This window comes from Sminthopsis crassicaudata, chromosome 2 (genome assembly GCF_048593235.1).
Source record: "Sminthopsis crassicaudata isolate SCR6 chromosome 2, ASM4859323v1, whole genome shotgun sequence".
NCBI lineage: Eukaryota > Metazoa > Chordata > Mammalia > Dasyuromorphia > Dasyuridae > Sminthopsis > Sminthopsis crassicaudata.
In genome coordinates this window covers 197,176,541-197,320,719 of record NC_133618.1, presented here as the reverse complement: position 1 = coordinate 197,320,719, position 144,179 = coordinate 197,176,541, and positions in this window count along the sequence as shown.

Below are 144,179 nucleotides of genomic sequence, written 5' to 3'. Positions count from 1 at the left end.
TTTTGAAATTCATTGAGTTTTTTTTTTCTTTTGCATTACATTTACTCTTTTCAAGGAAAACTAAAATCGAGTTTCTTTTAGGCTTCATAATTTCTATTCTATAATTATAATGATTTTAACAACAACACTAAATACCATTTATATAGCACTTTAAGGTTTGAAAAGTGTTTTGCTAATATTATGTCACTTTATTCTTCCCATAATCCTGGCAAGGAGGTGTCATTGTTATTCCCATTTTACAGATGAGGAAACTGAGACTGAGAGCCATTAAATGAGTTTCCCAGATTCACACAGCTAGTATATCAGGTAGGATTTGAACTCAGATTTTGCTGATTCCAAGCCCAAAACTTTATACACTGAACTACCTAGCTACCTACAAGCAAATAGGTCACATGCCATATATTCTCAAATGATATTTGACTTATACCCCGCAGTAGTCCTGGTTACTTGGTAAAAATTCAAAAGCTCTAAGGCACTCTTTTTTCTTCCTCGTTCAGTACATGGTACAAAGACTTCTTGTCCAAACACAGCTAATCACTATGTCTTTAAGAAGCCTAACTTCGGGGCAGCTAGGTGGCACAGTGGATAGAGCACCAGCCTTGAATTCAGGAGGTCCGGAGTTCAAATCTGGTCTCAGACACTTACACTTCCTAGCTGTGTGACCCTGGGCAAGTCACTTAACCCCAGCCTTGGAAAAACAAAAAAACAAAAACAAAAAGAAGCCTAACTTCTTTAAATTTCTCATCTTCTTTTTCAACTATGAGCTAAAGTATTCACTTCTTAGACCATCTTTTTTCCCCCCCTGAGGCAATTGTGGTTAACTGACTTGCCCAGGGTCACACAAGTAGGAAGTGTTAAGTGTCTGAAGTCAAATTTGAACTCAGATCCTCCTGACTTCAGGGCTGATCCTTTATCTACTACTGTACAAACCTAACTAAATTTGTTCCAAATGAAAAAACTCCTGTTCATAAGTCTTCTGCTACTGAACCCACCATCTCTCAGAACCCCATTCCATTTTTAGCAATTGTCATTTCCAGGGAGTATTTCTTTATGTAAATTGGAGAACTTCTTTGTAATTTAATTAATTCTAAATTTGCATTCTGAAACAAAACTGAACAATACTTTTAATACTTGAATTCAGCTATTCCATCCAAGCCTTTTCCAGGTTAAATACCCCTAGCCATTTCAAGTTATTTTCATAAGGCATTATTTTTAGGGCTCTCAAACTATATTTGATGTATTTATTTTTATCAATGCTCTACTTAAGGGCTACCCAGAACTCAAAAGACATAGTAGTGTGATTATTACATCTTAACATAACCACATTCTATTATTGATTAATGGTTTGAATTTGCATCATTCCATTAGTTGCATGGTAGATATAATACATATCTATGTAGATATTATACTTGTATGGATATTATATAGGTAGATTGTGTGTGTGTGTGTATGTGTGTGTGTGTGTGTGTGTGTGTGTGTGTGTGTGTAAAATCTTAAAATCTATGCTTCTACCTATTAATTTTATAAATGAAGAATGTTGGTCCACAGAGGTTAACGAACTTATCCAAGATCACCTAAATAACAAATAGAACTTTAAAACAAATGTATAATGAAACTTGAAGAATCTTTGAAATTTATTGATATTGTAAAGCAGTGGTGTCAGACTCATATAGAAATAGGACCTACTAATCCATACATAAGGATCCCTGAAGCCTGCATATTGACTTAGAAAACCACACATATTTATATATTTCTTTTCTTATTAATATATCAACACATTAAAATCAGATCAGAAATATATTTTAATGTGATTTTAGCTGGACTCAGAAGGATTGTGGGCTTTGTGAGGGTTATATATACTCTGCTGGCCTTGTATTTGACACTTCTCTAAAGAATATCTCTCAAGAAGATGTTACATTGGAAAATGTATAAAGTGAAAGTAGCCAACCTTACATTTAGAAACATAATGCATAGTTTCCTTAGTGTCTAAAGTTTTGGTGGATTGTTTAATTTTGGAAAAAATTAAGAATGGAAAATGGGGAAAAATACTTTTCTCAACTTAATATCAATGCCCTAACATTTTCAGAGAAAATAGTCATTTAAATTCAAAGTATAATTTTTATGTCATAATGAATGAGTCAATAGACTTTCATTCTAGGACTACAAGATTCACTTTTTCAAACATTGTAGAAAAGGGCATGGCATTTTAAAAATACCACTAAGTACAAATTAAAAGAAAAATATTTTATAAAAATATTTTTATTTATTTTTTTTTCTTTACTTTTTTTTTTTATTATATATATATTTTATAATATTATCCCTTGTATTCATTTTTCCAAATTGCCCCCCCTCCCTCTATTCCCTCCCCCCGACGACAGGCAATACCATACATTTTACATGTGTTACAATATAGTCTAGGTACAATACATGTGTGTGAATATCATTTTCTTGTTGCACAATAAACATTAGAATCCGAAGGTACATGCAACCTGGGCAGACAGATATTAGTGCTAACAATTTACATTCGCTTCCCAGTGTTCCTTCTCTGGGTATAGTTATTTCTGTCCATCATTGATCAACTGGAAGTGAGTTGGATCTTCTTTATGTTGAAGATTTCCACTTCCATCAGAATACATCCTCATACAGTATTGTTGTTGAAGTATACAGTGATCTTCTGGTTCTGCTCATTTCACTCAGCATCAGTTGACCTAAGTCTCTCCAGGCCTCTCTGTATTCCTCCTGCTGGTCATTTCTTACAGAGCAATAATATTCCATAACCTTCATATACCACAATTTACCCAACCATTCTCCAACTGATGGACATCCATTCATCTTCCAGTTTCTAGCTACAACAAAAAGAGCTGCTACAAACATTTTGGCACATATATGTCTCTTTCCGCTCTTTAGTATTTCTTTGGGATATAATCCCAGTAGGAGCGCTGTTGGGTCAAAGGGTATGCACAGTTTGATAACTTTTTGGGCATAATTCCAGATTGCTCTCCAGAATGGCTGGATTCTTTCGCAACTCCACCAGCAATGTATCAGTGTCCCAATTTCCCCACATCCCCTCCAACATTTGTCATTATTTGTTCCTGTCATCTTAGCCAATCTGACAGGTGTGTAGTGGTATCTCAGAGTGGTCTTAATTTGCATTTCTCTGATCAGTAGTGATTTGGAACACTCTTTCATGTGAGTGGATATAGTTTCAATTTCTTCCTCTGAGAATTGTCTGTTCATATCCTTTGACCATTTATCAATTGGAGAATGGTTCGGTTTCTTATAAATTATGGTCAGTTCTCTATATATTTTGGAAATGAGACCTTTGTCAGAACCTTTGTTTTTAAAAATATTTTCCCAATTTGTTACTTCCCTTCTAATCTTGTTTGCATTAGTATTATTTGTACAGAAACTTTTTAGTTTGATGTAATCAAAATCTTCTATTTTGTGATCAATAATGATCTCTAGTTCTCCTCTGGTCATAAATTCCTTCCTCCTCCACAAGTCTGAGAGGTAGATTATCCTCTGTTCCTCTAATCTATTTATTATCTCCCTCTTTATGCCTAAATCATGGACCCATTTTGATCTTATCTTGGTATATGGTGTTAAGTGTGGATCCATATCTAATTTCTGCCATACTAATTTCCAGTTTTCCCAACAGTTTTTTCCGAATAATGAATTTTTATCCCTAATGTTGGAATCTTTGGGTTTGTCAAAGATTAGATTGCTATAGATGTACCCTTTTTTGTCCTTTGTATCTAATCTGTTCCACTGATCTACCGGTCTATTTCTTAGCCAATACCAAATGGTTTTGGTGACTGCTGCTATATAATATAGCTTTAGATCAGGTACACTTAGACCACCTTCCTCTGAGTTTTTTTTCATTAGTTCCCTTGCAATTCTTGACCTTTTATTCTTCCATATGAATTTTGTTGTTATTTTTTCTAGGTCATTAAAATAGTTTCTTGGGAGTCTGATTGGTATAGCACTAAATAAATAGATTAGTTTGGGGAGTATTGTCATCTTTATTATATTCGCTCGGCCTATCCAAGAGCACTGAATGTCTTTCCAATTATTTAAATCTGATTTTATTTTTGTGGCAAGTGTTTTGTAATTTTTCTCATATAATTCCTGACTTTTCTTTGGTAGATGGATTCCCAAATATTTTATACTCTCAACATTTGTTTGGAATGGAATTTCTCTTTGTATCTCTTGCTGTTGCATTTTGTTAGTGATATATAAAAATGCCGAGGATTTATGTGGATTTATTTTGTATCCTGCCACTTTGCTGAAATTTTGAATTATTTCTAGTAGCTTTTTAGCAGAGTCTTTGGGGTTCTCTAAGTATACCATCATGTCATCTGCAAAAAGTGATAGTTTAATTTCCTCATTTCCTACTCTAATTCCTTGAATCTCTTTCTCGGCTCTTATTGCCGAGGCTAGCGTTTCTAGTACTATATTGAATAGTAATGGTGATAGTGGGCAACCTTGTTTCACTCCTGATCTTACTGGGAAAGGTTGCAGTTTATTTCTATTGCATATTATGCTTACTGACGGTCTTAAATATATACTCCTGATTATTCTAAGGAATAATCCATTTATTCCTATACTCTCAAGAGTTTTTAGTAGGAATGGATGTTGGATTTTGTCAAATGCTTTTTCTGCATCTATTGAGATGATCATATGGTTCTTATTAATTTGATTATTAATATGGTCAATTATATTAATAGTTTTCCTAATATTAAACCAGCCCTGCATTCCTGGAATAAATCCTACTTGATCATAGTGTATTATCTTGGAGATAATTTTCTGAAGTCTTTTTGCTAATATCTTATTTAAGATTTTAGCATCAATATTCATTAAGGAGATTGGTCTATAATTTTCTTTCTCAGTTTTCGATCTACCAGGTTTAGGTATCAGTACCATGTCTGTGTCATAAAAGGAATTTGGTAGGACTCCTTCATCCCCTATTTTTTCAAATAATTTATATAACATTGGGGCTAATTGTTCTTTAAATGTTTGGTAGAATTCACATGTGAATCCATCTGGCCCTGGGGATTTTTTCCTGGGGAGTTGATTAATAGCTTGTTCTATTTCTTTTTCTGAAATGGGACTATTTAAGCAATTTATCTCCTCCTCTGTTAATCTAGGGAGCCTATATTTTTGGAGGAAGTCATCCATTTCACTTAAGTTATCAAATTTATTGGCATAAAGTTGGGCAAAGTAACTCCTTATTATTTCTCTAATTTCTTCTTCATTGGTGGAAAGATCCCCCTTTTCATTTGTAAGACTATCAATTTGATTTTCCTCTTTCTTTTTTTTGATCAAATTTACCAAATGTTTATCTATTTTATTGGCTTTTTCATAAAACCAACTCTTGGTTTTATTTATTAATTCAATAGTTTTTTTACTTTCAATTTTATTGATTTCTCCTTTTAATTTTTGTATTTCGAGTTTAATTTTTGGTTGGGGGTTTACAATTTGGTCTTTTTCTAGCCTTTTAAGTTGTAAGCCCAATTCGTTAATCTTCTCTTTCTCAATTTTCTTCAAATAAGCCTCTAAAGATATAAAATTTCCCCTTATTACTGCTTTAGCTGCATCCCAAAGATTTTGATATGATGTCTCATCATTATCATTATCTTGGGTGAAATTATTAATTGTTTCTATAATTTGCTCTTTCACCCAGTCATTCTTTAAGATGAGATTATTCAGTTTCCAATTACTTTTTGGTCTATTTACCCCTAACTTTTTACTGAATGTAGCTTTTATTGCATTGTGATCTGAGAAGAAGGCATTTATTATTTCTGCCTTCCTACATTTAATTTTGAGATCTTTATGTCCTAGTATATGGTCAATTTTTGTATAGGATCCATGAACTGCTGAGAAGAAAGTATATTCCTTCCTATTGCCATTCAGTTTTCTCCAAAGGTCTATCATACCTAGTTTTTCTAATGTTCTATTTACTTTTTTAATTTCTTTCTTGTTTGTTTTGTGGTTTGATTTGTCTAAATCTGAGAGTGCAAGGTTGAGATCTCCCACTATTATAGTTTTACTGTCTATTTCTTCTTGCAGTTCTCCTAACTTTTCCTTTAGAAAGTTAGATGCTATACCACTTGGTGCATATATGTTTAGTATTGATATGGCTTCATTATTTATGCTACCTTTCAGCAGGATATAGTTTCCTTCCTTATCTTTTTTAACAAGATCTACTTCTGCTTTTGTTTGATCTGAGATAAGGATAGCTACCCCTGCTTTTTTGGCTTTACCTGAAGCATAATAGGCTCTGTTCCAACCTTTTACCTTTACTCTGTATGTATCGCCCTGCTTTAAGTGTGTTTCCTGTAGGCAACATATTGTAGGGTTCTGCTTTTTGATCCAATCTACTATCCGTCTCCGTTTGATGGGATCGTTCATCCCATTTACATTTACAGTTAAAATTACTAATTCTGTATTTCCTGCCATCGTATTATCCCCAGCTTATGCTTTTTTCCCTTGACCCCCCTGATCCCCCTCCCCGATATTTAATTTACAGACCCCCCTTGTGCCGCACAACCCTCCCTCTTTTTTTTTTTTTTGGATCCCTCCCCCCTCCCTCCAAGTCCCTTCACTTATTCTCCTTTTCCTTTTCCCTTTTCCTCTCCCCCCTTTTAATGAGGTGAGAGAAAATTCTCTGAAAAACAAATATGTTAATTATTTACTCTTTGAGCCTCTTCTGATGAGAGTAAGATTCACACAATGATTCTCCCCCTCACTAAGTTCCCTCAGATATGGTGTATTTTCTATGTCTCTTCCTGGGATGTAGTTTCCCTCTTTTTCCTTTCCCCATTTTTCTTCGATCTCCCTCAATTTTTTAAGAGCTTCTTCTAGGAGAGAGTTATGTGATGGGGGGCAGGAATCGTTCCCCTTTAGGTTGTTATCTTCTGAATCTTTGCTGTTAACTTCCTCGGGGTTGGACACCCGCTCTTTCTCTGTATAGAAGGAATCTATAGTTTTTCTAGCTTTTTTGCTCATACTTAAAAAAAATCTTTTGGGGTCTGTCCCTGGGGTAGGAAATTATTTACTTCTTTACCAGCTTCCTCCCAGACGGGATGGATGCAGCAGCCCCTGCGCCTTAGCTAAGATAGAGCTCTGGGAGAGAGTTCCACACCCCCTCCCTGGAAGTGCCCCAGAGGTGATTAGCACTGCTGTGCTTCGAGGGCGTAGAATAGTGAAGACAGCAGGGAGCCCAGTCTATGTGTCCGGGTGGGGAGTGGATGTCTGCAGCAGGTGACGTGAGAAGCCCCTGCGCTCAAACTGGAAGTGTCTGCCAGAAACCGCGGTCCCTAGTTCAAAGGTTCCGCTTCTCTGGGACTTCCTGGAGCTGAGTTCCACTCCCTCCAGCTAAGCTAGGCAGTGTGTGTTGCCTTGGGCCGTATCCACCCACTTGTCAGTCTCTTAACTATTCTCAGGAGGTAGCTGAGGCCACACCCCCTGGTGCCGATTCTCTGCTGAGTCACCCCCAGGGTGGGGGGGGGGGAAATCTAATCTGAGTTTTAAAATATTTTGGCTTTCTCTTCTGAACTGCTAAATAATTAGCAGAGAAGAGCTAACAGCCTGTGCCAGATTCCTTTACCTCAGTGGCTTCTCTGATCCCAGAGCCCCTCCCAGCGCAATGGGCGCAGTGTGCCCCTACCCCACCGTCTGTGCTGGTCTTTCTTATTCCTCCCCTGAGAACTGACCTTTCCTGTTGAAACTCCAGATTCTCTTCAGCTGGTAAGTCGTGCTTCCAGTCCTTGTGGTATCTATCAGTCCTGAGCTAATTTTGAGACTTAATTTATCTAATTGGTTGTGAGGGAGTGAGGACGTTCACTGAGTCGTGTGTTTCTTCTCCGCCATCTTGGCTCCGCCCCCCATAAAAATATTTTTAAAAGATAACCATACATCAAATTTGTAGTCCACTTTGACTAATAGTAAAGACTAATTATGCAAAATTGTACTACTGTCACAAGTAGAATATAAACAAAGGAAAAAAACAACATCAATAACATAATAGAAATAAAGTCTAAATTAAATTTAAAAAGGCAAGTAGGAAAGTGGGTGGGAGAAGGCGAATCCCACCTTTTTTTTTTAAAGTGTTGTTCACTTCTAATCATCCATAAACAGAAGATTGTCAAAATGATGAAAAGGGAAGTTTCTGTTTCAAGCTTTGGATTCCAATAAAAAATTCAATTCCTAATTAATTTACCTAAAAGGCTAGACTTAAAATAAGTTTGGATAATTTCACATAATATATTAAGAGATTTAATAGGATCATGCAAATTAGATAATGTGTTGATAGATATAATTTCTTTATTCACCTAAAGAAAAAAAATAAGATTTTTTAATGTGCTCCAATCAACCATCTGCAATGACCTTTGAGCATAAGATATGTCCTACAAAGTTGCTCAAAATATTAGAGGAGATATAAAAGAGGAACTGTATAAGTGTATGATAATCATGATAATATCTCACATGTATATATAGTTTGCAAAGTATTTTACAAATATCTCATTTTGTATTTTTATTTTCATTGCAGTTATAATTGGACCTTTACTGAACTCTTATGATGCTTCATCATGTTCTACAGGTAGTCCTTTCAGTGAAGCACATGGGGAGAAGATAATAGGAAGCCATGATCATTTCTTTATTTCTTTATTTGCCCAAAATGTTCTACTTTGGAAATTTTTTTAATTATATATATTCATTTGAAATAAAAAGAATAGTTTGACTCCTTTCTCATAAATTTATATATTGTCACACACATACACACATATACATATATATATAATATATATACACACACACACTTACATAATACACAAACACACATATATATTTAAACAACCTTCACTGTGAAATTGCCCAATAATTTCCCTTAGAGAATTATGCTGGCCTTTAGGTAGTATTACTGGGCAAATAAAATATATCCCCCCAGGAATAAATTGTTTGCCCATTTGAGGTAAATTGCCTTTCTAGTGAAAGCCATTTGGCTCATTGGAAAAAGTAATTTACCTCATGTAAGAAAGCAGTTTATTTTCAAGAAAAAGTGATTTTACTTTTCAGTGCCTAGTATAGTGCTGTGCACACAGTGGGCATTCCATAAATTTTGGCTGCCACTGCTGGTGATAATTTTCCTACTCTATTCCATAACCTAGCTTGCAGCTACTGATATTAATTCCCCTCAAACCTGATTCTGCCCTTAAAATAACCTCTGGTAAGGATTTTTGACTACAAAAGGCAAAGCACAGATTGTCATGCTTTTTTTTTTTTTTTTTTGACCCCTTGACACAGATTATTTTAGATTGACTACCTTGCCTTAAAAGAAAATTGGAGAACAATTTTGCATGGGAACTGAATTAGTGGCAAACATTTTGAATATGAGCTTCAAATAAAATTAACTTTAAAGTACTTCAGACTAGCAAAATAAGTCACTCATTGTAAAATTTATCTCACATATATTTGTCAAAAGTCACTCATAAATGTTTCATCTTATCATAAGGATTATTTTTAAGTCAAAGGGTACTCTTTAGTTGTTCATGTCTCCCAAAATTATAATTCCTTTATTAGTATTTTGAAATTTCTTAAATCTACACGTTATGTCCTTTCTTTGAATATTAACTCTTAGAGAGCAAGGATTTGTATTCTAGTACTATTATACCGTGGATAAGTAATCAATTCTTGTTTAATTGAATTGAGTTAAACAATATTCTTGCTAAGTGTAAGATAAAGTGAACCACTTCCAAAATTCAGCATATTTGCATAACCTAAGGGTCAAGTAACCTAAGAAATGAGTCATAAGGGCAAAGCCTATTTATAGTTTTTGTGTACCTAATAGAGATGTTTCAGTTGTTTTTTAGTCACATCCAACTCTTCATGGTCCCATTCTGAGTTTTCTTGACAACAATATTGGAATGGTTTCCAATTTCCTTCTCCAGTTCATTTTTACTGATGAAGAACTAAGGCAAACAGAATGAAGTGACTTGCCCATAGTCATAGAGTATTATCTTTCAAGTGTAAGTACATAATTCTGCACATTCCAAAGGATGTGAAGCTTTGATTAATCACCAAATTATGTATTAAATTGTGTACTAAAACCATAGCAGAGACAATGAATTTATACCCAAGGCATAAATTGCTTCTATATTTTTATTTTTCCCTCATCCATTCCTTTATTTAGCTCAACAGGAAATCTCAGAGCTTAAAATTTAAAACAGTTGATGAATGAATCCCAAATCTGTTTAGCAAATAGCAAATGGCTATTTGGGCTTTGGACTAAAGATTTTAAAACTGTGCTGGTTGGGTGCTATAAGTTAAAATGAGTTATCTATTTGCTAAACGAGACTATACAATTGAATATATTTGTTTATAAATATGTGTTTCATTGTGCAGAATGATGAAATCTAGTTGTAATGTAATTTTATATTTTTATTTACTTATGTTGTTCATTTTATAGTATATGTTAAATGTCATATACATATACCATAATCATATATGTATCCAATGATTCCTGTATTAAATGCAATTGAAGTCAAGAAGCATTCACTAATTATCTTCTAGATGTCAAGAGTAGATGAGGTATAATATGAGCCTATGAATCAGAGATCTGAGTTCTGACACTTACTAGCTGTATAATTCCAGGAAAGTCAACTAACTTCCACATTCTTCAACAGCTCCTCTATCAAGTTATATACAAAGTGAGATGTGGGATCTTAAAGAGTTTATACTCTAAATCTTCATGTAAAGCACTTTAATAAAAGTTTGACTTTTTAATTATTATTTCCTCAAAGAAAACATTTTTAGAAAAGTTACAATAAACTATAAGATCCTTGAGGACAGGGACTGCTTTCTTGGCTTGTTTCTATATTCTGTAAGACAGAGCACAAAACTTTTTAAGTGGTATATACTTAATAAATATATGATCAAATGAAAGTAATAGGCATATTTAGGATTCCCAGAATATATAAGATCTTAAGAATTTCATTTTTACATAATTATTAATAGCTATAAAGAAGCAAAGAAAATATAAGTTTGAGGAAATGATTGGTGGCCATTACTGGCTAAGGTTATTATTTTCATGAAATATATATAAAGATCTTTTCAATACTTAAATAATAAGATATTTAATAAAATAAATAAGATAATATATATAAAGGGCTTTGCAATCCTTAAAATGTGAATTCTAACTTTTTTCCTACATTTTTCTAATTTATTTTTATTATCTAGATATCAATGTCCCACATGGGAAAAAAAAAACAAACTTTTAAAAACCATCAAAATGAAATCATTACTTTTTTCTGTTTTCTACTGATATTTTTCTTAAAAACAAGATAAGGTTTTTCTTCTCAGAAAGCCTTGTCTTTTTGGACTAAGAAACAAAATATCTCAAATGATAGATGAACCAAGTTCTATTTTCCAAAGAAGGAGGAAAGAGGATAAGGTGAAAGAGAAAAAAAAAAAGGGGGGGGAAACTAATATGCTTTTCTGTGACTTAGTTTTACTGCTCACATAAGACACTAATATAATCATAGTGGAAAAAATACTGACCAGGAGGATGGCTGAGAAAGTTATTTAAACTATAAGATTTTCAGATCTCATTTACTTCATTTCTCAGTTTCCTTAATCTATAAGAGACAGGAAATAACACTTTTATTATCTACCTCTCCAGATTCCTCTGATCAGGGTAGAGGGCCAGAACTCTGGAGAAGTATACTTGAAACAAGATATTTACTCAGTGGAATTGATAAGATAATGATTTTCCAGTTCACATATACACTTAGTACATAGTGGTGATGTAATGGTTCTCTAGTTCACACATATTCAGTATGCTGTAATGATGTAATTGTACTTAGGTATATATAGGCTGAGAAGGACGGAAATGGGACATTCTATTTTTGACCATCCTTCTAGTGGCTCTCCTGCCTTCATCACTTCTCCACTAAGACCAAGGACTCAGACTGATCCTGAGGTCCTCCAGAGAGCTAGCCTGGACACTACAGGTCAATCAGTCTGTAACTAATGTTTATTAAACACTTATCATGAATTAAAGAGCACAGAACCTGGATGTAAAAGAATTGGATTCAAACTCCAGCTTTAGCAGTAGTTGTATGACCAGAGGTATGTCTTATCTTTCTGAGCTTTGATGTCTTCATCTGTAAAAATGGGATAATAATGTATGTACTATTGACCAAAAAGATTGGGTTTTCACTATTTTGATGATAATGATAAACCAATGGGGTTTGTATAACCCTTTTACTTTTACTTGTATCATTTAATTTGATCAATACAACAATCTTATGAGGTTGATGCTATTATTATTCCCTTTTTAATAGATGAGGAAAAGAAGAATAAGAAGATTAAGTAACTTACCCAGGATGACCCTGTTATGTATCTAAGACAGGATTTAAACTCAGACTTTCTTATACCATGTCTGGAAGGCCATCTACTGCACCACCAGGCTGCCTCATGTGTATTTTGGCTTTATTTTTTATTTGTTTGCTTTCTTAGAGTAAGGTCTTTGCATCAGAAAGATTTGACTTGTCCTGCTTTATCTTAGAGGACTGAAATGAGAAGAATGGACAAGAATGGCAGGGATGACTTTGATTTAATATAATTTTTAAAAATCCTAATAAAGAAAAATATCCAGAAGCCTATTATCATCTTTTGGATTAATGAGAGATACTGCAGAAGGAATTCTTTCCATAGGGGAAGCAGATAGTTTCCTCTCTTTAGAAGCCTTCTAAATCTAAGTTGGATGATAATTCACTGAAGGTCACTGTATTCTATTATATTCACTATAAAGGGTCATACAATGGACAGAACTTGGTGGTTAAGCTATCTCTGATCAAATCCTGCCTTGGACACTTGATAGCCACATGACCATAGTGAAATCATCATTCAACTTCCCTAAGCTTCAATATATATATAATGGGTTATGCTTGTAGAAGTAGCATCATGGGTCTATAGTAAGACTTATGTGAAATTAGAATGGGACTATATAAATTACTTTTCAAATATGATAATTTTTTAGACTTTAAGAAATTTGGAGTCAGATTAAACCTGGGTTTAAATTCTGTTTCTAATACTAAATTAATAGACACAAGATGAATGGTCATCAACAAATACCCCTCTAATCTTTATTTATTTGATCCAAAAAATGAGAACAGTAATATTGGGACTGCATAACTCACAGTCTTGTAGTAACAAAAGCACTTTCTAAACCTTAATATTTTTGGAATTCAACCTATTATTACCATATACAACATCTACCATAATACTACTCAAATGGTAATAAAATAATTTTATGTTATTCAACTTTTCTACTGATAAGCACCTATGGTCCCCAACTGCCAGCCTCCTTTAAACACAAAGCATACAGAAAGATGAGTTTTTGCCTTCCAGGCAACCCTGAAGAGCCCTATAAACAAAAACAGCTTCCTCAGCCTATCCTTCCATGTACTAGGTGTCTGTTTTACACTAGAATCCCTTCGTGGCACACTAAGATCTAGTGAATTCCCACATATTTTTGTTTTTGTTTTTATTTTTGCTTTTAAGCCTCTGGTTCAGAAATGGCTATCAAAGTTGTTTAAATAATAACACTGCATCAGGAATGCTTCTAATAATTGAGAAGCATTTGAAAATGGGATGAAAATGAGGTCTAAAAGAAGGAGAACTGGACTGAGACATAGATTTTATTTCTAGCTCTCTAATTAACTTGCTGTGTGACCTTAGGCAAATCTTTTAATCTCTCCTGGCCTGTGTTTCTTCCCCTGTAAAAAGAAGGGACAAAGACATTTGCCAGCTACCAGCCTCCCAGGAGTATTGCAAGGATTAATGAGATACCATTTGCAAGGCCCACTGAGCCACTCAGCTGACATGTGCTACCTAAATACAAGGTTCTTCTGACATTAAATCTATCTTCACACAACTAAAATGCATTTTTTGGTTGCATATGGAGTTTGTATAAATATTATCTCTATTGAATGTCTCTCTAGAAAACACTCACAGGAGTAATGCTGTGTAATTTCTTGCCCTGTAAGTGTGATCTTCTTGGATTCTCTTAATTGGCTAAACCTTCATTTCTCAGGCCTCCTTCTTCCTTGTTAAATAAGGTCAAATAAATGGTTTCTCCAAGAGGAAGAGGAAGACTGTAATTTAGAAAGGGAAAGGGACTACAAAGCATTCTTGCAAGGGAAGAAATTAAAAGAAATTCAAAATGAAAGGTTTCTTCTCTCCACAGTTGAATAGTTTTAAATGTCTTAAACTTTTATTTGATTTCATATAATTGGCCATGTTTATCATTTCCTTAAATTACCATTTGAACTGTCATCTTGCATTCAAGCGTAGCTGCTCTTTGCCTTTTCAAAGCAGAAGATTAAAGTTTGTACAATAAAAAGAAGCTAATACAAACTCCAGCAAAAGAGTTTTTCTTTAGAACTTCATCTGGTCTCCCCAAAGTTAAATCATTTGACATCATAACAAGAGCTTAGAGATGTCATGTAATAGCAAATAATTAACTTATAAGGTATATTCAAATGCCCAAACCATGTTTACAACAATAATTTCTTTATTACAATAATAATTTCTTTATGGCAATCTTTAAAGTACAAAAGCATTATACATTTTATAAATCTAAATGTATCCTTATTTCCTAACAACCGTATGCTATCCCTCCATGTTAAAGATGAGTACACCAGTATTAAGACAAGTTAAATTGCTTTTCTCTAGACAAATAGTTATTATATGTCAAAGGTCACAATTCAAACCCAAGCCTCTTCCACCACTGGCACTCTTTTGAGGCATTAAATTTTGTTTATGATGATTTAAGGCTTCTAATATCACTGTGCATATCTACTATGAACACTGGCCATCCTATGTTCTATAATAGCTCTATATACATGTGCCTCTTTTCTTTTAGCAAATTGGTTATTGAAGACAATTCCTTTTGCATTTATTTCTCTTCTAGCTTTTCTCATATTCTTCCTTTTCTTATAATTTTAGTTACTCTTTTTCCTATTAGAATTAAAGATCTATGAAGTTTTATCCAAGTTAATAAATTCAGAAACATTGACTCTTCTCACTTCCTAAAATTACTAATTTCTGTTGATTCTAATTTTTCAGTATCTCTTTTCTTCATTTACTCTTCTTTAGTCTCTGTACAGTTGAAGGTCATCTAGCAGAAGTCTTCCTCTACATTAAAATAAGGAATGACTAATTGTTATGGAGATTTTGAAGAATAATCTCCCAGAGCCATAATTAGTAATTCTAGTTTCGGGAGAAGTAGCAAAGAGTGTCCTGAAATAACTTTTTAAGAAGTGAGCTGATCTTGTAGAGAAAACAAAGAGCAAGAGATGGAGACCAAGGCCCCAGAGAAATGGCAAAGACTAAAATACTATGAGGAGAGGTGAAGCTAGGTCAGAGACAGGAAAGTGTTTAATGCATATGTGAGGTCATTCGATAGACCAGTGGAAAACTATGATCAATCAAAAATTATTTATTTTTTGTTTACTATGTACCAATTGCTGTGCTAAGCCTAAAGATTCAAAGGTAAAAGTACAAGAATTATTGCCCATGAAAGACTTATAATCTCTCTATGGATGAAATGTTATATTTATAAAGATTTTTCACAATCTATGCAGGACAATTGGGAGAAAGCATCTGGGAGAAATAATAATTAACATTTGCATAACATTTACTATATACTAGGTATTGGACTACCTTTATAATTATCTCATTTGATCCTCACAATTCCTGTAGGAGATTGATATTATTATTACTCCATTTTATAGAATCTTTTAAACTAAAGCTTGAAATGATAGAAGGGAAGAGAAGAGAATTATTCAAGATAAGCCTGGGACAGTTAGATGATGCACTAGATAGAGTACCTGCTCTAAAATCAGGAGAACCTGAAATCAAATCCTACCTAAGACATTTACTATGTAACCTGGGACAGGTCACTTAATCACTTAATCTTAATTCCCTGTTTAAAAAAAAAAGATAAGCATGTACAGAGATGGGAGATAGAAATTAGAATTTAATATCTGAGGAATGATAAGGAATTCAGTTTGTTTAGACCCCAGAATACATATTGACATTTATATGTTTATGCATATATATTTTTTTCTTTTTTTAAAGCCTCAACACTAATTCAGATGCTACCAAAATGAAGCAAATACCAACACAGTAAAGAGGAAAAAAATCCATCAATTGGCATCAGCAAGTGTTAGTCCTATATAGCATCCTTATGAGCCAATAGCCTAGGTGCCTTCAATTAGAGAATGCAAGACTAGCTGCCCAGAACTTTGAAGAAATAAGGTGCATCTGAGAACTGCCCAGCTGCCTCGGCTCAGGGCTTTAATTGAAATTATTAGAACCACCTGTGAATCATTATTGATGTTCTTTGTCAAGGACTGCTGCCAAGCTGGCCATGGACAAACACTCCCTGCTGAACCAGGAAATTGGGTCCCCAGGATGGATGTTGACAAGGATTTCAGAGAAGACTGATCAGGCCAATTTAAATGATTCCCTTTTCATCAGAAAATTAGATTAACATATAAAATGAATGTTGTGAAGAGGACTATTTAATGAGCCCACTTCATTTGAGAGCATGTCATTCATTTGAGTCTCATATGTCTATAGTCCCAGACTACAGAACTTCTTCACGATTAATCAAAATGAGCAGGCGAGAGTTGGCTTAACTGGATGAAGGGATGGGTGGGAGTGTATTATTGTTCACGTCAAATTGTATCTGTGGATCCCTGGTCTTGTAAATCTTTTTAAGCACTTCAACATAATTTCCTTATAAGCCTCTTGATATTGGTGTGTAAATTAGAATTCAAACTAAAGGAAAAGACACTTGCTTCCTTTCCCCCTAGAGACCAGAGTTCAACTGTGGATTAAAATAAAAGTAAAATGAGTTTTGTTTCACCACAAATTCCCAATGGTCATTTTGTTCACGGTAGGTGGATATTAAGAATTGAGCCATATTGCCAGACCTGATAAAGAATCTCTCACAGCAACACAGCATATGCTATTGAGCTGTCTTTCACTTTGATGGGCTCTACAACATATTGCATTCATAAGAAAAACAAATGCCTAAATATTGGGAAAGCTATTTTTAAATTTAAAAAAGCATTTTAAGGATATTAGCTTTATAGATAATGTTAAGGAGAAATGAGTCAAGTGAAAAAAATTACTAGTTGAAATTTATGCTATGAGACCCACATCTTTTTCTTCTTTGAATATTTTGGAGCTGCTGCTCTTTCATTAATGAAGATTTTTTTTAATAAAATAGAAATGTTGGTCAATAACCTTACAAACATATAAGAAAATTCTTCCTGGTGGAATTGAAATATGCATTTCAAAATTTAATGGGATTACTTGTAAAGTTGGGTATTAAAACTAGGTCTTTCATTAACTTCAGTGTGATAATGACCAAGTCACAAATTCCACAAACCTCTATTTCATAAACCATGTTTCTTTGACTAAATTGTGATTTTTATCCATTTAGGGAATTTCTAGATTAGGAATGTGTTTATAACTTAACACCTTAGAGAACTGTCAGAGTTACTATAGAAGTTTAGTGATTTGCCAGTGGTTATATAGGAATTAAGTACTATATTATACCACCTTCTTATCTTCCGTTGTCAAATGGAGGGATAACTGCCTTTCCTATCTCTAAAGTTTATTTTGAGTTACTATACAAATGCAACTTTCTATTTTTAATCATTAGGTGATTAGCAAATGCACATAGAATAAATTTATCAGTGGCTATATCCATTCTCAGCAACAATAATCATTGGTGTCATCATTATATCTTTATTTATGTAACCCTTGTGTTAGAGGCTTTCATATGACAAAAAAAGCTGGATAGATTGAGGCAGAAGAGGGGTGTGTCACAATATGATTTACTGGTTCAAAAAACTCAACCCCAAACAAAATTCATCCAGCAGAGTCCATAGAAGTTATTGACACAAGACAATATAGACAAGTCTTCCCCAGAGACCTATGTACTCTTAGTCATTTACAGCCAGCCATGCACTAGACAGGGTTCCTAGTAAGCATTGCCTCCTGTAGTTTCTCAGCATGGAACCTACTGCAGCTCTCCACAACTCTCAGCAGGCAGTATTGATTTCTCCTAGCAAACAATGTCGATTCTTCCTCCACTTCTCAGCAACTCCCAGCAGGCAGTGTTGGTTGTGACTTTTCCTGCTGTACTCCAACTCTTTTATATTATAGAGCTCCTGCTCAACACTCTGCATGCAGTTCTCCCCATTTCCCAAAAGGTGGTTTGGTTTCTCTAGCCCACTTTTTTTTTAAACAAAGGTTAAGAGCATCTCTTCCCTGATCATAAGAGAGGTTTTTAGTTTCCCCATCTTGTTTGGGTTATAACTTAAACAATGCTAGGGTAGGTTGCTTCAATCAGAAGCTTCTCCCTTGACTTAGAATTTTTTTTAAAATAGGAAACTTCCCAATATGTAAACTCTATCTCCCAATAGCAGATCAATAACTTAGAGTCTTAGAGATTTGTCTAAAGTACTGAGAGTTTAAGGGACTTCCCTGGGGTTCACATAGCCAATAAATATCATGAACAGATATCAAGCAGTCTCCCTGACTCCAAAGTTGATTCAATCTCAACTATGAAATGCCATCTTCTCATACAAAAGATATATTTCAATAACTTGTACACAAAAGGTCAAAAGACAGTTTAAATAGGACATTTGTCTGAAGTTTTATAAATCCAATCAAATAATTTTTAAACTGAAAAGAAAGATGAATAAAATTGTCTACCTCTAGACACCAAGCAAGAGATTTGGTGCAATATAGGGAGAAGGATATGCAGAAATATAATTATGAATGAAATGAAGACAAAATTAAGAAAGGTAACATGAACTCAGATGTCTATACATAAATGCAAAAATACTGGTAACCACCAAAATGAATTAAAGGGCTTATCTGAAAGGAAATAAAAAAGAAATTGTTAAGATCAAGACATTTTAGTATAAGACACCTTTTTATGAAATATGGCTCTGGACAAATACACTTTGCTTTAAAATAATTGATAAAAAGAAAAAAGAAAGTAGACATAATGATGATGGCAATAATTATTATATCTAACATTTATGTAAAAATATAAAGTTTACAAAGTGCTTCATAAATCATCATCTTATTTTATTTTCTCAAAAATCTGGTAAGGTACATGGTATTATTTTCTGTTATGGGCCAGAACTCTGTACTTAAAACAAGGATTCTTACAAGGTGCTTATTCAGTGGAATTGATGAGACAATGGTTATCTAGTTTAGCATGGTTGATTAATAGTTCTCTAAATTCAAGAGGATTGATTCAATCTTACAACAAACAATGGTTTCCTAGTGATATAATGATTGGTTTATACTCCGTATAGATAGAGCATATAAGCTGGGACTCAGCGCCAGAGACAGACTCAAAAAGGCTCAGAGAGAGACTCAGAAGGGTCAGACACAGACTCACTCAGAAGAGACACAGAGAAAGTCATTCCATCTTCATCAGCCTTGTGGTAGCTGGCCTATCCTCCTTCACTTCCCCCACTGAGACCAAGGCCAGTCTGAAAGGCTCTCCAGAAAGCTACCCATGATTTCTTTTTAGAGCTCTAGAAGATACACAATAGATCCATATTATTCTTCCTCTGAACCAAAAAAAATTGCTTCTTCCAGAGCAATCAAAATATCTCCCTCTACTTTCTCCTATGAGAGGGAGATCAATTTTCATTTGTATATATGTATATATATATATATATTTATATGTAAATGTACATACATATACATATAAATATATATGTGTGTGTGTGTGTATTACCCTAAAACATAAAAGTGAACTATTCACAGATCAATGCAAAACTCTGCTTGACATTCAAAACACTTTAACTGAAATCCTCCATATTTTGTTTAATTACTAGTTCTCATAGTTTGCTGTTCTCTTTACTGGGGTCCTAATTTCTCCAACCCCTTAAAAAGGCTTAATTTATTTATTGTATGCAACTTGTTTTATTCTCACAAAAGGCACCTTTTATTTGAAATTAGACTAATCCTACCATCTGCTAGTGTATGTGTGTCTGAACATGCCCACTTGAAAGTTATGGGATTCATTTCCAATCTTGTAATGTCTATGAGACCTTTCCCAGAACAATATTTTAAAATTCATAAAAGAAAATATGAAGAAAAACAATCAAAATGTAAAATAAAAAACAAATACACTGATCTCAGATTAAGAACTCTTGTAGATGAAATCAATCTAGTTGTTAGCCAAGTCCAAGTAATTAGCCTACGTTGCTTCTTTCCACATCAGCTCCAGATTCTCCTGAAACTTCCAAGTCATTATTATTCTTGTCCTCACTTTGGAACAATATGGTTAAGGTACAAGTGGAATGAAAGAAATAAGGCTTAATCCTAAATTATGAAGTCTCCTATTTCTATAACCTGTAATATCATTGACTCTCCCACCTCCCTATTCCCTCTCATAATCAGTTGCCAAGTTATGTTCATTTTATTTCAACAATATATATTGCACATAATGTCTCTTCTCTCTGTCTCCACTACTACCATCTTAATAATTATTAACTCATTACTATCCATCTAAACTATTACAATTACTTCCTAATTATGGTTCTCCCTCTTCTCCTATATATATAATGCTTAATAAACTTTATGTGTAGATCTTATTGTTTTTTTTTTCTCCTGATAGGTAAATCTAAGAGGTTTTGCATCCAAAGTTCAAAATCCTTTGTCAAATACTAAAAGCTTCCAATGTAGCCTGATCTTGTTCTGTGCTCCAGCCAAATAGTTCTGCTCTTTCCCCCAGTTGCTTTAAAATCTATCCAAACTCCATATCTTTATTCAGAATGTTCATCTCTGGAATAACGACCTCTCCCTCTTTAGTCCAATTGAAATGTTGTTTCCTCAATGAAATTTTTCCTGATTTAGAATTACTAATAACTCTATTCCTTGACCTTTAGAAAGCACAGTTTTCTACTTCTCTAATTCAGTTATTAATACATTCAGACTCTACTGCAGAGAGCACAACTATGTTGGGCTGGACACATTGTTTGAATACCAAATGCATATTTGTCAGAATGACTATTTTAAAGAAAACCCTCACAGGGCAAGTGCTCACATATTGGTAAGAAAAAATTATACAATGATACTCTCAAAGACTCTCTTAAGAACATTAGAATTGATTTTATAATATGGGAGACACTGGATTACCCAGCATGTGCCCTCATCAGACAAGGTGTTCTGCTCTGTGAGCAAAGCAGAATTGAAAGAAACCAGAGATGCACAAAATTAGGAAATACACCCCAAATATTCATATGGAGTATTTGTACCCAACATGTAGCATAACATTCCATACTTACATTGGTCTGATCAGTCACTATCTGGCACATTGAAACTTGATTCTAACATAGTGATGTCATTCAATAATAAAAGGCAACAATCATGTGTGTGTGTGTGTGTGTGTGTACATGCATGAACTCATTTGTGTACACTCCCATAAATAATATCATAGGTTTGAAAGAGTTGTGTGTGTGTTTTATTTTTTTTTGGGGGGGGGTTGTTTTTTGATTGTTGTTGTTAGGGGAGGGAGGTACAAACAACAGAATATGGATCTAGAATCAGAAAGACCTAACTTTAAACCTCTGACAGTCTCAGTTTCTCCATCTGTAAAATGTTGATAACTTCCTGATGATATTTTAATATTTATATTTATGAAATTTTTTATAAACCATAAAGTTTTATATTAAATAGAGGTAGGAGATAGGACAAGTATTTATTAAGCAATACTAGATACTAATTACGCTCCAAATAATATCTATTTGATCTTTCCTGTGATGTTGTAAAATAGATGCTAGCTAATTTTTGTTATAATTATTACTATCAAATAATTATCTAAAGAATTGATTTTAATCTTATATATATTGGGGAAAGGAAACTACTTTATATAGAGTAATAATTAACCTAAAGAATATGTTGAAGACTACAATGTACATAATTTCTGAATGTCTAACGAAAACTAGTTTGAGCTAGATAAATGTGCTTAATAATAAAGGCACTTAATAAATGTTTATTGATTGACTGAAAAAAATTTTTACAACTTTTTAGCTCAATCTGTACCTTTAAAAAATTCTCTCTTCATCAAAGAGCAGTCTATCAGCTCTTTCTTGAAGATCACTAGGAAGAAATAACTCTCCAAAAGCAAAAGATTCCACTTTGGGATAACTCTAGGCAATGAATAAATTTTATTTCCAACAAGGAAAAAATTATGGATTTGAAGCACAAGATCTAAATTCAAATACAGATAATTCTAGATACCAGTTGTGAGATTGGGCAAAGGGCTTTGTCAGTCTGGTCTTTAGTTTCCTTATCTGCAAAAGGAGCAGTTTAGACTAAATGACCTCTAAAATTCCTCTCCCCAATGTTTAGCATGGTTCCTCACATATAATAATAACTTAAGATTATTGAATGACAAACTAAATCTATGATCCCTAAAACTACTTCTCTCCACCTTCCCCCTAACCAAAGTAACTCTGCCCTCTGGAGCCAAGGCTATCTTGTTCCTTGTAAGTGTTGACCAAGCTAAACATCAGCAAATCATTCAAATGATTCTTCCTCCTTTAACCCCCAAAAGACTCTGAACTAGTTGAGCAAAGTATCTTGCATGTTTGTTTCTGTATCCCCAGAACCTAGAAGAGTTCCTGGCACCTATCAGTGTTTAATAAATTCTTTTTGAATGGATAAATGAATGATTTTGAAGCCCTTTACCCCTTCATTATTTTTCTATGGATGCTTATGATTTTGTTAATCTTTCTTAAAATGTGATGTCAGATGATTTAAATTAAAGGATGATACTATAAACAAATTAGAAAATCAAGGGATGGCTTACCTATCAGATCTTTGGAGAAGGTAGGAACTTATGGATAAAGAACTAGAACATTATGAAATGCAAAATAGATAATTTTACAACATAAAATTGAAAAGGTTTTACACAAGCAAAATCAATGTAGCTAAGACTAAAATAGAAACAGAAATCTGGAGGGAAAAATGTATATTTGATAAAGGGCACAATTCTAAGATACATACTGAAGTGAATCAAATTTATAAGATAAATTGATAACTGGTCAAAGTATACGAGCAGACAAATTTTAAACACTTGAAAACATTCTCTAGATCACTATTGATTAGAGAAATGCAAATTAAAACAATTCTGAGGTACCACTTCATACCTATTAGATTGGTTAAGATAACAGTAAAAGATAATGTAGGAAAACTGTAACACTAATATATTGTTGGTGTAGTTGTAAACTGATCCAACCATTCTAGAAAGCAATTTGGAACTATGTCCAAAGGGCTATAAAACTATTAAGTATGCTCCAGCAATGCCACCACTGAGTCTACATCCTTAAAAGATTATAAAAGAGAGGCAAAGATCCACTTGTGGAAAAATGTTTGTAGCAGCTCTTTTTGTGTTGGTTAATAATGAGAAAATGAGTAGATGTGCATCAATTGTGGAATGGCTGAATGACTTATATATGAAAGTTATATGATTTATTATATGAAAGTAATGGAATATTATTGTTCTGTTAAAAAAAATGACTAAAAGGCTGATTTTTAGAAAAGCCTGTAAAAATATACATGACATGATGCTGAGTAAAGCAAGCAGAACCAAGAAAACATTGTAAACAGCAACAAGAAAACTGTGTGATTATCAACTATGATAGACTTGGCTCTTTTTAACAATTCAGTTATCCAAGGTAATTCCAATAAACTTTGGATGGAAAATGCTTTTTGCAACCAGGGAGAGACCTATGGAGAATGAAAATGCATGCATAAGTGCACAATATTTTCACCTTTTTATTCTTCCTTTTTTTCTTTCTCATGGTTTTTTCTTTTGTTCTGATTTTTTTCTTTTTCAACATGACTCATATGGGAAAATGTTAAAAAAAAATGAATGTGTATGTATAACCTAAAATAATAATAATAAAAGGAAAAAAATGTAACATCAGACTAGAATATGGTACTTCAGACACTTGGATAAATGGCAAATCCCAAAATAGGCCCAAAGCATCTTCATATTTTTATCCATAGATTTCAATGATGCTTCAAATTAAAGTCATTGCACGTTAAACCAATAATATGTTTGCATCCTTGTCTTTAGTTCATGGTAAAGAATTTCTCTTTAAGGTAGTGTGGGGGAGTTGAGATAATTTCTATGCTATTTATCCTGTATTTTTGTTATATTAAAGGCTCTCAAAAGCACAACCTCTGGGACTTTTCAGTGACTAAAACCAAATGATCTAAAACTTCCATTATCTTATCATTGTAGCTATGCATTGATGACAGAAAAGGGAAGAAAGAAGGTTTAAATCTTTCCTTGTTCATTTATAAATTTGGGATGATAATACTGTATTTCTGGAATGAAATGAGAGTTGAATTAATATTTATAAAATAAGAAAGTACTAAAGGAAAATGTCCTGTTTCCGTGCTGCCCCAGTTAGCATGATCTATAATAGTTTTGATTGTTTCTTTCTGGTTAGGAGGAGAAAATTAAGAAAAAGCAGATCCCCTTGTTCTCCATGATAATACTTAAGGTGTTATACAACCACTGACTTTAATATCTACAGGACTTTACTGAAAGAGCCATAGATTGGAAATAGGGAGGTTCAAATCCTCGTTCTCACATTTACCATCTCTCTCATGTTGGGTAAGTCATAACAGGCTTTAGACACATTGAAGATTGTCTAATTCAAACTTTAGGGAAGCTAGGTGGTTCAGTGACTAGAGTTCATAGTCTAGTGTCAGGAAGATTCATCTTCTTGAATTTAAATTAGACCTCTGACCCTTATTAACTGTATGACCCAGGAAAAGTCACTTAACCTTGTTTGCCTCAATTCCTCATCTGTGAAATGAGCTAGAGAAGGAAATGGAAAATCACTTCAGTATCTTTGCAAAGAAAACCCCAAATAAGGTCAGACATCTGAAAAATGACTGAATGACCAAAAAAAAAAAAAAAAAAAAAAAATCAAACCTTATATTTTACAAATAAGGAAATTGAGTTCTGGAGAGAAAAAGCTATTTTGTTCAATGTTATACAGATAGTGATAGTAAGGATATGGTCCCAGGTCTTCTTACTAAATGCTCCATCCTTAATCCTATACCCTGATGTGCTATGTTTACAATAGTGTTTCATTTTCCTCTCATCTGTAAAATGGAGATAATGACATTCACACTGCCTAATAGGATTGCTGTGTATAGCTAGGTCCTATTAAATAATAGCAAATCCCAAAAGTGGTCACATACTTCCAAACTGATACTATTCAATGTTATAATTATATAAAATGTGGTAAATAGTTGCAATTCAATGGAACTATGTGGTGTAAATTTGAATAACACCACCACTTCATGAGAGTCCTTGTTTCTACTTAACTGGACCTAGGAGTAGAATAAATTAGATTTTGCTTGTAAACTATTTAAATGTAACTTCTTGTTATTATAAAAAGTATTTTTGTTATCGCTTCCCCAGAAGAAAGTGACAGGAAGAGGAGGGAAGGAAGAGAAATGAATGAGGGAACAAAGAAGGAAAGGAGGGAAAGAGGTCCTTAAGGAAAAGAAAAAGAAAAGTAACTTAATAGTGAATATAAAGAGTACTGCTTTTGTGTCAATAAAACTGGGTTTGGGGCAGCTATGTAGCATAGTGGATAGAGAACTAGCCCTGAAGTCAGGAGGACCTGAGTTCAAATTTGTTCTCAGACACTTAATACTTCCTAGCAGTGTGACCCTGGACAAGTCCCTTAACCCCAATTGCCCCAGGGAGAAAAATAAAAAATAAAAATAGGTTCAAATGCTAATTTTGTCACTTGCCTCCCTTTATGACCTTGAGACTTCAATTTTCTCTTCTATAAAATGAAGAAACAGGACTGGATTTTTGACAAAATCTGTCACAGTCTTTGATCCTATAGGGATAAAACAATAGCTAACCTTTATATAGTGCTTTAAAGTTGCAAAAGGTTTTATTAAGTATGATCTCATCTTGTCTTCACAACAACCATGATAAGTGCTATTGTTATCCCCATTTTCCAGATAAGGAAACGGAAACAGATTAAGGTGGGGAAGGAGCATTTAGTCAGTGTAATAGTGTACAATGCCAGAGAAACTGAGGCAAAACAGAGATTGGTTTTTAATCTATTAAAATGGAGAGTTTAGATTAACCAACCAAATAGAACTCATGCTTGAAATCATTTGGCTCAGAGGAACTGAGGCAGGTAACTTATATAGGCTTTTAGCTAACTAGAGTTTACAAACAGAATACATAACCTGAGTATATAATCTTATAGGGGAAACAAAGTCAGATAAGAAGGCTAGGATACTGGATGGGCTGATAAACCATAATTTTAGGAAAATAATCTTGACAGGATAAGGGTCAAGATAAGATGGTCCTGGGCAGGACCCAGTAAGGGAAGGGGCAATTCTCAAAAGGAGGGGGAATTAGCCCATCAAGGATTGAGATAAACCTAGAGTTTATGATTCAATAGTATGTCAAGGTTTTTCCTGATTCAATTTTCCCAATCCTAATGGCAAGGAAGGGGTGGGGGGGGCTTTATTATTCAGGGAATAACAATATACAAATAAAATGAAACCTAATTGTTGTTATTTTGTCATTTCAGTCATGTTCAACTCTTTGTGACCCCATTTGAAATTTTCTTAACAAAAACACTGGAATGGCTTGCCATTTCTTTCTCCAGTTCATTTTATAGATGAGGAAACTGAAGTAAATAGAATTAAGTAACTTTGCTTAGGGTCACATAGTAAGTGTCTGAGGCCAGATTTGAACTTATGAACATGTCTTACTAATTACAGAATTGGTATTCTATCTACTGTGCCATCTAACTGTCACTATAATATAGCAATAGAAAGAAAAAAGGGAGAAGGAAGGAAGGAAAGGAAGTAGAAGAACAAACAGATGGAGGGATGGAGGAAAAGTTTAGACTTAAAAATAGGCTTACATCAAGTTTAAGAGATTTTAAATAAATCTCACAAACAACATTTTAATCATTTCAGTATAAATGGATCAAAAACATATGGATGAAATTTCCTTTAAATTTTGTATGGATTAGAAAATCAAAATGAAAAGTGCCTAGGGCACAACACATTTTGTTTTTATTTTGAATTTCTAAAAAAATGTGCCTATTATAGCAGCCTCTGAGTGCTCATATCAAAACGAAAAAGGAAGCACAATTAATGACAAACTCAACAGCAGAACCCCCATATCCCCAAACCTCATATCCCCAATTCTGTCATCCTATTAGTCTGAAAAATCAACTTTCTTTCAAGATGTACCAGCAGTGGGGAGACCAAATTCCTAAATCTCTCCTTGTTCATTTAGAAATTTGGGGTTATAATACTGTATTTCTGGAATGCAATGAGAGTTGAATTTGTTAGGTTCTTATAAATTAATATTTATAAAGAACTTTGACAATGGAAAATGCTATCCTGATGGTAAATATAAATGTTGGCTTTTTTCTGAAATAATCGTGAACTTAGCATCATGCCACAGAGATCCCCTGGGGAAAGTCTTCAGCCTTTCATGAAAATTCCAACTACAGGCCTAAACACTTAGAGAGATTAAATTAATTTAGGAGTTAATTGAGCATATCTCATTGTATTATGTCACATATTTAGAGCTGGGATCACAGAATCCCTGGAGTCTTTCCTTGATTTTATAAAGAAACTGTTTGTTCTTGAAATGACCTGACCAGGGTAATACAATTAGTACATACAGGAGGTGATATAAACCCAGATTTCCCTTACTCTAACACCAAACTACCAGATAAAACTCTTCTGGGAATAAGCAAAACTCACCCTGTCTTAAAGGAATATAAAATCTTGAGAAGGCAAGATAAACAAAAAAAAAAAAAAAAAAAAAAAAAAAAAAAAAGAAAGAAAGAAAAGAAAATTAAGACTAAATAACATTTAATATAATCTGTGTGTATAGACATATGAATATATGCATATATAGGGCCATTTCTAATTGTCCTGATCTATGTCTTGTTATTGAACCCACATGACCCTCAAGGAAAAAGTAAGACTAGTGATTTTGGAGCCCTCTCTCACTTAAATCCAATTCACTTGTATGTTATGGCATCACTTTCCTAATGTCATGGTCCTCTTTGAGAAGGAAGGACAAGCAGCATATATATGTGTTTGTGTAGGTGAATGTGATCCAAAGGGCAATGTATATTCTTTTTTTTCTATAGAAAAATAGGGAAAATGTACACAGTCAATGATGATTTTATGCAAAAAAAAGTAAAATGATTTTATAAAGTACATCTTTAAGGGCATGTCAAAGATATGACCAGCAAAGAAAGAGGAACAAAAGATTAGAATCTTCTCTTCCCTACTATTGTTGTGAGTTTTTCACATAGTCTAAGTCCAAGATGAAAACAAATTTTTTTTTTCAGAAATTCACCTTTATCTTTGTTGAATGGGGTCAAAGGGGAATTATGAGTTATTTGAGTACTTTTAAATTTGTTCTTGAGTTTCTGTGAATCTTTACAACTTATATACATTGTTTGTTATGGGTGAAATAAAGACTATTCCATGCATAATGCTCATTCTGAATATTAAGAACCTGTATAGAAGTGGAGAACCTAATTGTCCACCATTTGAGAAGCAAAGAGGAACTAGAGTATCTCAGCATTGTTCAAGAAAGTCTCCTGATGCTTCTGGAATTGGGGCAAAAAGCGAAGGGAGAAAATAATTCTCATGGATGAGGACCCCAGGATTGAGCCCAGATTTCCATTGAAGGGAAGTACATAAATCATAAACAAAATCTTAGGTCATGTACTAAAAGTGAAGGATAATTGATGGATAACCCTAATTCTAGTACTTACAAAACATTAATGCATCTATAGAGGATTGAGTGGACCCTCTACAGAAGATATATAGAGTCTTCTATGGACAAGATTTTTCCAGGACAGAAGGAATGACAGTGTCATGATTTGCACCAATGGAATATTCACACTGATGAAATTATGGATCCACCAATGTATTTTTTAAAAATTGTAATGAAACAGATATCCCACATTCTAATGGACATTCGTTTAAACTCATTCAAAACCAACTACATTTTTTAATGCTGCTAATATGGGGTTACCTGTGACTTGGGCTATATAGAATCAACAAATTAATGAATCTACTGCAAAATAGTTGTGACACTTGGGCTTTGGGATCTTTAGCTGAGTAACTAAAAGATAGGACAAAATAACTGAACTTTTTTGTCCTTTGGGACAAAAATTTGGATATTCTCTTCGCTCTTGCTAGAGCCAAAGAATCAAACGTACTTTTATTGTCTCAAATGAATCTGTTTATAGGCATAATATTTCTAACTCTTACTAAATAATGGGTTTTCATGCATATGTTCACATCTTTTTTCATCCGGATTGTGTGTGTGTGTGTGTGTTTTAAATTTCTAGAAGCAGACAACTGGATTCAGAGTGAGTGTTACCTTCTACTGGGCCTAGACCAACTTCCTGAAATAAAATTTGTGAAATTGGAAGGAACAAATGGCTATTCATAGGATCACATTGTCTAGAAAAAAGAGATGAGTTTATTAGGGATCATCTATTTCAATCCTTTCATTTTACAGGTGAGGACAGAATTATAAAACAACTTGTTCCAAGTCACAGGGGTAGTGAAGTTAAATGAAGTGTATATGAAAGAAGGTAGAAAAACAAGATAGAAGGTAAGAAGGCAGAAATGGCAAGATTTGATATGAGAACACAAATATGATTAATCCAACTCCTAGCTAATCATTTTGGGTATTATTCACAGTAAATATATATAAAAATACATATAATACACATAACACAGTATAAATTATTGCCCAACATTGTTCAATTACAGAAAGTCTAAATTACTTGTGAGACATAATGCATTCATATTTTGCAGTAGTATATGCATGTCCATAGAATAAGAGCCCAAATATATAACAAAAAGTAAAAATAAAGCATTAATAACAGCAATGGCCTACAAAATAATAAAGCGTATAACACAGGAACATGGGCATAAGTAAATAAGAAGTAAAACCATGCATCGTCAACACACTAATTTAGTGACACAATATATGCATCATGCTAACATAAAAGTTTAAAAAATACTATCAAGAAAATAATTTTAAAAGCATAAATATGATGTTTTTAAGACATATATCAGTGACAAGGCCTATATGACATGAGTAGATGCCAGCGTAATTGTTTGTATGTGAATTCTTTCTCTAATTCCCCTTTGGAATAGCATGAGTCAATAAGTCAATGGTCAAATAGTTTTACTTTTCCTATGATTGTCTGATATATTTGCTTCTCTACCTAAGTGAGGTTTTTCTCAGGGGCTGATCATAATTCTCATCCATCAAAATTATAATCAGGTTTTCCCAAGCATGAGTATACTCAAGCAGAATAACAGTGTTACTATTCTTAGTAAAGTGTATCCCTGCCCTAGGAATCCATACAGCTGACATACTAGGAAAAGCAGTGTAGCTTTTCAATTCAGTTCTCTTCCAAACTGGTTGGGAAGGTTATAGTACAAAGAGTCTTCATACTGAAGAATGTCTGCTTCAGAACAATTTTCTGAAACAGGCTTTCTTTGCATAGCTAGCATGTATTCTCCTTCATTTAAAATTCAGTCATTCAGTAAACTAGTTAAAAAACATTTATTAATGCTTTGTTATAGGCACTGGGCTAAGCACTGGAAATACACACACACAAAAAGAAAAAAAAATATTCTCTATTCTCAAGAATCTCACAGTCTAAGGGGGGACACAACATACAAGCAATAATAAACAAACAAGATCTAGAAAGAATAAATTGGGGGTTGTCCCAAAGGAAAATTAGTATTAAGGAAGACTGGGAAAGGTTTCTTGACAAAAAAGGATTTTAGGTTGAAAGTTTAAGGAAGGGGGCGGAGCCAAGATGGCAGAGAAGATACACACGATTCTGTGAGCTCCCTTCTTCCCTCAATACCAATTAGTTAAATAAGCCTCAAAAATAACACTGGACTGACAGAAACCACAAGGAATGGAAGCACGACTTACCAGCTGAAGAGAAACTGGAGTTTCAACAGAAAAGGTTGGTTCCCAGGGGAGGAAGAAGAAAGGCCAGCACAGATGGTTGGGTGGTGGCACACTGCGCCGATCGCACTAGGGAGGGCTCCAGGATCAGAGAAGCCACTGAGATAGAAGAATCTGGCACAGGCTGTTAGCTCTTCTCTGCTTATAAAACAGCAGCTCAGAGGAGAAATCAAGCCACTTTAAAATATAAAACCAGATACCAGAACCACCCCAATCTGAAAGTGACTCAACAGATCTCGGCACTGTGGGTGTGGCCGACTTAGGCTGTCCAGGCTTTCACCTCGGAGTAGTTAAGAGACTGAAAAGCGGGCAGATACAGCCCAAGGTAATACATAGTGCCTTGCTCGGCTGGAGGCTGTGGAACTCAGCCCCGGAAGTCCCAGAGAAGCGGAACCTTTGAATAGGGACCCGGTTTCTGGGCAGACACTTCCAGTTTGAGCTCAGGGGCTTTTCACGTCAGCTGCTGACATCCACACCCCATCGGGACGCATTGGCTGGGCTTTGTGTCGCCTTTACTGTTCAGTCTTAAACCTCAGGAAAGTCTCTAGGACACAGCGCCCTTAAAGCACTGCTGTGCTAATCACCTCTGAGGCACTTCCAGGGAGGGGGTGGGGAACTCTCTCCCAGAGCTCTCTCTTAGCTCAGGTGCAGGAGCCACTGCATCCATCCAGTCTGGGAGGAATCTGGTAAAGAAATAAATAAATAATTTCCTAAAAAATTAGGGGTAAATAGACCAAAAAGTAATTGGAAACTGAATAATCTCATCTTAAAGAATGACTGGGTGAAACAGCAAATTATAGAAACAATTAATAATTTCATCCAAGATAATGACAATGATGAAACATCATACCAAAATCTGTGGGATGCAGCTAAAGCAGTAATAAGGGGAAATTTTATATCTTTAGAGGCTTATTTGAAGAAAATAGAAAAATAGAAGATTAACAAATTGGGCTTGCAACTTAAAAAGCTAGAAAAAGACCAAATTAAAACCCCCCAACCAAAAATTAAACTTGAAATACAAAAATTAAAAGGAGAAATCAATAATATTGAAAGTTTAAAAACTATTGAATTAATAAATAAAACCAAGAGTAGGTTTTATGAAAAAGCCAATAAAATAGATAAATCTTTGGTAAATCTGATCAGAAAAAAGAAAGAGGAAAATCAAATTGTTAGTCTTACAAATGAAAAGGGGGATCTTTCCACCAATGAAGAGGAAATTAGAGAAATAATAAGGAGTTACTTTGCCCAACTTTATGCCAATAAATTTGATAACTTAAGTGAAATGGATGACTTCCTCCAAAAATATAGGCTTCCTAGATTAACAGAGGAGGAAATAAATTGCTGAAATAGTCCCATTTCAGAAAAAGAAATAGAACAAGCTATTAATCAACTCCCCAGGAAAAAATCCCCAGGACCAGATGGATTTACATGTGAATTCTACCAAACATTTAAAGAACAATTAGCCCCAATGCTATATAAACTATTTTAAAAAATAGGGGATGAAGAAGGCCTACCAAACTCCTTTTATGACACAGACATGGTACTGATACATAAACCAGGTAGATCAAAAATTGAGAAAGAAAATTATAGACCAATTTCCTTAATGAATATTGATGCTAAAATCTTAAATAAGATATTAGCAAAAAGACTTCAGAAAATCATCCCCAGGATAATACACTATGATCAAGTAGGATTTATACCAGGAATGCAGGGCTGGTTTAATATTAGGAAAACTATTAGTATAATTGACCATATTAATAATCAAATTAATAAAAACCATATGATCATGTCAATAGATGCAGAAAAAGCATTTTTCAAAATCCAACATCCATTCCTACTAAAAACGCTTGAAAGTATAGGAATAAATGGACTATTCCTTAGAATAATCAGGAGCATATATTTAAGACCTTCAGTAAGCATAATATGCAATAGAAAGAAACTGCAACGTTTCTCAGTAAGATCAGGAGTGAAACAAGGTTGCCCACTATCACCATTACTATTCAATATAGTACTAGAAACGCTAGCCTTGGCAATAAGAGCCGAGAAAGAGATTCAAGGAATTAGAGTAGGAAATGAGGAAATCAAACTATCACTCTTTGCAGATGACATGATGGTATACTTAGAGAACCCCAAAGACTCTGCTAAAAAGCTATTAGAAATAATTCAGAATTTTAGCAAAGTGGCAGGATACAAAATAAATCCACATAAATCCTCAGCATTTTTATATATCACCAACAAAATGCAACAGCAAGAGATACAAAGAGAAATTCCATTCCAAATAAATGTTGAGAGTATAAAGTATTTGGGAATCCATCTACCAAAGAAAAGTCAGGAATTATATGAGAAAAATTACAAAACACTTGCCACAAAAATAAAGTCAGATTTAAATAATTGGAAAGATATTCAGTGCTCTTGGATAGGCCGAGCGAATATAATCAAGATGACAATACTCCCCAAACTAATCTATTTATTTAGTGCTATACCAATCAGACTCCCAAGAAACTATTTTAATGACCTAGAAAAAATAACAACAAAATTCATATGGAAGAACAAAAGGTTGAGAATTGCAAGGGAACTAATGAAAAAAAAAGTCAGGGGAAGGTGGTCTAAGTGTACCTGAAGTAAAGCTATATTATATAGCAGCAGTCACCAAAACCATTTGGTATTGGCTAAGAAATAGACCGGTAGATCAGTGGAACAGATTAGATACAAAGGACAAAAAAGGGTACATCTATAGCAATCTAATCTTTGACAAACCCAAAGATACCACCATTAGGGATAAAAATTCATTATTTGGAAAAAACTGTTGGGAAAACTGGAAATTAGTATGGCAGAAATTAGATATGGATCCACACTTAACACCATATATACCAAGATAAGATCAAAATGGGTCCATGATTTAGGCATAAAGAGGGAGATAATAAATAGATTAGAGAAACAGAAAATAGTCTACCTCTCAGACCTGTGGAGGAGGAAGGAATTTATGACCAGAGGAGAACTAGAGATCATTATTGATCACAAAATAGAAGATTTTGATTACATCAAACTAAAAAGTTTCTGTACAAACAATACTAATGCAAACAAGATTAGAAGGGAAGTAACAAATTGAGAAAATATTTTTAAAGTTAAAGGTTCTGACAAAGGTCTCATTTCCAAAATATATAGAGAATTGATCCTAATTTATAAGAAATCAAACTATTCTCCAATTGATAAATGGTCAAAGGATATCAACAGACAATTCTCAGATGATGAAATTGAAACTATATCCACTCATATGAAAGAGTGTTCCAAATCACTACTGATCAGAGAAATGCAAATTAAGACAACTCTGAGATACCACTACACACCTGTCAGATTGGCTAAGATGACAGGAACAAATAATGCAGAATGTTGGAGGGGATGTGGGAAAACTGGGACACTGATACATTGTTGGTGGAGTTGTGAAAAAATCCAGCCATTCTGGAGAGCAATTTAGAACTATGCCCAAAAAGTTATCATACTGTGCATACCCTTTGACCCAGCATTGCTGTTATTGGGCTTATATCCCAAAGAAATACTAAAGAGCGGAAAGGGACCTGTATGTGCCAAAATGTTTGTGGCAGCTCTTTTTGTAATAGCTAGAAACTTGAAGATGAATGGATGTCCATCAATTGGAGAATGGTTGGGTGAATTATGGTATATGAAGGTTATGGAATATTATTGCTCTGTAAGAAATGACCAGCAGGAGGAATACAGAGAGGCTTGGACTTACATCAACTGATGCTGAGTGAAATGAATAGAACCAGAAGATCGCTGTACACTTCAATGCTGTTATGAAGATGTATTCTGATGGAAGTGGATATCTTTAACATAAAGAAGATCCAACTCACTCCAGTTGATCAATGATGGACAGAAATAACTACACCCAGAGAAGGAACACTGGGAAGTGAATGTAAATTGTTAGCACTACTGTCTATCTACCCAGGTTAATTATACCTTTGGAATCTAATACTTAATGTGCAACAAGAAAATGGTATTTACACCCATGTATTGTATCTGGGTTATATTGTAACATATGTAAAATGTATGGGACTGCCTGTCATCGGGGGGAGGGAGTGTAGGAAGGGGGGAAAATTTGGAAAAATGAATACAATATCATAAAAAAATTACTCATGCTTATATACTGTGGAAAAAAATTCTAAATAAAAAAAAAAAAGAAAGTTTAAGGAAGCCAAAAAGTCCAGGCTATAGACACAATAAGAATATTCTGGCATTGGAGAATAACCAGGGAAAATGCTCAGTCATGAGATAGAGTGTGTTTTGTGAGGGACCACATGCAAGGAGGACAAGGCAACTGGCTGGTATATACTATGAGTAGGGAAATAAGGTATAAGAAGACTGAAGAGATAGGAAGAGGCCAGGTTACAAAAAGTTTTAAAAGCCAAACAGAAATGTTTGTAGTTGATCCTGAATGTAATAGGAAGTGACTGGAGATTAACAAATGGTAGTGAAGCTGATATGATCAGACTTGTGCTTTGAGAAGTTTAATTTCACAACTGTGTGGAGGATGCTTGGAGTTGGGAGAGTCTTGTGATAGGGAGACCAATGTGAAGGATTTGCAAACATCTATGAATGAGGTTATCAAGCCCTCCACCAAGGTGGAGCTATGCCAGAAAAGAGAAGTGAGCATGTATAAGAGATGTTTGTTATCATTGTTAGTCAGTTGTGTCAAATTCTTAGTGAACCCCTGGGCCATGATTCATATTTACATATTTCTGTATTGCAAAGTAGTCAGTCACCATCAATTTATTGCTTTTATTCTTATCACCTTTTAGCTATGAGACTTCAATATAGACAAGTTCCAAAAGTCTTCTTTGTGTTGTTGTTCAGTTGGTCAGTTATGTCCAACTCCTTGTGACCCCTGGACCATAGCATGGTAATACTGTGTTTGGGGTTTTCTTGGCAAAGATACTAGAGTGATTTGTCATTTCCTTCTTCAGTGGATTAAAATAAATAAAGTTAATTGACTTGCCTAGGCTCATGAAGCTAGTAAGTATCTAAAGTGATATAAATTTTTTTGACTCTAAGCCCAGAGTTCTATTAACGAAGCCACCTAGCTGCTCCATCCTTTTAAAAAAGAGGAAGAGGTAAATTTGGTAATTTTTATTTATTTTGTTAAGACTTACCTGTAGGTGAATCCCTTGTTCACTTCTATGGACATCTGGGGGAAAATAAAGGTAAAGAAAAATGAAAGGAAGGGGAAGGAGAAAGAGAAAGGAAAGGGGAAAGGGAAGAGGAAGGGGAAAGGGTAAGAGAAGGGGAAAGGGAAAGGGAAGGGGGAAAGGAAAGGGAAGAGGTAAGGAGGGAAGAAAGAAAGGAGAGAGGGAAGGGGGGAAGAAGGAAAAGAAAAGTTTGCTAGTGTTTATATTCACCAAATATGCCACACAATTTGGTATTACTTTTCTTTTCCTGACATCAGTACAAATTTTATACTATTTTGGTAGCATTTTCAACTCTTTTATACAAGTAAAGTCAGTTCTCTTTTTTTCCAGCTCTAGGGTCCTTCCTTGACCCATATATCCTAAATCACCATGTAAAGTTTTTTGTAGCCAGTGAGAAGTAATACCAACTACTCCTTTGTATTATATGTGTGATCTATAGAGTTTAATATGACATTTTTCTGCAATTGTCTCAACAATAGAGTCCTTCAAAGAACTGATACCTGATTCCTTTGGTACCAATGTCTTGCTTGGATTATTTCATGTCATGAAGTCTTTTATCAGCCATCTGCTGAAAGCTGGTTTAATGAAGCATGATTTACAAAGACTAAGCTAACCGATAGAATCCCAAAATTTTAGCTGACCTGCCATTCTCTTGTAATGCAACAACTCAGGCTTATATGTAACCTTTACTCTTTATTTAGGTATCGCCACAGCTTTAATCTTGTGTGGCCTGTGTGACATTAGTTTGCTCTAGCTGAGAGATCATGCTGAATTTAGAGTTGGCTAACACAATTTCTCATCTTGAGTAACATTCTATATGGTGCCAAAAACTGCCAAAGCATTTTCACATTAACCATATCATTATAATTATCCAGAAAGAGTTTAATTCTGATCTAAGCCATGAAACCTATTAAGAAACCATGATTCAAAGACAGGAAGTTGATATAATTATTTCAAAAAATAAAGAATGGATTGTGGAAGATGGTTATAGAAGAAAAGAAAAAATTGGGAGAAAACTGAGAATCAAAGAACTTTGAAGCTCTAAAACCAAGTATAGCATTCCCTAAAGGTGCCTTCCCTGATACTCTAGGAATTATAATCTTAGGCCTCAGACCTGACTTATTTGGATGTTTAGGGCAACTCTTCATCACATTTATGACAGTTGCCTTCATTTCTGTCTTCTCAACTTCCATCTCCACTCTCAGTTCCATTAGACTATGAACTCTGTGTAGAAACAGTCTTTCTTATCTAAATTTTGTATATCTCTTGATATCTAGAGCAATATTTTCCATACAATAGTTACTTAATAAATACTCATTGTTGAACTTTTGAATCCTACATAACCACATAGCCACACAACAGGGAACACTGAGTCCAGGGAATCTCAATTGCAGTGGATAGTCAGAATTCATCTTGGCTACATCCAAAAGAAAAGGATGTACACCATCTGGTAGCTTTGTATTTTAATTAATTTTTCTTGCTAAGTGCCAAATTCTGTTTTTTATCCATTGATGGACTGTGTATGCTTTCAGCACCCTCTAAATTTTGACTCCCAGAGGCAGTTCTCTGGTTATTCCACCATAATTATGACTCTGGAAGTTTGCCCCCAAGATTCCTTCACTATCTTTCATCATCAATTTTTCCTTAACTACTAGTTCCTTTACTTCTTCATATAAGCAATTCCAGATGTCCCCCATCCTGGAAAAAAAAAAAAACAACTTTACTTGTCCTATCAATGTCCTCAAACTCTTTAAGCCTATTTCTCTTCTCACTTTCAAAGTGAAACTTTTAGAAAGTGATCTATGTTCATTCTCTCCATTTGCTCATCTTCTTTTGTACTTTTCAGCACTTTGCAATCTGGCTCCTGACTCTACCATTCAATTGGAGGTAGTCTGCAAGTCTAACAGTGAGCTTCTAAATATTAAATTTAAAGAACCTATTCAGAATCCTTAATCTAATTTGGCATATTTGCAGTTTTTTTTACTCTATTAGTCAATGCACCTAAATAGATCTGTCTTTGATTTCCATGTCCCTGCCACTTCTCAAACTATTCTTATCTGGCCACTTATTTTCTAAATCTTTTGCTATAAAATCCTCTGTCTTTAACTCCCTAAGTGAAGGCATTCTCAAAGGAACAGACAAGAATATTGTTCTCTTTTTTTCTCTAAACTCTTTATTGTTGATCTCATCTGCTCTTGAGCAGATGATCTTTTTACAGATGTCCTCAAAATCAATCTATCCAACCCTAACCTCTCTCTGACATCTGAATGTCCTAAAATATGTCAAACACAAAATGACCAAAATAGAAAGCATTTTAGAAACTTTAAAGTACATTGAATGTCAGTTATTATTATTCTACCATATTACTAAGATGCTCAAGAAGTTTCATTGTTTCTCTGTTGTAACAAAGATTAAAAAATAAATAAATAAATAAAAGCTCCTCAGCTGGACATTTAAACCTGGCTCCCATCCATTCTTGAGTCATCGTATTACTTCCTTTCCTTTATTCAATATTCCAGCCAATAGAACTCACTATTTGACAAAAGTTGCTGGGAAAAATGCAAAATAATATGGAAGAAGCTCAAAATAGATTTACATCTCATACCTCATACCAAAATAAGGTCAAGTGGATATATGATTTGGGCATAAAAGATTATACTATAAACAAATTAGGAAAATAAGGGATAATTTACCTATCAGATATTTGGAGAAGGGAAGAATTTTTGACCAAAGAAGTAAAGAACATTATGAAAGGCAAAATGGAAAATTCTGATTACATTAAATTAAAAAGGTTTTGCACAAACAAAAGCAACAGAAACAAGATTAAAAGGGAAATACAAAGCTAGGGAAAAAAATCTTTACAGACAGTATTATTGATAAAGGTCTCATTTCTAAAATATATAAAAAACTGTGTCAAATTCATAAGAATACAAGTCATTCCCTAATTGATAAATGGTCAAAGGAGATGAACAGACAATTTTCAAATGACAAAATTAAAGCCATTTATAGTTACATGAAAAAAAAAATGCTCTAAATAACTATTGATTAGAGAAATGCAAATTAAAACAACTCGGAGGTACTATCTTACATCTTTCAGATTGACTAAAATAACAAGAAAAGATAATGATAAATGTTGGAGGAGATATGGGAAACTGAAAAGCTAATTGTTATTGGAGTGTGAAATGATCCAACTATTCTGGAGAGCAATCTGGACCTATGTCCAAAGGACTATCAAACTGTACATACCTATTAATCCAGCACTGTCATTACTGGGTCTATATTCCAAGGAAATCATAAAGAAGGAAAAGGACCCACGTATGCAAAAATGTTTGTGGCAGCTCATTTTGTTGTTACATAGAATTGTAAAAAACATGGATGCGCATCAATTGGGAAATGGCTGAACAAGTTGTGGTACAAGATAATGGAATGTTATTGTTCTATAAAAAATAATGAACAAGCTAATTGTAAAAAGGCTTGGAAAGATTTACATGAACTGATACTGAGTGAAACAAGCAGAACCAGGAATAATACATTGTATACAATAACAGGAAGAATATGTGACAATCAACTATGAAAGACTTGGTTCTCAGCAGTTCAGTGATCCAAAGCAATCCCAACAGACTTTGGACAAAAAAATGCCATCTGCATCCAGAAAAAGATCTAAGAAAACTGAATGTAAATCAAAACATGCTATGTTCACTTCTTTTTTCTATCCCATGTTTTTTTTTTCTCTTTTGCTCTGATTTTCTCTCCCAAGATGATTCATATAGCAATGTGTGTTAAAAATCAATCAATAAATAAATAAATAAATATTTCAGGAAAACTCACTCACTAGTTAATCCCCAAATTCAATACTCCATCTCACAGTCCTTGATTGATTTTGGAAAGGCACTTCTCCATGCTTAGAAGATATATCCTCTTCATTTCTACCTCATAGTGCTCTTAATTTTCTTCAAAGTTGTCTTACTATCTCACTTCTTACAAGGAGCTCTCCCTTTTTGTATTCATCATTTGTGTTTTCTTCTTTCTCAAATTATTCTGTATTTTTCTGAGAGTTGAATACCCTGAGTAGAATGTAAGCCCTATTGGAAACTTTTGGAAAAAACAGGGAATATTTTTTCTTTTGCTTACTAAATTGAATTAATTAAAAGTACTACTGAGATTAGACATTCTAAAGTGATGAGTTTATGCCTAAGGCCCCACCCTCTGTAAAACAGGTTATTTTTAAAGGATAATGAAGGATATGGAAATCATAGCAACTGATTATCAGTTGAAAAATTTGAGCATGTTTAGCCTAGGAAAGAAAAAATGTAAGAGTGACATGATAACTGTTTTTGAATCATTGGAAGGAATATCATGAGGAAGAACTATATCTTGTATATGTTGTTATTTTTGTTCAGTTGTTTTTCATTTGTGTTTAACTCTTCATGATTCCCTTTAAGGTTTTGTTGTTGTTGTTGTTGTTATTTTTGTTTTTGTTTTGGGTTTTTTTTTTTTGCAGAGATACTGAAGTGGTTTTTCATTTCCATATCCAGCTCATTTTACAGATGAGGAAATTGAAATAGAGTTAAATGGCCTGCCCAGGGTCACCTAGCTACCCACCTTATATATAGTAGTCACTTAATAAATGTTTCATGAATTTTTGTCCAGGGAAGAAGATGGACATTCAATGAAACAGGTGAATTCCAACTATATCTGATTAAAATACCAGAGCTGAACAAAAAAATCTGACTTCCAAATATAAAATTCAAAAGAAGAATAAAAGGTAATATGAAAAGAACTCTTGAAAACTGTATCTCTGTTATGGGTATACATAGTGCTTATATAATTTGATTTTATTATTATAATATAAAAAGAAACTAGAAGTGGAAAGGATATTATACCAGAAAAAGGGGAAAGTGGAGATAAAATGAGGAAAATTACATCTCATAAAGAGGCAAAGAAAACCTAATATAATTGAGGTAAACAAGGAATGGGGATGAACATTGTGTGAATTTTACTCTAATCAGATTTGGCTTAAAGAGAGTATATTAGACATATTTGATTTCACAGAGAAATGTCTCTCACTTTATAGGAAAGTGTGATTGGAAAGGGGAAAAGGGAAGGGGTAGACTAATAGAAAAAAAAAATAGTAGGGGAAAAGTATAAGACTTAGTATAAGAATTAGTAGTTTTAACCATAAATGTAAATGGGGTAAACTCTACTAAAAAGATGAAGTGAATAGTAGACTGGCTTAAAAGTCATACAATATGTTATTTACAAGAAATACATTTAAATCAGAGTGATACATACAAAGTAAAGGTAAAAATCTGGAGCAGAATCTATTATGCTTCAGATGAAGTAAAAAAAAAAAAAAAAAAAAAAACAGGGTAGCCATCCTGATCTCAGTTCAAGCAAGAGCAAAAATGGATCTAATTAAAAGAGATAAGGAAAGAAACTATATCTTGCTAAAGGATACCATAGATAATGAAGTAATTCATTATGAATTCATTATGAATTTTTCAATACTAAATACACATGCACCAAATGTAATATCATACAAATTCCCTAAAGATGAAATCAAGAGAGCTGCAAGAAGAAATAGACAGCAAAATTATAATAGTGGGAGATCTCAATCTTTCTCTCTCAGAACTAGATAAATCAAATCACAAAATAAATAAGAAAGAAGTTAAGGAGGTAAATAGAATACTAGAAAAGTTAGATATGATAGATCTTTGGAGAAAATTGAATGGAGACAGAAAGAAGTATACTTTCTTCTCAGAAGTTCATGGAACCTATTTTTAAAAAAGTGACCATATATAAAACATTAAAACCTCAAATTCAAATGCAAGAAAGGCAGAAATAGTAAATACATTTTTTTTCAGACCACAATGTGCTGGAACTCTGTCTTCCCAGAAATCAGCCCGAGTCAGGCTAATCAAAAGTCTTTATTCTTGGTCTCTTGAGCTCACTGTCAGGGGATTAGATCTAGTAATCTCTGCACCACCTTCCTCTCTCTCTGAACTTCCTCTCTATCTATCAGAATGCCCCAATTTCCTCCTCCTACTCCACCCACACATGTCACTTCCCCCTCTTTGTCCCACCAATCAAGTCAGCACAAAACAGCTGGGGAGGGTCAACCTTCAATCATGTTAATAGAGAACCGTCCAATTAGCAATTAGTCTCACGTGCTCCATTATCCAAGTGCATTTGCTCAGTTCTAGCCCTTTACAACAATGCAATAAAATTTACATTCAATTGAAGGCCAGGGAAAAATAGACCAAAGAGTAATTGGAAACTAAATAATGTCATACTAAAGAATGAATGGGTGAAAAAACAAATCATAGACACAATTAATAATTTCATCCAAGAGAATGACAATAATGAGCAACATACCACAATTTGTGGGATACAGCCAAAGTGGTTGTTAGGGGAAATTTTATATCTCTAGATGCTTACTTGCATGAAATGGAGAAAGAAAAGATCAATGTTTTTGGCTTACAACTAAAAAAGCTGGAAAAAGAACAAATTAAAACCCCCCCAATCAAATACTAAACTTGAAATTCTAAAAATAAAAGTAGAGATTGATAAAATTGAAAGTAATAAACTATTGAATTAATAAATAAAACTACATTGGTGTTATGAAAAAAAAATAGATACACCTTTAGTTAATTTGATTAGAAAAAGGAAAGAGGAAAATCAAATTATTAGTCTCAAAATTGAAAAGGGTGAACTATCCACCAATGAAGAGTATACTACATCAATTATCAGGAGTTATTTTGCCCAACTTCATGCCAATAAATTTGACAACCTAAGTGAAATGGAGGAATAACTACAAAAATAGTGATTGCCCAGATTAGCAGACGAATAAATGAATTATTTAAATAGTCCTATTTTAGAAAAAGAAATAGATCAAGCTATTAATCAACTCCCTAAGAAAAATCTTAAAGCCCAGATGGATTTATATGTGAATTCTACCAAATATTGAAAGAAAAAATAATTCCAATACTATATAAACATTTGAAAACATAGGGAAAGGACACTTAGCAAATTCCTTTTATAACACAGACTTGGTACTGATACTTAAAGCAGGTATGATGAAAACAGAGAAAGAAAATTATAGAACAAATTACCTAATGAATATTGATGCAAAAATATTAATAAAATATTAACAAAGAGATTATAGAAGGTCAACCCCAGGATAATACACTATGACTAAGTGGGATTTATACCAGTAATGCAGAGCTGGTTCAATATTAGGAAAACTATTAGCATAATTGACTATATCAATAACCAAACTAAAAAAAAACCACATGATTTTGTCAATAGATGCAGAAAAAGCATTTGATAAAATCCAACATCCATTACTATTAAAAAATTAGAGCTAATAGGAATAAATGGACTTTTTTCTTAAAATAGTCAGTAGCATCTATTTAAAACAATCAGCAAGTATCATCTGTAATATGGATAAACTGGAAGCATTCCCAATAAGATCAGGGATGAAACAAGGTTGCCCACTATCACCATACTATTCAATATTGTATTAGAAATGTTAGCTTTGTCAATAAGAGAAGAAAAAAAACAGATTAAAGGAATTAGAGTTGGTAATAAGGAAACCAATCGTCACTCTTTGCAGATAATATAATGTTATGCTTAGAGAATTGAAGAGAATCAACTAAAAAACAATTAGAAATAATCTACAACTGTAACAAAATTGCAGGATACAAAATAAATCCACATAAATCCTCAGCATTTTTATACAACACTAACAAAATCCAACAGCAAGAGATACAAAGACAAATTCCATTTTAAATGACCGTAAATAGTATAAAATAATTAGGAATTGATCTGCCAAAGGAAAGTCAGGAACTATATAAGCAAAACCACAAAACACTTTCCATATAAATAAAGTCAGATCTAAACAATTAGAAAAATATCATGCATTCTTAGATAGGTGAAGGAAGTGAATATAATAAAGATGACAATATTACCTAAACTGATCTATTTATTTAGTGCTATATCAAACTCCCAAGAAACTATTTTACTGACCTAAAAAAAATAACAACAAAATTCATCTGGAATAATAAAAGGTCAAGAAATTAAGGTAGTCTAGCTGTAACAGATCTAAAACTATATTATAAAGCAGCAGTCATCATAACCATTTGGTACTAAGAAAAAGATTAGTTGATCAGTGGAATAAGTTAGGTTTACAGAACAAATGATCAATAACTATAGCACTCTAATGTTTGACAAACCCAAAGACCCCAGCTTTAGGAATAAGAACTCACCATTTGATAAAAACTGCTGGAAAAATTGGAAATAAGTATGGAAGAAATTAGGAATTGATCCATACCTAACACCATATACCAAGATAAGACTGAAATGGATTCATGATCTTGACACAAAGAATGATATTATAAACATATTAGAAGAACATAGGATAGTTTATCTCTAAGGTCTGTGGAAGAGGAAGGAATCTGTGATCAAAGAAGAAATGGATATCATTATTGGTCACAAAATAGATAATTTTGATTATATTAAGTTAAAAAGGTTTTGTAGGAACAAAACTAATGCAGACAAGATTAGAAGAGAAGAAATAAATTGGGAAAACATTTTCACATTCAAAGGTTCTGATAAAGCCCTCATTTCTAAATATACAAAGAATTGACTCAAATCTGTAAGAATTCATACCATTCTCCAGTTGATAAATGGTTAAAGGATATGAACAGACAATTTTCAGATGAAGAAATATCATATCCAGAAAAATTATCTATAATATTGAATGAGAAAAATGAACATTGAACCAATTTGCAGATTTTCATAACTCAATAGAAAATTAAACATGAGTCAATATTAAAGATCTATTCAAGAAACTTAATGTAGATAAATGGTTTATGTTTTTTTTAATAGGGAAATATATATACCATAGGTTTAAGACTACTGTCAGCAATAGGGTAGTTCAAAAGAAAGATTGGGGCAAAGTTAAGGTAAAAATAATAATTATACAAATGAGAAACAGAAGAAGAAATTAGAGGAGAGAAGAGGACTGATAGTTCTGAAAAACTATACACATCAGAAATGGGTTAAATAGGTGACACAGCATGTATACCATGAAGGGTATAGCACCCTCTAAAATCTATAAAAAAATAAGGATGGAGGAATGGGTAGACAGGGAAGCAAAGGATAAAGGAAGAAAACAATGGAGGGATTCATGGATGTGGGAGGTTAAGTGATAGCAAGGCAAATTAGGAGTAGAATTAAAGCAGAGTCAGTAGGAACAGGAAAGATATGTATGTATATGTGAGGGAAGGCAAGGTGTGTGTGTCTATGTAAGTATGTGTGTGTGTGTGTGTGTGTGTGTGTGTGTGTGTGTGTGTGTGTGTGTGTGTGTAAACATAAATATATCCTTTCTTAACTACTAGCCTGCTTGGGGGTGGTGGGGAAAAGAATAAAGTAAAAAAAGGTGAACACCAGGGAACAAAAGAACAATTTACAAGGAAGTAAAGATGGTCACTCATGAATGTAGTTTCTTCTATTAATATACATGCTTTCTTGATCTGGAAATTTTTTATGTTTATATTTATATTTGAATCCTTTCTGATGTTCTTCTGAGCTCATGAAAATGTTCTTTTTTGCTTTGTTTTATTTTGTTTCGTATTACTTTTCTGTCAAGAAAAACTAAAGAATAAGACATTAGTTCAAATATCAATGCTGTCCTTTACTAGTAAAGTCACCTTAAAACAGTTTCCTCATCCAAAAATAAAAGGGTCAAACTAGATAATCTCTATGGTTCATTTACGTCTTTGAACCTACTAGATCTTTAGACACTAAAAACTGATAGATAGATACATAGATAGATAGATAGATAGATAGATAGATAGATAGATAGATAGATAATCTTCATTCAAGGACTAGCCTAAAAAATGAGATCATCATAAGGGAGTAAAATATTAGTGTTTTTAATTTATCTCAAAAATAATTTAATATTCCTACTTTGTATAAGACACTATGTTCAGGATGAGGGATAAAAAGAATAGGAATAATGATGGCCCAGTGTGTAGTGGGAGCTTATTCTGGTCTAATGTTTTTCGCTCCAGTCTATAAAACCTATAAACTAAGAATTGTAGATTTATAATTCAGTGGGACCAAAGAGGTTATGTAAGACCTCATTTTACTAAAGAAAACTGAAACCCAGATGGCTAAGTGAATAAATGAAAGAAATAAAATTGTATCTGGGTCCCCTGACTAAATTAATTACTCTTTCCACTGTATAACAGTGGAACTTAAGCTTCATGAAGGAAACAACAAAATTATGTCTTTGGAGGTACTCAATAATTACACTCAAAATAGCACATGAGGAAAACATTTAAGTGCTTCCCTCCCCTCAATGTGCCTAGAATAACAATTTGAAGGTACCTAATAAATGTTTATTGATTTAGATAGTACACAATTGTAAATTATCTCACATTTACATACACATATACATGTTGTATATTGTATATATACAGAGATGTTTATGTTTTATGTTATATATGTACACACATGCATATATAACTTTTTTACTTTTTTGATATCCCCAGCACTAAGAATAGCACCTAATAAATGCTTGTATACTGAATGGCTTAAGTGAATTATCCTCCTAAAGAAAGTTCTTTATACTCAGTTTCATAACAAATTTGTTCTTCTGAATGCCTTACTCATTTTGCTACATTATGTTGTCGATTTTTCTTGGTTTGTTACTATGCCTAGGGCAGCATAAAGTGGATAATAATATAAGAGATCAGGAGCTGTGAAGATGATTTTTCTGGGGGCCATAACCTTTAAGGTCACTGAATAAAAGTTGAACTCCAAAGCATTGTGAAGAGGTTTTCTGTGATAAAGGAGTCAGGAGTTTAGGAATGGAGTGAATACAGAGTAGGAAGGAATAACCAAACTCTTGGCTCTCAGTCAGCAACAAACATCAAATTCATGACAATAGTGAACAAGAAACAGGATGGAAACAACCAGCTTCCATAGCCCCTCAATATAAAATGGCCAATTAAGGATACACACAAGGGACACTCTTAACCAAAGGGAAATAACCTCATAATAACAACTCAAAGTTTGATGAGGAACAGCAGGGAAGATAATCAAAAATGGCTAATGCACATAGAAAGAAATTTTTAAAAGCAGGCACTAGAGGAGTGAATGAGTCTTTTCAAAGTAGCTGCTGCACATTATAACAATTTGAAAGAAATGAAGGAGTCAATTATAAATGTACAGCATGGAAGGAAATGCATATCAAATTTTTAGTAGAAATGGAATTGGCATTAATAAAAAGAAACAAAAGTGATATGGATTTTCAAGGCTTTACTACATTTCATCAACAACATTAAGAGAATCCTGCTACTGTTTTGATAGATAGGGAAATTGCCAAAATTTTTGTTCGATTTATTTTCCAAGAATACTCCACAAGGATTTTTATTATTCTTCAATATTTCTAGAGTCGCAGTAAGTTCTTATATAAAAATAATGTATATAATGCTTTGCATACTTTATCTCATTTGTTATTCACAATAGCTCACTTAAATATATAGTACCAGTATTAATATTTCTATTTTACAGATGAAGAAATTGAGGTTCAAAGAGATCAAGTGATTTGACTCATTACACAAAACTAACTATTCAAACTCAAAATTTTAATGATTTCTCATGCAATATTCTTTCATCTATACTGTGCTACTTTTCTTCCAGCTCTAGAACTGGAAGTAGGGCTTCAAATCCTTCTATAGTCTTTTAAATATTGGACCCCCCCCATGGCAGAACTAATAGCACGTTATGGCTAAGCAATAACCTAAAAAATAGTGACTTCTTTTTTTACTCCTTAATAAAATGTGTAGAACAATAGGTGAAAGGCTAAACAAGTAGAAAATAGTTTTAAAAATAGGAACATTGGATTATTTACAAACTTCAGCTTATATATAAGATAACACAGGAAAAAAAGTTATAATGTCAAAATAACAAAATTGGAAATACAGTACCAGGAAGAAAAGGAGCATCACCTGGGAATTTATTGCAAGGAATTTAGGATATCTAAAAATATTTCTTTCTCTTCCTTCCTTCTTTTCTCTTTTATCTGCCTCTCTTCTTCCCTTTCTTCTTTATTTCTTTCTTTCCTTCCCTCTTAATTCTTCCTTTTTTCTTTACTCTTTTCTTTCCTTTTTTTTCCTTTTTTCTTCCTTAACTTCCTTTTCAAACTTTTCTTCTGTTGTATATAGCTCCTCACAGATTCAAAATTCATCATTTTTACCCCTCAAGATTTTAGGGTTATATTCACAATTAAGATGATTCAAAGAATTAGGAAAACTGAGAACTAAGTTTCCAGATATGAACATAGATAAAGAAAAGACATCTATCCAAATCTGCTAAGGAATTTTAAAAGAACTGATTGTCTCTCTGAAACTAGGTGCCACAGAAGATGAAGCCTGGGACTCAAAGGCAGAAAGACCTAAGTTTAAATTCTATCTCAGACACTTACTGCCTGGATGATTCTGAACTAGTTATAAATGCCCTCTGTGTATCTGTTTCCTTATCTATAAAATGGGGATAGTAATAGCAACTCTTTCACCAGGTTATCATAAAGATCAAATGGTTTATCATATGTAAAGTGTTTTGAAAACTTTATAAAGTATTATATAAATCTTAGTTATCTCAGTTCTTCCTCTTCAAAAAAATAAGACCTTTAAATTAGCCAAAATATTTGGGTACTATAGAGATTACTGTCATATAAATAGGTATAGAATATTTCATCATTATATATTGAACTAGTTTAAAATATTAAAGGTAAATTAAAATAAACTCATGTGTGAGGGAGAAAAGATGTATAAAGATACATGCCTCCCATAAAATTTTATTTGTGTGCCTAAAAATGCCTAAATATTATGTGGCATAAAAATGACCAATCACAGAATCTTACAGTTGTAAATGACTTAGTTAATAAACTATATATTCATAGTAGATTTGCAGTTTCATATTTAATCATATTATGGAAAAGTTTTTTTTTTAATATATGAAGTGAAATTTTAAAAAAAGAATTAGCTACCTAGTTAAGCCATTATCTAAACAGAACTCCTCTCCTCTGGTGCAGATGGTCATCTAGATTCTACTTGAAGATCTCTAGTACTTCATGGAAAGCACTGAAAAATCCCCAAAATATGAAATTGATGACATCTTAACAGATAGTATTCTCATCAGAATCAAAAGATTTTCAAAAGAATCTAAATACTCTCAGGTCAAGTATTTCTATCCTAGATCCCTTCCCATCCTGATTGGTGAGTATTTCATGTGGTCCATTAAATCAAATGGGCCCTAACTAGCCATGCTTTACTTTACTATTCCCCAGCCATCTTTTTGCCATCTGTCTTGCCATATGCGTATCTACTCCCTCTTTTCCTGCCCTGCCCTCCCTTTTCAGTTTTGTAATGATAATCAAATTTATACTGCCATTGTCTCTGGAAAGGGCAATCTTCCACAAGATCCACAAATCAGTTATGTAATCTATATAACATTCTAAACCAAAATACATTTTGTGGACACCATCTTCCTCATTAAAATAAGAACTCCTTAAGCAAAGGGTCTGTCTTCACTTTCATATTTGTATTCCCAGTGCTTAATATATTGTTTGGCACATAATAAGGAGTAATATAAATAAGTCTTTATTCAGTTGTTCAAACATTCATTCAACTATTTGTGTATTCATATCATCCACTGATTAGACCAAAGGTCAAAATCATTATAAGGCTAAAAGAAAGGATTCATGATAAGATGATACAACAGCAAGTATAAGAACTTACATCTAATCTATTTAAATGATCTGTGAATGAGAGCAAAAGGCATTGACTAATTATCACTATTTCTTAGGGAAATGTAGCCAATGTAAGAAAAAGAAGAGAGAAAAACAGTTCCCAAAGCCAGCAAAAAGTTGATCTCTTAGAAAGAAAGCCATGGAATCCTGGAACAGCTCTATTTAAGAATACAAACTCATTTATAGCAAAGATGAATACAGAATACTGATTCACTGATTCACCCCTAAAAAAGAGAAAAAGAAATTGAAAAATGGTACAAAGACATAGCTGAAGTTCAGAAAGACTCAAGATCAAAGGATCAGCAACCACAAAAGGATTTTTTTTTTAATCTCCACAATTCCTAAAGGTTATCTACTAAAGTGTAGAGAGTTTGTGATCTTCTCAGTTATAGGCACACCCATTACTTAATTCTTAATGGTACTAAAGTATATGTGCATTATATATAATATTATTCATGTATATGACATATGCATATATATATGTATATATATATATATATATACTTGTCTAAACAATACTTGTATTATAGAATACTTTTTTGGTATATTCTGTGACTAAAATCTGTCATTGTTGAAATATAATAAATATTCATTGCTATTAGAATAATTAAGTAAGACTCTGAGTTGAGATGAGAGACACCTAATCTTTTTTCAGACTCATAAGAAGCCTCCAGCTTCTTAGGCTCTACCATAATTTGTGCTGCACTACCACAAATTCTGCTGGTGTAGCTCACTGCCACTTGTAATCCCAGAGTAACTGTTTCTCTGTGGCAAACCCTAGAAATGAATAACTACCATCTTCCTTATAACTGAACCCTCATACCTACACTCTTACCCAATTAGAGTATGAACTACTTGAGGTAAGGACTTAATCTCTTAATATCTCTCTCTCTCTCTCTCTCTCTCTCTCTCTCTCTCTCTCTCTCTCTCTCTCTCAGGCGAGCTCTCTCTCTCTGTATGTCTGTGCATGTGTGTGTCTGTATCTCTGTGTGTGTCTTTCTCCATATATATAGATATAGAACGCCAAAGCTTAGCACAGAATGACCTCTTAATACATGCTTTTTCATTCATTTGTTTATTCATTTATTGATTGATTTTGTAGATAGGTAATCAATATTTGGTATGAATTATTACCCACTGTATCAGTCAGTTTTGTATTGGGGTTATTTTTTATGTTGTTTTGCTTTATTTTTAAGAAAACTATAATGGGGAAAGAACATTTATTAGATACTGATTGTGTTGTAAAACTTTCCCCAGAAAAGAAACTATGCAATAATACAATATAGTATTTATCATTTGTAAAATTAGGAAAATCTACCACATAGATATGACTTGGAGGAAGGAGACAAAAAGTGGTAGACATAATAAGGACAAAGACAGCAGAAGAGGATCATCTAAGAGTTACTCAAAGCTATTCTTCATCCCACATCCTCAGTCATCTCTGTATAACTGTAAATCACCTAATAGTTGTCAAACATGCTTTAGAAAGTGGGTTTTCTTAATACTAATAGAATCACAGGTTCAGACATAATCCAAGAACACTATGAACTTTTGCTTTCTCCTCTCATGCTAAGCACCAAAATTTAGCTACTTTATGACAACAATATCATAAGTTCTCACACTTTAACTTCCAACTTTGAACAATGAGTAATATCAGAGATAAAGATGCAAACTGGGAGTAATGGGAATAATAAGGCCCTGCCATACTCCTTTCTCTTCTCATGCATGAATTCCCATTAAAATATAAGAGCTCTTTATTTCTATCTCTTCAGAAAGAAAAGGGAGAAGGTCAAGAATTATCCCCCAGAAAGCAAAGCAATGTTTAGAGAAGAAAAATGCTTTAAAAGTAAAGTTGAGCAAAGGGAGAGAAATTTCCAGGGCCAGATAATATATACCAACAAATGTTACAGGAAGTGAACAAGGAAGTTGGTGAACCTTTCCCTGGCATTTTGAAAAGTTTAGCAGATTCAGGAGAGATTGAAGAGAAAGAAACATAACTCCATTATTTTTTAAAAGGGCAAAGACTTCAGGCCACTCAGTCTCACAATAGTTATTGGTCGAATCTGGGGAAACTCTGAAAGGATGTAGAAAGTGAACACTTGGTAGAGCAGGGTCTGATTAAGGAAACCAGGCAGGAGAGGTCAACACTGAGATAACCTACAGAAAGCCTTTGAAGTTATTATTGCCAGGGAGAATAAAAGAATTGCTTATGTGTTTCCAAATAGCATTTGACCTAAAACCTTTTAGTGACTACAAGACAAAAGAAAGATTCAGAGACAAAGAAAAATACAGGAGTAATAGATAAGAGGAGGATTTATTTTAATAAGAAAGAGAATTATAGTGAAAGCACTATCAATTGGAAAAGAACTTAAGGTTATGGGAAACAGAGGAGACTTTTAGGACCCCATAATGAAGTCAAGAAGTTCAAGTCATGCTTTTAAAAGATTTCCTAATGAATTAACCGTGTATGCAAGATAGACTTTTTTTTTAATTTTGAATTTAACAAATAATGTTTCATACTATTAAACAATATACAATATAATAGCATATTATATGACAATATAGCATATAATACAATAATATACAAACAATAATAAATAACTACTATCTCCATGTGCAAAGTAGAATAGAAAAAGAGTTATATGTGAAACCAAGAATATCTATTATATACAACAGACTTTTTAAAATGTATAATAAATTCTACATGTTAATTTCAAGGTATTATGCTTAGTTTCACTCAAAACTTTCTTCTGTTTGGTTCCATTTTTCCCCCTTTTTAAAAACTTGGTCTCCTTATATCACTTCATCTAGAAGTGCAGTAGCCATTTAAGGACTCGATTTCATTACAAATGAGCATGGAAGTTTTTGCCTGATCTAGAATTTGTATTACTTCTCCCCTTCTTGAGGAGTTTGGGGGGCCATATATTAGTGCTAAACTTAATACTCTATCATCTTAGCACAGCTGCATTTAAGAAGGTCCAAGCTAAGCATTCCACCAGCTACAATCATCTCAGTAGCTGAATATACCACAAAACTTGATTTCTGTGCATTTTTGAAGATGTTTCAATGAACTTATTTTCTTAATTTTTTTTATTTTGGCAACACTATTACTAGTTCCCTTTCCCTTCATCCAACCAAAAAGAAAAAAGAAAAAGAAAAACATGCTTTCTAACAAATAAGATTGTTCCATCATTTTTCAATCATATTCAGCTCTTCAAAACCCATTTGAAATTTTCTTGGCAAAGATACTGCAATAGTTTACCATTTTCTCTTCTAGCTTATTTTACAGATAAGGAAACCAAGGTAAATAGGGGGAAATGGCTTCTTTAGGATTACACAACTAGTAAGTGAATGAGGTATATTTGAACTCAGGATAAAGCCACTGTGCAACTTGGATCCCTTATAAATCAAGCAATATGCAACTACCTAAATCCAGGTTTGGGGTTCTAGTCTACTGTGCCACTTAGCTGCCCTAGCAAATGAGAAGAGGCAAGCAAAAGAAATCCACAAATTTTCTATGCCCAAACAACATCTCATTCTATACCCTGAATCCATCATCTTTCTGTTAGGTTATGGGTAGCATGTTTCATCATCAGTTTTTCAGAATCATAATTGTTCAACACATTGGAATTCTTCAATATTTCCAAGTTGTTTTCCTTTATAATAGTTTCCTTACTATATAAACTATTCTTCTTCTTCTGGTCACTTTATGTTTTCTCGGGTTTATCTGAAATCATCCCTCAAGTCATTTCTCATGACACAAAAAAATCATTATATTTATATGCTCTGTTTATTTAACCATTCTCTAATTGATGGGCACTCCCGTTTATTTTCAGTTCTTTGCTATAACAATGACTTAAAAATAAATTGCAATAACTTGCGAATATTTTGTTCAAATCTAGAGTCAGACACTTACTAGATGTGTAACTCTGGGCAAGTCATTTAACCCTGTTTGCCTAAAGATCCACATCTATAAAATGATCTAGAGAAACCATTTTTGTATTGTTACCAAGAAAACCCTAAACAGGATTCACAAAAAAAAGGTATGCCTGAAATGACTGAACAACAAAGGGCATATGGGACTTATGTCTCTTTGTTTGATACCTTTTCGGTATAAGAGATATGACTGTATAAGTAACAAAGTTTAGCAATTTTTGAGTACACTGTTTTCTAGAATAGCTAGACCAATTTCTAGCTCCACCAAAAGTAAACCACAGTGTCTGTCTTATCACAGCTACTCCAACAATTATAATTTTTTTACTTTTGTCAGTTTTGCCAATTTGATACCTGTGAGGTAGAATTTCAAAGTTGTTTTGATGTGTAGTTTTCCAACTGATATTTATTTAGAGTATTTTTTTCTTTCTCCAGCTATTGATCTTGAGGAGTTCCTCTTTTGAATTATCCATTGTTGATGATTTATCTATTGTTGAATATCTAGATAAGATTATTAAGGATGAAAAACATACATAACAAAATTTAAAAATTAAAGCTAGTTTTTCAAATTCCATTTAAAAGAATGGCTTTAATAATCTCTCAGTCAAGAATCACACAGTTATATTTACACTCAGTTCCTCCTGACTCCAAGACAGTGTCTCCAATACCATGTACCTATCATGTCTTAGTTGAAGACCCAAAGTATTGAATGAAACATACATTTGGGGGTATGGAAAATGTGAAGATTTGTTTTCTTTATCATACACTTTTTTTAGAGGATTATATTTTCTTTTTTAATTGATAGAGTGGGGACCCAGAGAAAAGGTACCTAAAAATAGTTTGACCAACATAAAAAGAAAAGAATAAATAACACCCATTCATTGAAGCTTCTCAAAAATTTATAGAAGAAACAAGCAAAACTGCTTTGAAAGTTACATGTTATGACTAACATGTCAATGTTTTGCATGTTGCACATGTATAACGTATATTAAACTGTTTACTGATTCAGGAGAGAGGAAGAAGAAGAGATAGAGATAATTTGGGATTCCATTTTTATAAATAAATGTTAAAAATGTTTTCACATGTGATTGAGAAAAATTATAAAACATTCCCAAAAAGTTGCAGCTTTAAATGATTATATATTTATAAAGCAAGCTACATTTAATAGGGACTCATAGTTTCATATGCAATTTTTTAGACCTGCTTTGCATATGGAAAGGATTTGGGTTTGGAAGTTGAGTTTTGGGGATTTTTTTTTTTTTTTGGTTTTTGGTGATCCTTAAATTCCAAGTAAAATTACTTAACTAAGTGTAAAATATGTTTGGAAAAAAATGGGATAATTAAAATTACTTCACCAGCACTAATAATGAAATCACAAATCTGGACCAAAGGAAAATTTAAAAAATACTTTTGCATACATTTTTTTTAAATTTGCACAACCACTTGTGAGATAGATGTTATAGATATTTTTATTTCCAGTTTACAAAAGGAGAATTGAAGCTGAAGAAGATTAAATGATTTGCTAAAGATCTATTGCTAGTACATGTCTGAAATCAGATTTTTACCCAGACCCTTCTGATACTACATTCAATACTTTAATCACTAGACACTCATGGCTTATTCTACTGCCTCATCTTACACATTATTGTATCATTTACAAATGTGCTTTTATCACAACAACCCTTTGCATCAGGTTGTAAAAGTATTATTATTCCCTTAAAAATGAGAAAACTAAGGTTAGATGACTTGCCCAAAATCACAGGTTTCAGAGTCAGTACTCCAACCTCAGTCATCTGACACTAAACCCAGTATTCTTTATTTTCAATATGCCACATTGACCTTAATTTGCTAATCAATTAGTTTAGGTATTGTTTGAAAACTGTTTCATATAACGTTACATGTTATGCTTGTCTAACCTTTTAATCATTTATCATTCAGATCACAAAAAGCTATTTCATTAAGTACCTAATTATTCAGTTTACAAACTCATGGATTGCTAATGTTCTACTGATTTTTCCAGTAGTTAGAATTTCTACATTGCTCTGCCTCTTCAGAAAAATTTCTCTCTAAGTAATAAATTTGGTAATATCCTTCATTCTAGCATCAGTGAACATAATCACAATACCTTAGCATTGGAACAGACCTAAAGGGCGACCCATACACTGTATCTGAACAAAGATTCCTTCTACATCATGCATTAAAAATAACCCTTGGTCCTTTAACCCTTTAACCACAATTGTGTATTGACTCAACAAAGAAAACATAAACTTGAATAGTGAGTATAAATTATTTCAATTAGGGCTAAAACAATTACATAAGGGATTTGGAAGGAAGTCATAGTAAATCTTGGGAAGGTGGTAGAATAAGGCTCCTGAATCACTGTAGGAACCTAGAATTAAAGTGGGCCATTTAAGTAGTATCTCATAGTGAGAGATGCCAGGGGTGTTGTCTAGGGACTAGTCAAGGAAACATAGTCATTCAGGCAATATGGAATAGTAGAATAACATAATATCTAGACATATAAGGCTTTGGACCATCACAGGGAGGGAACACACTTTTCTTGGTATCAGTACTCCTTAACAAAACCCTGTTTATCCTTGGCCTACTTACAGCTCTGTGATGATTCCTGGAATTTCTTTCAGTGTACAGATATCGATAGCCATACCAGTGTATTGTTAATAAGATAGTTTGCTGAAAGCCAAAGAAGAGCATGATAGAAAAAGTTCTAGGAAATGGAAAATATAGTTAGTAAATCAATCAATTTGTTTTCGTTCAGTTGTTTTTCTGTCACGTCTAATTCTCCATGACCCCATTTGAGATGCTGGTATTGAAATAGCTTGCCATTTCCTTCTCTAGCTCATTTTACAGATGAGGAAGCTAAGGCAAATAAAAATAAGTGATCTGCCCAGTGTCACCCATCTAGTAAATGTCTGAGACCAGATTTGAACTCAGGAAAAGGAGGCTTTCTCACCCCAAAGCCAGGGCTCTAGTCACTTATAAATCCATCTATATACATTTATAATACAATCTTAGCTTCCTACATTCCATTCATGGCCTATCATACTAAATAGATTGTTTTATACATCAAATGACTAACATATAACCATATTGGTGCTATATCCTGCATGTTTACTAAATTTGACATACTTTAAAGATCACAACCTAAAATAATATATTCTGATCCAAAGAACATAGCAATTCTAAGAATATATGGTTTACATTATAATATCAAAGACAACTGAAAACATTCTAGCCAGAAATTTTCTAAAGACAGTGAAAATTAATCAATATTGCTTATAACAGAAAGGGTTGGAGAGTCTACAATCTTCTGCTGCACAGAAAATGTGATATATGGAGAGTAGTAGGCCTGAGTTCAGAAAACATAGTTTCAAGTCCTAGAATTCTCATTACTAGCTATGTGAATCTAGGAAAGTCATTTTAAGTTCTTTCTGCTCCTCAGGTTACTCATGTGAAAAAAATGAAGAAAATTATGCTCATGTGGTTATGCTTTATGAACTGAAAAATACAATAGGGATGGGAGTTATTATTCTAAAATCTTGACAGAATGCTAATTTATTGCCATTTAGTGCTAAGACTTACTTGGTCTGCACTACTCCTCTCCCACTATGGGGAAGCTAGGTAGTGTGGTGGATAGAACACTAAGCTTGGAACCAGGAAGACTCATCTTCATGAGTTCAAATTTAGCCTCAAATATTTACTAGTTATGTGAACCTGAACAAGTCACTTAATCCCATTTACCTCAGTTCTGGAGAAGGAAGTGACAAACTACTCTGATAACTTTACCAAGAGAAACCCACAATCTTCTCCTCCAATAAATTTTTTCAGACTATTGAAATCTGTCTTTTAACCTCCAACTTAAACTAGTTGAGATGAAATTTTTAAATTTAGAAGTAGGCCCTCCCCGCTCCCATTTTACAAATGAGTGTCTTTGACCTAATATACTTAAGAACTCTGTCTAAGGTCCCTTATAAGTGGCAGAGCTAATGATTTCTTTATTGCTAAAACTGTCAACCTTTCAATCAGTACATTTCTTGACTTCTTTGAAGCATTTAATATTTTTGACAAATATCTCCTTTTGTATATTCTCTCCTCTCTGGCTTTTCCTGGCACTACTTTTTCACCTACTTGTCTGACAGCTCCCTTCCTAGACTGCCATCTATACATTCCTCCCCTCACTATGAGTAATTGGTCAAGTTTTTCTATTGGGCCCTCTCTTCTTTTCCTTTTCTATCAGCAATCTCATTAACTAACCTAGGTTCAAACCTATAATCTCTATGCAAACTAATTCAATATTTATATATTTAGACCTTACCTTTCTCCTGAATTCCAGTCCCACATTGTTAAGTGCTCCTTGGATCAAGCATCCAGCTGGATGTTCCATAGACATTTCAAGACCCCAAAATGGCTTATACACATTATCTTCTCCCCTAAATGTACCCCTCTAAACTTGCCTGTCACCTTATTCTAGTTTCCCACACTCCTTCCAGATCTCTTTAACTATTCAATCGAATGTAATGTCTTTGGTGACAAGGACCATCTATTTCTTTATCTGCATCCCCTGCTATTCTAATATCCACTACATAGAAGTCTATTAACAAATTCTGGTCTTTTTGTAAGGCAAGCTATTGCTAGTATCTTCCCTCTGAGGTTACCTCCCATTCACTTTGTATATATTTTATACATATACATGTCTTATTTCTTTCTTTAGAATGCAAGCTCCTCCATAGCAAGGACCATATTTTTGCCTCTCTTTTTATGATAACTGCTTGGCACAGTGCCTAATACATCATTGTTGTTATGATTCAGTCATGTCTGACTCTTCATGACCCCATTTGGAGTTTTCTCAGTATAAGCTATAGTGGCTTGCCATTTTTTTCTGTAGATAATTTTGAAGATAAGGAAAGTGAGGCAGACAGAAGTTAAATGAATTGCCCAGGATCCCACAGCTAGTAAACATCTTAATTCAAATTTGAACGCAGGCTCAAAATCCAGGCCTTTCTACACTGCACCATCTAATCACTTATTTCTTTTTTGTCTTTGTATGCCAAGTTCTTATTGGGTTTTTCTGCCTACTAAATACTCATTGGATTGAATTTTTTTTATATTTCATTGCTCCATCATGTCATAACTTCTAAGATGTGTAATGAAATTCATTTCAATATATTTTGCCATGGTGATGTCTTGAAATTCCTCAGGGCCTTATCCATAATGCTTTGAGAGGTACTGTCAAAAAAGTTATATTTGAGAGATCCCACAAATCTTCCTAACTTCTGCCTTTCTTTTTTCTGATCACATCAAGGGAAGGTTATGATTAAATAAAAGTACGTATATCTTAAACAGTATAATAGTAATAATACCCACTGATTATCATGTGACTTGATTTCTAGTCCTTGATCATACTTGCTACTGATTTAGCCACATGGCCTCAGATAAAACAAAACCTGTATGAGTCTCAGTTTTCTCATATATTGCTCTTACTATGAGATACTAGCTAAAATATAAAAACTTATTTTATTGTCTGATTCACTCATCCCAACCTTCACTCCCATCAGCAATTCACACCAGAAAAGAGCCACCACAATACATGATCTCTTTAGCTATTCAGGGTAATACTGTTGTGGGAGGAATACATTCCTTCTACTCATCTTTGTAGCCCAAGACCTCAGTTTTGTTCTTTACATTTATACAAAATTATTACTATGAAATATTAACTCTAAAACAAAAACTTTTACTTAACAATTAGACAAATGTAAAAATAATCACAACATCACAATTATTTTACATAAATCAAATGTGGCACACATGCAAATACATGGACACTATGTATATTTGTGGGAAATTCTCCTACAAATATACATAGTATCCATAAGGGAGAATAAGTATGAACTTACAGAAGCTGAGCAGGGAGGTATATGAATAGAGAAATCTTTTTCTTCAAAACAGTTACAAGGTTTTTTAATTCACAATCTCACCTAAAATGAAAAAGTGTTAAACTATTATAGTGACAAGCATTCCCTTTAATAAGAAAACGGCAAAACATATCAGATTAACACTTTGGGCAATGGAAACAAACCCAACAAGTTCTTCATTAGACAGGATTGCATATTACAATCTGGGATTCTATAGAAACATTAAGTGGCTAGTGCTGGAAAGGGTGATTTCATATTTCCATTCATGCTCCATAGGATGTTTTAATCCCATTCCCCATTAGACTATCGAGTATCTATTAATGGCTAAGCCTTATTATAGGCATGCTATTTATATATCACTTTAACATTTGCAAAGCATTTATCATCCATTATTCAATGATCACAGCAAGTCTGAGGTAAATAAGGCAGAAATCATTATCCCCAAAGTAAACTTCAATAAGCCAGTGGACATATGACCTTATCAAAGTGGGTATTCCTACTAATGATGCATATTACAATTCAACTATACTTGCCCATCTTGTGTGACTCTAATCTATGTCTTCTTATTAATTCACTACAGAGGTCCACCCAAAATCCTAAGGGTATTGTACTATTTGAAAATGAGGAAATTGAGTTTCAGAGAGAAAAAGGCACAGAATCTCAGAACTGAGAGGAGCATAAGAGATTACCTAGTTCAAACAACATCTAAAATGCAATCTCCTCTGTGATACTGACAACAAGTACTTATCTAGCCTCTTCTTAAAGAATTAGGATTACAAGAATTTGTTAACTACAGCAATTCGAATTCTTAAGAATTCTAATTTTAAGTCTAACTCTTTCTTTTTATGGAGTCTTAATCTACTTTGTTGAAAATTCTACTCATTTCGCCTGATTCTTTACACCAAGACAATGCAGAACAATTCATTTAACACATAGAATCTCTTCAAATATGTGAGAACTGCCATAGCAGAATCACAGAATTTATGGTTGAAGAGGACCTCAAAGGTGATCGAATCCTATCAATGTCCCCTAGAGAAAAATCTAGCATAACATATTGAACAAATGGTCTTCCAGTTTGTGCTTGAGAAATTTCATTAAATGGAAATCTATTACCAAGATAGCCCATTCCAATGTTGGATAGCTCTCATGACTAGCAGACATTTGGATTTTAGTTTTGGTTTTTTCCTTAAATTTTTTTCCCTTAAAAAAGGTTTTTTTCCCCTTAAATTAAGTTTAAATTTTTATCTTTGTATTATCTGCCCATTCCTATTAGTTTTGCCCTCCTTCATCAAATAAAACAAGTCTAATCTATATCTTCTCTAAATCTTCACATCTGCCTAAATAAAAATCCAATATCTTCATATGATATGATTGTCAGTTATCTCAAAATTTAAGGAACACTCCCATTTTGTGTATGTCTTTCCCAAAAGTTTAATCATAATCAAATATAATAATCTAAATTTTCTCTGACTAGGATAATACATAATGATACATCATAATGAAATTATCACCTTTCTCTTTCTAGATAATGATCTCTCCATATAATGATTTGCTCAAAGTAGCATAATTATTAAGTGTCAGAATCAGGAATTGAATCCCTATCTACTGAATTAGTGTTCACAGGGTTTCATTTTTTTTTTTTTTAGTATTAGGACTGAGATCTTCTCATGCATGGTTTTCTCACCTTAAAAAAGGCAGTTTTTGAAGTAGAATAATCATTTAATTTGCAACCAGAAGTCCTGAATATGAGTCAAAGATTTGTCAGTCACTACTCATATGACTCTAAAAAAGCCCTTTAACATTCTCTAGTTCTTAGTTCTCTCTTTTGTGAACTAAAAGGGAAATACATAATAGAAAGAATACTGGGTTGGAGTCAGAATATCAGGTCTGAAATCCCCATACTCTCCACATGAGCTGTGCAAGTCAGATCTTTTTGACCTTCAATTTGTTCATCTATAAGATAGGGGGAATGATTATACAATGGGGAAGGAAGGAAATAGGTATTTATTAGATGTCAATTATGTGTTCTTTGGCATTGTGCCACATACTTTACAAATATTATCTCATTTGATCCTTATATTAATACTGTAAGATAAGTTGTATTATTATTTCCATTTCCCAATTAAGGAAACTGGAACAGACAGAAGTTAAATGATTTCCCCAGTGTCTAAGGATGGATTTGTACCTAGATCATCCTGACTCCAAGCTCAATGGTATTCATTATTCTGCCTAGATGTATAGATATTATTATATCTAAATGACCTTCTAGAGCTGTATCTGTGTGAAATTCTAAATGAGGAAAATAGAAAACTAAATTATTATTAAAGAAAAACAGTTTGACATTATCTAGGCAGAAAAAAGATTGACATCCCATCATCAATAAGCCAATTACTATGTATCATTAGCAACAACTATGGAAGTTAACTAGCAAAAAGAGTTATCAATCTCATTGTAGGGAAAATGTAAAATGGAAAGAGAAAGTTTGTTTTCTCCAATGTCTCAGCAATTCCTCTTCTGTGTCCAAAATTATTAATTATGTAATTCAAAAGAAATGGCTAGCTAGGTTATTCCTTATGTTATATATGAATGTAAATGAACCTATCCTCTCTTGCTTGATTTTCAACATTTTTCTGGGAATTAAAGATCACAGTGACAAGAGGAAGCATAGAGGTTAATGGAGATATCACAAGATTCTTAGTCAAAAGATATGAGTTAATTGGAAATGCTCCTAGCAGGTGTGCAACTTTGGGCAAGTCAGTTCTCCACTCTGAATCTTAGACACTTCACTTAGCAAAAGAAGGGATTAGTTGTGACTATTTAGTTCTCTTCCAGCTCTAATATTCTAAAAAAATCTTATGATGATGAAAATAAAAGAATGATGTCAGAAGATGGGGGTGGGGAATCATTATTGTAGTGTTTTGGAAGTAGGAGTTTACCTCCAATTAACAAGCAGTTAGATCATCATATAAACAAAACACTTTTGTTATTTAAGGAAAATTAAAATGTGTTAGATTGTTTAATTCTGTGAAGCAGCATTCAATTATTGCAGTCCACAATAAAGACTTTGAAAGCTATTGTGCTGAGTGAGGAGCAGTTCTTGTATAAAGCTCCATCTTGCACAGATGGCATGATATAAAACTGTTTGGATGAGTATTTATTTCAAAATATTTCAGCAGGGAAAATGTATCGGGAGAGTGCAGCTCATTTTCCAGCATGTCCTGGGGCAGAAAGAGAACAACATCTAAGTTTTCTAACTTCAAATAAAATTTTTGATAAATGACATATTAGAAATAATTATAAAGTCATTAGTTCTTCAGACAAAAAGGTTTCAAAGCATAGAATGGATAGCTCAGACTCCTGTTGACATTTGGAATTGTTCTGTTTTCATTCATAATTTCTTTCATATGCTTCTTAGTATTCATTTGTATTTCCATTTCAAATTTAGCAGAAACCAAGTTGGAGCTAGTCCTGGAATTTTAAACTACAAACATGGATGCTAGCATGAATATATTAAATTATTTGCTAATGTAGAATGTCTTGTTTCAAATCATCATCATCTATTTATATAATATTCCCACAATTTATTTTTCTTATTTACCTAAATTACAGTGGGACTGTCTCCAAAGTAATGGTTTGACATTTCTCAAGTGCCCATCAGGCAACCTTAATATATAAATTATAAAAGTGCTTCAAAAAAGGGCACAATAGAATCACAAGATTTTGGTCTACAAGGGACAAAAGAAATTCTTGCCCATCTTGTCACCAAGCTTAAGTCTAAATACATTGCAAAATTTCCCCGAAGTCATACAGTTCTTTTAGAAGAAAGTTGGAACTAAAATCCTGATATTCTGATTCCAAAGGGAATATTCTTCTTTCTCCCTATGTCAAGAAGCTTTTATAAATAAAGGACCCCAGAGGTCATCTCAATTTACCTAACTCTTATCATGTGTGAACGATTAATTGTGACTGTGATTTCTTACACTTCTAAATCCTTTTTGCAGTTCAGTCTTCTCAATTTATACATAAGGGAAACTGAGTCCAAGAAATTTGAAGGCTATCTAAAGAGAGAGTAGCAGAGCCAGAATTTGAACTCAGTTACTCTCACTGTAAATCAAGTTCTCTTGACATTCTGCCATATTGCTTCTCAATTGTATACTGCTTACTATACAATGAGAACTGGATAAATCCCTATCAAACTGTTTATTCATTTTATATATCTCAACTAGATAATTACTCCAGTATCTGAACTTCATTTGAATTTGCCTGTTCTGCACTTTGGAAGAGAGAAGATGAGGAAGACAAAGAGAAAGGAAATGAGAGAAGAGAAGAGGAGAACAAGAAGAGTAGGAGAAAGGAGAGGAGAAAGAAAGACAGAAAAACATACACACAGAGAAGGAGGTGAGGACAGAGACAAAAAAGAGATACATAGATATGTATGTATACCCATACATAATTGGAATATAGGATTATAAGAAAGTATCCTAGAACTTATCTAGTCAAACCCTCTCCTTTCACATGAGGAAAATAAAAACCCTATAAATATGTGAAAAATATGGAGTCTTAAAGGCATAGATTTAGAACTGAAGTGATCTTAGTGGTCAGTTAACAACAGCACAGATCATACTATCATAAACCTAGAATTGAAAGAGACTCTGCAGGTCCTCCACTTCTATTTTATAGCTGAGAGAACCAAGGTATAGGTGGTTGAGAATGCCTTGTTTCAGAGCACAACTTTTAAATGGCAGAAAGGGATTCTAGTTCAGGTTCTTTAACTCCAATCCTGATTATTTACATCATTAACTAGACGTGTAGGTATTTCTCTTTTTATTAAAGATTTTTATTTACTAACATATACATGAGTACTTTTTCTAAGATTGACCCTTGCATAACCTTTTGTTCCAAATTTTCCCCTCCTTACTCCAACCCTCTCTGGTAGGTAGTCCAATATATGTTAAATATGTTGAAATACATGCTAGATCCAATATATGCATATATATTTATACAGTTACCTTGTTACACAATAAAAATCAGATCAAGAAGGAAAAAAAAAAAAAGAAAAACTGAGAAAAAACAAAATTCAAGGAAATAACAACAGAGGGAGTCAGAATGTTAAGTAGTACTCCACACTCTGTTCCCTTGATTCTCTCTCTAGGTGTAGATGGCTCTCTTTATCACTGCACAAGTAGAACTGGTTTGAATCATCTCAGTGTTGAAGAGAGCCACATCCATAAGAATTGATGCTGTATAGTCTTGTTGTTGCTGTATATAATGTTCTCTTGGTTCTGCTCATTTCACTCAGCATCAGTTCATGTAAGTCTCTCTAAGACTCTCTGAAATCATCCTGCTAGTCGTTTCTTACAAAATAACAGTATTCCACAGTATTTATATACCATAATTTATCTAGCCATTCTCCAATTGACGGGCATCAAGTCAGTTTCCAGCTTCTTGCCACTACAAAGAGGCTGTCACAAACATTTTTGCACATGTGGGTCCCTTTCCCTCCTTTAGGATCACTTTGTAATATAATCCCAGTAGAAACACTGCTGGATTAAAGGGTAAAGTTTGATAACTTTTTGAGCATAATTCCAAATTGCTCTCCAGAATGGCTGGATCCATTCACAGTTCAGTGTCCTTGTTTTCCCATATCCCTTCCAACATTCGTCATTATCTTTCCCTATCATCTTAACCAATCTGACAGATATGTAGTGGTATCTCAGAGGTGCCTTAATTTGCATTTCTCTGATCAATAGTGATTTGGAGCACCTTTTCATGTGGCCAAAAATAGTTTCAATTTCTTCATCTGAAAATTGTCTCTTCATATCCTTTGACCATCATATCAACTGGAGAATGGCTTAAACTATTATAAATTTGGGTCAATTATATATTTTTGAAATGAGGCCTTTATCAGATTCTTTGGACATAAAAATGTTTTCCCAGTTTACTGCTCCCCTTCTAATCTTGTCTGCATTAGTGTTGTTTGTACAAAAACTTTTTAAATCAGTATAGTCAAAATTATCTATTTTTATGAACAATAATGATCTCTAGTTCTTCTACCTTCTAACAAATTCCTTCCTTTTCCACATATCTGAGAGGTAAACTATCCTATGTTCTTCTAGTTAGTTTAAAGTATCATTCTTTATGTCTAGATAATGAACCCATTTTGATCTTATACAATTTTAGATGTGGGTCTGTGCCTACTCTCTTCCATACTAGTTTCCAATTTTCCCAGCAGTTGTCAAATAGTGAATTCTTATCCCAAAAGGTGGGGCCTTTGGGTTTGTCAAACACTAGATTGTTATAGTCATTGGCTATTTTGTTCTGTGAACCTAATCTATTCCACTGATTAACTTCTCTATTTCTTACCTAGTACTAAATGGTTTTGATGACCACTGCTTTACAATATAGTTTACAATACAATACAGCTAGGTCACTTTCATTTGCTTTTCTTTTCATTAACTCATTTTAAATTTTTGAGTGTTTGTTTTTCCAGATGAATTTTGTTGTTGTTGTTGTTGTGTGTTTTTGTTGTTGTTGTTGTTGTTGTTGTTGTTGTTGTTGTTTTAGGTCAGCAAAATAGCTTCTTGGGAGTTTGATTGGTATAGCACTAAATGAATAGATTAGTTTAAGGACTACTGTCATCTTTGTTATATTCGCTTGATCTATCCACGAGCATTGGGTTTTGTTAGTAATGTAAAAGAATGCTGATGATTTATGTGGATTTATTTTGTGTCCTGCAACTTTGCTAACTTTGCAGATTATTTCTAACTGCTTTTCAGTTGATTCCCTGGGGTTCTCTAAGTATAGGATCTTATCTTTTGCAAAAGAGTGATAATTTGTTTTCCTCATTACCTACTCTAATTCTGTTAATCTCTCTCTCTTTTTTTTCTCATTGCCAAGGCTAACATTTCTAATACAATATTAAAAAGCAATGATGATAATGGGCAACCTTGTTTCACCCCTGATCTTATTGGAAATGGATCTAGTTTATGCCCACTAAATATAATGCTTGCTGATGGTTTTTAATAGATGCTACAGACTAATTTTTTTAAAGTCAATTTATTCCTATACTCTCTAGTGTTTTATTAGGAATGGGTGTTGGATTTTATCAAATGCTTTTTCAGCATCTATTGAGATGATCATGTAGTTTTTGTAAATTTGGTTATTGATATTGTCAATTATACTAATAGTTTTCCTAATAGTGAACTACCCCTGCATTTCTGGTATAAATACTACTTTGTCGTGGTGTATTATCTTGGGGATGATTATCTGTAATCTCTTTGCTAATGTTTTATTTAATGTTTTTGCATCAATATTCATTAGGAAGATTGGTCTATAATTTTCTTTCTCTGCTTTCATTCTACCTGGTTTAGGTATCAGTACCATTTCTGTGTCATATAAAGAAATTTGGTAGGAGTCCTTCTTTCCCTGTTGTTGGTGGAGTTGTTAACAGATACAACCATTCTGGAGAGCAATTTGGAGCTATGCTCAAAAAATTATCAAACTGTGCATACCTTTCGATCCAGCAGTGTTACTACTGGGCTTATATTCCACAGAGATATTAAAGAAGTGAAAGGAACCTGTATGTCCCAAAATATTTTTGATAACTCTTTTTGTAGTGCCTAGAAAATGGGAATTGAATGGATGTCTATCAATTGGAGAATGGTTGGGTAAATTGTGGTATATGAATGTAATGGAATATTATTGTTCTGTAAGAAATGACCAGCAGGATGGAGTTGTGAATGAATCCAGCCATTCTGGAGAGCAATCTGGAATTATGCCCAAAAAGTTATCAAAAAAAAAAAGTTATCCTTTGATCCAGCAGTGCTACTACTGGGCTTATATCCCAAAGAAATACTAAAGAAGGGAAAGGGACCTGTATGTGCCAAAATGTTTGTGGCAGCCCTTTTTTTTAGTGGCTATAAACTGGAAAGTGAATGGATGCCCATCAATTGGAGAATGGTTGGGTAAATTGTGGCATATGAATGTTATGGAATATTATTGTTCTGTAAGAAATGACCAGCAGGATGAATAAAGAGAGGTTTGGAGAGACTTACATAAACTGATGCTAAGTGAAATGAACAGAACTAGGGGATCACTATACACTTCAACAATGATACTGTATGAGGATGTATTCTAATGGAAGTGGATATCTTCGACAAAGAGAAGATCTAATTCAGTTCCAATTGATCAAGATGTACAGAATCAGCCATACCCAGAAAAGGAACACTGGGAAATGAGTATAAACTGTTTGCATTTTTGTTTTTCTTCCCAGGTTATGTTTACCTTCTGAATCCAATTCTCCCTATGCAACAAGAGAAATGTTCGATTCTGCACATATATACTGTATTTAGGATATACTATAATATAATTAGCATGTATAAGACTGCTTGCCATCTAGAAGAGGGGGTGGAGGGAGGGAAGGGAAAAGTCAGAACAGAAGTGAGTGCAAGCGATAATGTTGTAAAAAATTACCCAAGCATATATTCTGTCAATAAAAAGTTATAAAAAAAAAATGATCAGCAGGATGAATAGAGAGAGGCTTGGAGAAATCTACATGAACTGATGCTGAGTGAAATGAGCAGAACCAGGAAATCATTATACACCTCAATAACAATACTGTAAGAGGATATATTCCGATGGAAGTGAATATCTTCGACAAAGAGAAAATCCAATTCAGTTCCAATTGATCAATGATGGACAGAATTAGCTATACCCAGAGAAGGAACACTGGAAAATAAATGTGGACTACTTGCATTTTTGTTTTTCTTCCCAGGTTATTTTTACCTTCTGAATCCAATTTTTCCTGTGCAACAAGAGAACTGTATGGATCTGCAGACATATAGTATATCTAAGATATACTTTAACATGTTTAACATGTATGAGACTGCCTACTATCTGGGGGAAGGGGTGGAGGGAGGGATGGGAAAAGTTGGTACAGAAGTGAGTGCAAGGGACAATGTTGTAAAAATTCCCATGCATTGTTTTGTCAATAAAAAGTTATAATTAAAAAAAAATCAAAATTTCAAAAAAAATTTATTGGAATTCACCAGTTTCACTGAATGTCCATCTTCTTCCCTGGGAAAAAAAATACTCAGTTTAGCAGGGTAATTTATTCTTGGCTGCATTCCAAGTTTCTTTGCCTTTCAGGACCTTTGATCCTTTAAAGTAGAAGCTGCTAGGTCCTGAGTAATCCTCATTGTGCCTCCTCAGTATTTGAAATGTTTCTTTTTGGCTGCTTGTAATATTTTTTCCTTGGTCTGATAGTTCTCAAATTTAGCCACAATATTCTTTGAGATTTTAATTTTGGGGTCTTTTTAAGGAGGTATTTGGTGAATTCTTTCAATGGTCATTTTGCCTTCTGTTACTATGATATCTGGGCAGTTCTCTTAGATAATTTCCTGAAAGATAATTTCTAGGCTCTTTTTTCTTCATATATTTCAGGGAGTCCAATAATCCTTAGATTGTCTCTCCTATATCTATTTTCCAGGTCATTTGTTTTCCCAGTTAGGTATTTTACATTTTTTTCTATTTTTTCGTTTCTTTGTTTTTGTTTTTGTTTTTGTTTTTTGTTTTGTTGTTGTTGTTGTTGTTGTTGTTTTGCTTGACTGATACTTGTTGTCTCATGGAGTCATTCATTAACATTTGTTCAATTCTGGTTTTTAGTGAATTATTTTCTTCATTTACTTTTTTTACTTCTTTTTGTATTTGTCCAATTGACTTTTAAAATGAGTTGTTTTGTTCTATCAATTTTTTTTCCATTTCACAATTTTTTTTAAAGAAGTTATTTTCTTTTTCTGTTTCACAAATTTTGTTTTCTGGGAGCTGTTTTCTTTTTCCATTTTTATCAAATCTATCTTTTAATAAGTTATATGCTTTTTCCATTTTACTGTCTATTTTGTAGTGAATTTTCTTCAGTTAGTTTCTGTGTTGCATTTGCAAACTCTCTTGCAAATTTTTCATTTCCTTTCCCCATTTGTATTCTAGCTCTCTTTTAAGATCCTTTTTAATTTCATCTAGGCGAGTCTTGTGACCAGATTACATTGTCTTTTGAAGCTTCATCTGGAGACAACCTGCCTTTAATTTCCTCAGGGTTTGAAATCTGTTCTTCTCTTTCCCCATAAAAGGTGTCTATTGTCAGAGTCCCCTTTACTTTTTTACTCATTTTTTTTAACTGAAAGTCTGCCTTTAGGGCAAGGGAGGTTTTCCAAGCAGCCCTGCTGCACAGGGTCAATGATAATCCATTCCAGGTGCTGGATGGGTGTGGCCAGGTCCTGTGAGATTCTGGCATTTTTGGGTTCACTGTTGATCTTTTTTGTTTGTTTTGGATGTTTTATAACTTTTTTGCTGATCTCCTGGATTGCAGCCAAGACAGAGTAGTCAACACTGCTGTAAATTCTTCCCCATAGATTCTCCTGCCCTGAAGAGTCAGCAGTACCCCCAGAGTCAACATAGCCCAGGGACCCTACTGCTGTCTGCACTGGCATTTGTGGTCAGCCATTTGTGTTAGGCTGCCTCCCTCCTGTTTCTGATTGAAACAGACTTTTTCTGGTCTGTTTCTTTCTGCAGATTCTCTGCCACACAGAGTCTGCACCGCCACATGGAGACTGCATCACCACAGACTAAAGACTGCATTATCTTCACTGGTGTTTGTACTCAGCTGGTTGTGCTGGCTGCCTCCCTCCCATTTCCAATTGAAACATCTTCTCTGGCGATCTTCAAAATTATGTTTTGCTGATGATTTGTTGCACTCCCAATATTTGTGGGTTCTGCTGATCCAAAGTTAATTCAGAGGCTGGATTTCATAATTATTGTGAGGGTTGTAGAGAAGGTTAGAAAGAAACATGTGTCATCTCCACCATCTTGTCTTCTATGTTTTCCAATGGCACCATTCTGCCCTGAAAATCTGCTATGTGACACAATGAAAATTATTTGGGAAACACCTTTGGTCTATTGGAGTTTTATCTAATGTGCATATATATATGGAGGTCCAGATCTGGATTCCCACAGCTTCCCAATATTTCTGTTTCTGAACTGATAGAGGCTTATGTGTGAGTAGAGTGTTGTCTTTCTCATCTAAGAATCCTTACATTGCTAAAAGGGGCAAATACCTTTGTTTAATATGCATTTTCTTTGGTAAGCAACATTTTTACAAACAAGTTTATATTCTAATCAGTGTTACCTTTGGTGACTATCTTTTTCCATTTATCAAGAAAATCAGATACTTGCTGACTTTGCGCTCCTTTTCTGGCAGTTAATTTACCTAAGCTAATTTTCATAGACGTGTTGATGTTATTTCTATTGTCCCTTCCCAGTTCTGATTTTCAATTATCATTTAAGTAATACAGAGATAAAATGTTTAAATTGAAAGCCATATTCCCATTTTATTTAAATAAAATTATTTTATCTCCTTTCAAAGCTCTCTTTTCTGATGACACAAAATACAATCCAACCAACCACGCATTTTCATTCTGTTATAATTTCTTCTCATAAACCTTCCAAAAGGAATTCACTTAGTATGCTATGACTTTAACAATAACAATAATAGTTTTATTACTAATATTTGTCATTATTGATAGCAATTATATTTATTTATATGTATATATATGTGTGTGTGTGTGTGTGTGTGTAGGGCATTTTGTGTGTATGTGTTATCTCATTTGATTTTCACAATAACCATAACAAATGGGTGTTCTTATTTATTCTTATTTTACATCTCAGGAAACTAGGGCAAGGAGTGATTAAATAGGGGTCACAGACACAGTATGCATTTGAGATAAAATTCAGACCCAGGTCTTTTTATTGAAAATACAGTGTTCCAATGTGCCATTTAGCTGCCTTTAGACTTTCCTCTATAAGACCTTTTGATATTAACTGATAGCCCTGAAAAACAATGACAACTGTCCACTGATAATAACTCTATTTTCTGTGTTCTGGATCCTAATCCTTCCTTCTTGAAAAACACATAATGTCACATCCTGTTCCCTATTCTCACCCCCAATGAGTGTCCTTATTGTTAAGTTGAAGTAGATCACAATGACTATTCACTCTAATCCATAGCTGAACAAGAATCCCTACCACAATATTGATGATAAGTGATCATCCAGCCTTTTCTTGGAGACCCCCTACTGAAGGGCAATGAAATAGCTCCCAAAGGCTTCATTACCAACATGGTGCTTGGGAATGTCAACTGAATTCATAGCAACTTTTAAAGCCTCAGAGGAGGAATGAGTAGCAGAAAATCAGTTTCCTATTATAATGCATTATTACTCTAAAGCTCAATTGCATGTGTTTTATTACAGGTGTGGTACAGTGGGTAGAACGCTAGGTGTGGAGTCAGGAAATATGTACAAATCCAACCTCAGACTTTTACTAGCTATTTAAACAAGTCACTCAGCCTTTGTTTTCCTCAGTTTCCTCATCTTTAAAATGAGGACAATCATAGCATATTCCTCCCATGGTTGTTGTAAGAATAAAGTGAGATGATAATTATAAAATACTCAGGACAGTGATTATCAGTTATTATAAGCACTGTACAAATAGTAGCTATTATGCCAGGGATATGCAATTAAAACCACCAATAAAAGCAATCTATGTAGCAAATGCCTTATTGTGACACTTGTAGAAGAATTAATGATTCAGAACGTAAAGTCAAAAAATGAGTTGAGATAATACATAATTTATCATAAAATGTAGAAGCAGAGGAGAGATGGACTTTCCCAAGAGAGTGAGGGTTAATTTTAGGATCATAGTAATATAGGATATAAAGCTGGAATGGATCATAGCATTCAACTAGTACCTCTTCCTCATTTTACAAATAAGGAATCTTAAGCACAAAAGGCAAAGGGACCAAGGTCACTTATTCAATTTGGTCTCAGAAGGAAAAAATGAAATCAATGCATAAAAGTTAATGAAAGGCATGTTTTTTACTTTACAGGAGCAGAGGGGTGGGAAGAGAGAAACTTCCTCTAATTTAAAAATGATAGTCAAGAAATCTGTGCAGTGGATACAGTACCAGTCTTGGAATCAAGAGAAGCTAAATACATCTCCTGCCTCAAACATTAATGGCATGATGCCAGCCAAGTCACTTAACCCTGTCTGCCTCAGTTTCCTCATTTGTAAAATGATAGAGAAGGAAATGGCAAACAACTCCAGTATTTTTCTAAGAAAATCCTAAATAGAGTCATGAAGATTTAGACAGAACCATGAAGATTGAACAACAATATTGAACAAAAATGAAAAGGATTGTCTCATAGTAAGTTTCCCATCATTAGAAGTTTTTAAGCAAAAACATCAAGACTTGTTAGGAATGATGAAGAGGGGATTCCTTTTAGGTAAAGACTGAATTAAATTATTTCTGAGGTCCATTGTCAACCTAAGATTCTGTAATTATTAAATTCTATTATAATGTGATTTAAGATTAAATTGGTTAGTCAAAAAGAATAAAAACACTGAGATATCTATTGGTGGAAATAAGTATTGGAGGAGTTAAGGAAATACTGGCACTCTAAACACTGTTGATAGAGCTATGAAATGGTACAACCATCCTGAAAAATAATTTGGAATTATTGTATTTAAATAAAGTGACTACAATACCTATATCCATGAACCCAGAGATTCTACTGCTAATATATACAAAGAAGGTTATTGACAAAAATAAAAAATGTGTAATAACACTTTTTGTGGTTCAGTTCTTTGGTAACAAAGAACTAAAAGTAAAGTAGAGTACTATCAATTGGAGAATCGAAAAATAAACTATAATATATAAATATAATAGCATATTACTATGTTGTAAGAAAATATAAGCATAATGAATGCAGAGAAGTAGGCAAATACTCACATGACCTGATACAAAGTGAAATAAGCAGATTCTGGAAAATACAATACATGAATAAAACAATGGAAATATGAAGAGCAAAACCAGCAAAATAACCATAACTGATTTTTACAAAATTACAAATCTCAACCCTAAAAAATTATGAGAAGACATAGAGATGCAAAGCACTGCAAACACACTCATTGATTTGGGAAAAAAAAATATTTTATAAGGAATATTTCTGTGGAAGGGCTTGAAGTAGCAACACAGGGAAAAATGAAACAAGATTTAAAAATTCAATGAAATATTTTAAAAGCTATCTATTGGCAGTATAAATCTTAATTTGAATTAGTGCATACAATTGCTTCTTTTAAAACTTATTTCTTGTTATGCTTTGAATTCCATAATCTCCTTTTTTTCTCCCAGTTCAGCCTTAGAGAAGACCAACATTTTACATGGATATATATAAGTGGAATGACACAAGATATGCTTTCATATATAAGTTCTTTCTCGGTAGACAGATAACATTTTCCTTCCAAGTCCTTCATAGTTGATTTGAATGATCATATTATTCAGAATAGCTCAGCCATTCACAGAACAGCATTGCTGTTACTTTTTATAATGGATCCTTTTGTTTTGCTCATTGCATTCTGCATTATTTCATGCAAATCTTTCTATGGTTTTCTAAAAACCAATCTGCTCATTATTTTTTACCATAAAGTACTATTCCTTCACAATCATATACTATAGCTTATTCAACCATTCCCTACCTCTTGATTTCAAATTCTTTGACCCTACAAAGAGAACTGTTGTAAATATTTAAGAACATATAGATTTTTTCATTTTTCCTTGATCACCATGGGTAATAGAACTCCTAGTGGTATTGCTTGGGCAAAGGTTATACAAAGTTTTATAAATCTTTGGACATAATACTAAATTGCTCTCTAAAATAATTAGATGAGTTCACAATTCCACCAACAGTGTATTAGTGTCCCATTTTTTCCACATCCTTTCCAGCTTTTGTCATTCTACCCTTATCTTTTGTTAGTCATTCTGATAGATATGAGATGGTACTTCAGAATTGTTTCAATTTATATTTCTCTAATTAATAATAATTTAGAATATTTTTCACAAGATTGTAGATAGCTTTGCTAACTTCATTGAAAAACTACCTGTTCAAATCCTTTGCCCATTTAGCAATTGGGGAATGATTCATCTTTTTTATAAAAATGGATCTGTTTTCTATGTACTTGAGATATAAAAACTGTGAAACTGGGTATTTTTTTATTATTATTAGAGCTTTTTATTGACAAAACATATGCATGGTTAATTTTTTTCAACATTGATCCTTGCAAAAATCTCTGTTCCAACTTTTCCCTTCCTTCCCTCCACCCCCTGCCCTAGATGGCAAGTAGCCCCCTACATGTTAAATATGTTAAAGTATATGTTAAATACAATATATGTATACATATTTATACAGTTGTCTTGCTACACAAGAATAATCAGATTTAGAAAGAAGGTAAAAATAACCTGGGAAGAAAAACAAAATGCAAGCAAACAATAACAGAAATAATTTAAATGCAATGTTGTGATCCACACTCATTTTCCAGTGTTCTTTCACGCGTGTAGTTGGTTCTGTTCATTACTGTTCAATTGAAACTGATTTGGATTTTCTCATTGTTGAAGATAGCCACTTCCATCAGAATTGATCCTCATACAGTATTGTTGTTGAAGTATATAATAATCTCCTGATTCTGCTCATTTCAATTAGCATTAGTTCATATAAGTCTCTCCAAGCCTCTCTGTATTTATCCTGCTAGTCATTTCTTAAACAATATTATTCCATAACATTCATATACCACAATTTACCCAACCATTCTCCAGTTGATAGGAATCCATTCAATTTCCACTAGCCACTTTCTAGCCACTACAAAAATGGATGCCACAAACATTTTTGCACATACAGGCCCCTTTCCCTTCTTTAATATCTCTGTGGGATATAAGCCAAGTAGTAACACTGCTGGATCAAAAGGTACGCACAGTTTAACAAATTTTTGAGCATAGTTCCAAATTGCTCTCCAGAATGATTGAATCAGGTTACAATGCCACCAACAATGCATCAGTTTCCCAATTTCCCACATCCCCTCCAACATTCGTCACCATCTTTTCCTATCATCTTAGCCAATCTGAGAGGTGTATAGTGGTATCTCAGAGTTGCCTTAATTTGCATTTCTCTGATCAATAATGATTTGGAACACTCTTTCATATGAGTGGAAATACTTTCAATTTCATCATCTGAAAATTACCTGTTAATATCCTCTGACCATTTATCAATTGGAGAATGGCTTGATTACTTATAAATTAGAGTCAATTCTCTATATATTTTGGAAATGAGGCCTTTATCAAAACCTTTAACTATAAAGATGCTTTCCCAGTTTACTGCTTCCCTTCTAATCTTGTCTGCATTCATTTTGTTTATACAAAAGCTTTTTAACTTGATATAAGCAAAATTTTCTATTTTGTGATCAATAATGATCTCTATTTCTTCTTTGGTCACAAATTCCTTCCTCCTCTAAAGGTCTGAGAGGTAAACTATCCTATATATTTCTAATTTATTTATAATCTCACTTTTTATGCCTAGATTATGAACACATTTTGATCTTATCTTGGTGTACAGTGTTACTTATTCCTATATTCTCTAGTGTTTTTAATAGGAATGGGTGTTGGATTTTATCAAATGCTTTATCAGCATCTATTGAGATAATCATGTGGTTTTGTTAATTTTGTTATTGATATGATCAATTATACTAATAGTTTTCCTAATATTGAACTACCCCTGCATTCCTGGTATAAATCCAACTTGGTCATGGTATATTATGCTGGGGATTATTTTCTATAATCTCTTTGTTAATATTTTATTTAAGATTTTTGCATCTTATATATAATTTTCTATAATTTTCTTTTTATGTTTTCATCCTACCTGGTTTAGGTATCAGTACCATGTCTGTGTCATAAAAGGAATTTGGTAGGACTCCTTCATTCCCTATTTTTTTTTAATGAGGCAATTGGGTTAAGTGACTTGCCCAGGGTCACACAGCTAGGAAGTGTCTGCAGCTAGATTTGAACTCAGGTCCTCCTGACTTCAGTATACTTTATTCTCAGCAGTCCATGGAATCTATACAAAAATTGACCAAATTCAAATGCAGAAAGGCAGAAACTGGAAATTCATCCTTTTCAGATCACAATGCAATAAAAATTACTTTCAATAAAAAGCCAGAGGAAAATAGACTAAAAAGTAATTGGAAACTAAATAATCTCATCCTAAAGAATGAATGGGTGAAACAGTAAATCATAGACACAATTAATAATTTCACCCAAGAGAATGACAATAATGAGATGCCATTCTCATTATTATGAGTGCATATGTGGGATGCAGTCAAAGTAGTAATAAGGGGAAATTTTATATCTCTAGAGGCCTACTTGCATAAAATAGAGAAAGAGAAGATCAATGAATTAGGCTTGTAACTAAAATAGCTGAAAAATAGTTCTGGAATTTAGCCACAATATTTCTTGGAGTTTCAGTTTTGGGATCTCTTTCTGTAGGTAATCAATGAATTCTTTCAATGTCTATTTTACCTTCTGTTTCTGTGAATCTTGGCAGTTCACTTTGATGATTTCCTGAAAAATTGTGTCTAGGATCTTTTTTCATCATGTATTTCAGGGAGTCCAATAATCTTTAGATTGTCTCTCCTAAATCTATTTTCTTGGTCAGTTGTTTTCCCCATTAGGTATTTTATACTTTTTCCTATTTTTTTCATTTTTTTGGTTTTGCTTGACTGATTCTAGTTGCCTTATTAAGTCATTTGTTTCCATTTGTTCAATTCTGAATTTTATTGTATTATTTTTTTCATTTACTTTTTTTTTACTTCTTTTTATTTGCCCAATTAAATTTTTGAGTGAGTTGTTTTGAATTTTATGGAAAAATTCTATGGAATTTTTTTCCATTTCACAAATTCTGTTTTTAGGGAGTTTTTTTTTTCTTTTTGCATTTCACAAATTTTGTTTTTTTAAGAATTTATTTTCTTTTTCTGTTTCATAAATTCTGTTTTCCTGGGAGTTTTTTTTTCTTTCTCCAGTTTATCAAATCTATCTTTTAATGAGTTATATGCTTTTTCCATATCACTATGTCTATTTTGTCTTGCCTTTTCCAAACTCTCTTGCAAGGCTTTCATTTCCTTTCCTCATTTTTCCTCTGGCTCTCTTTTAAGATCCTTTCTAAGTTATTCTAGGAGAGCCTTGTGTGATGGGTACTGGGTTATTTCACTCCTTGGAGCTTCATCAAGAGACAATCGACTGTTAGTCTCCTCAGGGCTTAAAATCTGTTTGCTTTTGCCATAAAATCTGTCAATTGTTAGAGTCCTCTTTACTTTTTTACTTTTTTTTTTTTTTAAGTTAAGACTGCCTTCAGTCTACCTTTAGGGTAGAAGAGATTTTCCAAGGAATAGCAGCTACTGGGTCAGTGCTGATTAACTCCTGGTGCTGGCTCTGCCATGGAGTCTTTAGCAATGTCCCGAGGTTCTGTGCTGTCTGTACTGGCATTTGTGGTCAGCTGCCCAGGCCTGGCTATTTCTCTCCCGTTTCCAATTGATGCAGATCTTTTCTCGTTCACTTCCTCCCACAAACTCTCTACATGGTGGAAGTCACACTGCTACATTGAGACTGTTCTTCCCTGGGGCCCTGCTCTATCTGTGGAGTTTGTGGTCAGCTATTTGTGCTTTGCTGCCTCTCTCCAGTTTCTGATTAAAACATCTTCTCTGGTCTGTTTCCTCCTGCAAATTCTCTACCCCGGAACACTGAGCTGTCTGTGCCGCATTTGTACTGGTTGCCCTAACTGCCTTCCTCCTGTTTCCAATTTAAACAGGCCTTTTTTTGGGAGATTTTTGAAATTATCTTTTGCTGATAATTTGTTACACTCCCAATATTTATGGGTTCTGCCTGTCCAGAGCTAATTCAGAGAGTGGATTTTGTAATTATTGTGAGGGTTAGGGTGAGCCTAATTTTTGTTTCCTGAAACTTTATGCTTTCCTTCTAATCTTGGCTACATTGATTTTATTTGTACAAAAAATTATTTAATATAATCAAAATTATCCATTTTCTATCTTACCATGTTCTAAATCTTCTCTATAAATCTAGTAAGTGGAATATTCTTTTCTAGAGAAGTGGGGGCTCAAGGATTGATTGCTACAGATATGCATTGTTGCATTAGCTTTCAGATGCAATAATTATCATTAGTTTTGTTAATGTTATTTTTGTTGTTGAATTGTTTTAGTTATATATAATTCTTCATGACCTCATTTGGAGTTTTCTTGGCAAAAATATTGGAGTGATTTACTATTTCCTATTCCAGTTCATTTTTACAGGTGAAGAACCTGAGGCAAAAAAAGTTAAATGACTTACCCAGAATCACACTGTGAGTAAATGTCTGAGGCCAGATTTGAAGTCATGAGTCCAAATATGAATTTTCCTGATTCTAGTCTTGGTACTCTATCAACCATGCCACCTAGCAGAACTCTTAAGACAAAGTAGAAATCTATAAATGTTTGTAAAATTAAAATAAAACATGTCAATAAAACTGGAGGTACAAAAAATAACATCATGTTTGGGTGTACATTAAAAGTAGTCTACCAAATTAGATAATAAATGGGCATTCTGAAACTGGGGCAGGAAAATGGAGCTGGAGTGGGTAGTGCCACATATTCTGTCTTGCCAGTACTAGGAAAATACACACCTACCAGTAAATCCATTTTTTTCTCCACTTCCTGATGTCTCAGCATCCATTACATGACAAATCTTCTTGATATCCAAAGCTAAAGTTGAATTAACCCCAAATTAGGGCAGACCTAGATAGAATTAATCTCGCATTGATATGCCAAATAGGCCTAGAGATTTCAGAGGTTGATTGCTCTAACATATCTAAAATTATTTTAAGTAAAATCTGTCACTTTCTTAAATAATAATAGCTAAAATTTTATAATATAATATAATAATAATAGTTGAAATGTATTTAATCCTATGCACCAGGCTCTGCATTAAGAGCCTTACAATTATTATCTCAATCGATCCTTATAACAACCCTGAGATGTAATGGCTAGGATTTTTCCCATTTTATAGATGAAAAAACCAAGGCAAACAGGTCAGATAAAGATTTAACAATTAGTAAGTATCTGAGATCAAATCTGAGCTCAGTTTTTCCTGATTCAGGCTCAGCATTCTCCCTGCTATGTTACCTAGTTGCATCTATCAGTCATTTAATAGCCAATATAAATTAATTAGTTTAAATTTTTAATTGCTTCATCATTCCCCATATATAAGTCTCTTTCCCTATATCTCGACACTTCTTAGGGTACACTACTTCATCTTTCATATCTTCTAAATCCCTCTTTTCTTGCAATATATAGTTTAAGTATTATTTTCTATTTTTGAAACTTTCTTGATCCCAATTTCTAATGACCTTATTCCCTAACTATTTTGTAACTACTTTCTGTCTATTTAATTTACTTTTATTTTGAACCTATTCTATATGTATTTATTTAAGTACATATTTTCTCCCTTAATAGATGGTTGGGGAGTAAGGGGGTATCCTTTGTATTTTTATTCATATCAGTCAGTGCCTGATACATAATAGGTACTTGACAAATATATAAATTATTGATTAATTAATCACACAGTAGTCAAATGGTAATATATTTAGAATTTTGAAAGGACCTTCGATTATAATCTCATTACCACTACCACCAAACATATTTTATGGGTCATGAAGTAAATCATCTAAGTATATTGGATTATAAGTACATTGACATCTTCTGAATTCAATTTATATTTTTACCTTGTACCATTTTTATTATTAATGAGTGGTAGTGGTCTCTCTCCAACAAGATTGGAAGGAAGTGCAGGAACTATTTATTGCATTTCTTCACATAATATATTTAATAAATGTTTTCTGAACAAAATAATGAATTGATTAATCTTTTATTCTTCAAGTCCTTCAAAACATAGCTCAGATGTGATTTCCTCCAAGAAAAAGTTCTGAGATTCTCCATAAGCTTACATATATTTCTTCAAATTAACACTTTCTATTCCTCCTCAAATTTTAAATAGTATTACCTGGATTTCTCTTTTTTTCCCTATAATAATCTGCCCTATATATCATATCCCCATTTTAGTGAAGAGATTGAGTCATCTTTCACCTTTCAATTCTTCATGTCTTCCTAGCATAGGGCTTTACTTACACATCTTGAAGTAGATCAAGAAATAGGTAAAGCAAAGTTATTATAACCATGAGGCTGGTTTGTATGTGTTCCTGATATGCTGCCATCCCACACACAACTCTCCCTCCTTTTCTCCCTCCCACCCTCGCTCCTGCCCTTGCTCTCGATCTCTCAGGCTCTTGCTCTCTCTCTTGCTCTTTCTCCTCCTCCCATGCGCGCAAGCACACACACACACACACACACACACACACACACACACACACACACACACCTTCTCTGAGTCTTTGCAATAAAAATACCCAAGAACTTATAAATGTGGAATAGCACATGACTGTACTCTCATTAATTGTGGTTAATTAAACAGCACTTTCTAGGATGTGTAGAGATAATGATTTCCTCCCCCTTCCTTTCCTGTTAATTTATTTCTTCCATTAATTTATGAATTGTTGACTTTAATGGATAGTCATTTCTTTTTTTATTAATGTACAGTTAATATGTCTCACTTAGTTTTGCTTTTTTGAGTAAAAGAGGAATCTCTTCTCTACATGTGACTTAGAGAATTACAAAAAAAAAAAATTTTTACTTAGCAACAATATGCCCACAAAGACATTCTGAAAAGCAACCCTTTATAATTTGTTGGGAAGAAATCCACCCATGAACTGTGTTGATTTGAATCTAATTTATTGATGGCACTGGAAAGAGCTAATGCATGAATAACTGAAATGACAATTGACAACATAAGACAAAAACTGGTATAAATCAGTAGTTTTGGTCTCTTGCCAAAATTTTATAATATGTCTCTTAATAAATTTTGACTAAAACCAACATTCATAAGAAAAGGAAAGATTATCAATGAAAAAAAATTAGTCACTATTTGGTAAAATGTTTGGTCATGACAACCTTGAAACAAAGAAGAATAACAAATTGACCTTCAGTACAGGGTGATCTCAGTTTCTACAGAGAAAGAGAAAAAGAGGTTGACAGGAGGACACAAAGAACAGTACATATTTTAGACTGTGTATAAACATTAATTTAACTTTTTGTAGTCTCTACAAAATAAAATAGAAGACATGATGACTCTATAGCCCAGGAATAGGGTGACATGAAGGTTTTCCTTGGAGAAAAAAAAATGATTAAAAGATTTTAACGATTCAATGATTAAAAGAAATTACTTTATTATGTATCCAAAGACAAGTAATGTCATCTCATGGGACCTATGGTCATCATACTTTCCAGAACTCAGTAACAGAATAAGCAAAAGAACTTTATGAAGAATTGAAAATGCAAATATAAAATAAGTTGGAAAGGTAGAAATTCAGCACAAAACAATCATTCTACAAAACAAGCCAACATATACCTTAATTTGGAATAACTTATAAGAAAGTGAGTATGCAGAAAGAGCAAAAAAGGTAAGAAAATATGGTTTTTAGTATTAAGTAATGTTGTTGTTCAGTTGCTGATCAATCATGTTCTATTGTTTCTGACTCCATTTGGGGTTTTCAAGGCAAAAATACTATTGTGGTTTATATTTCCTCCTCCAGCTCATTTCACACATGATAAAAACTGAGGCAAACAGGGTTAAATGCCTTGCTCAAGATTTCACAGCCAGTAAATACCAGAAATTAGATTTAAACTCAGAAAGGTGAGTCTTCCTGCCTCCAGGCCTGGCACTATCCAATATACCACCTAGTTGCGGGTGCTTATTATTAACTCATTAGCTAATATCAGCTATTTGCTAGCTGTTTATATTTAGAAAATAAAAGATAACAAAAACTTGTAAACTACTCAGCAGCCTATCAATCTGTAAAGGGCAAGAAAATGAATCTATTCCAACCCCTTCACTTTTTAGATTAGGAAACTGAGACCTAGAGATAATAAATGATATGCCCAAAACTACTTGATAATGTGACATCTTTTGGAATGGTTTATATTTTGTTTTGTATCATTATTTAAGTTTTATAGGTTTAATCTCTCTCAAACTCTCAAGGGCAAGAATTGATTATTATATTTCTTTTGATACTTTATATTTCTTTGTAGTCTCCACAGAATCTTTACCAAAGCTAACCATATTGTAAGTAATGAATAAATATTTGCCAAAGAAATTGATGGAATGATTAAAATTATCTAAAGAAAATTTCATGAGTATTTTCTTCAAGAAAAAAGATATAAAGCAATGGACACAGTTGGTATAAATAGCATTGTCAAAAAAATAAATAAATAAAACAAACTTTATCTTAAGCAACAAGTAACCATTGACCTAAATTAGGGATTATTTCAGAATCATCTCCCTGTCGTGGGGCCAGACAGTCTACTTGTTAAAACATACAATTAGAAGAAAGAATTAAGATGAAACAATGGCTCTTCATGTAATTGCATCTTACCCAACTTTACAAGCAAAAACAAACTTTTATTGACCAGATTTGAAAATTTGAAAAGAGGAAAATTTGACATGATCTCCCTTTCTTATTGAAATTTAATATCAAAATGATTATAAGAACCTCTTAATTGTCTCCGGAGACCAATCCAGTTAAAAATAGTGACTCATTTGAAAAAAAATTAGAGAGGAGACTGCATTATGATAAGGTACCTGCTGGGCATAAACAGACTTCAACACATTGCCAAACAAAGATTATGCAAGATAAGAAATGTGCAAATGGGGAAAAGTGGACTGATGATATATTGAATATGAAGAATAAGCACAGGTTATGCTCATACATAAAGTCAAAAGAATCAAAATAAGATATTCAGGGCATTTCGATAGACACTCTGAAGATGATGTTTTTAAAGGTATGCATAAGAATCCATATGATGAGAGGTATAAATTGTTTGTGACTTCTATCCATGTCAATGCCATTATAAGTCCATTAAGTATGAGGTTGTAGAAAGCACATAGAAAAAAAATAACAGCAAAAAATAGTTGAGGTGAAAAAGTTTGGCATATGAACTAAAACAGATTATGCCATGACATTTTACAGGTGAAAGGGGACAAAGGACAAAAATATAAATATTGAAACAAATATGATTGCATTTCATTATAAAAAGCTATCTTCATTAATTATGATAGTGGCAACCAGTTTTGGCATCATATTCCAGATCTTAAAATGCTATATAAGAAAACAAAAATAGCACTAAAGAAGGTAGAAATGAGACAGAATAAGAGGGAATACGTATCAGAGAAACCAGGAATTTAAAAATATAATGGGTTTCATTTTCAAGAACAGAAAAGAACAGTTGAAAAAATTATGGAAAATATTGCCAGCCCCTTAAAGAAGATGGTCGAGAACACATTGACAATTACTGACCTTTATGCTTATTTTTTACCTCTATAAAATTTCAAATTATACCAAAGATACAAAGGGGGAAAATGTTCTCATTTTCAAAAACCCTATTTTGCAAGTGAGGAGAGGAGGTATAATAGTATATAGCTAATAGATAGAATAACAAGTTCAAGAAATATCTAATGTGCCAGTGTGACTAAAAAAGAACATATAAAGGGAAATAATGAAAGTCTACAAAGGCATATTGGAGCTAATTATGAAGTACAATAAATTTTAGACTGGGAAAAAACAGTTGTATTTTGTCCTAAAGGCAATAGGGAATCAATGAAAATTGTTGCAATAGGATGTGGCAGGTTCACCTTTGTATTCCTAGTACCTGATGTGGCTAAGAATGCTTATTTTGGCTCCTTGGTAGAAAATGAATTTGAAAAATAATAGATTGAAAGCAAGGAAAGCAATTAGAAACTTACTGAAATAGTCAAGGCAAGTTGATGAAGGAGACAAATGTAAGCTGTTTTTTGGATTTGTCAAATGACTATGACTATGAGAATAAAAAGACTAGTGAAAAGAGGAGTTTAGTTATTTCAGGAAAGTGCAGTTAAAGACTACTACTTTGAGTGCATGGGATAAAAGCTAACAATAAAGAGAGAAGATTGAAGAATTCAATTCATATTTTTCTTCTGTTTCCTCTGTCAAGTAAAATTATCTTTGCACTAGAAATTATAGAAGAAAAATGACTAACAGGGAACTGATATCAAGATAAATGGGAGAGATCTAGTTATCCTTGAAAAATTCAAGTCACCTGACTCAGATAATCCATATCCCCAGGTGCCAAAAGAAATGTCAAATGAGTCACTATAGAAAATATTTGGAAAATCGTGGAAAACAGGAAAGGTATCACAATATTGCAGAAGGAAAAATGTCTTGATTCTCAAAGAAAAAATTCAGGGTCTATGAAGCCTATGATTATGTAAATCACTGATGATTCTGAAGTTATGAGCTCGTATGGCTAGTTGATTAGATGTACCTTCAACAGTAATAGAAAGATATGGAAAAATAAGGTTTTAGGGAGATGAAAATGAAATCCAATTTATTTGTACTGAGTTTGAGAAACTAATAAATTATAGTTGTGTATATATATTGAGCAGGTAGTTGTGATGTGAGAGAGTCTAGTGAAATAGAAAAAAATAGAATTAAAGATATAGGCTTAGAAACCATTCATTTAAAGATTTGAAACCATAAAGAGAGATAAGTACATTTAGAGAGAGTTTGAGAAATAATTCATTTGGACCCCTACTCTCTTCCAATCAGTATTAATCAGTTTGCTATGATTCCATAGAGGGAGTAATTATAAGATCTGTGTATTAGGCCCCAGAGCTGTGAATTGCAGATTGTAAATTCACTTGCTCTATCACTGGAAGCTACTTATAGGCCCTCTCTCCATGTTTTTCCTTATTATGGTGGCCAAGACTTATGTGGCAAAGATGATTCAATTACATGGAATGCCCTCAACTTATTTTTGTAACTCCAGACTACTTTCTCTTGTCTAACAGCAAGTGGCCATTTTATGACATTTAGTCAGTTGAGATGCCCCTTGTTTCACTCAAACTAAGATCCACTCTCTGACACACCATTTCTAGCTAATGCATCATTTTTGGTCCACAAAGCAAAATCTATCAACCAATGGGTTTTCGGTACTTTATGCTATTCCTTAACTATGTTCATGTATTAAATCTGGTATCCAACCTCATAAAATAAGGCCCTGAAAGAAAGGAAATTTCAAATCATGAGAAAGATATGAGATCCATTTCATTCAAGATCATTTATCCTTCATTAAAGTGCCATTGTTTCAGAGCTCTGCCTCAAAATTTATTCTTATAGGTTGGACAATTTTAATAACCACAAAAATAGAGAGAGACAAGGCAAGTTAGACAGCAGAGTCATAGACAATACACATGTTTAGAAGTAGGAGACGGATTTATTTTCAAAACATATTCCCAAATCTGTTCATGTAGAAATAGTATAAAATGTAGAAATAGTATAAAAAGAACAAAAAATGGAAAAAAATATTCAGATTGAGCCAAGTTAATGCAGAGAATATTTTTGTAAGCAACATAGATTTGAGAGCCATGAAGGATCATTATACAAGATATTTAGAAGGCAAAAAAATAATAAAGGTGTGAGGAAATTTCAGATCTTATTAATATGAAGAAAAACTATAGATACTAAACACATTGCCTACTCTTCTGTAATGTCCAGGCTAGCTTTCTGGAGGTCTTCAGGACCTTGGTCTCAGCAGGATAGTCACCATGAGGATAGGCAGGAATAAAGTCTAAAGTCTTTATTATCTCCTTCACAATCTGTGTCTTACAGTCTGTTCACTCTATGTCCCTAGTTCTCTCAGCCCTTAAATACCCTATTACATTTACATCATTGAAGCATACTGAGTATATGCCAACTAGAGTGATTATATCATTATATCATACTAGATATAATAATAATAGATGATATATATTTGTCAAATATATGTAGATATAATATAATTATGATATAATAGATATATCATTATATCATACTAGATATATGTGAACTAGAGAACCATTATATCACCAATTCCACTGAGTCAATACCTTGTTGTAAGTATCCTTGTTTCAAGTATACTTTTCCAGAGTTCTGGCACTCTACACTCTTCCATCTATACAAAAATTTTGTGTCATCTCTACATTAACTAAGAGCATTAAGAACAAGTGTTTGCAAATAATATTCAAAAGTTAGCCACCTATATTTCACAATTAAATAAAAGAGAATATAAAATCATATTATGTTTGCTATTTATTATCGCTAATATTTTGAAGAATTAAAAACAAAATATAGGGCTAGATATTTCTTCCAATCCCCACTGCCTTTCAAATCTCTCCAACATTACAGGCCATAAAGTGACTTTAGCTGTCTCTATTGTATAGGATACTCAGCACCCTCAAAAGATTTTTTTTTAAAAAATACATGAAACAAAAACTACATTGAACTCATTCAGTACCCACTCCTCCTTCTTTACTCCTCAGAGTACCAGCAATGAAACTGCACTGCCTGTTCCAAAGACTTGACTCATGGGTTTGCAAAAAAAATAAAAAAAAAAACCAACCACATAATCTAGTCCTTTCTCACACTTTCCAAGATCATGAAGTTCCAGGTCCCAGACAGTGGTAGTTTTCTGAGACCCAAACAGCCAGTGTGACAGCAGCTTTCTGTTCTGTAAAAGATCTTTGCTAGAAAGCAAAAGAATGGAAAGAAAGAAAAAGAATGGCTTATGAACAGTTAGAATGCTAAGACTATGAAACTAGTTCTCTGGAAATGTCAGTAGAAACTAAGGAATTCCTTGAATATGTTAGATGGACCTCCAACCAATCCTCATGGAGAATTGCATAAGGATTGTCATGGATAAATGTCAGGCATAATCAGCAGGCATGCTAAGATTGTGATCTGTCTCACCGTAGAGAACTTTCAAATCAGTGAGATCTAAACAGATCTCACCAAATCAGTGAGATCTAAAACAGATCTATATTTCAGTTGAAAATATAAATAAGTCTAGTAGTAGCAATACCAGTAGGAGTAGAAAAAGGAGGGAAAGGAGGAAGAAGAGGAAGAGGAAGAGCAGCACTATTTGTTAGATACTGTTTTGTAATATAGTGAACTGAGAATTGGATATGTAATTGAGATAACCTGAGTTCAAATACTGATTTAGCACTGTGTAGATATGGCTGAGCCAATTAATCTCTATGAATCTTATTTGCCCCATTTGTACAATAAAGACAATAATAGCTAAAATAGCTATTCATCCCCAGCCCCATTCCATGGTCTACTCCACCTCCTCCATTTGGTGAATTGTCCCCAGGGACTCCAATTAAAGAAAGCACCATACTGACCATGCTCACTTCAAACCTGACTCAGGCAACTACTTCTCTGACCTTACCAGTTTCAGATCTATAACCCTATTACTGAGGTTGCACTTCATGAAGAGCATTTGGAGCTTGCAGATGGATTGTCTAGTCCAATCCATTTATGTGAGCAATAAGAAGAAAGGAAAATCAGGATTCCTGCCTAAAGTCGGAGGGAATAATGGCAGAACTTCATTGAAAAATGAGTGAAAGAACTTTAAAAATTGGCTATAGATTTTCAGATGAAGAAATTAAAACCATTTCTATTCTTATGAAAAGATACTCTAAATCACTACTGATCAGAGAAATGTAAATTAAGATAACTGAGATACCACTACATACCTCTTAGCTTGACTAAGATGATAGGAAAAGATAATGACAAATGTTGGACATGTGGGAAAACTGGGACACTAATACCTTGGTGGTAGAATTGTGAACTGATCCAACATTCTGGAGAGCAATTTGGAACTATGCCCAAACAGCTATCACACTGTGCATTCCCTTTGATCTAGCAGCGTCATTACTGGATCTGTATCCCAAAAGGGAAAAGGACACACATGTGCAAAAATGTTTGTAGCAATGCTTTTTATAGTGGCAAGGAAATGAAAACTGAGGGGATGTCCATCAGTTGGAGAATGGATGAATAAGCTATGGTATATGAATGTTATGGAATATTATTGATCTATAAGAAATGATTAGCAAGATGATTTCAGTGAGACAGGGAGAGATTACATGAATTTATGGTAAATATGATAAGTAAAACCAAGAGAACATCACAGCAACATCATATGATGATCAAATCTGATGGATGTGGCTCTTTTCAACAGTGAAATGATTCAGACCAATTCCAATGAACTCGTGATGGAGAGAGCCATCTGCACCCAGGGAGAGGATTGTGGGGACTGAGTGTGGATTACCATATAGTATTTTCACTTTTTTTGTTATTGTTGTTTACTTGTTTTTTTTTTTTTTGTTTTCTTTCTCATTTTCCCTTTGATCTTATTTTTCTTGTGCAACATGATAATTGTGGAAATACGTATAGAAGAATTGCATATGTTTAACATATATTTGATTACTTGCCATGTAAAAGAGGGGATGGGAGGAAGGTAGGGAGAAAAAATTTGCAACACAAAGTTTTGCAAGAATAATGTTGAAAAATATCTATGCATATATTTTGAAAATGATAAGCTTTTAAAAATAAAAAAACAAAGTAGTTGTAGTACAAAAAAAATAGAAAAAACACATTTTGAAAACCAATTAAATACCAAAATGGAAATCTTGAAAAATCAGAGATTAACAAAATTTAAAGCAAAAGAGCTAGTGAGTTTATCTAAGCCCTCTGATTCCACATGTAATGTTTTTCTGACCAAACCACAATTTATTCAGTCTTTGCCTTTCTTTACCATACTATATAAAATTTTCCAATACTGTCTTCTCAGCAAAAGGAAACAATCTTTTCTTTTAGAGGATTATAGTTCTTTAGTCAAAGTAAGGCCAAAAGAAGTCAAATAGATTGTTTTTGTTGATTTTTTTTTGATTTTTTAATCAGGTTTAATGATTTGGGAACTTATTGCCAAAGTCACCATATTAAAAGAGAAATTACAAAAAAAATTTCTCTGTAAAAATAAATAGTAATAGTAATGATTGTTATCATTATTACCACCATAACTAAGACTAAAACATCCCATAGCATTCAAAATTGTAGAGCTAAGCTATAAAAGAATCGAGAGTTAATTGTAGTCAAGCAAATCCCATGGTATATATAATACTGAATCAATATGTCATTGCTATGATTTCAAATCCATAAATGCTTTTCTTAAAACAAAATAAATTGTATGATTTAATTCAATAAGCCAATACTCATTTTAAAGTGTCCCTTAAGAAGCTGTTCCCTTTATCCAAAATGTCCATAACTCAAAACAATTCAGAAAACTACCTGACCCCAATCCCATCTTGCTACCACCCCCATTAAAAAGTGGGGCTCATCTTCATGGATTGCAGTCTGTAGGCAACAGACCTGAAAGGCCATTATGCACAGTGTGGATTTTACTTGCTAAAAGGTGTGAGGGCCAAAAGGAAGCCGAGCAATGACATATGAGGTGTGCTACATTTAGGAAGGCTAATGAAACTCAGGGCTTAGCCATTAACCTTCAAGGAAGAAAAGCTAGGCTTGGTGCTTTCAAAATTAGTCGGACCAATATTTCACCATGACAAGCATTAGTAATGAATAATTAAGCATTTAATATAATGTTGCTTTGGTGAAAAATGATAATTTTACAATTGATGGGCCTTAAACTTATTCCATGTTATTATGGGGCATTAAAATGAAGGGGGGAAGGGATTCCTGATGAAATAAATGCTTTTTTTTTAATGTCTTATTCGTTGTAATTCTTAGGTTCAAAATCTTTTCAGAGCCAAACAGTGACCCTGCTGGGAGAATTTCATGAAAAATTTAAGAAGGAAAATTCAACCTGGAACAAGTTTATGTCTCGCACCAGCTTGCCTGAGGTCAAACTGTTGTAGGTTATTTTTGTTGTTGTTGTTGTTGTTGTTTTTTCCCCCTATAAGGCTTTGTTAGTGTCATAAGACTAAATCATGTAGCAGATGTAGACATAATGCCAAGTCCTAAAATGAAACTTGCTTTATTCTAAATCTTATTTTTCTAAGTATATACTTATTTAACATAATTTAACATCTGCCCTCTTTGTATAGCATAATGTTTATGGCAAGAGAGATATTTTATTTTTTTCTTTTTCTTTTGCACCATGAAATATCCTTAAAGTTTTTCCTTCATAATTAAAACTATTCCAGAATATGTCTTTTTATAAAGCTAAGAATTATCATTATTATTTACAAAGAAAAATTATTCCAAAAATTATTCCAGATCTGTTTTTAATAACTGGGAAAATGATTCTTTTAATATGTTCAAGAAGTGATAATTAAAAGCTCTACATTTTATCTATTCTTTATGATATTATTGGGAGGAAACACCCAACTTCAGGAGAAAAGTTTAATTAGGATGATATTTGCAATAGAGATTTAAATTTCCCAATGGGAATCCAACCAGCAGATTTTATTATTTAACATAATAAAATTGTTCACTTTTCTTTAGCACTTGTTAAGAAATGCGCCTGAATCCAGTACATTTTAGTTGTATTCCCTCACCTGACAGATGGACAAGTTAACTCATAAAATTCCTGAAGCTGTAAAAGATCATCCCACAATTTACATAAAAAAGGGATATTTGAGAATCTAAAATATATATTGGTTGCATATGGTCAAAAGATTCTAGGATAGGTGAGCCAGGATAGAAAGATATCACTGCAGAGCTTGGTTATTAAAATTCAGATAAAGGAGATAATTTCATTCAATACATATGAATTGCAGTAGAAATCATTATGTTTCTATTGTCCATCAGGGCTCCTAATCTTTCTTCCTCTCTCTGTATCCTGTAAAGCAGACAGACAGGCTTGTATAATGGGGGAAGAGTTAGAACTTCAAATATTCCAGTAGCTTTTGAAATCACTCTCTAAACTGGAAGTCAGAAGAGCTGGATATTAAGTCCTGGCTCTACCACTAATTAGTTGCATGGTCTTAGACAGTTATTTAGTCCTACCCCACCTCCTGGTGCTTAGGTCTCATATCCATAAAATGGGAATGATATTCCATATCTTGCCTCCCTCCTAGGACTGCTGTGAAGATCAAATGAGATAATGGATTTTGAAAGTACCTTGAAAACTGCAAAATGTCCTACAAATGTACCACAATGATTACTTTGCCTGAGAGACTGAAATAGCATCCCAGTGTGTCGCTGTGACAAGAAGATGCACAATATCCCTGTAGGAGACTCAGAAAGATGAAAACAATAAGATACAGAAGGAAGAGAAAAGAAAACAAGGTGAAATGAAATCTCTTCAGGTAGTAAGGATTTATGCTGCACATTATAATCTTAGATTCATCTCTCAGAAGGATTTGTCCATACTATAATTTTCAGTGCACTAAAATTGTATTTTTGTGTCCCCCCCCCACCATTATGCTCCCATATAATTTAGGAGGTCAATTTCTATATCACAAACACTTAAAAGGCATTTTGGTTCAAGTTTTGTATTCCATTTGAGTTTTAAAGTTCCAGTAAGTAAACCAATGACATTTTTTAAAATCTTAAATTAAATATAAAATATTTACTTGTTAGAAGTAGGTTGTTGGACTCACAAAAGAAAATATCCCATTTTGAGCAGGCAGACTGCCTTTGCCATTTGCTTCCCTAAAGTGATTTTTATTTCTATGCATGGACAAAAACAAATAATAGCTGTCTACACCTCGTCCATCAATAAATAGTTCTTTGGTCATAACAGTCACATTAATATTCTAAGATCCATTTAGATTTCTTCAGAATGCAGCATGTCCTGGGGTACTGTTTTCATGGCCAGGGTACATGTGGCCTCAGTGATACCAAAGTGATACATTTCTCTGGAAATCTTAGTGATTGGGAGAATTCCAATTGCTAGCATCATTCAAGTAGCACAGACTTCTCAGCCACAGGGACAATTTGTAGAGATTTATGATGTCTCCCTGCTCTCTTAAAACATGGAGAAATAAATGTAGACTTCTATCCACTCCTATTTATTTATCTACCTTGTTGATTTGAAGAGAAAAAAAGTGATATTTGCAGTACAATTATAAATTGTGATATTTCTGCAATTTTGCAATGGATTCATACAATTGTCCTGAACATAGGCAAATGAAAGGAAAATGCAATAAGAAACATGATAACAGACTGTGATATCCCTGAGGAGGGAAAAAGAAATTGAACTTTGTAAAATATAAAATGCTACATAAATATGAGCTGCTAATACTAAAAATTAGCACTATTATACTATTATTAAATACTCTATCACCTAGGCATTATTCACATAGATAATGATTATTATTAGTAATAGGAATAATAATAATTGCATTTGACCTGAATGTTGATGTGTAGTCAAAGGTAACTTGTGTTAAGCATTTGAAATTAATTTCCCCTGCTTTGTGTTATCCTATCAATTCTCAAACACTTCTATAGGTTAGAGAGTAGAACAGATATGCTAATGAAATTTTATCTGGCAACTAGAAAATAGACAGCACTAGATAATCTTTCCCATAATACATTAGTGTGATTGATCACCCAGGATTAGATAGGAGCTTCAATCAGATCTAAAGTATATATCTTTAGTATCATTATCTCTATTAATTATTTCTATAGCTTTTTCAAACTTGCAAGAATATATGTGTGTTATATATGCCTGAATCCATATGTATGTGTGTATATGTATATATGTATATAAAAATCTCATTTGTTCATCTTCTTTCAGGTCCCTCTTTAATGCAATCTTCATCTAGCTCCCAGGGCATATATGGTATAATCATAAAATGCTAGGAAAACACATGCATGCTCTGCAAACTTCTGTTTGGCAGCAGTCCATATAGAAACACTGGACTACAGACAGCAACATAGAGGGAATTAGAAGGGATAGACCAGGTCTACTATAACAAAATCATTACAGACTTTGCGGTGCCTTCTCTGCTCTAAATTACTCTACTTACAAACAATCATATTATGATTCCTAGAAAGGATGGGGATGATTTGACTCGAATACACCAGTGGGAAAGAAGTTCAGAGTCTCTTTGAAGATCAACTCACTTCCCCTTCTATACAAGACAGACACTGGACCTAGAATCCTGAAGACTGAAATTTAAACCCAGCTCACCCTTATTAGTTAGCTATGTAACTCTGGGAAGTCAATAGAAATGCTTTTTGCCCTAATTTTCTCATCTGTAAAATGGGGATAATATTAGAACATATCTCCAGGAATTATTATGAGCATAAAATTAGACAACTTTTGTAAAAGCACTTTGAAAACTTTAAAGTACTATGTAAATTCTAGCTATCGTTATTACTATTATTTTATAAATGAAGACCCAGTATTTTATATCTATTTCATTTTTTCCAGCTGTATTCTTGGAACTCCTTCCAGCTTCCATTGCAAATGGCTATTTGCTAAAGGTAGAAACTCTACTGCTTCTTTCTAGCATTGGATCTCAATAAAGATGTTAATATCTCTCCTAAGAGATTAGCTGTTAATACCATAACAATCAGTGGCTGAGTTGTCAGCTGTCATGGTTTTACAAAGGAAAGAGCATCTTGTTACCTTGTACTTATTTTATATTTTTTTTATATATTTATATATGTGCAGATTGTTTCCTTTTGTGTTGCCAGAAACCATTTCAGTACCTGGCATATAACAGATATTTAATACAGTTAAATGATTAGCAATCCTTACCTCCCTTGTATACATATTCTATTATATATATATATATATGCATATATATATATATTATATACAATATGTTCTATATTTTTAAATTTTTTAAAATACTGACTGATTTGAGTATTGACTGTGCCCACAACTTCATCTGCCTATGATGACAGATGGCACATTAAAATTATCTTTATAGATCCCCCACAAAATTCTAGCAAATTGCCTTTGCATATTTACTTTAATAATTTAAAGATCAATAATTTCATCAGTATGTAATTCCTTCACTGAAGATAGATTGCCTTTCTTCTTGAGTGGATAGAATGAAGGACTTCAGATGAAAACTTGAGTTTGAAACTTTCTTAAAGATATTTAGTAGATTTGTGAACCTGGGAAGGTCATTAAATATCTTTCAACCCTTGTTTTTTTATTGGGCAATAAGAGCATAAATTTCACTGAGGATTCCAGTAAGATAATATATTGTCAAACATTTTGAAAAAAATAAGTAAATAATTAAAATGTTAGTTAAAATAAGCAAATCTCACCAATCAATCAACAATCATTTTTATATGTGTGCTTACTGTGTAACCAGCAGATACTTTAAATCATTGAGGTTACAAATTAAAAAGCAAAAGCAATTCCTCCCCTCAAGAAGCTTACATTCTCATTGGCTACACATCTTGTATATAAGTAGGTACTAACAAGCTACAAAGACAGAAATTAACATTAGTTGGAAAAGTAGTAAGTGTTTGGTGGAGAATGAGATGAAGAAATGACTATCCTGAGCTATCTCTTTAAATGGAGGCTTTAGAATTCATGGCTCAACCCTCCATCACTGGGGTAGATGGTAGTGATGAGGTATGAAAACTTAATGAGATTGTACAAAAATGCACAACCCGGAGATTGTTTGTGAGGACCATCATACAGGACAATAGGACTGTTCCATATAATAACATACAGGAACACTGGCATACAGACTGGGAAGAGCTTTAAATACCCAAAAGAAGGAGTTTATATTTGATTGCAGTGATTGTAAGTAGAGTAATTTAGAGCAATTTAGAATAGCAAAAGACTTGAATCATGAAGAACAATTAAAATGCTCTTACAATAGTCCAAGCAAAAAGTGATAATGTGCTGAATTCAGGAAGTGCCTGAACCAATAGTGACTTGCCCAGGGTCACACAGTGAGGAAGTGTTAAGGACATATTAGTTTTTATATTTCTATGGAATAACCATATATCAAGTAGGGGTACATAATGTGCCTAATATCTTTTTCAAGGAGTTTTGTTTTAAAAAGGGAGAAGATGTATAGGACAATAGCTATTAGAGGTGACAGGATATGATGATATTTTAAGGATGGAGGAGAATACTGTTACCCTTGTAGACAACAGAGAAGAACCATGAAGAGAATGTGAAAATGAGAGAGAGAGAGGTACAGGTAGGAAGTGTAGTGGATAGAGTACCAGCTCTGAAGTCAGGAGGACCTGAGTTCAAATCTGACCTCAGACATTTAACACTTCCTAGCTGTATGATGCTGGGCAAGTCACTTAACTGCAATTGCCTCAGAAAAAAAAAAAAGGAAAAGGAGAAGGAGAAGTAATCAAAGCTTTGCTTGGCAAGAAGAGCTATCTGTTTCTTAGAGACTTAACTGAAAGAAGAGTAGTTGAAGATGATGTGAGAAGAGGAGGTGTGTATATAGCCTTTGAGAATTTTTGGGGCCAAAAATTTCACTGTCCTAAAACCCATTTAAGTTTACCCATCTACCCAATAGATGGGTAAGATTGATACATGTCTTTCCATAATTTCAGCCAACATGCTAGAGGCCTTCCTTGTTTTGTCTCAATATTATAAGCTTATCTGAGAGATACTCTTGCTGTCTATTTTTCATCCATCTTCCTTGCCATACGACCAACCCATCTTCCTATCTTTGTGATAACATCTTTTACTTTTGTTCTACTTTAAAATCTCTCATTGGTTATTTGCTACAGACTGCTCGGAATCATCATGAATCTCTTCAATATCCTCATATTGACAATCAATTTTAATTCTTTAGAGGCAGTAGTATCTTGCTGCCATACAATAATTCTGGTTGATATTAAAAAGATGGGTTTTTGGTTTCATGAAAAGTTTGAGGTCATTAAAGGAGATTTGCAATTTCCTGAAAGTAATTCATCCCACTCTTCAACTGTTCAATTCTGAGTTTGTATGTAATATCTCAGATAAACATGCTGACATACAAGTTCTAAAGACTGCCAGGTACAGTATTTCAAAAATTGTCCATTGTTTGTACTGCATCAGCACCTAGCAAGGGAAAACAATTGGATGGGAGGAGTGAAAGAGGTGAAAGGGGCAGTCTCTAAAGCTGCTCGGCCTGATCCCACTGTCTCTGAGCTCTGCTATATATTGGACTCTTTTCTGTCTCTCTAACAGATAGCACAACCAACTCAGAATCAGAAACCCAGGGTTCAAATATTATTTTAACTCTTACTAGGTACATAAACATGGGCAAATCATTTAATCTCTCAGTTTCCCAAAAAATTCTCTGCAAGTATGGAAGTGATCAATCCAGCACCAGTGTTCACTGGTAAAATGAATTGAAAGCTTCCTACCACCAATAAAATAACTGACTTAGACTCTCACAAAAAAAAAAAACAAACAAACAAACAAACTCTACTTCATATGTTTATTGTGAAAACCTAGCTTGATTCCTATCAGACAATTATTCTGTTTCCTGAAAATCTGTTGCTTCCAGAAAATTCCTTTGGGGAATGGGTCAGAACCAAGATTGGATTGTGCTATAAAAGAAATAACACTGTAATCTACTGAGAAGAAACAATGTATTAGGAGTCAGAGTGGGGTTCAAATACTACTTCATCACTATTCATATGATCTAGCGTAAGACGCTTGTTTTCTAAAACTATATTTCCTCATCTATAAAGTTAAGGGTTTAAATTCAGTAGTTGCAAAAATGCCCTTCAGCTCTAAATCTACTATACCATACTTTTCTTAAGCCATATAAACTTATCCAATAGAATGAATTAGACATGTTGGTCTCCTTAGATCAATTTCAGAAAATGAAGTTTTTATCAGAAGCATCTCTGAGAATACACTTGAGTCACATACAAAAAAATCATAATATCATAATAATATCATATAAAAAATAAATCATAAAAATAAATGAAGAAATGCACTCAACTAAAAAACCTTCTAAAAAATGAAACTATTTTAGGGGCAGCTCATTAGTGTAGAGGATAGAGCACCAGCCCCGAAGTCAGGAGGACCTGGGTTCAAATGTGGCCTCAGACACTTAATACTTCCTGGCTATGTGACTCTGGGCAAGTCACTTGACCCCAATTGCCTCAGAAAAAAAATCCCTAATAGTATGTATACATATATTGTATTTAACATATACTTTAAGATATTTAACATGTAGGGGATTACCTGCTATCTAGAGGAGAGGGTGGAGGGAAGGAGGGGAAAAGTTGGAACAGAAGTTTTTGCAAGGGTCAGTGTTAAAAAATTACCCATGCATATGTTTTGTCAATAAAAAGCTCTAATAAAAAAAGGAAAAAAAGAGAAATTAAACTCTTTTTTAAGATAATGGCTATATTCTCTTGACTAAGAGGATGTTATGCATATCCCTGAACTTTATGAGTCATGATGGGCTTATATTACATTCCTATGATGTGTTTTAATTACTAATTCATTTTTACAAATATTCAGAAGAATTTCATCTCATTCCCCATTCTCCTTAGTACAACAGTATTCATCACACATCTCCCTCCAAATCTTTGACAACAGAAGTGGTTTATGAGCCATGCTATTCTAACGTCAGCTCCTAAGGAAGTGTCCTAATGTGATTCCCTGTGGGACCCTGTATACACAGGAGATTTTACTATGTTCTAAGAGGCACAGGTCCTGCCTGGGTTTTGCTTAGTTTCTGCTGAACAAAGTATTTCTCCCTCTCACTGGGCCCCAAGCCTGGAATCCCTATGGATGAATCAATACCTTAAAGTGTAGCCATGACAACATGGAGAGATCCTCTAGCCTAAGCACAAAATGTATTGATTTTTTTTTCCAGCCTAGGATAACATAGTGCTTAAGTGACAGAATATGTTCCCTTTTAACAACATAGAATGCTATAACTCCTAAGTGTATAACTCCTTTGTGAAGATATTATTGCATTAATGTGGCTGAAAAATGAAAACCTCATTTTACAAAATGTACTGATCACAGCTAGCTTCGCAGCCTGCACAGAACACCTTGTCATGGCACAACTCAAGTATTCTGAAGATTTTCTGACTCTGCTAGGGTGGGCTAAGCCGTAAATAGTCCGTTTTTACTGAGGTAGTCACCATCTACTGATCACCTGCAAGTGCTTTATCCTACTTCAACAATTGAAAGTAAAATAGGGAGTTTACATAAAGCTTGGGTGCTGTCCTTATATTACAAGGAAAAGCTGGGGTTTTTTTTTGGGGGGGGGGTTATTTATTTGTTTGTTTGTTTTAGCATGAAATGAGATTTTATATGGATCCAGAAGTTTACATGTAGTGGGTACTTGATAAATTGAATATCAAGCTTCAGTGAATTTAAAATTTTAAAATGATACTCAAGTACAGTTGTTTTCAAACTAAAGAATTCCCTTCCCATCTCAATGACCAGATACTGAAAAAAAAATTGAACTGGACCGTGGGAAAAATCAACTAACAAGAATTAATAAGACCCACAATAATGTCCCAAGTATCATGCTAGACACTAGAAACATAGAAAGTCAAAACAAGACTGAGTAAAAATTACTACTGTTGAGTTCCATGTGAGGCAGAATTAATCTATACCAACGACAAAGTAAAAATCCTTATGGTAGGGAAGGAAATTCTGACTTAAGACCAGACAGTAGAATCCAAGGAAGACATCATGTTTTAGTGGTTCTGGGTTAAGAATATGGTGACTTGTATTCAAATCCTGAATCTGTCTGTCACTTATTATTTTTGTGTCACTGATCAAGATAGTTGACCTATTACTCAGTTTTTTGCAGTTATAAAATGAGGCTTCTAAGCTTCTAACTCTAAATCTATCTGATAGTCCTAATTTGAAAGAAGAGCAAATATAATCTGCAACACTGAGTTGTAAACAGATATGTAAAGCATTTTGATGCTTTATTCAAGAGGATGAAATTAGCAGAAAGGCAGGCTGTTGAAAGAACTCTCACAGCTGGGCAAGTCCATCCTAAATCAAGAAACCAAATTGTGGAAAGTGTCAAATAAGTTAACCATTTTTCCACATTAACTTGATTCTCTCAAATTTTTACTCTTTTTATTGCAACTTTTTTATTTCCTACTCCCATCCAGCATGGTCATGGGTGGGATTCAACAAGCCTCCTCCTAATCCATCTACCACTGTCAGGACATGGTATCTTATAATTAAGTTTAGACCAATCAATGAAAAATAATTTAGTAAAGACTTACGGTGTGCCAGATGTTGTCCTAGTTAGTCACTGGGGATAAAAAGAGAAAAACAAAATAATTCCTCAGCTCAAGTAAATTATATTGAATTGAGGGAGACATTATATGGCATAGTGTTAGATTTGAAGCCAGGAAAATCTAGGTTCAAATATCACTTCAGAGATGTGCTAACTATGTGTAACCTAGGCAAGACATAGGCTAAACCCTAATTTTATCTAAAAATGAGATTGTTCAACTCACTTGTCTCTAAAGTGTCTTACAATTTTAAATCTATGATTCCATGATAAACTATAAACATATTAAAAAATACAGTTGACACTTCTAAAAGTCAATGTTCTGGGGACAAGCCTTTACAACTGGGGGAGTCAGGAAATAGTTTATATTTAAAATGACTTCTGAGTTATGCTTTGAATGAAACCAAGGATTCCAAGAAGTAAAGGTAAGAAAGGTTAACATTTGTCTAGTCCACTAAATTAATAACTCAGGTTGGACTCCCTAACCAAAAAAAGCAAATCAACAAAAATATTCCCATATTAATGATAGGAACAGCTAACTTTATTAGATTTTTAGGGTTTATAAAGCACTTTTAGAAGTCAGGTATCCCAATAGAAAGAGTACCAGGCCAGGAAGATCTGAATTCAAATTTGCCCTCAGACACTTACAAGCTGTGTGATCCTGGCCAAGTTACTCAGTCCTGTTAACCTCAGTTTTCTCATCTGTAAAATTACCGAGAATCCCAAATCAGATCCAAGTGAACAAAAAGAGCATTTTATAGAAATCATTTCAAGTGATCTTCACATGAACGCTGGGAGAAAGGTGCTACAATTATGCCCATTTTATAGATGATAAATATAAGACAAGCAGAAATTGTTACTTGCCCAAGGACCCACAGATAATGAATATGTCTAGAACTGAATTTGAAATCAAGTTTTCTTGATTACTGGTCCTAGTGCTCTTTTTACTATACTATCTGTATGCACACTCAAATAAATATACAAATACATGTGTATATCATATATGCACACAAATATATGTATGTATTATTCTACTGAAATATAGAAGCTAGAAAGAAAAGTCCATCTAATATAACCTGGCGTTCTTCACCCTGGTTTCCCAGCCTGGGTGGCCAAGCCAAGATGGATAGCCAAAAGAGGTAAGGGTTTTGGTAGTGAACACGTGGGTCTTCTGACCAGGTGTTCACTCGGGAACCAACAAGTCAGGGCATCAGTTAGGGCATTATGTGAGTAGGTATAATAAAGGCTTTTAAGATTACACATGGTTGTTCTTGAGTGCGCTACCGGTTATTAAGCTATAGATTCAAGAGATTGTGGCCAGAGACCTTAGAAGGCCTCAGAGGAAGCGATCCGGGTAGAGTTCACACTGCAAAGGACAGTGGTCAAAGGTACTCTGGTGGGTCTAGGACAGACTAGTAATTGTAACTGCCAGGAGAGCACGTTACAGCAGACCTCAGTCTCTAAAACACTGCAAATGATTTCTTGGCTTTTATTCACTACCAAGACTGTCTTTGAGCACAGGTAGAGCAAATTGGAATATGAAATAGTATGAAAGAAGAGATCCTGTGAAAAATGAGCTACTTTCACAAAATGGCTGACAGCATGTGGAAAGAATAGGCACAAATAAAGATCGGTGTCAATAGTCACTACCTTTGGGCAATGCTTTCTAAGAAGTCTTTCTCTTGATATCACTATCACACAAAATGGCAAATGTTAGGTAGTATATCAAGTCAACTTCATGTTCTTGGAAGAAATTATAGGCCTTTAAATTCAATGCATAAAAAAAGCAGAAATCAGCTCATGTGTCAGTTAACTTGAATTTATTGCTAAATATCACAAATGCAAAAACAAAAATTTGACAATTCTTGTCTTCAATAGTCTTCCATTCTATATGTTCTGTTTTTTAACTCAGATTACTTTGAAAATAGATGAATAAAACATTTGCGAGAGTAAAAGTGTTAATTAAATATCTTTCAGAGCAACAGAAAATTGTTTGCTTAACTTATTTTCCCAAGGGAAAGATACACAGTATATTCATTCATAAAACAGTGAGGTCTTTATATAATAATAAATTTAAAGAAGGGGCATAGAAGTCATCATCTATTTCAATGCCCTTGCTTTACATACAAATACACCAAGACTAAGGAAACTAATGTTTTTTTTCCCAAATCATATGGGCTTTAAGTAAGAGAACTGGGATTTGAACTCATGATCTCTGGTTCTTAATTTAATAGTATTTTTTTTCATTTTGCTATATTACTATTCTCTCAATATTGAAATTTCTACACCTAGGAAGAAACTAACTAATTTTGCTTCACCAGTAACAAGCTATGATCATCCTTCAAGGGAATCAGTTGAAAGAAGGGCATATCATCGAAGAGGGAGTAAGGTAAAAGAAGCATCTCTGTTCTTGTAGTCAAAGGACCTCGTTTTCAGTTCTAGTTTTGATTTGATATCTATATGACTAACCTGACTCTTTCCTCATCTGTAAAATCTGTTAGTTTTACCTGTGCTGTATGTCATAGAGTTATTTTGAGCAAACTATTTGTCAGGTTTTTGCACTTTTATTACTCAGATGAATCTGATCTCATAGATAACAGATATCTCCTGCACTGATACAGATCCAATCTGTCCTTGCTTGGCCATTCTGTTAGCCTCTCACCAATGCATACCAAAACTTCCCAGAAATTCTCTACCAGGAATCCAAATGAAAGTACTAAGAGCTTTCCTCATTTTCTCTTAACTTCTAAAGGATCTCAATGAAATGCATAGTCTGTCCATTATTTGTCTCTGATTTTTTACAATCAACTAATTCTTTTTGAATATGAATTTCTTCAGTGGTCTTCTTTATATAGTTTCTCCTTCATTTTTCTATTTTTATAGTATGTTGCAGCCTATTCATGCCCAACATATACCTTTCCATTTTTCTCTTCATGGTATTAATTTGTCATTCTTCAAAAGCATTCAACAATAGCACTAGAACACAAATATTTAAAAAAAAGATGAGCCTCCATTTCTTCATTCAACATTCATTCATTCAACAACCCAATGTAGATTCTAAAAGATCTATCTTCATTTTATTTAGAGGTTTGAAGCTGTTAAAAGCATGATTTCCTTAGGCAAATCTATTCCACTATTTTATTTGAACTTCAAACCAATGTCCCTTTGCTATGTCAATTCAATCAATAAATCAGTAAACATGTATTAAGCACTTACTACTTACTAGACACTGTGATAACTGTTGGGAATACAAGGAAAGGCAAATGACAATCCCTGACTTCAAGGAACTCACAATACCTGTAATAGACAGGACAATGTGCAAACAAATGCATGCAACAAATATATACAAATAAGCTACATAAAGGACAAATAAGACATAATTAAGAGAGGGAAGGTGTTAGTTTCTTACTAAGTTCTTACTTAACAATTCTCTTGTTCACACCTTTGGTGACTAGAATAAAAGCGAGTTGGGAAATGCTATCTGTAAAAGATGGGATTTTAGTTGGAATTTAAAGAAAGTTAGTAGGGAGAGTTGAGGTAGAAAAGTATTTCATACATGAGGGAAAACCAGAGAAAATGCCTTGAAGCTAGACATGGCGTATCTTATTCCTGGAGCAGTAAAGAGGCCAGTATCACTCAACTGAAAAGTATATGGAGGGAAAAAATTACAAAAGACTAGAAAGGTAAGAGGGGCTAGATTTTGAAGAGCTTTTGTTTGATCATGAGAACAATAAAGAACCATTGAAGTATATTGAGTAGGGAGGGTGACATCATCAGGCCTATGGCTTTAGGAAAAACAATTTGGAGACTAATGAACTCTATACAGAAATTGTCTGAATGATACATATTTTATAATTAAATTATTTGAATTAAGACATTTTAAAGCACTATAAATAATTATTCATTTTTTTTTTTTTGCCATGATGAACTTTGTCTAGTATTTTTTCCTAGACTCCATACTCACATCATTCAATTTGGGAAAGTCTCAGATAATCAAACTCTCTCTTCTTCTTCCCCCTCTTCACTTATTGGAATCTATAATACAGTAGTGCCAGTACTTATATTTACTGTTTCTTTCATTGATATGCAAAGAGGAACAAACATTACTGCTGACTCTTCACCTTCCCCTCAGTTCCACTGGTATTGTTCACTCCCAAGACATACTAGCACGTCCTACTATGCTCATGATATCTCTAATTTCTAGCAATAATCTGGTTCTTATTAAAATCTGTCCAAGATGTACAGAAGCTATGCCTGCTTTAAAAATGTTCACTCCTATCATCTTGGTTCAAGATAATGGACTAACTCATAGATCACACTAAAGGTCTATGATTACATTTTTGCCAGTGTTCTTAATTTGGTCAAAATCATTTTTAACTCCTTCAAATGTTAGAATAAAGAACATGTATTGGCACAGTACTGGGATTATAATTACATCCATGCTACTTTAAATATTGTCAATTTAGGGAAAATATTTTTTTAATATTTAAGCTCTATTCCAGATTGCTATCCCTTACTGTAGAAAGAGTACTATATTCTACATATCCAAAGCTTGATTTCTTTCCACCAAATGCCAATTCCACAATAAACACACAGTGAATAGATAATAAATCAGTTTATCCAAGTAGATACCAAAACAAAAATCAGAAAAAGTATACATAAAATAATATATTGCAGATAATACGCAAAGTAAATGAAGTCTACCATTGGGATTAATAAGATAATTCAGTTCAAAGAAGAGACAGTCTCAGATATCACTCAAGGGAAAATTTCCCAAAGTCTATATTGTAGTGAGTTGAGAATAGGGACTTGATCCAAGTGCCAGCTCTTCTATATGTTGCTTTCTTCCAAGTGTCTTTTCTTTTCCTTTAGAAACCTGAAGAGATTTGGAATCATGTCTTCACTTAATGTGGTAAACCAAATAACTAGACTTTCTCTTCTTTCACCAATTCCACTCCTCATAAAGACAGGATCAGAACACAGAGCACTCAACTACCAGTGAGGCTAGTCCAAAACAAATGGCCTTTTGAGCCAAAGATTACAAAAGAAATAGACAAATGCAAAAGAAATAGCTAGTTGATCAATAGAAACATTATAAAGGAAAGCCTTTGAATCCTAAATCCAGAGTTCATTGGAGATGAGAAAACTGAAGCATAAGATCAGTTATCTTTACCAATATCACATAGATGACAAGTAATAACAGAGCTGGAATCAACTGAAGTTCCTCCATGTAAAAATAATTTATCTATCTATTCCTTGAGAGCAGGGACTCTTCCCTCCTTTCTTTGTATCCCCAGTATTTAACACAATGCCTTACTAAATGTAACTGAACCAAATGCAAAATTAATATTTAGGACATGAGACAACTTTGAAAGTAAACTTTTGCATTTTGCAAAACATAACTTTTCTTGATCTATTCAAGGTTATGCACTTATTCTTACTTTCAGTTTGTGCAAGATGGAAAATTAATTCATTTTACTGACTGTTACTAAGTAATAAAAAGATTTTCCTTTTTTTTGAAGCTGGGGGAGGGAAAACTATATTTTCATCAAAAGTATATTAGTCAAGTAAGAGATGGAGCATATCACAGATAGAAATTCTGGCAAATCCTCACAGCATTTAATAATAACATTTGACACTTACAGTAAAAGCTTTTTCTATCTTCAAAACACTTTACAAACATCAATAATATGGTGTCATTGTTAAGGAATTTGATGTGCAGAGCATCCCAAAGATTTCTCTTCTCCCAGACTCAACATTTGTGCAATGCAACAGTGAAAAGCATCTTGATGAGGCATCTCAACTCAAGGTAGAATGGCATCAATATGACGAGCCTGTCCAAATGGATGTCTTTTCCCCAAAGGATATGGGTCAGGAGGCACTGCTCCAGAGGCTTTTATAAATGTGATTGTCATATGGGTAGATCTGAAATATTTCTGCTGAACCTGAAGTACACAAGTTTGTATATTTATCAATATACACACACAAGTATATCTATACACACACACACACACACACACACACACACACACACATATATATATATATATGTACAAGGAGGGAAGGGAGAGGGGGGGAGGAAGAGAGAAGGAGGAAAGGAAGGAGAGAGGGAGGGAAGGAGATACAGAGGAAGGAGAAGGGAAGAAGGAAGGGAGGAGAGAGACAGACAGACAGACAGACTCTGCCTGAGGCTTTTTATATACAAAATTACTCCATGAACTTTCCTAGAGAATTGTAACATCTTTAATATTCCTGGTTGTGGCAACTATGATCATAGAATATAACAATAGAATGGACCTAAGGGACCAGTTTCATGATTTTACAGATGAAGAAACTGAAACTTCATAACTATTTCAATTAGCACAAGGATATAAATAAACATTAAAATAAAACATAGCATGCCATAATAAGAATTGCAAGAGCAAAGAGGAGTCTGGGGTATGTAAGTATGGAAATCATAGGAGCATCTATTTAAAGATGAAAAAAGATTTATAAGTCATCTAGTCTAATTTTACATGTAGTGCTTTCCAATGAGGTATACGGTCCAGAGGAATGAAACAGTAAGAATCTCATCCCCAAAGCAATGGCTACTGTGTATGGATTTTTTTTTCAGTACCAGAAATTCATGATGACTTTTGACTAAGGCATAAAGGAGGTGAGACATGAGACAACAGAGTAAACACCCAACCTGATGGAAGCATACATTCTTGAAATATTAAAGGATTTTTTCCTAGCGTTTCATGACTAGAATGCTCCCATCTTGTCAGAATTATAAGCAGACTGCTCTCTGCTTCTTGCAAACTGCCCTTCCGAGAATGAAGGATCACCCAGCTATGGAGCTATCGGAGTTTGATGTGCTCCTTATAAGACTCATAATGAGACTGGGGAATCAGATAAAGGAAAAACTATAAGATCAGTCTTAGCTGATTCGTAAATGATTTCATCTATTAAATGAAGAATGTTGAGTGCTGAATATCTCTTTTACACATGTCAGGCAGAGGAGGCAGCTCCAATCATAGTAAAAGAGATAAGAAATAGAGGTGAGGAAGAAATTCAGATTTTCTGCTGGAAATACATGAAACAGTAGATGATTAGAAGGGAGTTTGCTATAACTCCTGATCTTTATATATTTACAACCTGGTATTTGGCTGTTCTCCAGATATTTAATCTGGTATTCAATCACAAATAATAGTTCTATTGAGTTCTCTAAAGTCAATACTTCTTATGCTCTTTATTTCAGGCAAAGCTCCAGTAGAAAGTATTCTGTTTGTTTAATGTTTTCAAAGTCTATTCAGTTGAATCAGATTTACAAGGTTAAGTTATTCCCAAGCTACTTCAGAGTGTTTCTCTTATCTCTGTATTCTTGCTTTGTAGGGGAAAACTGCCTATCAATCCAAGTAGGGTTTTCTTCTTTTTTTAATGAACAAGCATTTATTTAGCACCAACCATGTATCATTATACTAAGCACCAGGGCTACAGCTCCTAATTGATTCTGAGGTAAAAGATTTTTTTAAAGACTATAATTGAACCAAACTGATTATAACTGGTTAGTAACTCACTGAGTGAATTATTCTTATATAGAACCTGGAAAAGGCTCGACAGTTCATCTGGTATACAACACACACACACACACACACACACACACACACACAATATATCTGGATGCTCCCTAAGTAGACTGCCTCCTGTTGGTTTAGGTTAAATAGGTTGCTTAGGGTATTGTCTCCTAGAGTTTTATTAGGGCTGATTTGAAGTATGTTGTATCCAGCTTCAGAGTAATAAGAACAATATTATGTATTCAGTGAATTTCTTGTTCAAAGAAGTAGAGTTGATCTATAGATCATATTATGTTAATGGGAATGCTGCTAGGTCAATTTAACAATGAAGTAAAGACCTTTATCGTTAAACTTAAACATTTTTAAAGGTTTCTGTAAAACAAAGTGATTTCATGGCTACTTCTTTAAGTATTCACTAATAAAAATACTATTTTGTCTGTTTGTTACCACTGTGATGGCAGCTAGGCGACACAATGAATAGAACACAGGGCTTGCAATCAAGAAGACTCATCTTTTTTAGTTCAAAACTGGCCTCAGATACTAGCTGTGTGACCCTGGATAAGTCACTTAACTTGTTTGCCTCAGTTTTGTCATCTGTAAAATGAGCCAGAGAAAGAAATGGCAAACCACTCCAGTGTCTTTGCCACAAAAACCCTGATTGTGGTCAGAGTCCTATGTCAGTCAATAAACATTTATTTACCTGCAATATGCAAGCCTTTGTGCTAAGTACTAGAAATACAAAGAAAGGCAAAAGACAATCCTTGACTTCAAGGAGCTAAAAAGCTACTGAGAGAAAACATAAAAATGAATTTTTTAAATGGGGCAGAGGGTGGTTACCCAGCTAGGGGGATGATGAAGTCAGAAAAACATGCCTTGGGCACCTTCCAGGAATGGAGAATCTGGGAGGAACTCTTTACTACCCACTCCATTGAGAACCCAGGGGTAGGAAGTACTGAGGAGCGTGAGTTTCAGAATTAATGGGATCTTACAGATAATAAGATTTTGAAAGACATTATAAAAGTCCAGAAGTGTACAACTAATGTGAAATATATACAAAGTAAATGCAAATTAATTTCAGGGGTAGAGAGATAGTAGCTTCTAGGAAAATTAGGAAAACAACCTTGAAAATGGCATTTACTTGAAAAAAAAAAGTAAAGATTCTCAGAATCAGAGATACAATGAAGAGAAAGTGAATTCTTCTCAAGGTGAAAACAGATGCAAAAGCACAAAAGTGGGAAATGAAATGTTCTTTATATGCTAACCTACCTAGATTTTCCTTATCCCCAATACCCATTATTCCCCGATACCCATTATTTACTACATGTGGATTATAGTTACAATTCAGCATTTTTTCTGAGGGGCAAAATTTCTAAATGAAATAACACAATCAATTGGAAATCATAATTTAAAAAAACAACAACAATAATACTAGCTCTAAATGGTGCATTTTAGCTTGTGAAATGATTCATATATTCTTGTAGAAAAGTTACATTAAATAGCTTCTCTGGCATCTCCTCCTATTCCCTCTCCCCAAGCCACAGTCTTTGTACTGAATAACTTATTACCACCAACTGCCCCTTGCCCCCCCAGTAAATTAAATGCTTTCTTTTTTCTAAACTTTCCTAATTCTTTGTGAATTAATATCCATAATTTATTATAGCAGCAGGTACATGCCATGAGAGGTAAGCCTGCATCAGCATTTCTGTTTTCTAGAGTTGTATTTATTTGTGGGATTTTTTTAACTTAGCTGTAAAAAAGGGGAAAAAATCCTTGAAACTTGACTTCCACCATTTCAGCAGTTTTAATGAACAAGAAGAAAAATAACTGGTTTATAGGCATTCTGAATCCAAAGAAAACGTGGCAAACACTAGCATTGGACATATGACTCTGAAAAGCAAACTGAAAACTATTTAGGCCGTTACATGTTTTCAAGAATGGAATACTCAAATGGATTATAAAAAGCAAGCTATTAAGGCTTGGAAAGATCTAGCAATTGGTTTCTAAAGGTCAATGAGGGAAGACATTTTGAATCCAATCCAGCAAGGCTGATCTAAAGCAAGACTTGAGGGAAAGACCACCAAAGAAAAGACAGACAGACTGATACTGGTGGCAATAAAAGTGGCAAAATCCCCACTGTTAAGAGACCCCAAGTATATTGAAAATGATACTTAATTGTAATATCCTGAAGCCACCAAACTTTTGCTAGAATAAGGCTTAGCTCTAAAAATGGTCTAAGCCCCTTAACAATTCTTTAAACAAGGGCTCTCAATACCACATTTTCTCCAGTTCTCTAATGGAACAAAGGATTATTCAATCTCTATTTTGTATTATCATGTGAAAGGAAGGGAAGAAGACTTTTCAAAGGTTATCTTCTCATTGTAGAGAAGGAATTTAAGAATACCTTTAAGGACCAATTGAAAGTATACATTTTTTAACGTACTATGTCTGGTATGTAACAGATGCTGAATAAATGTTTGAGTGAGTGAGCCACCTCCTTTATTCCTTTAAGACTCTACTACTTCTCCAAATCTTTGGAAGAAGGGAGTTTTATGAAACTTTGTGGTTCAGTCATTCTCAAGTGTGTCTTTCTCTTCATGATCCCTTTTGAAGTTTCCTTGGTAGAGATACTGAAGTGGTCACTTCCTTCTTTAACTCATTTTATAGATAAGGAAACTGAAGCAAATAAGATTAAGTGACTTGCCCAGGGTCACACAACTAGTACATGTCTGAGACTAGATTTGAACTCATGAAGACAAGTCTTTCTGACTCCAGACCCAGGGCTCTACCCACTGTGCAACCTATTTGCTTTTATGAACCTTGAAGCCTTATTCTTATTACCCTCTTAAAAGTATACAATCACAATCAAATTTACATGCTATATTTTAACTCAATACTTACAATAAAACCAAATTAAATTATTTGTATTCTCACAATACTAGAAAGTGATATCATAGAAAAGTCACTTGTGTTGGAGTCAGAGAACACAAGTTAAAATCCCTTATCCACTGTCCCAACTGTGTGACCTCAGGAAAACCATTTCTGGATTTCAGTTTCCTCATCCATAAAAGAGAGATTTGAACAAAATAATCGGAAAGTACTTTCCAATTCTCTCTCCAATTGTTTATAATACATCTCATTAAACTTTTATAAAATGCTTTATGTTTATTCTCTCATTTGGCGAATAATGTATGCATTAAGAACCCATTCATCTATTTTACTGATGAGTAAACTGAGTCCCAGAGAAGTTTAGTGATTCACCAAAGCTAGTAAGCTTCAGAGTAAGCTAGTACTAGCTAGTAAGCTTACCCAGCTAGTAAGCTTCAGAGTCTGTATGGCACATACATGTCACCAGCTACTGCATGGAAAGCTTATGTTCCCCACCCTCATAAACATTATATTAAAAAAAAAAAACTTTAATTATTGCTCCAAAACTTCCAGAGAAAACAAGAGCAGATGAAATAAGAGCTGAAACTAAGTAATGTATTCTTATCAGAATGCTAAAAGAAAACACCTGTCAATCTAAACCAAATGTGTTAAACAATTTAATGGTATTTGTGACAATGAGAAGCTCTCATGCTGAAGGAACCCAAAAGAACACCAGAAGGTAAGAAGCTGGTTTTCATCCAAAGAAAAGTAGTTTAAAAAAAAGCAATTCCTCAGCAGCTTGACTTTAAAAGAATGTCCATCTGTTAATAAACTAGTTATAATATACTATAGAAAATGTTTTCTATTTTTACAGTTTTAATAAATGACAAAGTGCCCTTCCTAAAAAAAATAAAAATTGACACAAAATGAACTAGATGGTAAATCTTTAGTAATATAAAGTGTACTTTGCCTTCTCACCTTCTTGTGTGCTTGGTTTTCATTTTGGTACAATGGAGTAAGAACATAGAGACCACCAAACATAAAATTCCAGATATTCTTCCTTAAGAGTCACCAGGTATTTTTATATTTCCTTTATAAAGATGGGACCTCAAGAAGAAGGATAATAATGTGGACAGAGAGCCTCCCTCAAAGTCATCTCTGATATATACTAGCAAGTGTAGAACTTCTCAAGGCCACAAATCAAATCTCTATACAGAGCATTTGTAGATTTGTACTGGTAGAAGGTATTTCCATACTGGGAGTTCTTTATATCAATGCAGTGATAAAGAGTTGATAAGGATACCCTTGATCAATACTTGATTATTCAAATCAAAGGACAGGTAACAGAAACAACAAGGAGTTAAGATTTTTAATGAAGTATTAAAAAAAATTAACAAATATGAGTTAGAAGGAAGGTATTGTACCTTAACAATGGTCATTAGAGCGTGTTGACTTGGTCCCCAAAGGGACAACTAAGGGTCGCTTTCAAAACTTGAGGTCTCAATGTTTATTAAGAGCCTAATATATGCTAGGTACAATTCTAATAACAAGGACACTTAGACATATTCTCTTACCTCAGTAAGGCTAGTGAACTCTGATAAGTATAAGTATACATAATTCTTAGAATCAGAGAAGAGAGGCAAGTTTGGATTATTGAAAGAATTATCTTGGTAATCAGGAATCAAGTTGTATAAAGAATAGGCCCAGAAAAAACCCTGCAGAGGTAAGCAAATGTTAGGACACTGTTAAAACACAAAATAAATGGGGCTTAGCAATGCTAGAAGCATGAGCTGTTTGTATCTCCATATTCATAGTAATGTACTCAATTTTTAATTTTGCTATTCCCAGTAATGATATACATAGTTATCAAAGGATAAACTCCCTAGTTTATGTGGGGAAATTTTTTTTATTATTATTGTTCTTACATTGTCATCTCTGAATTTGTGCTCTAATCTAACTGTCTAAACCATTAATATAATAACGAAAATAATAATGAACATTTATATAGCACTTACCATTTGTCAGGTACTATACTGTGGGTTTTACAATTATTATCTCACTGGATCCTTACTGGTGGGTGGGGGCTCATGAGCTATAGTTTTAGAAATATGGACATAAACAATACCTTGAAAATGAAATGCATTTCATCTTACATAACTAACTTCTGACTACAAGTTAGGACTTTGTAGCCCAAATGGGAAGGCAGAAGTTTGAATAAAATCACTGGTCTAGACCAAAAATAAAAGATGGAAATAATATTGAAATTGGAGCCAGAGAACCTGGGTTCCTATAAACTTTTATGAATGGCATGGCATTAGGAAAAGCATTCCCCCAGCATGTTAGAATAGTAAAATGGTCCTCATAAACATGAAATAGTCCAGGAAAAAAAATAAAGTGTCAGTACAAAAAAAAAATTAATGAACTTGGTTTCTGCTTTTTAAAATATACAATAAATATCTTGATCTAAACCCAGATATGTAACTTCTATCTGGAATGTAGTTGAGAGCCAATGAAAGAGGGAAAGGGTGGAAAGGGGGAAGAGGTAGAAATGCCTTTGACTAGCCAAAATAGATATCACTAAATAATTACAGTAAATTTCATGTATTTTTCTTAAAGGTCCTTACTCACAATCTACTTACTCTTATTTATTATTTAATTTTAACACCTTTTTATCTTTTATCACAGCAAATTAGAAGCAGAAAATTAGAAGAAAGTAGAGGAACTATTCCAAAAATACCTGCTCAGATATTAAACAGACTGATGGAGAAGACAGAAAAACTATAAAAAGAATACACAAAGCTTTAAAAGGTGACACAAAACTTCAAAAAAATACAATATTCTGAGATCATTGATTGAAAAAGCAAATAGAAGTGCATACTTCAGTAGTCTTAGAGATTTTATAAATTACAGCCAATTACAATAGTTGATATTGATAAATGTTTTCATCTATTATTTCTAAGAATTGTTGTCATTCACAGCTGATCATTATACAATATTGCTGTTACAATGTACTCCTGTTTCTGCTAACTTCACTTTGTATCCATTTATATGTATTTCCAGTTTTTCTGAAAGTATCCTGCCATCATTTCTTTTAGCACCAAAATATTCCACCATAATCATATGCCATTATTAGTTGAGCCATTCCCCAATTGATGTCATACCCTCAAATTACAGTTCTTTGTCACAACAAAGAGTTGCTATAAATGTTTATATAAGTTTACATATATATGTATATATGCATATATACATATATATATATAAATATATATATAAGTATTTTTTCTTTTGTTCAGGTTTTTGAAATACAGACCTAGCAGTGTCATCGCTAGGTCAAAGACTCTACAGTTTTATCACTCTTTGGACATAGTTTTAAATTGCTTCCCAGAATGATTGAATCAATTCACAGCTCCATGCATTAGTATCCCAATTTTCCCACATCCCCTCCAATATTTATCATTTTCTTTTTCTGTCATATGAGCCAATCTGATAGATGGGATGGAGGGAGTACTCCAGAATTATTTTAACTTATATTTATCTAATCAACAGGGATGTTGAGCATTTTTTTCATGTGATTACAAATAGCAACTATTTCTTCTTCTGAAAATTGTCTGTTCAAATCCTTCGACTGAATGTTTCTCATCATGATAGATTCCCTGTGTATTTGAGAGTTTTGGAACCACTGAATAGTTTGGATAGCTGGCAGCAGGAGGAGCTCTCCGCAGCTACTATAATTCTTCTCAGATAGGATGATGACTATAATAAGGTTAAGTCCAAGTATGCCCTGGCTTATAAAAAGATATGGACCTTGAAGGAATTGCTAGGAGAGTTACAGAGCCAAAATGAAAGTTAAATGACTGCTAGAAAGTCATATAAAATAAAACATTTCATGTTTTGATATCTTAAGTATTAAACCTAGGGAAAATATAATTAAAGTTATGGATTACTGTTTTATGCTTTACATCTTTATCAGCACATGCTCATGATATTTTTGTGATTTAAACATTTCTTCTATGGAGAAAATAAATAGCTGACCTATATCTGACCCTCATCATAGATTGAATGTCCACATAAAATAAACCTGAAAGTCCCTTTTTGGGAATCCCTAGGAATAAGTCATTTGTAAACTTTAAGTGAGATAGACCTTAGACATGAAGGGGGAAAAAAGTATTTTTTTCATTAGAAGCCAATTTTCCATCTGTCACCTCAACCCCTTGAACTACAAAGTTGCTCCACTGAATACAAGAAGGTGATACAAGGCTTGTTATCACTAATTTAAAAAGGTGAGCATATAATACATTTTGTAAAGTCTTATAGTTCAAATTTATAAAATAAAGAATAAATCATTTCATTGCTTAAAGACATAAAGCTGGAAAACGTGATTATCCAGAGTGATTCAATGTCCAAAGTTTCCAGGTATCATGTGTTTTGAATAGAACATCCTCAACCTGACATATGATCTGACACATAAGAATCACTTAATGAGTTTTTTAGTAATAGCATTTAATGATAATGCTGCCATGATACTCCCAGAAAGAAAACTAACTTTATTAAGGTCACATAGTTTGTTAATGGCAGAGTCCAGGGCTTTGGATAAGAGAATGTCACATTGCTAAATAGTACTTTAAGGTTTACTAAGTGCTTTCTTCACAGCACTGCTGTGATCTGGGTAGTATAAGTATTGTTACTGCCTCCACATGTCAGATAGGAAAAATGAGACTGAAAAACATATGGTCATACAGCTAATAAATACTGAAGTCTGTACTTAAATATCTACTTGGATGCCAGGATATAGGAATAGGAAGGATCACAGAATCATAAATTTGGAACTAAAATGGACCTTGGAGATACTAATTTCCTCATTTTATAGATTTAACCAAATCACTTAAGATAGTAAGTAGCAGACCCAAAGTTTGAACCCAAGTCTTCTGACTACAAATGCAGAGGTTTTTTTTTCCCCTTAGTACATTAATCTGTTTTATGAATTCTAACACTAAAAATATTTTATTTTATAGCTAGTGTACACTAGCCATAGTAATTTATTTTATTATTCTCTCCCTCTCCCTCTCCCTGTCCCTCTCCCTCTCCCTTTCTCTGTCTCTGTCTCTGTCTCTCTGTGTCTTTGTCTCTCTCTCTCTCTCTCTCTCTCTCTCTCTCTCTCTCTCTCTCTCTCTCTCTCTCTCTCTCTCTCTGTCTTTTTCTCTCCCTCTGTCTATCTCTGTTTCTATGTCTCTCTGTGTATCTATCTCTGTGTCTCTGTCCTCTCTTTTTCTTTCTATATGTATCCTATGTAAGATAGAACTTCCTCCCCCTTTTACCCAAGTAACATAATTTAAGTGACTTAAAACAACCTCTCCATAGAGCTTTCTCCCCAGCCCCTATCCAGAGGAGACTGGGCTTGAGAAATGGGTACAGCCTTTTATGATAGTCTCACATCAATTGGCCCTAAGTGGAGAAGGCTAACAAATCAATAACTTCACAAAGAATATAATATTCAAATATTTGAAATGGTAGTTATTAAAACTCGTAATTCAGTCTCTGCGATGTGACATGGCCTTTATTAAAGAAGTTTCTCAATTTCTTGGCTCACTATATAATGTGAGATATGAGGTAATGATATTCATTGCTAACCACAAGGACATTCTCCTTCATTTGAAGGATATAAACACTGAATATTTATATTTTTAGGAACAGGAAGAGTTATGCTATATTACTTTCCAATAATTTTAAAAGAATTCAATAAACAGATTATGAAAACCATAAATCTCAGTTTATTAAAATGATAACATTTACTGAGTAATGCGATAAGTTATTCTATCAAATAAGTAAATATCAATATATGATCTAGAGCACCTTGGATCATTGATCAGGGGGTGCATTTGTATAGTTGTCAGTAGATCTATTTTTATGATTTCCAATAGGATGAAAACAGAGAGAAAATAATAAACTTTAAATAACTCTACATATATGCTAGCTCATGTCTTTATTCTATTAGGAGTTAAACTTATCTTAATGATGATTTTGATACTAATTTCCTGCCTAATTTTGTACGAGTCTCTTGGGTCTCTGGGCCTTATTTTCCTCATCCAAAAGCTAAAGGAATTGGATGACATGATCATAAGATCCCTAGATAGACAACAAATCACTTAGTCTCACTGAATCTCACAATCCTTCTCAATAAAATAGGGGGATTGACCTAAATGACCTTTGAGTTTTCTTTTAATCTGAATCTATAATCCTATAATCTTAAACCCAGGCCACGTTATAATGTTAAAGGGCCTTGTAAATGTCACTGTAATTCACAATATCTCAATTTCTCCACCAGAAAATGGAGATAGAAAGTAGACCTTATAAAGAACTCATTTTATATAATATTCAAATATTATATATATGCAAATATATATACATATATATATATATATATGATAAATAATAAACCCCTTAGGAAATTTTAGGGAGAAGAGATCACTTTTAGATCTGGAAATGAAGGAAATCACCACAGAGAAGCTGCTACTTGAGCTAGTCTTAAAGGAAGAGAAGACTCAAAGTTAAGAAAGTATTATTCTCCAGCTCTGGGGAACAGTTTGAGTTAATATAGGATTAGGGAATGGCTGGTAGGGAAGGATTTCATAGGACTGTAAATGCATATGCATTTCAAGAGAGATAGGAAAAGGAGTGGTATATGAAAAGAACATCAAGAAAACAAATTTGTCTAGATTCTAAAGTGTATGGAGTCAGGTCATGAACCAGCATTCATTAAACACCTACTGTGTCAGGAACAATACTAAATTCTAGGGATACAAAGAAAGGCAAAAGAGAGTTTCTGTCTTCAAAAAGCTCATAGTTTAATGGAAAAGGGCATGCATATGTGTATGTATGTGTATATACTAAATATTAAGGAGAATGAGAAAAGGACTTTTGTGGAAGGTTAGACTTGAGCTGAAACTTAAATGAATCCAAAAGAAGTTTGAAGGCAAAGATAAGGGAAAAGAGCATTCCAGGCATGGAAGATAGCCTATGAAAACACTGAGAATATAATTTGTGAAGAATAGCAAGGAGGCTGATGTCTCTGAGCAACAGAGTACATTAAGGGGAGCAAGGTATAAAAAAAAGACTAGAAAGGTAGGAAAGGACTAAGTTATAAAGAGTTTTAAAAGTCACTGAGAATTTTACAATTAATATTGCAAATAATAGGGAGCAAATGCAGTTTATAGAGTAGGCAGTGATTGATTTGTTCAAATGTGCTTTAGGAAGATGACTGATAGCTGAATAAATTATAAAATTGAAGTGGGGAGAGATTTAAGACGGGAAGACCAACTAACAGGCTATTACAACAGTCCTGGCATGAGGTGATAAAAGGTTCTATCAGATGGTTGTAGTATCAAAGGAGAGAAGGGGGAATATATGAGAAATGTATGATAGGACTTCACAATTGATTGGGTAAGGGAAAAGAAAGAGACAGAGACAAAGAGACAAAAAGACAGAGAGATAGAGAAAAACAAGAGATAGAGATAGAGAGAAAACCAGAGCCAGAGACACAGAGAAAAATCACTCAAGGATAACACCTAGATTATGAGCCTGAGTGACAGAGAAGGTAGTGCTGTGGATGGAAAATTGAAGTTAAGAAATTAAGAAGGAAGGAAGATTTGAAGGGCAAGGAAGGAAAGAAATAAGCATCTATCAAGTGCTGTGCTAGCACTTTATAGCTATTAGCTCATTTGTTTCTCACAACCACCTTGTGATGTAGGTGCTATTTGTTATGCCCATATTATAATTGAGGAAACTGAGGCAAACAAGGTTAAGTGACTTGCCCATGATCACACAAGTAGTAAATGTCTGAACTCAGGTCTTTCTGACTCTAATCCTAGCATTCTATCCACTCTTCTAATTGCCTCTAATTAAAAAAAAAAAAAAAAGAAATAAAAAAGATAATGGATTTAATTTTGTATACGATAAGCTTAAGATGTCTACAAGAAGGGAACAATGCACTATAAGATTAGAAAAGTAGATTGAAATTAGGTTATAGAGGCCTGTATACACCTAAGAAGAGTTGTATTTGATCTTAAAGATAATAGGAATCCTAATAGAGTGATTTGTAAAGAAGTGATAAGGTCTTGTGCTTTTAGGAAAAGCATTTTGTTAGCTTTCTAAAGGGTAGAGGACTGGAGAGCAAAGAGACTTGAGCTGTGGAGAACAATTAGAGGAGACTGCAATACTCCAAGTGAGAGGTAATGAGGACCTCAATTAGGATGGTAATCATGACTGCAAAGAGAAAGGAATGGATGCAAGAGAAGTTATAGAGCTAGATTTGTCAACTCATTAAATATGTGGAGTGAGGGAAAGTAAGGAAACAAGGATCCTCCCAAATTTGGAAATGTGGAAGACTGAAAGTATGGTGGAATCCTTGACATAAGCAAGAAAGTTCCCAATATCAGTAGGTTTGGGGGGAGTGGGAGGAAAATTGTTTGTTTTAGTTATATTGAGTTTGAGCTACATATGGGACATTAATTCAAAATGTGTAATACACAACTCATGATGCAAAACTGGAGCATGGGGGCAGGGACAGAGGGAAATGAGGGATACAATGCCTGGATACATAGATGTTGGAGTCATCTACATGGTAATAATAATCAAATCAATGCACATTTTTGACATCATTAGAGAATTAGTCTATAAATATTTATTAATCTCCTCCTATGTGCCCAGGCACTTTGCACAGACACTAGGGATGCAATTAAGAATGAAAGAAGGCAATTCCTGGGGAACTAATATTCCAATGAATAGGGGAAGATAACACAAAAAGAAAACTGAAAAGGAATAGGGAGAGAAGGTCTCCACTGTAAGGAGTAAAGGATATGTTAGAAAGAAGTATAGCTAGTAGGAAATGAACCTTGGCTGGTCTGTGAGCCCTCTTTAAATGGAGGTTTTATGAGAAGAGAGTAAACCAAGAAAAAGTCTTACAACAGAATGTTCTGGTATAATCACATGGTCCAGAAAAGGAATATTAAAGGAAATATTAAGACAAATAAAAAGAAAACCAAGAGAACATCTCATGAACTCAGAAAGGAGAGAGTACCCAAGAAGAAAGAAGAATTAATACTATCAAAAGTTGCAGAAAAGATAAGAGAGATGAGAGTGGGAAAGGTCCATTAGATAATGGCAATTAAGAAATCATTAGTAACTTTGTAAATAGAAGTCTCAGTTGAATGATAAGTTAAGAAGCCAGATTGAAAAGAATAGAAAAGTAAGAAAGAATAAAGAAAGTGAAATTTGGCTATGAAAATAGAAAAAGGATGATCCAATAAATGATCCATCTTGATCCAATAAATCTGTCATCTCATTTATGTGAGCATTCTCTTGAATAATATGAATCACAATCCATCCTAGTTTGTCCCATCTCATGATTCTCCTGTCCTGTTTATGCTTCCATAAATTTACTATAAAGGTCCATCCAAAGTGCCAGGGGCACCATCCTGGTTATTAATAATGATGATGATGATAATGAAAATGACTAGCATTTATATAGTACTTTGGGATTTGTGAGGTGCTTTATATGTTACCTTTTTTAGTCTTCACAACAATCCTATGAATTAGGTGTTATTATTATTCCTATGTTGCAGATGAGGAAACTAAGTAAGGAGAAATTTAAGTAATTTGCCCAGGGTCACCAAGACAATAAGAGAATTTTGATTTTCCTACTTCTAAATCCAATTAAAGATAGTAGGTAACCCAGTGGAGCACCTTGCATAATGAAATGAACACAGTCATATTTGTGCTTTAGAAATAATACTTTCTCATTTGCATAAAGTATACATTGGACCAGGGACATAAGTACCATTTGTCATGTCACATAGCTGCTTTTTAAACCTATTTTTGTAAATGATGGTCTAAGCGTACTTATCCTCACTCCAAGGTTCTTTCAGGAAACTCTTATTTCAATGTTAAAATGAGAATCTGTTCAACCTGATAATCTTTTTTTCTCCCCTTTCATTGAGGAGAACTTCTACTTATATAAGGACCGCCCATCAAATTTTGAGTTCCTGCTATTTCTCTAGTTCTTTCTTCTTCTCCTTTCTTCCTTCTGGACCACTAGGGTAAAGTATTCAAATTACCCTAAGGCTATTTCTTTAAAAGTCTCCAAAAGGATTGGGGATAAGGGCTTGGAGGATCTTGTCCCAGGTGTTCTTCCTGAAGGAAAAGAGACTTTATATTCTTCTTTATGTAACCTAATATCAACTGGATCTTCCTGTGTGTAAGACTTTATGGGCTAGAACTGATTCAGCCCAGTACTCTGCTAATTCAGGTTGGATATTGGATTAAAATGAGACAGGAGTATGCCATTCAACAGTGAACAAAAGAAATTGACGTCTGCATAACAGAAAAAAAATTATTCAATAAAACTAGAACTTGAGAATACCTTAAACTGATTTAACTGAAGTAACCTCCTTTGCCGGAGTTATCCATCAATGACCTATAAGCCAAAGCATCAAATAAGCCTTTAGAGTTCCTCCTGTACTCAGGTGACCAGGAAGTAATGTCAGCAACCTGAACTTCTTAAATCCCCTGAGACAATCAAGATTTAAAGATGTGTCTCTTTTTATATTATCATTAACTTATCTCGTGGAGAGGTAGAGGTTAGGATATTCTTCTAAAACACAAGGAAATCCATGTATCTTTGATGCTCTATCATGTTTTCCATAAGGACTCTCTAATACTTTTCCTTAAGCCTTCAGTACCATCTTTTATCCCTATAACATATATATCAGATGACCTTACTTCCCACTAAGGAGATTGAGATCATGAATGTCCTTTATCTTCCTGGCTCTGCACCTGAAAACCTTCATAGACTTATCAATCTACTCTCTCTTTTGTTTCAGCTTCTAAGATAGAGATGGTTAAGAATCTACTATTTCTTATGCCCTTGACCTCATCTCCCTCTTCCTGACCTCTTTCGTTTATGAACTTGCCCCTCTTTCATGTCTCACTTATTGTTTTTCCCTGGTCTTTTTCCTCACTGCTTACAAACCTATACAACTTTCCTCTATCTTCATATTCTTTAAAAAATCATTTAGTTTTATCATTCTTTCCATTCTCTTTTTTATGAATAATCCCCTTTTCACTGGAAGAAAGAATAGTCTACATTTGCTAATGAAAACTTTTCATAATCTATTGCTTCCCAGAATCTTTCAGATTGGATTTTAATACTACCACAATTCTGTAACTGCACTCTCAAAATTAAAGACCTCTTAATTGCTAAATTCAGTAATCAGTTCAGTCCTTACTGTCCCTAGGAGCATAGGTCAGTGACCTCTCTGGGTGTCAGTTTTCCTATTTACAAAATGAGAGACTTGGACTAAATAACCTCAAAGGTTATCTCTCAGATTTGAATCTATGATTCTAGCTATGATCATTGTCCTTTTTGTCCAACCACTATTATTTATAGAAATGCCCCAATTATCTTTTAATAAAATATTATAATAAGAACAATATTTATTTTGTGCTTGCAGGTTTGGAAAGTACTATACAAATATTATCTTATTTTTACCTCAACATAACAACCTTGAAAAAAAGATGCTGTTATCATCCCCTTTTTTTACATGAGTAAACTGAAACTGGCAGAAACTGAATGACTCGTCCAGGTTCGTGTAGCAATGGCATGATTTGAATCCAGTTCTTTCTGACATTATGACCACCATGCTGTCTTCTTGCAGTAGACATCTAATACATGAAAATTTGGTATATGCATGAAATGTGAATATCATAAAATTATGGTTAGATTTATCTACTAAGTCACAATCAAATAAGCATTACCTAAAAAATATATCAAACTACAACAGTGGTAATGGAAAGAACAAAATCAAAAAATTGAAAGCTATTTAATTATAAGGACCTAGTATGACCCAAGAGAAGAATTAAGATAAGGTACGTCCCTTCATTGAAGAAGTAAGGATTTACAGATATGGATTACTGAACATAATATCAGACAGTCAATAAATATATTATTGGTGTGGTTCAGTTTTTTTCTCTTTTTTTACTCTTTGTTACAAGAACTAGCTTATTAGGTAGAGTAGGGGAGATATATTCAGAAATGAGAGTGACAGACAAAAGTATATTAATAAAAATAAAATAATTCCCCTCAAATAAAAGAATATTGCCTTGGGTAACTGAAGTTCAATACCAACTGCAGGGATTTAGAGAGGCTCTGAGGATCTTGATTTGAATTGGGATTTGAGAGATGGAAACAATAACTGATATGTGAATGTTGAGTTATTATGATAAGGTTTGCACAATATCTGACATGTTATTGTCTCTATCTATCAACAATAGACCTATGAAGTAGATACTTATATAATATCACATCATTCCAAGTGAGGACACTTAACTTCAGAGCTTCAGTGACAGACATTCTTATGTAGCCAGTAAGTATCAGCAGAAGGATTCAAATCAAGACCTATAATTTTTGGGTTTTTTGAATTATTGTTGAATTTTATTTTTAATTTATGGAATAAAAGAAGCATTTCTATAACTCAATACAATAAAAAGATGATTGCACATGAAACTGAAAATGTACAATTTGCTATTCCTCTCAAATACACAACAAAATTATCACATAAATTTCTTATTTTTCCTCTTCCCAGTCTAGGGATAACTACCATTTAGATACAAATAAGTATACATATATATGTAAAATTAATTTGCACATACTTCTATTTATCAATTCTTTCTCTGGATGCAGATATCCTCTTTCTTGATATGTCCTTTATTGTTAATTTGGCTGTTTATAATAGTCAAAAAATCTTATTTGTTCAAATTAGTTTTTAAAACAGTATAATTATTACTGTATACAATGTTCTCCTGGTTCTGTTCATTTAGCTCTTCATTATTTTGTTCAAGTTTTTCTAAAACCATTGAGCTCATCATTTCTTATAGCTCAGTAAAATTCCATCACAATCATATACCTCAACTTGTTCAGCCATTCCCTAATTGATGGCCTCTCTACAATTTCCACTTCTTTGCTTCCACCAAGAGATCTGCTATGGACATTTTAGAATATAGTTCCAAGGCCTAGTCTTACCCTAAGTACAATGCTCTTTCCAAAGTCTCCACCATCCTGCAGGTGGAGAAAAGGAAGACATTTCAGATTGGGAAATCACTTAAGCATTTCCACATCTCCATTCTGACTCTCCATCCCAAACATCAATTCAATATTGTTAGATACTACAACCTATTAGCCCTCTATCTCAGGTCTGATTTTCTAGTTCCCTCTCTACAACATTAATCATTAGTAATGTCTGAGCAAAGGCAAATTCTACCCCACCCTTCAGTGAGACCAGACAACTGACTGTAAGTCCTCTTGGTGATGTATAATATAGCATATTTGGTCTGAAAATTGTTGCTTTTCATTTCCTTATTTATTGCTTTTGGATTTATCTTCAATGTTTACTCACCACTTACCCCCATATATCAGAAAATGAATAGTTATCCAAGGTGACCCATGGAAATATCATAACTCTCCCTGAGCCTTGCCAACATATAGACCTGGCTAAAACTTGGACTGTGATTGTGATTACTAAGAATAGTTTATCATTTGAAAAAATAAATCTACCATATTCTTCTCCACTTTAGAATAATCTACCTTATTCCTACTCAAACCAAGGAATCAGTAGTAAGAGAGATCACAGTCTTTCTGTTAGAGGCACCTTTATAATGTATAGGTCCCTCTTGCCCTACCATCTGGCCAACAGCTTGTCCTCTGCGGTGGGTAACAACAACAGGACTTTTCTTCCCATTTTTAAGCTGCCTCCTTCTGGCAAGCTTTCTACAGTGGTGCTCTTATTTTAACATGGGCTCGTTCCAAGTTCTCTTGAGCCAGCTGGAAAGAATTAGCTAACTTGTCCCTTATGTTCATTATATACTCTACAGTATTCCTAGAATCATTCATTCTAGTTCTGTTTAATGAGGGCCAAGAAGAACTACTTGGCTGGCTTGAGACAGGAAAAGAAAAACACACATAGCTCCTGGAAGTTCCCTGTTTGCAAGACTGTTCTTAGAAAACTGGGGAAATAGGATTTTTAAAAGTTAGAAATGCACCTAAATTGCAGGGTGATAGGAATTCCATCACCATCTATGGGAGTATTTTCTAAGGTCATATGACCCAAAGAAGCCCTCTAGGTTTTGCCCCTCATTTTCTCAGCCTTCAAAGCAATGTCTATACAGAGGAGTTCATTAATCAGCTAGGTTTCCTGTACATAACAAGCTAGTAACACTCTTCTCTTTGGACTAGAAGTCTATGACCAGGTATGCAACCTGACATTTGAAAGGACCTTACTCCTGCTACATTTGAGAGACAAAGATGCTCCAATAAGGCTATTTATCCCCTTCATGGAAAATCTATAATAGGTTTGGATTCAGAGATAGTAATGATCATATTAATTCATGCAACAATTTTATGCTTTCAAAGGGCTTTCTTTCTACAGAACAACTTTGTAAAGTGGGAAATTCTCATCTTATAGGTAAGGAAGCTGAGTCACAGGGAAAATGTGTCTTCCTAGAGTCATATAGCTAGCAAGAGAGTTGGAAATCCAACCCAGATCTTCCTATATCAGACTTCAGCACTCTTTTCTCTAAATCCATTCCCTTTTCTACCATCACTAAGCAAAAAGGTTGTAAAAATAAAAGATGCACACACACACAAAGATGAATTCTAAAATCTAGATTGCATAATTGACAGAACTAATAAGTCAGCTATACTCCAGAGACCAAAGCATGGAAGCTTACTTAATAGGCTATAAGCTAAATATGAACCAAGGGAGCAAGCATGTACTATAGAAGCCAAAAAAAATTAACACATTCCCTGGCTTCATTTATACCATGCTTGAATCAAGGGTGGTGATAGGCCTACAGTCTTTTGGCCCTGATCAGACTACATCTGGGATATTGTGGCAAGTTCTGGATACACAATTTTAGAAGTGATATAAACCAGTTGAAATAAGTCCAGAGGAAAGGGATACAAAATCAAACCATAGGAAGTTGGGGAAGCAATTAAATGCATTCAAATATATGATTAAATATCAAAGTGTGAGGTATGGATAGCATGTACAATTGTCATATAGTTTGTCTGTCTCAGGGGAAATAAGTATGTCCACAGTGCACTAAATTCCACTTTATCTCATAACATGACTCTTAGTTTTATGATTTACTACTTTTCCATTTAAAATGACCCATTGCACTTTTGGTAAGATCCACACAATTAAAATTCAACTTCAACTAGCTGCTTTGAAAACAAAGCTTTATCATAAAATACTCAGCTGCCTTTCCAAGTAATGTACATGAATCAGCCAAAAAGGAGAGTTTCAAATAGACTGCCTCACAGGTTACCTTAGGATGCAAATGACATTTTCTTGGCAAAGAACAGGAAGTTCAGTCAACTTTCCATAGCCTCCCTCTTCCTCTGTTTAACCATTTTAAAGTATTTTAACTTAATAGTACAAAACATAATGTCAGATGACATTTTTCAGAACATATGACCACTCTTCTCTTTGATATCTATTTCTCTTAAGGGAGCATTTGCCAATTTTGTTGATGTGCAAAATGAAGGAGAAAGAAACGTGCCTCCCCAAGTGATTCCTTCCTTTTTAGTATTGAAGTTTTGTTTAATATTCAAGGTGTACTTCATACATCATTTCTGAATACAGAGTGACTGGTAATTTATAACACAATAGAGGCTATATGTGGTCTATGAGACTTCTAAGCTATTGAATAACTCCACGAAGACATACATCTTGGCTAGGTGCCCCACATTGAATAGGAAGAGACTGAGCTAGAATGAATTTGAGAAAGTGCATAGCATTTTCAGTGACTCTTAGCTACTCTCTACTTCAAAAGTCCAATTTTTAAACACTGGCATTCTCCAGTAAGATAGTATAACTGCTGATCTTGGAACCCAATGATCTCAGAAAAATCATAATATCAGAGGGCTCAGAGAGTATTGTATAATTGTAGATAGAGTATATGATCAATGATGATTTGTGGGTGAAAAGTGGCATGGAAGACACAATTAGGGACATAATGTGGTTCAGAAAGGATTGGAAACTAGTCAATACTTTAATGAAAGTAAGGGAAAGCAAATGATAACATGAATTTTGCATGGGTAGGAAGCTACATGATATGGTGGATACAATATTGGAGGCAGATTTAAATCTGTGTGATGTTAGACAGGTGACATCCCTTCTCTGGATTTCAATTTCCTTCTCTATTAATTGAAATATTTAGACTAATTGATATGCAAGATCCTTGATGGATATAAATACTCCATGAAATATAAAAATAATGTATAGAGAAAGGCTTCAACTATATAGGATGAATACTTTATAGAATATTTAGCAGAACAATATGAACAAGAATGATGTAGGATAAAAGGGTGTTAATATTTATTTTATTTATTAAATATTTAAAGCAAATACATAAAAAACATAATATGTATTAAATACTTAACTTGTGCCAGGTACTATGCTAAGCACTGGGGATGCAAAAAAAAAATCAAAAAGCAGATCAGTGGAAGATTTCCCTGATTCTATAGCCTCTTCCTTTGGTTGGTCAGTTCCTTCTGGAACCTCTATTTTAAGGAAAATGTCCAGCCCAATCAAGAGTAGGCTCTGCTACTGATTTTCCTCTTACCTTTTTATCCACTTTGCCCCTCCTCTCAACAGGTAATTTCTACTATCCTACCATCAGCCCGTTCTTTTATGTGTTGTCTTTTGCCATTAGATTATGAGCTTCTTGAAGACTGGAACCGTTCCTATTCGTATTTGTATTCTCAGCACTTAAGGCTATGTTCCGCACAAACTAAGCATTTAATAAATGTTTATTGACTGACAGAGTATAGCTGAATTGTAATAGGGTACTTTGAGGGACATAAAGTATAGTAAAACTGGAAAGGTATATAAAGATATAATATAATATAAAGAATTTTAAATGATAAAGAGAAAATCTTATATTTAATTTTCAGGACAATAGGGAACCACTGGAGATATTTGAGCAGGGAGGGTTCTATACTTTGTAAAAATACTTTGGCAGCTAAGTGGAAGATGGATATTGTCAACAGTTCATCCTTTGTTCTCAAAGATCAATAACATCATGAGGATGATGATTTGACTTAGTATTAGTCAGATGTCAGTGAGGCAAAATTGCACAAAGTCATCAGATTCACTCTCTCTTCTCTGGTCATCAGAATCCAGTGGCAAGACAAAAAGCCTGAACAATTTAAAAGAGCCTAGAATGCAGTGGGTGACCTTGACCTTTCTAAATTAAAGTCCTTACCAATTCTCAGTTTGTTTGTAGTCAACACTCATTCAATGGCTATGGGCTAAGAATTGAGGCAAAAGATGGCCCAATTTACCATCACAAAAAAATATCCATTATTTCAGAGTTTCTGACTAGAACTATTTATACTTATTTTAGACAATCAAAACCCTACATAATGAGCCATAACAGCTTGGGTTGAAGGTTATTATTAGCCATTCAATAAAAGCCAGAGTGATTTGGTTTTAAAGACATAGTCAAGTAGTTCCAATTACACAATGGAATTTTTGAAAGCCCATTTTTCAGAGCTACTCACAATACCTGCTCTGGAAGACAACAAGTTCAACAAGGCTTATTAATGAAGTTTCTACACAGAGGAAAGGTCTTCCAGAGCAGATATTGTAAGTTAAACCTTTGTTGCACATATTTCTTACATGTGTACCTCATTACTGTCATTGTCTAAGTATAAGCTTATTCCTCCCATGATCACTTATATTTTGTAAAATATTTTGGGGTTTGGGGCTAAAATTTTAAGAAAAGAAAATTTTAAAAAATATATATCTATGTAGTATTATTTTAACATCAGGGACAATTTACTTTTCTGACTTTGCAGTTTTCGTTTATGATTTCTTGAAATGTAGCTCTGAAAAATAGCCTTTAAAATGTAATGATAATGAGCCTTTATTCTCAAAGAGAACCAAAGACATCCTGAGGGTAATGCCATGACATGGGTGAATTGGATTTAAGTGAGGCATTGCTGCACAAACTTATCAGCCTCCTTCTCTGTTACAGTCATTGGAATACAAAAGATGAAGAGAAAGGAAAGAAATTTGAAGTAGAGAAGACAACCAGAAGACTATTGCAACAATCTAGATGAGAGCTAATGAGGGAGTGACTGTTCAAAGATGGTATCTGTGAGAGGAGAAAAGGGGGACATGATTAAAAGATGTTGTAAAAGTAGAAATGACAAGATTTGGTAGTGTTTCAGATGTACTGATGAGTGAATATGAGGAGTCAAAGTTAAAATAAAGTCACAAGGCAGTGGTCCTTTTATAATAATAGGGAAATGAGGGTTAAGGGAGGTTAAAGAAAAGGAAGAATGAGTTCTTTTGGATATGGATGAGGTATAATCTGTATCAATGAGGAAAGTACCCATACTGATGATTCTCTGAGCCATTGCACTATAGAAATATTGCCTTATAGCATTTTAAATAATAATAATAAATAGGAACTTACTTTTATAAAATACTTTAAGGTTGTCAAAGTTTTTTACACACTTCATATCATTTGTTTTTTTTAATTTGTTGAATAAAATAAGTATTTGCATAACTATAATTTTTAAAAGATGATTGCACATAAAACTATAAATCCATTATGTACAACTTATTATTCCTTTTAAATATATAAAGTTGTCATATAAATGTATTTTTATTTTCTTTTTTTTCCACTCCTTTTGCCCTCTACCCTAGAGATAACTACCAAGGGGATGTTGTATGTAATGACAGCAACTCTGAGCAGTAAATAACTCATTTTGACGATTATAAATACTGATATTAACTAAGAAGGAAAACATTATCTGCATCCAGAAAAAGAACTGATAAATAAAAACTTGCATAAAATAATTTTACAAATATATATATATATATGTATATATATATATATATATATTTGTGCTTACACAACAAACATCTTATTTAAGCCTCACAAAAACTTGGTGAGGGAAGTACTGTTATTATTCCCATTTTAAAGATGAGAAAACTGTGATAACATTTTTTTCAATAATTAACAATGATCGCCTTCAGAACTCCAACAAATAGTTTTCACGAGTTATTGTAGCAAAAAAATAATTTGTCACTTAATGCCAAACTTTTGTGATGAGATTTTTTATGATGAGGCTAGTCTTCAAGCAATAGTCATGAGAACCCATAATCTGAGCCTGAACTTCTTTAGCTTGGCAAAAAGCTTGAATTCTTCTGACAGAATCATCCCAAATCCAGAATTAAACTGCACAATACAATGAAGCAAGGAAGGTGGATTTTAGTGTTAGGAATGAGATTTAAGAAGGCAAAAATTTTAATCCAAGGCCCTAAAACAAAATTGTGGTGAAAAAGGTGACACTTTAATTGACTTCTCTAAGCTAATGCCTTTCCTATATCCTTGGGATGGCCTCGGGCTCGGCACTGATTGCTTGGGCAGTAGTTAAGCTTCTGCTCAACTGCTCCTATTCCTATTTATATACTCCACCTTCGAATATGTGTTAAGGCAGGGACAGGCATGCTTTATAAAAGCCCAGTATAAAACTGGTTTTTGTCAAAATGTTTTTAAGAGTAAAAGTATTTCTGGCTTTGGGAAGAATGAAGTAAAAATCTAAGCAATTTCGTGTTTTAACTTTACCTGATTTAAAATAGAGGTGGAAAATATAATTTTTAATTAATAAAAATTAAAACCAAAAACAACTCATATCTATATAACAATACTTTCCAAACTGCAGAGCACTTTACTCTTTACAACTCTGAGGCAAGACATTTTACCTATAAGGAAACTGGTATTCATATAGGTGACAAAATCTATGCTTTCTTAATTCCATTATTAAGCATACAACTTCTTAGGAACATTTCCTCCTTAAAGACTAAGGCTTAATACTCAATTTAAATGGTAGTCCCTACATGAGACCTATTTTGAGTCTTGGTGCCTTTGCTATAAGTGTTTTCTCTTTCTTTGTCTCTCTTTCTCTCTCTGTACATGTAGATATATGTGCATATTACATGTGTGTGTACGTATGTGTATGTATGTATGTATGTGTAGAAACAGAGCAGCTGGGTGATGAGAGGATAGAGCTGGATCTGGAACTAAGAAAATTTGAAATTAAATTTGGCCTCAAAAACTTAACCCTGGTCAAGTCACTTAACTCTGTTTGCCTCAGTTTTCTTATCTTTAAAATGAGCTAGAGAAGGAAATGGCAAACCACTCCAGTATCCTTATCAATAAAATAATAAATGAGGTCAGGAAGAGTGGGACATGACTGAAATGATTGAACAATAAGTATATATATATATATATATATATATATATATATATATATATATATATATATATATATATATATATATATATATATATATATATATGTATATGTATATGTATGTATTTATATATATATATGTATATGTATATGTATATGTATATGTATGTATTTATATATACACATATATGTGTGTGTATATGTATGTATATATACATATATGTATATATATACCTATATATGCACCAAATCCATATTATACACATGCATGCATATGTGTGAATTTGTATATATACATACCCTCGCATGTATTATGCATGTAAATGTGCATTGTATACCTGCATGTGCACAAACACACTTGTGCATGTGTACTAGTGTATGTTTATATGTATTCATGTGTTTGTGCACATATATGTGAACTATAAATGCATTTGTGTGGAGAAGATGTATTTTGTATTTAGAAAACATATAGATAATATGTATACATCAATCAATCAACATTTATTAAGTGCCCTTTATTACTGAGCACTGGGGGTTCAAAAAAGAAGCAGAAAACAGCCCCTGCTTTCAGAGCTTACATTGATTATTTATATGTGTGATAAAAATTTATATCTACAAGTATGTCCCTGTGTCTCTCCCTTTCCCTTACAATGTGGATTGGGTTCATAGCACCCTCTTTTCCACACTGCCAAAAGGTATTCATTTTCCCTAAAAGGCAGCATAACAATTCCATGACTTAATTGACCTCCCTTGACACATTTTCCTGGTCTCCTACATACATATATAATACATATATAATATCTAATATGGAACACAGTACTCCAACGACCAGATGCATTTTTATGAAGAAGTAAGAGATATTGTCTTCTAAAACTGAAGCTAAGTATTACTGTATCATTTGATATCATTGAATATTATAGTTTAGGAACCTTCTGTTAACCATTCAATGATCTGAACATATCATTTCCTTCCAACCTAAACTAAAAGGATACCAGTATCACATCCTCCTCTAACAACTTAGATGTGCACATGTTGTTTCCCTTATTAAAAAAGTAAGCTTCTTGAGAGCAGAGATGTTTTCATTTTTGTATTTCTATTGCCTTCACATAGCACACAAATGTGTGATAAATGCTGGTTTACTTAATTAATTCCCCCATTGTAAATGCCCCAATAAAACAAATTACTATATTATTAACAAATACATTACTATTATTTAAATTAAAATTATTATTACTATTATTTATATATACTGTTTTATATATACATATATATATGCACACAAATACTGTTATTAACGTTACAAATTTATATAGGATGTCCCAAAACCTTTAGTAAAGTTTTAAGTTTTAATATTTTAAAACTGCACCAATACTTTTGGGAAATGATCTATTTTGCCTTTACTTTTACTAGCCTCCCACTTCTGACTTCCAATAAAGTGATATTGCCTTAAAGATGAGAATGGGTTCACTTTTGTCTCAGTAGACTTAGAATTTAACATAATATCCAATATAAGAAGGATGCTTAATGAATTGAAATAAGGCTAAAAGCATGTGTGTGTTTTTATGTGTGTGTAGGTGTGTTGAGTGTTTGGGTTTAGAGAAGGGAATTCTTTTACCTCTTACTCGTTCAGCCACCAGAAATATATCACTAATAGGAATTCATAAGTCATGTAATGATTACATAAAAAGCAAACCTCCAGCAGTTCTGTGAGGAAAAATAAAGGGAATGATAAAAACCAGTAAGCCTTAAAGTAAACCTAATTGAATTATTTTTAAAGCTATTTAGATGGTGACCCAGGCGTGCTACTCTTATCACTCATCATTATGACTAAATTCAGAGAGATCTTATCCTTGTGGCTGCTTATAGCAAAAAACAGAGAAATTTGAGTCCTGTATGGACCACATGCTCACTGCCAGGAAAACTGCAAGCAGGGAAAGGAACTAACTAGATCATAAAGAATCCAAGAGATTCTGCAGGAGAGATGCAGAAGAGAAGCAGAAGATTCAAAGAGGCTGTAGTCCAACCACAACAAAGAATTTCAGCAGCTATTCAATGAAGGGAGACCTGTAGATTGATTGGAAACTTTCAAATATCATAACAGTCACCTCTATATAATGCTGGACCCTAGAAGCATTTAGGAAACATATAAGTAATGGAACTGATCCCACGGTAGCCAAGGCCTTTCAAATATCGGAGGTGAGCAGTTCCATAGAGATCATTTCCTCATTTTACAGATTTCACACTTAACTTCCATCTATCTCAGTTTCTTCCACTATAAAATGAAGGTAACAACTGCATCTACCTTACAAGGTTGTTATGAGAATCAAAAGCACTTATCACAGTGCCTGGCACATAGTGGGTTCTATATATATGCTTCTTTTCTTTTAGTTTCACTCCCTAGAAAAAGTAACACGGCTAAGAGCTTAGAGTTAGAAAGTTATAAAACTGGGGTGTTACAGAGTTTATAACTTCCAGACTAACATTCTTTTCAATATAGCAAATCTAATAGAAAATAGAGGAAATACTGAAAAATAATAAAATGATTATTGTCATTCTTCTACTTGGAAACTATGAATGACTCCTCATTACCTGGCATGAAGACCTCTAAGATAGGGCACTATCCTATGCTATGATTCTGCTCCCCATTCTTGAAAATTAACATTATCCCAAGTCCTTCACTTCCCTGCCCTCTGGTTCTCTTTTCTACTGTATACATGTATATGTATATTACCATAAACATAGTATGTATAAAACAAATAAGGAATTTTGGGGGGAAAGTAAATTTATAGATGGAACAAGAGGGCCAGAATCAGGAAAGTTTTCAGGTAGGATATGATGCTTGAGCTGAATTTTTAAAGAAATCAGAGCTTCCAAAAGGCATATGTGAACAAAGTATATTCCAGAAATTAGATATAGCCTATACAAAAGTCTGAGGATGGGAGATGGGAAGTTGGGACATGATTTGTATTCAAGAACAAGACATATGTAAGAGTTTAAAAGGGATGGGGTAGTGAAAATAATGAAATGTTAGAGGACTTTTCTATTTGATCATAGAGGTAAGCAAGGCAGGATTTCTGAAATGGGGAAGAGATAAGGTGAAATGATCAGACCTGCATTTTTAGATGACTTTAATTTTTTTGTTGGCCTCTTAGATCAAAGAAGACCAAAATGATAATACTTTGTTGGGGTCAAGATACAGTGTGTCTGACCATGATTGATCAAACCAATATGAGCTCAGAAAGCTCTACCTACAAATCAGGTACAAATAGTTCATATGAATACTTGGTGTAGGATGTTTTTAAATTTTTGCATCTGACATTTCTTTTGAGCTACTACAGTTATACTTTGCTCTTAGAACAGAGAACTTTTTCATTTAAACATTTAATTTTATGAAATAAAACAAGCATTTCTATAACATAGTATAATAAAGATAATTGCATATGAAATTGCAAATTGATTATGTACAATTGCTATCCTTTTAAATATATAATAAATTTCCATATATGGGTGGGACAGTGTCAACTGATGAAGAACTGTTTTCTTGGTGAATCCATTCATAAAATTACTTTAATAGTCAAGTGGAGGACTGTTGGTACACAAGATAGCAGAACCAAACTAGATGTTATTTCAACAGTACAGAAAAAGATGATAGATGTAGGAGTAGTAAGTGGGAGGGGGCAATGTGCAAGAGATGGCATGAGAAAGAAAGGACAACATATAATAACTAATTAGTTGTGAAGCTAAGTAAGAAAGGGGAAATTCTAAGGATAGAATTTTCAGTTTGAATTTTCAAATAGTTTATTTTAGAAATAATAATAGTAATGTTTATATAGTGATTAAAGGTATACAAAAGCTTACAAATATTATTTTATTTTATCTTCAGAGTAACCTCAGGAGGGAGATACTATTATCCCCATTTTACAGAAAAGAAAAGTAGTAGAGGTAGCTAGATCTTCATTAAATTGCTCAGGTTTTTAATGCTAATAAATAAATGAGGCTTTTTTTGAACTCAGGTCTTCCTACTTTTAAGACCAATATTTTATATACCATGTCACCTAGCTGCCTCTGAATGTAAGATGATAAGGTGGTATTTTGCAAAGATGGTTGGATCTGACAAGGATTTATTTTAATTTGTACATGCTTAAAGGCAGCAGGAAAGGAATTGGTAGAATAGGGGAAATCATAGGATCATAGACTTAGTAAATAGATATTAAAGGTCATCTATTCCTCCACCTTATTTTTCAGTCAATTCAGAAAAGTCAATCGAGTTGTCCAATATCACAGTTATAAAATGTTTGAAGCTGGATTATGAAGCCAGGTCCTCCAGACTAACTCCAGCACTCTGCCATACTTTCTTTAGGGAGAGAAAAAAGAAGAGAGAGTGAGGAAGAGAGAAAAGAGAAAGATAGACAGACAGACACAGAAAAAAAGAGAAACAGAGACACACAGAGAGAAAAACAGAGACAGAAATAGAGAGAGGAAGGGAGAGAGGGAGAAGCAAAGATAGATAAACAGAAAAAGAGAGAGAGATGGGGGAAAGGAGGAGTTAAGCCAGTCTCCTAAAGAATAATACAAGGTATAAATAGATTTGTCCTTGATAGGAAGAATACTACATCATCAGAGACCAAAGGAAAAACAACAACAGATGATGATATCAAGTGGTAGTGATGAGGAGGAAGTGGGAAAAAGATCCCAGCTGAGTCCACCATTTGAGGAGGTAAAGAATGTGGCAAAGATGTCAACAGAAAAAAGGGGGGAGAGACATTTGGTGGAGTCTTTAAAAGAGAAAAAATGACTTTAAACAGTCAGAGAGAGAGGGAATAATAAAATCAATCAGGGGGAAGTATAAGGATTATCTTATTGCAGAGAGGGTCCATTGAACCAGCCAGATGGTTATCCACATCTCTTGGTGAGCATATTACCCCATGAACCAAAGTTTATGCTTACTACTACACAAAGTTACTCTTTGATTATTAATCAATTAATTAATAAAATAATTAAATAGATTAAATAACTTAAAAGATTATCCAAGAATGTGGAGAGCATCTCGTCCAGAATACTGAATGTGCCATCAATCCAGATCTCATGGATTCAAGCCATGTTTCTAGCACGAAGTAGCTTGGGCAAATCATTTAACATCTATATCTTGAGCAACTCCTTAGAAATTCTCTGCTAACCCTTTAATGGATTTCATCTATGTTTGTAGAGAAAATTTCTATAGAATTAGGGTTGGAAATAGTGTCTGTAGGTTTGCTGAACTTTCTAGTTAGCATAAACAGATAGGATTTTTTGATTCAACCTTTGAGATTGATTTTGTATTTGTCTAGTTACTCATTGTAATTAAGACAAGACATGTTTCAATGCTTAAAGGAACTGTGCTTTTTTGGTATTGACACTTGCTCCAAATCAAATCACAGTAATTATTTGGTAAATGTATCATCATGGTGATGAGCCCCTTTGAATTTAGACATGCATGAATATTGGAAAGATACTAAAACCCTTGAGGCAAAACTTATCTTGGGGGGGAAAAAACATAGGAAACCTGGGTTTGAATGCCAACCTTCATACATCCTACCTGACCTTACAAGTAAATTCACCCCTCTGAATTTCAATTCCTTCATGTGTAAAGTCAGATGGTTGGACTAGGTGACTCTTGGGATCTTTTATGATCCTATGCTATCTCCCAGACTAGCCAACCTGACATAGACTCTACCAAAGTACTATTCTGAAGCTTCATTGTAATATGAGGAAAACTCTTAAGCATTAAAATAATTGAGTGAACAAAATTTAATATTTCTTGGGTGATTAGAGATCTGAAAGTGTCTTCATGCTTTTTGCCCAAGTCTATAGATGGATATATGGAAGGTACAAGAAAGTAGGATGAGTTTGCATTGAATCAAAAACACATCTTGAAGTTGAGGGCATTTTTTAATATCCTTACTGAAAGCTTTTAAATACTTGTACCTCCTTCTTCTTTTCACATGACTTAAATAAAACAGAAAATAAATAAGCAGAAAAACCACTTGTAGCTGCTCTGTGACCCTGAATAAATCGTTCTTTGGGCTTCCATTTCTTCATCTGTTAAATGAAAGGTTTTATAAAATAATCCCTCTGGTCCCTTCTAGCTAGAACATTCTTTAAATCACCTTAAAGATGAATATTCACAATTATTTCATTATCCTTCAATTATGCAAAAAATTCTTGTTAATTGAAAGTGATATTAATCTGGGTTCCAGCTGAATGAGGCTCTCCTGCAGCTAGATTCAGCTTTTTCTTAGAAGGTAGGTTTAATCATTCTGAATTACTGAAGGAAAAACGAATGTGACATCTTGTATATGTAAAATCGTTGGGGCCAGGAAATCCCTGAGGCATGTGACAGTTCTGGGCCTGGTACATTTTGTTAATCAAAATTAGAATTATGGTAGGGCCCCAATGTGAAATTACCTTATGCACAAGGAACTACAGTATACACATGGAGGGAGAAAATGAAATACATTCTGACATCCTATTTCCAGTAAGTACACTGTCTATCACAAGGCAGCATATGACCTTGTGATGTACCTCTCCAGCAGGGATGGGGGGAAGGGGAGAGAAGCTGAGTCTGTCTACTTCTACTCCATCTGTGTTGTACATAAGAAAATAAGGTTGCAGGCAGTAGGCTCTCACTATCTCAAGCTGCAATAAAGAGTAGGATTGACACAGTCACATGCTCATAGACATTGAAAAGTGAGCTTGAAAGCAAAGGGCCTGGGCTGTCTGATAGGTATAGGAGAGACCTGATTCCATTTCCATGTTGATAGCTCTGAGAATGTGTCATCTACTTAGGACAAATGAGAGGATGAGACAGTCCATGTTAGATATTCTGGGCAACTTAATGAGAAGAGAAAAAGGCAGAGAAGGAATTCAGCCTGCTCATTTTCTAGCCTGTAACAGCTAGTGCAAGGTTACTACTGCTCACCAAAAGGAAAGAAAATAAATCTACCCTTTCTGTCAGCCAGGAGACATTCTCCATATTCGATGAAGGGCTGAAACACATTCCCCTGGGAAATTAAACCAGCCATTTTGGTGAATCTCCAGAAGAACATGCAATTAAAATTACATTTTTTAAAAGTGACGTTTCCATCCCCATGCTGGGTAGCAAGCAGCTGGGGAAGAAAAGAACACTTAAGGTAGACCTGCTCTCCTTCACAAATCATTTGCTAACAGAGGAATCATATCCTGTGGTCTGAACAAAATACAATATATTGTTTTTCATACATTTTTGACTTTCTGTTTTAAAAATAATGAACAAGATAAACTAGCCAAGTTAGATGGAGAGCTTTTATTTTCCCAAGGAAAAAGATATATCCAAAGTAATCTAAACATAAAGAAGCCAATATTTCCAGTCTCCTAAGATTCATAATTCTGAACACCTTCAAATGAAAAGTAATTATAACGAGCAAATTCACAATCATTTCTACATGAAAGGTCCCTAAAATATAAATATTAAAAATCTTCCAAGATGGATAGATGACATGATGAAAATAAATCATGAGTAATAATAACAATCATAATAGTAGTAGTTAAGTAGTAGTAGTAGTAGTAGTAGTAGTAGTAGTAGTAGTAGTAGTAGTAGTAGTAGTAGTAGTAGTAGTAGTAGTAGTAAAGAGGGGAAGAGTGGGATATATCATTATGTAGCACCTATTATATACCAGGCACTGTGTTAAGCCCTTTACAAATACTATCTCACTTTATCATTTAAGAGGATGGGGAAAAAAAGAGTAGAAGTGGCAGAAATAATAGTAATATTCGAAGCCCAAGTGTCTTTTTGTGTCCTGAATAAAGCAAAGAAAGGTAACGGTTAGAAACTGGAAAAGAGAAGCAATGGTAATGGGAAAATTAAATAATGCCAGCCAGGTGATTTGCACTAGGAATGTGCACAAGGACACTGAGTTTTCTGTGTTCTGAAAAATTATTGCAGTAGCAATGAGCATTTGGCAGGCTAAAACTAGCTCTATTTACCCAGCCAAGTGGACTCTAGAAATAAATTATTGATTGGGTTGATACAACAATAATTGGGATAGTCTGATGAATCTAAGAAATAGATGAAATAGTACAGGGCTAGAGGTTGGTCCTATTCAGAAGAGTCATTATGACCAACTTGATAGAAAGAGAGTAGTACAAGTAGCATGCTTTCATGGTATGGTACTATGAGAAGGTTAAAAAAAAGTAAAAGCAAATGGAGAAAATCAGAAACTCATTTAATGGAAAGGCTTTGCTTTAAATAGTACTGACAAGTGAAGTGAGCAAATTCCAAATGAGTATGAAATACACTAAAGAGATGACTATTTGTATTTGACATCAGTACTGCTTCATAAATAAGGGTTTTATACTGGGTTGTTGTTGTTTGTTGTTGTTGTTTAAAGTAACAATATCCCCTATTCCTACTTACAGAAATATGTACTCTATAGATCAATATAGGGTGATCAGTATAGTGCTCTATCTTCTATTCAAACATCACATTATCTAATACCAAAATATGAAAATATAAATAAATTCATCAATTATATATATAAAGCATCGACAGCTTTTTTCACTCAAAATATCTATAAACGCTTATGAGAAAACAACATATTGACTGAGGATCAAGAAACATGTGCTAAAATGTCCCAGGAGATTTCTTCACAATTCATTATCACTTTGGTGACTTTTGCTAAAGCAATCTGAATGCAGTATAACATTTATACTACATTTATTAATTACTGTAAAGTCTTTGACTCAGTTCCACACTCATGACATATCACATACTACAAACATGAAAAATAGGTCCAAGAAAAGTAAGAATATCAGAGTATATGATATCCACATGAAAACAGATCTTTATTTAAACTGCCATCAACATGCTAATTTCAAAACAAGTAATATAAAATGGATCATCTTCTGGAGAGAAAATTTAAGCCTTCCATGATTCTGCCAAGTCTTTAATTTATTATCATTTCAACTAAATAAAATTTAGTATACTTTTGAGTCAAAGACAAAGTTGTAACAAAACATTATATTAGTCACTTGATGTGCATGTTTTTTAATCAACATATGGCTCACCATAAAAGCATATTAAATAACTGCTTCATTCTCCAACAAAACCTAAATATCCTTTGGATTTAATAAAAATAAAATCTTTAATGTGAGTCAAGAAACTATAGAGATTAAAAGATTTAAGAGTGAATTTGGAGGATGGAGCCAAGAAGGTGGAGAGGACACACTAGTCTATCTGAGCTCTCTTCTACTCTCAAACTATTTTTACAAAACTCAGCCTCTTAATTAGTGATCGACTGTCAGAACCTATGACTATTGGGAGCACAATACATTACCAACAGAAGATAATCTCAAAAATCACCAGAAAAGGTCTATTTTTTCTCTTATGTGGGGATGAAATAAGGCTAGGCCAGGCACAGACTCAAGCAGATAGGTAGTGAAAGCATGGAGAACAGCTCACACTGAGCAGACTAGGGGGCGTGGGGGTGGTCTTCACTGGCTAAAAGTCTGTGGGGAGAACTCTATTACAATGTTGGCTACTCTGCCTTGGCAACAATCCAGTAGATCAGCAGCACAGAAGCTATAAACACAAGGGGTAAAGAGTGTACCCCAAAGTGCAGGAGTCTCACAGGACCTGAACACACCCAGCCAGCACCACAAAGGACTCAGCACAATCTCAGTGTGCAACTACTGATGTCAGTGCAGCCACTGCTGTCCCACTGCCATCCCACTGACATTCCACTGCCATTTCCTGTTGTCTATAGAGGAAGCTTGGAAATACCTCACTACCCCATAAGCAAACTGTAGCATTTTTTTGTTTGTTTGGTTGGTTTTTATTTTTTTTTGTTAAAATAAGTAAAAAGTTAAAGCAGGCTCTAACTATAGATAGCTTCTTACTGAAAAAGAACCAATTTCAAACCGTGAGGAAAATAAAAACAGTTTTTCTCGAGATGAAAACCCAAAAGTGGATATGATGTGGATATAATCTGGTCCCCACCACATAAGGCTCTCATAGAAGAAATTTTAAAAGATCTCAAAAGAGAGCTCAAAAAAAAAGGGGGGGGGGAAGGAAAGGGAAATTTTGCAAGAAGATCTGAATAAGTCATATTATTCGATTAAAAGATAGAGTGGAAAGAGAAAACAACAGCCTGAAAACAGAATTTGTGAAATGGAAAAAGGAAATAACTCCTTAAAAAATAAAATTGGCAAAATGGAAAAAAATTCCATAGAACAAAACAAGTCATTTAACAACTCAATTGGACAAATACAAAAAGAATTTTTTTTAAAAAGAAAATGGAGAAAATAATTCATTAAAAATCAGAATTGAACAAATGGAAATGAATGACTCAAGGAGACACCAAGAATCAGTTAAGCATAACCAAAAATATGAAAAAATAGAAAAAATATTAAATACCAACTAGGGAAAACAACAGATCTGGATAATAAATAGATCTAAGAGAGATTATTGGACTCTCTGAAAATCATGATGAAAAAAAGAGCCTAGAAACTATTTTTCAGGAAATCGTCAAAGAGAACTGCCCAGATGTCATAGAATCAGAAGTTAAAATAGACAGTGAAACAATTCATCAATCACCTACTAAAAGTGATCCTAAAATTATAACTCCAAAAAATATTGTGGCTAAATTCCAGAACTATCAGACCAAGGAAAAAATACTACAAGCAGCCATAAAAAACAATTCAAATACAGAGGAGCTACTCGAGATCTAGCAGCATCCACATTAAAGGATAAAAGGGCCTGGAATCTGATATTCTGAAAGGCAAAGAAACTTGGTATGCAGTGAAGAATAACTTACCCAGCCAAAGCGAGCATTTTCTTTCAGGGAAGAAGATGGACATTCAATGAAATGGGTGAATTCCATTTATTTATGATGAAAAAAGCAGAGCTAAATAAAAAGTATGACCTCCAAATATAGGACTCAAAGGAAGCATTAAAAGGTAAAAAGAATTCTTGAGAACTGTTGTTAGGTTCTTACAAATTGCTAATGAGATAATAAGATATTAGGTTCTTACTAGGTGCTAAGTCGGTACTTAACAATTCTCTAGTTCCGGCCTTTGGGGGGAGTTTTACCCCTTTGAACTCCTGGGAAGGAGCTTACATGTTTAAGGGGAGAAAGTTCATTGGTTGAAGTATTTTTTCCCAGAAGCCCCTGAGTTATTCCATGCCCATCCTCTGGGAGGATAAAAGAGGGCGGCACTCAAGAGATTGAGAAGTCTACTCTAGGTCAGAGTTGGCTGCAGTCGAGATAGCAGATCTCCTCCCAGAGAGCAATCAGCAGTTTCTGTAGACAATAGGACTTTACATATTGATGGACAAGGCAAATATGACTCGTTGACACCCATCTGATTGCTTCTCCATCTGAAGAAATACAAGCAAACCCTCTCCCCCAGCCAGTTAACCTATCTGGTCCTTTCCATTCACCACTTTCTGGATCTCTCCACATCACCTGGAGATTATCTAAGGACAGTGGAGGTGCTCGCACTGGACACTGCCCTTCTGGTGGGTTATAAAACCTGTCTGCCAGAGCCAGTGCATCTTTGTCAAAAATTTGAAAATTAATGGTATAGAGAACTAAATTTAGAAGTTCTCTAGGGCTACCTGTGGCTCCCCCTTTCTTTTGTTTTTGGAGGAGTGTCTTAATGACTCTGTTTCTTCTTTCTACTATTGCCTGACTTTGTGGATTAAAAGGTATTCCAGTGGTGTGTAAAATCTTATACTGCACACAAATGTGTGCAAAATGTTTAGAAGAGTACGCAGGTCCAATTGTTAAGTACTGACTTAGCACCTAGTAAGAACCTAATATCTCATTATCTCATTAGCACTTAGTAAGAACCTAACAAACTGTATTTCTATTATGGGTATACATAAAAAGTACATGAATAATTTGGTTTTACTGTTATAATATAAAAAAGGATCTAGAGGTGGAAAGGAAATTGTACCAGAAAAAGGGAAAAGTGGAGGTACTACATCTTATGAAGAGGCAAAGGAAACCTATTATATCTGAGGGAATAAAGGGAGAGGGATAAACATAGAGTGAATCTTGCTCTCATCAGAACTAGCTCAAAGAGAAAATATAAGACATATTTGGTTTACATAGAAACTTCTCCCACCTCATTGAAAAGTGGGAGGAGAAAAGTGAAAAGGGAACAGGTAGGATAAATAGAAGGGAATACAGAAATTGTAAGGGGATTGATTATCTAGGATATACTATAACATATTTAATATATATGGGAATGCCTGCCATCTAGGGGAGGAGGTGGAGGGAAAATTCAGAACAGAAGGGAGTACAAGGGATAATGTTGTAAAAAATGTTATAATTATAAAATTAATTTAAAAAGTAAAAAGTTATAATTTAAAAAAAACAATAAGAGGATCCAAATCAGTTTCAATTATCAGTAATGAAAAGAACCAGCTATACCCAGTGAAAGAACACTTAAAATGAGTGTGGATTACAACATAGCATTTCCACTCTTTTTGTTATTGTTTGCTTGCATTTTTGGTTTTTTTTCCCAGGTTATTTTTACCTTCTTTCTAAATCTGATTTTTTTTTTGTGCAGCAAGATAACTGTCTAAATATGTATACATATATTGTATTTAACAAAAACCTTAACATATTTAACATGTATGGCACTACCTGCCATTTAGAGGAGGGGGTGGAGGCAAGACGAGGAAAAGTTGGAACAGAAGTTTTTGCAAGAGTCAGTGTTGAAAAATTACCCATGCATATGCTTTGTCAATAAAAAAAACTATAATAAAAATTAGTGAATTTGGAAGTCAAAATGAAGCAATAGGGAAATCAGTGTTTATAAATAGCTGGACCTACTTCAATCAAGAAACATTTAGTATCAGTTTATCAAATATCAAGATACTGATTTGCATACTAAAATTAAAGTATAACAGTAAAGCATATGTAGGATAATAAATGTGTATCTCATACTAGGCTTAACATATACCTTCAATGAGATAAAATGATTGCAAATGGATTGAGTCCTAAAGAAAACCTATAACTCGTTAATAAAGCATAGACTTTATAAGGAGAGAGAAATACTTTTAGAATAAACAGATATTACTTTGTGGAAAATAAGTATGTCACTATAATTTTCAGAAATAGTACCTGTGAAATGGTTAAAATCCAAGAATGAAATCAATAGGAGTTCCATGAAAATGTACATATGAATGCAAAAATAAATCAGCAAACTTAAGTCATTCAAATAAGTTCTTAGAAATATAAGTTCATGATAACAATTCAGAATGAATCTGCAAATGAAACAACAGGAAACTTGGACA